General features: G+C 44.1%; 1 protein-coding gene across 1 annotated transcript; it reads left to right on the top strand.

Moving 5' to 3' along the window:
- Positions 1-48,125: 48,125 nt before the first annotated feature.
- Positions 48,126-127,089, top strand: LOC309559838 (uncharacterized protein; the record flags this gene model as incomplete). Its single annotated transcript, XM_082263271.1, has 6 exons — positions 48,126-49,172; positions 64,028-64,190; positions 116,431-117,503; positions 117,857-118,032; positions 125,762-125,852; positions 126,012-127,089. The coding sequence occupies exons 1-6, from the start codon at positions 48,139-48,141 to the stop codon at positions 127,087-127,089; spliced, it is 3,615 nt and encodes a 1,204-aa protein (XP_082119397.1). The 5' UTR covers positions 48,126-48,138.
- Positions 127,090-144,179: the final 17,090 nt, after the last annotated feature.

Raw genomic sequence — 144,179 nt, 5'->3', positions numbered from 1 at the left:
CATACAAAACAGGAAATAAAGTTACCGAACACGGATTTTAAACCCGAACATATAGTAAAGTTTTCGGGTCCGTGTCTGGGTAGCAAAAATCCAATTATCCGGTACGAACCCGAATAATACAGTCCATGTTTGCTCAACACTACTTAGGAAGAAAAATAAGCAAGAACTATCAGTGTCATAAAGATATTTATATGTGAGTTTTCTACCAAAAAGATTCAAGTCTTTGATAAACTCAAAGTGATCGAGTTCTTGGGTGGGACAGAAAGACAGCCCTAAAGAGAGAACTTCTCTTTCTGTTGAAGTGAGATTGTGTGATGATAGATTATTCAATTTAGTGGTTGTGTGTTCATCTTGATGTCATCAAAAAAAATGGGGATTTAGTCCCACCATATGGCCATATCGTGCTCAAGCCCACCACTACGTCAAAGTACCCCATTATCAGTGGGTCCTACACTATCCATAAAAAAGGGGTGAAAAATCTTACTCTAGAGCAAAGAAAAGCACTTACAGATTTAAGTAACAACACAAATATAATAGTAAAACCATCAGATAAGGGAGGTAATGTTGCTATCATGAACACTGAATATTATAAAGCTATGTGTTTAACCATCCTGAACAATCAGGATTGGTATAAATTGATTTCGAAAGATGAGTCAATAAAACTCCAAAATAATTTTGCACATCTACTACTGGATGCATATCAAAAAGGAATAATTGATAAAACATTATAAGAGATATTCCTAGTCAAAAATCCACGTACACCTATTTTCTACGCCCTGCCAAAAACACATAAAAATCTTGAAAATCCTCCTGGTAGGCCTATAATCTCTGGCGTTGGCTCATATACAGAGCCAACTAGCCAATTTGTTGACCTATATCTTAGGCCCCACGTTACAACATTGCCCTCCTATGTACAAGACACACCCCACCTACTTAGACACCTGGAGGACCTGCAGGTCCCTCCTGGTACAATTCTGGTTTCCATTGACATAGAAGCCCTGTATAGCAGTATCCCTCACAAAAAGGGACTTGAGATCATCAAGGAGTTCTTACAGGAACGACCCTTGGAGTCCTGTAAACAGAACAGATTTGTATTGGATGCACTACTAATGTATTTTGACTGGTAACTTTTTTATTTTTGACGAGTCCCACTACCTCCAGGTACAGGGAGTAGCAATGGGGACGTCATGTGCCCCATCCTACGCCAACCTGTACCTGGGGGGGTAGGAACGTACTATTTTTTCTGATGCTGTTCTGATGATCTTTTGTCATCCTACTTTTCCTCAGTCCTCCTGATGTATTCATGCTGTGGTCGGGGCCAGAGGAGGAACTTATCCAATTTTTGGATTCACTGAATGTCAATCAATTTAATTTAAAATTCACTCATTATGATGATCCAAAAACCATACCTTTTTTGGACATTCAGATATATATTGATGCAGGAGGAAGGATAGGCACAACTCTATACCGCAAGCCCACAGCGCGCAACACGGTTTTGCATGCTTCAAGCTCTCATCCTAAGTCATTAATTCGAAGCATACCACACTCCCAGTTTTTGGGTCCAAGGCGAATCTGTTCAAATGAACAACACTTTCAACAAGAGGCAAATGCTTTATGAGATAGGCTACTACTACGTGGCTATACTAAGGCCTCCTTAAAAACAAGAGAAGATCTGATGTATAAACATCAAACTAACGACAATCCAGATGTGGTCCGTCTGATCACTCCTTTTAATCGGCAACATGGCGTTGTCAGGCAAATATTACAAACAAATTGGCACCTCCTGACTAACGACCCTATCTTAAACAAATACATTAAAGACCGTCCTGAAATTACATTTAGGAGAGCAAAATCAATAAATGAAAGATTAACCAAAAGCCACTTTTGTGATTGCAGGGGAGCAATTTCGGATGAAATTAGGGGTACGTGGAAATGTGGCAAATGCAAATACTGCGATTGGATCTATGAAAACCAATCCATGTAATTGCTGGATGGTCGCCTGCACTCCATTTTACATCACATAGACTGCCAAACTATAGGCATAGTCTACATCATGTATTGCAACTGCGGAGCCTATTATATAGGCAAGACAAAACGCCAATTTTGGAGAAGAATAAAAGATCATATTGGCTATGAAAAGAATAACTTCTTACTGACCCCGATAGGCAGACATCTATGCCTTTACCATTAAAACGACACATCAGTCATAAAATTCGCAGCTCTAGAAAGGATTCTGGAAAACCCCAGAGGGGGGAGTTCGATAAGATCATTCTACAAAGAGAGAGTAGGTGGATTTTTAGCCTACAAGCTACAAAATACCCCGGTCTAAATGACGCTCTGAGTGTAAGATTCTGGTACCTTTTTATATTGCGTCCCACCTTTTTAGTTAGGTGGAACGCATATACCTTTAAGCCGGATGACATCGCTGAGCGCCGCTCTGAGCGGCTATTTCAATCGCCGGCTTTCTCTCTCACATTGTTCGTTCAAACCGCATGCTTACAAGCCTTGTCTTATGCTGCCGGAGCCTCCAGCTATTCTCTTCTACCTGGAACAGACCGGAACCTCGCTACTGATCCCGTATCTCGCTACCGGATCACTTCCTTACTACTGGACCCCTTTACTTACTAACCTTACTAGTGATAAGTACCCCACAGGGGATTCCTCCATAACTAACTTACACTATCTACTTCTGCACATTAAGGACTGTTACTATCTATGCAATACTAATTCTATCATCTGCACTGTTACATAGATTGCTAGCTATTGAGTCTACTACCATCTATCCTTGCACTGGGTTAGTCTCTCCTGTATGTCATCTGCTGTCCTTACCACCTATTACCATACATGATTACTAACCTATCTGCATACTACCTATTACCATCTACTACTCTCCTGAACATTACTATCAAGTGCTTATCATTGCTGTCACTGCTCACACCTGTCCCTTCAGCACATCACCTCCATACTATCATATACATCCTATCACTCCAGGAACATCTTATTGAGTGTGTGTATATCTGTATGCTGAAGCAGACAGGTCCACAGTGATGAGTCTGGAGAGTTGGATCTGGTATTCCAACACATCTCTACATGACTACTGAGTGGAGATTCTGCAGCTGCAAATCCAGCTTACTATAAAAACGCAGGAGCGTTACAGATTGAACGAACCTAAAAAATGGATTCAGTAGAATTACCCACTCAAGTGACACAATTAACACAACAAGTAAATGCATTAATACTTGCTCTTACTGAAGTAAAAGAAGAAAATCAGACTCTGAGACAGCAGGTAACCCGTCTTTCACAGCTTACTGCTGCTCAGCCCCCTGAACCTAAAATAAACCCTCCTCTAGTGTTTACAGGTGATCGAAAAAAATTTAGTGAATTCAAAAACACATGTCAAATGCTTTTTTGCTAAAACCTCGTACTTACCCTACTGATCAAATTAAAGTCTGTACTATTATTTCATACTTAACGGGTGATCCACGGGCCTGGGCAGACTCTCTCTTTGAGAAAGATGATCATCTTCTCACCTCCTATCCTTTATTCCTAGCGGAACTCGCTAGCTTATATGAAGACCCCAATAGGCAGAGTACTGCTGATATCCAATTGAGGGCTTTAAAACAAGGAAGGAGACCTGTTGAAGACTTTGTAGCAGAGTTCAGAAGATGGACCCTTGATTCAGGGTGGAATGATACATCTCTGCGAACTCAGTTCAGACTCGGGTTGTCAGAAGCCGTTAAAGACGAGCTCGCCCGAGCGGATTTACCTGGCACTTTGGATGCCTTAATACAACTCAGTATCAACATTGACAGGCGACTGCGAGAAAGAAAGGCTGAGAAAATGGGAATGCCATTGTCTAGTCCTTCTCGGATTTCGGCCGTTGACCCTACTCCTATGGAGGTAGGAACCATACGCCCACCTTTATCGACTACTGAACGAGCCAGGAGAAGATCCAGAAATCTCTGCATGTATTGCGCATCCCCAGATCATTTGATAAGCGTCTGTCCCCTTGTCCGCAAATAAGAGGGTGAGTGTTCACATGTCTTGCTAGGGGGATTAACGACTTCCTTTTCTAATCCCTACCTTTTTGTTCATTTAACATTGCAGTGGGACCAGACTAGGATTACCACCAAGGCTATGATCGACACAGGATCTTGTGGGAACTATATCGATACACGTTTTGTTACTTTAAATAAAATACCTATTATTTCAAAACCTAAACCTGTTTCTGTTAGTTTCATTAATGGTATTCCGTTATCTTCTGGTCCAATCACCAATCAGACACAAGCACTCCTTGTCACTGCTAACGAGTCTCATATGGAGTCCACCACTTTTGATGTACTATCTTCACCCCATTTTCCCATTATTTTGGGACTTCCCTGGTTACACACACATCAACCAACCATAGATTGGAAAACACGGACTCTAATTTTCCCTTCTCATTATTGCGAGATTACGTGTAACCTCCCATCTTATGGAAAGATCCTGTCTGTGGTGTCAGATGAGATTGCACCACTATGCTATCAGGATCTGTCCGAAGTCTTCCTTGAGAAAAATGCTCAAGTGTTGCCTCCCCATATCGATCTACTCCCTAACAGCAAATTGCCTTTCGGTCATGTTTATCCTCTTTCACAGGATGAACTCTCTCATCTCAAGGAATACTTGGATGAGAATTTGACAAAAGGGTTCATCAGACCCTCTACTTCTTCCACAGCTGCAGGACTTTTCTTTGTCCGCAATAAGGATTCAAGTCTTAGGCCTATTATCGACTATAGGCAATTAAATACCATTACGATAAAGGACCGCTATCCTTTACCGCTCATCCCTGAACTTATTGAACAAGTGCGTGGGGCTACCTACTTCTCTAAATTGGACCTAAAAGGGGCATACAACTTAATCCGAATCCGTGACGGAGATGAGTGGAAAACAGCATTCAGAACCAGATACGGATTATTCGAATATCTTGTGATGCCATTCGGGTTGTGTAATGCTCCCGCAGCTTTTCAACGGTTCATAAACTACATCTTTAGAGACTTACTTGATGTCTGTGTTGTGGTATATCTGGACGATATACTTATCTATTCTCGATCTTTGTCTGAACATATAAAACATGTAAGACTTGTGTTATCCAGACTACTCGCACACAATCTATACGTGAAATTAAAAAAATGCCTATTTCATAAAGAAGAAATATTATTCCTAGGATATATCATATCCAAAACCGGAATCAAGATGGATATGAGCAAGATATCCTGTATTCTGGATTGGCCTATATCAACAACTCGTAAGGCATTACAGCGATTCCTTGGACTTTCAAACTTCTATAGGAAGTTCATCAAGAACTTCTCTGCTATTGTGAGACCTCTCACACAACTTACAAGTATAAAGAAACCATTCAAATGGTCAGAAGAAGCAAATGGAGCTTTCCGCTTGTTAAAATCAAGCTTTACTTCTGCTCCCATACTACGCCATCCAGACCCATCCCTCCAATATATTTTGGAGGTAGATGCGTCAAACATGGCAGTAGGAGCAGTTCTTTCCCAACGACCAACAAATACTTCACCACTCCACCCAGTTGCTTTCTTCTCTAAATCACTAAGCAGCCCAGAGGTGAATTACCCAGTGGGTGAAAAGGAGTTGCTTGCCATAAAACTGGCACTGGAGAATTGGCGACACCTACTTGAAGGTACCCGATTACCAATACTCATATATACAGATCATAAAAATCTTCAATACCTCCAGACTAACAAAACTCTTTCCCACCGGCAGGTACGATGGTCATTATTCTTCCTAAGATTCAACTTCCTAGTGACCTACACGCCTGCAGACAAAAATAAAAAGGCGGATGCGCTATCACGATTAACCGAAGATAACTCCGCCGAAATCCCTTCTATTCCTATAATACCCTATGAACGTATTATTGGTGTTGTTCGTTCCCTGAAGGAAGAGATTTTGCACAGTATAGGATTGGATTCACCTCCACCACAACTAAGTACTGATGCAGAAGGCTTCCTCTATTACAACGACAAACTCTACATACCCCCTACTATGCGCACCAAGATCTTGGAATTATCACATGATGTGCCTATGGCAGGACATATGGGTATGACGAAAACCCTTAATTTGCTTACCAGGCAGTTTTGGTGGCCTGATATGAAGACGACTGTACAAAAATTTGTTTCTTCATGCGACATTTGTGCAAGGTCCAAAATTGACACTACAAAACCATCTGGTCTACTCTGCAGTCTACCAATACCCCAGGTTCCATGGGAAGTTGTGTCCTTAGACTTTATAGTAGAACTACCACCTTCCAAAGGATTTAATACCATTCTAGTGTCAGTGGACCATCTGACAAAGATGGCACATTTCATTGCTATTCGCAAACTACCTTCATCTAAACAAACAGCGGAACTACTAATGAAACATGTGTTCAAATTACATGGAATTCCAAAGACTCTTTTATCCGACCGTGGTTCACAGTTCATTTCCAAGTTTTGGCAAGCTCTATGTCAAATACTACGGATTGAGCGAAAGCTCACTTCTCCTTACCACCCTCAGACCAACGGACAGACTGAAAGAGTCAACCAGTGTATAGAACAATATCTACGTTGCTACACATCATACCTACAGGATGATTGGGTGGACCTCCTCCCTCTGGCGGAATTTGCTTATAACAACGCAACCCACAGTACTACTAAGCAAAGTCCGTTCTACTTGAACTATGGGTTTCATCCCACACTTCTTCCACCACGCATCCTACCATCAAGTAACCCAGTAGCCTCGGATTATCTTACCCAAATAAAAGACTCTCTGGGTTTACTTAATACCACCATCTCACACGCCCATAGTCAACAAAAAAGGTACAACGACCTTCGTAGAAGACCTTCCCCGCAATATGCTATTGGGGACCTCGTTTGGCTATCGACAAAAAATTTAAGGTTAAAGATCCCTAGCAAAAAGCTTGGACCTTTATTTCTGGGACCCTTACCAATTAAGAAACTCATCGGAAAAGCTGCAGTGCAACTCACCTTACCGGCAGATCTCAGAATACATCCCATCTTTCATGTGTCGCTACTGAAACCACATGTTCCTAACCAAGGAATAAGGCCTACCATCTTGCCTCCACCTCCAGTACAAGTTGAAGGCGGAGAAGAATATTAAGATTAAGGAGATTTTGGATTCTCGTATCCACAGAGGAAGACTCCAATATCTCATAAGATGGAAGAACTATGGACCCCAAGACGACACCTGGTTGGATACTTCTGATGTTCACGCACCTAGGCTTATACGGAGGTTTCACTATAAATACCCGGAGAAACCAGTGCTATAGGCCTTCGGAGCCGGCCTTAAGGGGGGGGTACTGAAAGATTCTGGTACCTTTGGTACCCTTATTGCCCATTTTCCTTTTTATATTGCGTCCCACCTTTTTAGTTAGGTGGAACGCATATACCTTTAAGCCGGATGACATCATCGCTGAGCGCCGCTCTGAGCGGCTATTTCAATCGCCGGCATTCTCTCTCACATTGTTCGTTCAAACCGCATGCTTACAAGCCTTGTCTTATGCTGCCGGAGCCTCCAGCTATTCTCTTCTACCTTCAACACATCTCTACATGACTACTGAGTGGAGATTCTGCAGCTGCAAATCCAGCTTACTATAAAAACGCAGGAGCGTTACACTGAGTTATAAACCATTCTTGTGATTGAATTCCCAATCAACGGTTCTTTGCCCCTGCCAAAGAAAATCATACAGGGATATTTTTTGTATCCCTGTTTATCTGCCATGAATCAACTTGGTTGAGGTGATTTTCATCCCTCATATAACCATACAACCCGTCCCATATAACCTTCTGCTCAACAATACACAGAATACCTATCTGTTGTAGTTCGTAAAGAATACCCACCTATTTACTAAGATGGTGGGTTTATTTATAATTACATACTTTCTGTACTATACTCATATGGATGTAACTGCTATATGAAGCTTAACATACACTGTAAATTGTTTTTTTTGCAACTGTGGTCTTCTCTAAAAACAGTAATGATTTATTGACTGTGTCTGTGTCTTGCAGGATAACCCCACTGGGTGGCGCTTCTTCCTCCATGGGCAGGCATATAAGCTTCACGGGAGGGATACTACCTTGGTGTCCTTCCTGTTTAGGGAGGGATCGACAATCAACCGGCACATCTTTGATTGGCCGGCTGCTGGTCACCTCCCTGGGCTTGTCACTTCCGGTTTCGGAGGACGAGCTCTTGGAGCGCATGCACCGCCGTCACTGGGCGGGAGCGGGATGACGCTTCCCTTGACGCCGACTTGGGGCGGTCCGCCCCTCGGCATCTCGCTTGTGATTGGCGGTATGGAGGAGGGCACGCTATTTAAGGGTCAGACCCGCCGCTATCCAACATGGCGGCGGGACTCTCGGGGGCATTTCTACGTAAGGTAAAGTTTAGTGCTTTGTAAACCTCTCTCTCTATAGCAAACAACTTCCTGCAACTTGCTGTAATGCCTAATACCTACTTATAATAACTCTAGGAAGCATGATCAAGCCCTACAATCGGGCCTGAAGGGAGAAATTTATCGATCTTCCTTACACACCTGCTAGATCAGGTGCACCTTATTACTTAGAGGTATTGCTTCAACTTATATATCTTATTTATTAGATGTTGTCCAGTACATAGAAAGGGATACTCACTAATAAACATGCCATATCTTTTAAGGCTTAAGGTCCTACCGGACAAAATTATAAGGATAAATTCTCTTCTAATACAGGAATGGGTTAAAGGCTACAACATACCCTTTCTCTCCTTTCATGCCCTTGCTATATGAGAGCTAAAATTCAAGGTAATAACTACCCCTTATTTCTGACTATATCTCTATGATACTTACCTGTGCAATTTATAAGAGATATATATGCTCCTATTTTTATAGAGTTGCAAGTAACCCTATTTCCGGGAAAAGTTTCCATCTATTTCCCCTTCTTATCATATAACAATATGGAATTCACTCTATGACCACACATTTTCAGGTAATTAGCAAAATTTCCAATCTTTTAATTTTAATGCTAATTATTCCCCTTTGGGCTATACCCATTTAAATATCTATCTCTCAATTTTCTGACAGAGACATCTTTTGTATGGAGAGGCATGGGACCTCTCTATATTCCTGTCTAACTATTGATTCAACATCATAAAGAATAGTTAATTTTGCTGGTTGTCATCTTTGATAAGAAGGTAATTTAATCCTTACTTGCATGAATGCAAAAATATCATATTACATGCACAGAATGAATACTGAAGAATATCCTGTTTTCAGATATTTCAGGCTCAATTTACTGGTTTACCCACCAACTCTTCCCCCAACACATTTTTCTCTTGTTTCCGCGCCCTCTATGTCCGCCCAGGAGGCATCGGCTACACCCTAACAGGTGTGTTGGTTCTGCTTGACACAGAGACAGCTATATAATAATGTTAATATGGTTCTTTTTATGTTACTAATCCATATTCTGCTTATGTTTAAGAACTCTCTGATAATAATTTGGACCTGAAGAAGTACGCTGCGAAACGCGTAGACCTACAGATCAGATAGGATTCTGCAATAAGATAATAATCATATGATATTGTGACTTTGTTGGCAATAACCTACACATTTCTCCCACTGATCCTTTGCAATTATTTGGGTTAGAAATAGTCCTAGGTTATTTATTTTAATAATGTCTCACTGTTTTGTTTTTGAGCTATGTACGCTATAAATGAGGATTGTCTGTTTGGTCCTCATTTTTTAATGGTTTTGAATAAATATTATATATTTTACTATTCATGAGTCGCAATGATTCATTTCATGGTGTGCTTTAGAAAATCCAGTTTTCCTTTTTTGTGCAGAGTTAGCTGGTAAATGTTTCTCCAGCCTTAGCTCCTCACAACTTTTTTTCTTTTATAAACTCTGTTTGCATCATCACTTGCCTGCTGCCTGGGCATCGCTCAGTGATGATGTTGCACACCTGAGTACATATATCCTGGGGGCATATTCGCAAGTCCAGTTCTCCAGCGGGTGCCGTTTTTTTCTTTGTAAAGAAGGGGGGTGAGTTGAGACCTTGATTATAGGGGCCTCAGTCGCATCACGGTCAATAATGCATACCCGATACCGTTGATTACTGAATTGCTCGACCGCCTTAAGGGAGCAACGGTCTTTACCAAGCTTGACCTAAGGGCCACGTATACCTTTGTAAGGATCAAGGACGACGATGAGTGGAAGACCAGAATCGGTCATTATGAATATCTAGTGATGCCCTTTGGGTTTTGCAATGCGCCCGCTGTCTTTCAGGAGCTCATCAATGATGTTTTTCATGATATATTGCAGCATTGCGTGGTAGTCTATTTGGACAACATCTTGATTTACTCGGACTCCATTGAATCACATTACCTGGATGTCAGACGGGTGCTGCAATGGTTAAGTGAGAATAAGCTTTTCTGTAAGCTTGAGAAATGTGAATTCCACCTGTTTCAGGTTGCCTTCTTGGGCTACATCATTTCTGCTGAAGGGTTCTCCATGGACCCTCAGAAGGTTTCAGCTGTTCTACAATGACCTCGCCCTAGTGATCTCTGTTCCATTCAGCATTTCCTTGGGTTTGCCAACTACTATCGGAAATTTATTAGGAACTTTTCCTCTTTGGCCAAACCTATCTCAGATCTGACTAAGAAGGGCAGCAATCCTTACAATTGGACGCCTGCTGCCATCCAAGCTTTCGAGGCCCTCAAGTCTGCTTTCGCTTCCGCTCCCATTCTGTCTCATCTCAATCCTGGTTTGCACTTTGTCCTAGATGTGGATGCGCCTGAGACGGGAGTGGGCTTCCTCCTGTCTCAGCATCGGATACTTGATGGACCCTTACTTCCTTGTGGGTTCTACTCCAAGAAGCTGTCTCCAGCTGAATGCAATTATGAGATTGGAGACAGAGAGCTCTTGGCCATTACCCTGGCTCTCAAGTAGTGGAGACACTTGCCTGAAGGTTCTGTGGTTCCAGTTCTCATTCTCACCGATCAAAAGAATCCGACGTATCTCTCGGAGGCCAAGAGGCTCATACCCCCTCAGGCCAGATGGGCCGCCTTCTTGTCTCGTTTCAACTATGTGGTCTAATATTTGCCTGGCTCCAAGAATGTTAAAGCTGATGCCTTGTCTGAGTTGTTACATTGTCTCTGTGCCGACATGTAACGCTCTGGCGTTTGTTTAGTGAACTGGATTTGCAGCTGCAGAATTTCCACTCAGTAGTCCTGTAGAGATGTGTTGAATCTCCAGACTCATCATTGTGGCCCAGCCTGCTTCAGCATGCACATATACAGACACTCAGATAAGATGTTCCTGGAGTGATAGTTTGTATGAGATAGTATAGAGGTGATGTGCTGAAAGGACAGGCGTGAGTAGTGATAGCAATGATAGGCACTCAAGTAGTAATGTTCAGGAGTGTTAGCAGATGGTGATAGATAGTATGCAGATAGGTTAGCAATCATGCACAAGTAACAGGTGGTAGGGGACAGCAGATGAAGTGTACAGGAGATGCTAACCTAGTGCAAGGATATAGATGGTAGTAGACTCAAGAGCTAGCAATCTATGTAACAGTGCAGATGATAGAAATAGTAATGCATAGGTAGCAACAGTCTTTAGTATGCAAAAGTAGATAGTGTAAGTTGATAGGAATGAATCCCATGTGGGGTACTGATCACTAGTTGGTTTAGAGAGGTGAGGAGTCCGGTAATGAGATAAGGATCAGGTAGCGTGATACAGGATCAGTAGCGAGATACAGGATCAAGTAGCGAGATACAGGATCAAGTAGCGAGATACAGGATCAAGTAGCAAGACTAGTAGACTCAAGAGCTAGCAATCTATGTAACAGTGCAGATGATAGAAATAGTAATGCATAGGTAGCAACAGTCTTTAGTATGCAAAAGTAGATAGTGTAAGTTGATAGGAATGAATCCCATGTGGGGTACTTATCACTAGTTGGTTTAGAGAGGTGAGGAGTCCGGTAATGAGATAAGGATCAGGTAGCGTGATACAGGATCAGTAGCGAGATACAGGATCAAGTAGCGAGATACAGGATCAAGTAGCAAGACTAGTAGACTCAAGAGCTAGCAATCTATGTAACAGTGCAGATGATAGAAATAGTAATGCATAGGTAGCAACAGTCTTTAGTATGCAAAAGTAGATAGTGTAAGTTGATAGGAATGAATCCCATGTGGGGTACTTATCACTAGTTGGTTTAGAGAGGTGAGGAGTCCGGTAATGAGATAAGGATCAGGTAGCGAGATACAGGATCAGTAGTGAGATACAGGATCAAGTAGCGAGATACAGGATCAAGTAGCGAGACTAGTAGACTCAAGAGATAGCAATCTATGTAACAGTGCAGATGATAGAAATAGTAATGCATAGATAGTAACAGTCTTTAGTATTCAAGAGTAGATAGTGTAAGTTGATAGGAAGGAATCCCCTGTGGGGTACTTATCACTAGTTGGTTTAGAGAGGTGAGGGGTCCGGTAGTGAGCGAAGGATCAGGTAGCGAGATACAGGATCAGTAGCGAGATACAGGATCAATAGCGAGATACAGGATCAAGTAGCGAGACTCCGGTCTATCCAGATATTGGGGAAATAGCTGGAGGCTTCGGCAGCGTTAGACAAGGCTGTATATCAGGCGGTAGGATCAGGTAGCGAGATACAGGATCAGGTAGCGAGATACAGGATCAGGTAGCGAGATACAAGATCAAGTAGCGTCAGGTATTGCTGCATTACAGGTGGCTTGTACGAACGCCTTGTGAGTGGAAGCCGGCGATTGAAATAGCCACTCAGAGCGGCGCCTAGTGATGACGTCATGCGAGTTAAAGGGACAGGCAGGTATATGCGTTCCACCTAGCTGAAAAGGTGGGACGCAATGCAGAAGAAATGGGCTGGAAGGGTACCGAAGGTACCAGAATCTTACACGACACCGGTTATACCTTCGGATCATATCCTGGCTGCCATACGCACCAACTTAACCTCTCCTCTTGGGGAACAGATCTTGGCTGCCCAACCTAATGCTCCCACAGAGAGACCTGCTGGCAAAAGTTTTGTACCTGAGGGGTTGCTCATCAGACTGTTGCACACGTACCACAATTCCAAGACTGCCGGTCATCCTGGTAAGAACCAGATGTCCTGAGCCATTTCCTGTCAGTTCTGGTGGCCATCTCTCTGTACTGATGTTGCTGCATATGTGGCTGCTTGTTCAGTCTGTGCCCAGAACAAATCTCCGTGGCACCTTACCCTGGGCTACTGCATCCCATTCCCAATGGGGAGCGTCCCTGGTCTCACCTGGCCAAGGATTTTATTGTGGAACTTCCCGCTTCTCGAGGTTACACGGTTATACTCGTTAATGGTTGTTGTCGACCGGTTCTCCAAAATGTGCCACTGTGTTCTGTTTAAGCGGCTGCCTACCATTTAGGAGCTTGCCTCTGTGTTTGCCAGGGAGGTTTTCTTGCATACACGGGTTGCCTAAGGAGATTGTCTCGGACCGTGGGAGCCAGTTTGTCTCTAGGATCTGGCACGCCTATTGCTCCCAGTTGGCTATTCAACTCTCCTCCTCGACCAACCATCCGCAGTCCAATAGTGCCGCTAAGCTTTCCATCCAAGCTCCGCTGCTATATCTCTGACCATCAGGACAATTGGGTTGATCTGCTAACCTGGGCAGAGTTTGCCAGGAACTCTGCCATCAACTCGTATTCCGGAATGTCTCCAACAATGGCCAATTATGGGTTTCAACCCCTTGTGTTGCCTGAGTCATTCTCAGCACTGGACATTCCGGCTGTGGAGGACATCTTCATGTTCTCCGTTCCCCTTCGATGCAGATTCAAGAGTCTTTACGGGTCTCTGCACAGCTCCAGAAGCTCCAGGCAGACCGGAGGCGTATATCTGCTCCTTTGTACCAGGTCGGGGAGTGAGTGTGGTTGTCAACCCTTAATCCCAACCTCAGGAAACCCACTCCTAAACTGGCACCCTGTTTTGTTGGGCCTTTTTGCATCCTCCGGAAGGGGAACCCGGTGGCCTATGCCCTTGATCTTCCTCCTGGTATGCGTATCTCCAATGTCTTTCGTGTGTCAGTTTTTAAGCCATTGGTTTGCAATCCCTATAATTCTTCTCTTCCTTGCCCTCGGCCCATTCCTGTGTTCAATCATGAGGAGTATGAGGTTAGCAGCATCTTGGATTCTTGTCTGTTCAAAAGGTCAGGTTCAATACCTGGTGCACTGGAAGGGTTATGGTCCTGAGGAGCATTCCTGGGTCCCCTCCACTGATGTTCATGCTCCCACCCTTCTCCACACTTTCCATGCTCGCTTTCCTCAGAAACTGTTTTTTGCTCCCGGGAGGAGGGGCCATTGAGGGGAGGGTACTATCAAGGTCTTACCTTGCCTTCCTGTTGTCAGCCATCTTGGACATGTGAGAGACTGCTGTATTTTATAAACTCTGTTTGCATCATCACTTGCCTGCTGCCTGCCTGCTGCCTGAGCATCACTCAGTGATGATGTTGCACACCTGACTATATATATATATATATATATATATATATATATATATATATATATATATATATATATATATATATATATATATTTGGCTTGCTGTCCTTTGCCTTGGTGTTTGTGCTCCAAGGTGTATCACTGCTAGCAGTCTTCTGTTCTCTGTGTTCCTCCGTGCATGACCTGGCTTGGCTGACGACTTTCCTGGCTATCAATTCTGCATCGGCAGATGACCCGGCATCGGCAGACTACGCACCTCTGGACTCGACCCCGGCATGGATGACTACCCTCTTCTAGACTCGATCTCGGCTTGGATGACTATCTGCTCTGGACTTGACCCTGGTTGTTCCTGATTTCGCTCCCAATTCTTGCTGTGCATTTATTGTTGTTGCTCTAATAAACTGCTTTATTTTACTTGCATCTTCGTGTGGTCTGGTTTGCTGGCACCCTGACACAACTTAGCTCACTCTGTGCTGCTCGGTCCACTTGCACACACTCCGGCATTAGGTTCCCAGCCTCCCAACAGGTCTCACGAGCCGGGTTAAAGGAGTTGTAAAACCAGAAGTTTTTTTTTATTTTAATGCATTCTAATGCATTAAGATAAAAAACCTTCTGTGTTCAGCAGCTCCCATCAGCCTCCCTAACACTTAGCTGAGGTCCCTCTCTGTCCAGCGATGTCCACGAGTTTCTCAGCCGTCCCAGATTCTCCCTCTTGATTGGCTGAGACACAGCAGTGGCGCCATTTGCTGCCGCTGCTGTCAATCAAAGTCAGCTAGCCAATCAGAAGAGAGGGGGCGGGGCAGGGTTGGGGCTCCGTGTCTGAATGGACACAGGGAGCTGTGACTCGGCTTGGGTGCCCCCATAGCAAGCTGCTTGCTGCAGGGGCACTGAACAGGAGGGAGGGGCCAGGAGAACAGAAGAGGGACCCGAGAAGAGGGGGATCCAGGCTGCTCTGTGCAAATCCACTGCAACAGAGCAGGTATGTATAACATGTTTGTTATTTTTATAGGAAAAAAAAACAAGACTTTACAATCACTTTAACTCTCCCACTGCTACTCCAGTATTAACAGTTTCTGCTGAGCTACTCGCTCCACCATTATCGGGTTCTGCTGTAATGGAGAAGGTAACTTCAATACCCGCGGTGAACACACACAGTCCCGAATTAAATCCTTTACCCTTACCACTTGAAAATGTTCTGTGACTGGCCGTTATGCAATGAACATTTATCTCTAAGATGCAAACACTGGTGATGTCCCTGGCGCTTCGCTTCCCTTGCCCTGAGTTAACTCTCTCCCTGCCATCAGTTACTTCAGTATTAGTAAGCCATGCTATAATACCTTTTCTGCCATTTGCAAGCCGTGCTGAAATGCAAATAGAAACATGCTTTCTGGTGGCACCGCTGCCTCTTCCCAGGCAGCCTTCAACTCTCTTCATGCCATCACTTGAAAATGTCCTAGCATTGGCAACTGTAGAGCAGACATTCCCCTCCATGGCATAGCACTGTTTCCCACTGATTGCGGTCCCGCAATCCTTACAGCAACACAAAACGATTACTCCAACACTCTCTCTGGTTGTTGCCACTAGCAACCTCTGCAAGAGGTCTAGTTTCAAATCCTAGACGTAGCCCATACATATAGCGCTACTCCCATAGGAGCTGCTTGAGTATTACACAAACAGTCCTTCCTTCTTCACTGGCTGCCAGGTGCAAGGTATTTTCTGCAGCCAGGCACACACACACTTAGGCTTAATGTAGTCAAAGATCAGTCTAGGGGTGTTGTTTTTGTAGTTTTATTTTGGAGGAACTTGGATAGGGTAGGGGATTTGTAGTAGGATACTCCAGAACAAAAACTATGCACAGATTGACTCTAGCTGATCTAGAATTGATCAGTAGGTGACTTGCTGGAAGCAGAAGGCAGACTTCTCCTGTGTAGCAGTGCAGAAATAAAGAGCATGAGCAAAGTCTCTTGTAGTAAAGGACAAAGCTCTTTGGATCACTAGTCAGCGATCCCTTTAGTTGAACCCTTAGCTGACTATACTAGCACAAGGGGGTAGCCAAATAGAACAGGCCCCAGATCTTTGGTGTGTACTCACTGGAGTCGCAAACAGATCCTCTCAGGCACTGCTCCCCCTTCAGTCAGCTCTTCAGAAAAACCAGGGTCACTCATCTACTTTAGCTTCAGGCCCTTAGGTCGCCCACCTGAGGCTGCATGGCAGCAAGTGCCAGGGTCAGCAAGCCTGCCCCACCTCTGGCTGGTGCACTCCACCATCCCCAGCTCACATGTTCCCCAAATAGATAGGCCAGTCACAGCATGCTTAGGGGCACCTCCCCTGTAATTGGCTAAGACTGCTACATACTCTTGCTGCCCATTTGCCAAACTCCCACTTATACTCCAGAAAGCTCTACTAGTTTCTAGAAGGCAGGAGGAGTCCAAGCAAACTCAACAGCACCAGACCACATGAGCAGCCCTAACTAATAAATTGCAGCATTCTGTTAAGCAGACCTGCTGAAGATAGGCTTGCCTCTAGCATCACCATTAGGCGGAAGAGCAAATTACACTAACCCAGGGCTGGAGTCCTGCGGGAACGCATGGGAACGGCGTTCCTGTACTTATTCTACAACAGGAACGCCGTTCCCGTTCCCCCCGAGCCCCAACACGATCCCAGCAACATCTCCTGCTCTGGGATGGCGGGTCGGTAAGCCCAGATTGCGGGTTCCAGACCCGCCATCCCCAAGCACAGAGTGAGGAAAGGAGCCACACTACAGGAAGCAGAGCCGGTGCTTCCTGTATAGCGCTGGCTCCTGTCACACCTCCACCTGTGACAAGACACAGGCGCCATACAGGAAACATTGGCTCTGCAGATGAGAGAGAGGTGAGAGAGAGACTGAGAGGGACATGAAAAACTGAGGACTTAAAAATCCTTTACATGGACCCACTCCCCATTCCCCTTTATATTACCCATTACCCCCCCCCCCCCAAAAAAAAAACTCAACTGCTTTGGCAATGCTAAAAACGGATTTTTGTAAGATCTTACCGTAAAATCCTTTTCTCTTAGCTCATTGACAGACGTAGTCCTCGGTGATTCAGCACGTTCGGGTTATGCTGCCTCCACAGGAGTAGGACTAGACAGGAAATAAAAAATGCTCTGGCCACACCCTAGGGGCAGTCCCCAAGGGTATATCCTCTCTCTCCCTGCTACAGCACATCAGTTATGTCACAAAGCAGTGTTTAGAGAATTTAACCCAACCCAACTCCAAAACAGAGGGGCGGGTACTACGTCTGTCAATGAGCTAAGAGAAAAGGATTTTACGGTAAGATCTTACAAAAATCCGTTTTTCTCTATCGCTCATTGACAGACGTAGTCCTCGGTGATTCAGCACCTTCGGGACGTCCCAAAGCAGTACCACAAATGAGGGGTGGGAAAATGGAAAATTAAATCCAAATCTAGAAGGCCCAACCGGTGCCAACTAGAAGTTTACAATGCTCATCCTCAATGATGAGACTCAACAGAAAAAAAATTTTCAACAGAAAAAACCCTCGAGGTAGACCGCCGGTCTCCTCAAATTGCGGCCTGCAAAACTTTGCGGCCAAATGAGGCATCCGCCGATGCCATCACATCAATCTTATAAAATTTTATAAAGGTATGTACCGACGACCAGGTGGCCGCCTTACATACCTGGACCACTGACGCCTGATGGCGGAAGGCCCAAGAAGTACTGAGCGCTCTAGTGGAGTGCGCCCTAACAGGGAACGGAGGACTCCGACCCTTAATAGAATAAGCCTGTACCACCGTCTGTCTGATCCATTTGGCGATAGTCACGGCAGCTGCAGGCAACCCCTTTCTGGGGCCATCCGGGATCACAAAAAGTGAATCCGTCTTACGGAACGATTCCGTCGCCTTCAGGTATACCCTGATTGCCCGAACCACATCTAAGGAATGCAACGCATGTTCCCGATGATGATTGGGCTGAGGACACAAGGAAGGTAGTACAATATCTTCATTCAGATGAAAATCTGAAACCACCTTAGGAAGAAAGGATGGCTTAGGATGAAGCACTACCTTATCACTATGAATCACTAAGTCTGGGGACTGGCATGATAATGCAGCCAGTTCTGACACCCTGCGTGCAGAAGTGATAGCCACCAAGAAGGCCACCTTCTGGGATAAAGTAAGCAAGGGAATCTCCCTGATGTTTTCAAAGGGCGGTTTCTGTAGAACCGTCAAAACCAAATTAAGATCCCAGGGCGGTAAGGGCGCGCGGACTGGTGGAGCCAGGTGCCGCACCCCCTGGATGAAATTTCGCACCAAGGACTTGGTAGCTAAAGGTTTCTGAAAGAAGATTGCTAATGCTGAAACTTGACCTTTGATGGTACTCAAGGATAGTTTCTGCTCAACCCCTTTCTGCAGAAAGGCCAGTATTCGGGTCACCGAATAGGTACGTGGAGGAATCCCTAAAGATTCGCACCACGCGATATAAGTCTTCCATGTGCGATAATAAACCTTGCTGGAAGTCGCTTTCCTTGCTTTATTAAGGGTAGGAATAACTGAAGCTGACAACCCTCTGTCCTTCAGTACCTGGGTCTCAATGGCCAGGCCATTAAAACCTGCGACTGTAAAGCATGATGGAAGATTGGTCCTTGAGACCGCAGACACTCCCTGAGACGAAGTTCCCAAGGAACGTCCGCGACCAGTCTGTTCAAGTCGGCCAGACCGGCTAGACGAGGCCAGCCTAGAATTTCTAGGACCACTGGCGTTGACTGGATCTGACCCAGACGGCCCTAGAGCTATCTGGTCCCGATCATCAGTCTGCTCCTTCTCTGTTCCCACACATTTATCAGACACCTGATTCCTATCCGGAACGGTGATTTCTTCTGGTTGAACCTCCGGGACCGAAGTCACCTGGCTAGAGGCTTCTCGGGCTGTCTGTTCGACCGGGGAACTGAGACTAATCTTTGGAAAAGGTAAAGAAAAAGATCTGTTCAGGGAACGGTAACTGCCACTCCCTGTAGTACTTAAATGTTGGAAGGGAAGAATCGCACCGGTAACAGTGATCGATGCTCGATCTAATGCCCTGAATACCGGTGAAGACGTCCCCCCACCCTCATACCGGGTGGGGGCGCACCTTCAGGCTGTGTAATTCTTTGCTTCCGGTTTGGCTGAGTCGGTCTTTTGTTTGTCCGACCAGCCCCTTTTGAACCCGCCTGGAGGAGCCTTGCCTTTCCCGCTTGTTCCAGCCGGGCGTGCGAACCCTTTATGGGCGGTAAAGAAAGGTCCTCGCTTGTTACGAGGTCCTTTAGCTCTTGCCGTTTGTGGCAAGAAAGTGCTCTTGCCCTCAGTGGCATTCTTGATGATCTCATCTAGAGTGGCACCAAATAGGCGATTCCCCTGAAAGTAGAGATTCGTCAAGGTCTTTTTGGAACCTAGGTCTGCTGACCAGCATTTTAACCACAGCACACGTCTGAGGATTACCGCTGACATAGATGCTTGCCCTAATAGGGGAGTAGTATCCAAGGCTGCGTCACAGACGAACTGTAGTCCTTGTATAATCTGTTCCATTAATTCAGATGTTCCCTGGGGGATATCTTTCCCCCTCAGGTCTTGGCGTACCAGTCTCGCCCATTCCGTTAGTGTCTGGGAAACTAGACCAATAACAATTACTGGTCTAAATGCTGACCCTATCAGGGAGAAGATAGTGCGGGACTCCGCTTCCACCTTTCGATCCACCGGATCCTTAAAGGACGAAGTGTCCTCCACTGGGATAACCGTGGCTTTATTCAGCCTGGAAATAGGTGGGTCCACCACCGGTGGTACCGTCCATTTCTTAATGAAGGATTCCTCAAACGGATAACGTCTATCAATACGCTTGGAAATAGTAGAGGTACGCTTAGAATGTTCCCATTCTACCTTAATCTTATTATCAAAACACTTGGGTACAGGAAAAACCTTCACCGTTTTGATGGGCTTGTTAGTACCAAAGGGAATCTCTGTTTCAGTTGCCTCTGCCGGTAAAACCTCAAGTCTTAAGGTTTCCCGCACCGCCACAACTAGTGCGTCCACCAATGCTTTTTCCCGAATTATGGCGGAAGAATGAACGTCCTCCTTACTGTCTGAGGGAACTTTACCTGAGATAACAGCCCTTGCAGAGGGACCTGCAGCTGCAGTGACCATCTCTGATTCTGAGTCAGAGGTGTCAGATGATATAGGGGTAGGCGGGGGTCGCTTTCTTGACCCACGTCCCTGGCAGGCCGTCTCCACCCGAGCCACCAAAGACTCCAAAACTGATGTAAATGCGTCTATACTCTGTGCACCGGCGGGTCCCGTGGTCCCCTCGAGGGAAACAGGTGGGGGTGCTTGTGTGGCAGGGTCCATGATAATTCCAGTTACTATCCGGAAATTTCAATCCAAAAATAAAACTTTTTTTTTTTTTTTTTTTAGACCCCCAGCGCCACAAAGCCCCTCAGTGTTAGCTGCTTAGGGACCCCTATCGAGCGAGAGAGAGAGAGAGATCGACCCCCAGGCTCACCACTTGATGCTCAGAGTTTTCCACTGCACTTGTCTCAGCCCTGTCTGAAACCGACAGGAAGTCTCTTGGCTGGCTCCCCGGGAAGAAAGGAGGCGGCTCCGCCCCTCTGCATGCCTTCCGGCGCCTCGCCAAGCTCCACGAGGTGTTTGGGACACATCAAACATGGCCGCCCCCATGCTGGAGACACGAGGCTACGCCAAAATGGCGGCCTCGTGCGATCTAGCAAAACAATGGCGGCGGCTGCACGCAATAGCGGCGTGATCACAACACCTTCTCTACATGGGGATTTAGCCTGGTCGGCGGTACCGAACCCTGGCGGACCGTAGGGCCATCGGAAGGCCTGCTATTGCTGGAGACCTGATTAGGGAGACAGTCTACATATCCCTGGCTTCTGACTGGTAGGATACTTATTATTTCATAGCAAGATTCCAGTACTGCCGCTGATTACAATCTTTTAAACATTTTTACAATTAGATTGTCAGCTCCCAAACCAAGCCTCCTGGCTTTTTGCACGCAAAAATCACACTCAAAATAGGGGGATCTGTGCCATGTTTATAGGATAGAGGGAAAAACTCATCCTTACCATACAGCGAGGGCCCGCGTTCACCACAAGACCCGTCAGAGGGAAAGGGGGAACATACTACTCACCATACCGGAACCAGGCGGGCGCCAACTCCTGACAGTACCCCTCTCCACCGGGGTGGGAGGGCTGTCGACCAATCCGGACGCCGTGACTCATGGTCCTTGGCGTTTCAGCGAGACGTTTAACTCGCAGGGTCAGTCCCCGTCCAGTGGGACTATGTCGCGGCCGACCCAGCGCGGAGCTATGGCCTGCACGCGCTCGTAGGCTGAACTGGGGTGACCACTGGATCTCAACACCCAGCCCGTCGCCCAGTTCAGCTTTCTTGCTTGAAGATCTCACAGGAACACTGGAGAAAAAAAGCTATCTAAAAATCTTTTTAAGCAAAAAAATCCTGCCAGGACCGAAGATCCCAACAAGGTATTTAGGTCCTTACTCCTAACTAGACAGAAAAAAACTGATGTGCTGTAGCAGGGAGAGAGAGGATATACCCTCGGGGACTGCCCCTAGGGTGTGGCCAGAGCATTTTTTATTTCCTGTCTAGTCCTACTCCTGTGGAGGCAGCATAACCCGAAGGTGCTGAATCACCGAGGACTACGTCTGTCAATGAGCGATAGAGAAAATGTATTTGGTCCTGCCAATAAAGCTTATTTGAATTTAATTGAACTGAGAGAGAGAGGAGGGAAGGTGAGACATGAGAGAGAGAGAGAGAGAGGAGGGAAGGCGAGACACGAGAGAGAGAGGAGGGAAGGAGAGACACGAGAGAGAGAGGAGGGAAGGAGAGACACGAGAGAGAGAGAGAAAGGAAGGAGAGACACGAGAGAGAGAGAGAGACACGAGAGAGAGAGAGAAAGGAAGAAGAGACGAGAGAGAGAGTGGAGGGAAGGAGACAGCGTGTCACAGACTGAGAGGGACATGAAAAACTGAGGACTTAAAAATCCTTTACATGGACCCACTCCCCATTATATTACCCATTACCCCCCCCCCCCCCAAACTCAACTGCTTTGGCAATGCTAAAATTTATTTGGTCCTGCCAATAAAGCTTATTTGAATTTGAGAGAGGAGGGAAGGAGAGGCATGAGAGAGAGGAGGGAAGGAGAGGCATGAGAGAGAGAGAGAGAGAGAGGAGGGTAGGAGAGGCATGCGAGAGAGAGAGAGAGAGGAGGGAAGGAGAGGCATGAGAGAGAGAGAGAGAGAGAGAGAGAGGAGGGAAGGAGAGGCATGAGAGAGAGAGGAGGGAAGGAGAGGTATGAGAGAGAGAGAGGAGGGAAGGAGAGGCATGAGAGAGCGAGAGGAGGGAAGGAGAGACATGAGAGAGAGGAGGGAAGGAGAAGCATGAGAGAGAGAGGAGGGAAGGAGAGACATGAGAGAGAGGAGGGAAGGAGAAGCATGAGAGAGAGAGAGAGAGAGAGAGGGAAGGAGAGACATGAGAGAGAGAGAGAGAGAGAGAGAGAGAGAGAGGAGGGAAGGAGAGACATGAGAGAGAGAGACAAGGGAAGGTGAGACATGAGAGAGAGGAGGGAAGGTGAGACAGGAGAGAGAGAAGGGAAGGTGAGACAGGAGAGAGAGAGAGGAGGGAAGGAGAGACTTGAGAGAGAGAGAGAGAGTTAAGTCCACTTTTCACCCCGGACTTCAATTCTATAGAAAAGAAGAGGAAACTCCAAATCCTACTGGGAGAAGAGGAGCCAATGGTGAGAATAGCTGCACAATATGTGACAGCGTGTCACAGACTGAGAGGGACATGAAAAACTGAGGACTTAAAAATCCTTTACATGGACCCACTCCCCATTCCCCTTTATATTACCCATTACCCCCCCCCCACCCCCCCAATCACAAACTCCACCGCTTTGGCAATCCTAAAATGTATTTGGTCCTGCCAATAAAGCTTATTTGAATTAAATTTAATTGAGAGAGAGAGGAGGGAAGGAGAGACATGAGAGAGAGAGAGAGGAGGGAAGGAAAGACATGAGAGAGAGAGAGGAGGGAAGGAGAGACATGAGAGAGAGAGAGAGGAGGGAAGGAGAGACATGAGAGAGAGGAGGGAAGGAGGAGAGATATTAGAAAGAGGGAGAGGAAGGAAAGAGTGGTGGGAAGAGAGAAAGAGATGAGAGAGAAACAGAGAGATAGAGTGATATAAAGAGACAGATGGAAAGACAGAGAGGGATGTGGGAGAAAAAAAAGAACAAGTGAAAGAGAGAAGAAAGAATGGAAGAAAGAAAGAATAGAGAGGGGGAGAGATAAAGAGAGGAGAAATAGAGAGGGAGAAAGAGAGACGAAAAAAAAAAGAGACCGAGTAGAAAGAGAGAAAGAAACAGGGAGACCTAAAGAGATACAGTAGGCCTTTGGTCCCTTTCACACGGGCTTTCCGATCCGGTCCACCTGTCAGTTTTTCAGGCGGATCGGATCGGATGCTCCATGCAGCCCTATGGAGCAGCAGATGTCAGTGGAGACATCCCTGCTGACACCCACTGCTATCCGATCTGATTCTGTCCATGAAATCTGGACGGATGGAAACCCTATTTTCCATCTGTCTGAAGTCCCTATAGAGGAGAGCAGGGCTCTGACAGCTCCGTCTCTGCACACAGAGCGGAGACGGAGCTGTCATCTGCCTGCTCAGCGTGGATCGGCGGATCGATCCCCACTGAGCAAAACTGACTCTGTCGGGCGCATCGCCCGTGTAAAAGACCCTTAGTGCTACTGAGCAAAATCCATATAAATATAAACCAAGTCTATTTTGCAAAGAAATATGTGACAGATCAAGGGTTTTAATGATGTTGTATCCAACGGATATAAATCATGCCCGTACTACAAATTTGCAACTCAATGTATACGTAACCCACCAGCAGTACCTGCCAGCAGTACCCACCAGCAGTACTCGCCAGCAGTACCCACCAAATTTACCCACCAGCAGTACAAGGCAGCAGAACCCACCACCCACCAGCAGTGAGAGCCAGCAGTACCCGCCAGCATTACCCACCAGCAGTACCCGCTAGTAGTACCAGCTCTGGAGGACAGCCAGTTAGCAGCCACCAGCCATACCCACCTGGTGGACAGCAGCAGCTAGCGATACCTGCAGGAACCCAATTTGATCCACTTAAAAAAAACAGAAGGAGATACGTCCCCTTCTGTCGGGGCAGATCAGATTGGAGGGCCATAGAGTACAGCGTGCTGTGTCCGTGTCTGCTCTGCATATGCTGACACGGACCTGTCATTGATCTGCCAGCTCCGCTCATTGAGGCCCGCGACCGGTTACCAAGTCGCTAAAGTGGCCCTCGCTGCTCAAGAGGTGTATATATATATATATATATATATATATATATATATATATATATATATATATGTATACACACATACAGGAACACACTTTTTTATTTTTGAGGTTGGGGGGTGGTAATCTTGGGTGAGTTCACACACTTTTCCCAGGACTTGACCCCTGCACTAACCTAACTATTTACATTCTAGCACTCATACTAGGAGGGTGCTACACCAAGATGAAAACTAGAGTCATTAAATGGCTAGGTTGATTTCCCTGTTTAAAGAGAATGTAAATTGTTTTGTAGCTATTTTCCTTTTTCAGTTAATTTGCAGTGGAATTAATCATTGTTTAGGTTCATAGTTGTAAGGAGTGCACTGGATTCTATGACTTTTATACCAGGCAAAGGTACAAATAAACTGCAAATAAACTGCACAAATTGCACTATTTCCTAAAATGTTACATTTTCACATTTCTCACTTCCTCCTAAAAGTGATGTTGAAATTCTCCATTTTATCAACTTGTTTGCAGCATGCTATTACCATACAGGGTAAAACCCAGAGGATGCACCATAGTTACCGGAAAACTACTGATGCCACTTTCTAGGCAAAGTTGCTTTGTGACACTTTTCAGAATCGCATGTCTGCTGAGAGAACAGGTAAGGGAGTCACATTGTGATTTTTACGTTTTTATTTACTGTTTTTCCAAACCTTTCCTCTTTCTTTAATTTCACTAAACACAAAGATGTGGTAGATTTTAATTTAAAAAAAAATCAGACTTATTTTCATTTAACCACTTTAGGACCGGAGGATTTTCCTGCTCTACGTCCAGACCACTTTTTGCAACTCGGCACTGCGCGACTTTAACTGACAATTGTGCAGTCATGCAATGTGGTACCCAAACAAAATTTACGTCTTTTTTTTTTCCACAAACAGAGCTTTCATTTGGTGGTATTTGATCACCTCTGCGCTTTTTATTTTTTGCGATATTACTAAAAAAATAGCGAAAATTGAGAAAAAATGACATTTTCAACTTTGTCTTTTCAAAAATATCCAATATACTCATTTTATGTCATATATTTAGGCCAAAATGTATTTAGCTACATGTCTTTGACAAAAAAAAATCTCAATGAGCGTATTTTGTGCAAAAGTTATAGCGTCTACAAACTATGGTGTAAATACTGAAATCTACGCAGCTTTAATTTCTGACTGCCTATCTCATTTCATGAAGTGCTAAAATGGCAGGGCAGTACAAAACCCCCCCAAACTACCACTTTTTGGAAAGTAGACATCCTAAGGAATGTCCTGAGAGGCATGTTGAGCTCATTGAATATTTCATTTTTTTGTCACAGGTGTTTGAAAAATGACTAAAAAAATTTTTTTGTCATTGTCATTGAAATGATATATTGCTCATACATACCATGGGTATATGTGTAATTACAACCCAAAATATATTCTGCTCCTTTTACTGAGTACAGGGATACCACATATGTGAGACTTTTTGGGAGCCTAGCTGTGTATGGGACCTCGAAAACCAATCCCCACCATCGGAATTTCAAAGGGCGTGCATTTTTCATTGCATTATCTCACTACCTATAACGGTTTAGGAGGCCCTGAAATGTCAAAATACCACAAAACCCCCCAAATGACCTCATTTTGGAAAGTAGACACCCCAAGCTGTTTGCTGAGAGACATGGTGAGTCCATGGAATATTTTATATTTTGCTACAAGTTTTGGGAAAATTAAAATTTTTTATTTTATTTTTTTTTTAAACACAAAGTTGTCACTAAAAGATAAATTTCTCACACATGACATGGGTATATGTGGAATGACACCCCGAAATGCATTCTTCTCCTGAGTATGGGAATACCCCATGTGTGAGACTTTTTGGGAGCCTAGCTGTGTACGGGACCCCGAAATTCAATCACCATCTTCAGGTTTTATAATAGCATAAGAGGAGAGGAGGGAAGGAGAGACATGAGAGAGAGGAGGGAAGGAGGAGAGATATTAGAAAGAGGGAGAGGAAGGAAAGAGTGGTGGGAAGAGAGAAAGATGAGAGAGAAACAGAGAGATAGAGTGATATAAAGAGACAGATGGAAAGACAGAGAGGGATGTGGGAGAAAAAAAAGAACAAGAACAAAGAACAAAAATTAGAGCTGCAAAATACTCACCATGCCTCTCAGCTAATAGCTTGGAGTGTGTACTTTGCTAAATGGGGTCATTTGGGGGGGTTTGTGCTATCTTGAAATCTCAGGGCCTCTGAAACTGTGACAGGTAGTGCAGAGGTAAAATACACAATTTACGCCATTAGAAAACCTGAAGATGGGGATTGGTTTTCGGGGTCCCGTACACAGCTAGGCTCCCCAAAAGTCTCACACATGTGGTATCACTGTACTCAGGAGAAGCAGCAGAATGTATTTTGGGGTGTCATTTCACATATACCCATGGCATGCGTGAGCAATATAACATTTAGTGACAACTTTGTGTAAAAAAAAAAAAACAAAAAAAAAACAAAAAACAAATTGTCATTTTCCTGAACTTAGGGCAAAATGTAAAATACTCCATGGACTCAATATGCCTCTCAGCATCAGCTTTGGGTGCATTTTATGCTCAATCTTAACAACACCTCACCCACTCTTCTAACCACTTGAAAACCAAGCCTTTTCTGTGACTTTTTGTTTACATGAAATTTTTTTTTTTCTTTTTTTTTACAAGAAAATTACTTTGAACCCCCAAACATATATTTTTTTAAAGCAGAGGCCCTACAAAACAAAATGGTGGATGTTGCAATTTATTTTTGTCACACGGTATTTGCGCACACATTTTCCAAACGCAATTTTTGCGTAAAAAAAACACTTTTTTTATATTTAATGCAGAAATACACTATATAATTCCTAATTGTTTGGTAAAATTTAAAATATGATCTTATGCTGAGTACATGGACACCAAACATAACATGCTTTAAAAATTGCGCGCGCCCGTGCAGCGGCAACAAACTACGTACGGTTTTAAAAGCTTTTAAAAGTCTTTACAGGTTACCACTTTGGACTTACAGAGGAGGTCTACTACAATAATTACTGCCCTCGACCTGGCGTTCGCAGCGATGCCTCACATGCATGGTGCAATTGCGGTTTACATAGGACACTAGACCAATGCTTGTGTGCGCATTTGCGCGCAAGCACGGGGGGACAGGGGGGCTTTTTTTTTTTTTTTGCTTTTTTATGTTATTTTGGCACCCTTTCTTTCATTTTTTTTTTTTAATCATTTTTATTGTTATCACAGTGAATTTAAATTTCCCCTAGGATAGCAATCTGTAGTGACAGGTACTCTTTTTTAAAAGAATTGGGGTCTTTTAGACTCTAGATCTCTCCTCTGACCTTAACACATCTGACCACACCAAAATTGGTGTGATAAAATGCTTTCCCAATTTCCCAATGGCGCTGTTTATTTCTGGCGAAACAGAAGTCATGAATTGCTTGTAGCTTCCGATATCTTAGGCCATAGAGAGGATTGGAGCCATTCTCATCTCCAATCAGCTCTATGGTTAGATAACTGAACCACCGACTGCACTCTCGGGTTAACCGGTGGGACAGGAGAGCCCAAGAAAAACCGTGGAAGGCGGCGGAAGGCGGCAGGAGGGGGGGGGATGTCCCCTCCCACTGCATGTAAAAGCAGTCTAGCGGCCAATTATCTGCTAGGGTTGCTTTTACATGTAAGCCGACCGCTGGCTGTAAAAAACGATACCAAGATCATGCCTAAATCTGCAGGCATCATCCTGGTATAACCACTCAAAATCCAGCAACGTACCAGTACATTGCTGGTCCTTGTTTGGCATATAGTGTAGGTTTTTTTTTTTTCATGCAGCCTGTGGGCTGAACAAAAAAAAAAGAGAACCTAACCTAATTCAGCACAGGAATATTGTGTAGTATTACACACCATTAACCGCCCAAACAACCACCCACTGAATTTAATGGTGGGTAGACATGACAATATTCCACGTGTACCTAAAGGTATTTTAACTGCAGTGCTGAAATCAGAAAATCACCACAGCTGCTGCCAGCAAAGGTATCCATATATGGTGAGCGCAAACGCTGTTTGTGTCAGAATATATAAAATCAATGTGGCAGCCGACGAGTACCTGCAAGAGAAACAGGTTAACAAAAGAATGAGAAACAAACAATGTACAGTAAAAGTACAGTAGGAAGTGTAAAAGAACATAAAAAATGACTGACACGACAACTGTTTTTGGCTTTTTTATGTTTTTATGTATTTTTTTTTTTTTCTTCAAACATCGAGTTCCAGGTTCGGGTCTCTCAAAATGACGATAGCCATCTTTTGAGACCCTGTGCAAATGTGCCCTAAACTGTGCCGTGCTGTACCCTATGCTAATAAACCACTAGTGTGTGGCAGCGACGGAAACAGTCACCGTGGCAAAGACCAGGTCGGTCAGGACAGTCCGGACAATAATTTCGGGTGTCACGCCTAAATCCGCGCTTGCTGCAGACATGGCATCTTTTTTGGGGGTATCTTTGGGTAGGGGTACTCAGGAGGTATTCCGGAAAATGCCTCTCAAGCAGTTGGCTCACTGCATCTGGTTGGGGAATTGGGGCAGGAGCACCAGCTGGATACAGAAGGGCTCTGATTATCTCTTCTTGGAATTGAAAGAAGGATAATGTTCCGGCAGACGCTTTGTATAAGACAAAAGCGTTGTAAATAGCCAATTGAAATAGGTATACAGACACTTTTTTGTACCAGCGTCTGGCCTTACGGGCAATTAAGTACGGTCCCATCATCTGGTCATTGAAGACCACCCCTCCCATTTTACGGTTATAGTCGTGGACACAGAGGGGCCTCTCAACAACACCGGTGACCGTAGTAATTTGGACTGCCATGTCTGGGTGAATGGAGGACAGAACTAAAATGTTCCGTTTGTCCCTCCACTTCACTGCAAGCAATTCATCGCACCTCAAGCAGGCTCTCTCCCCCGAGCTCAGTGGGGCATTTACTAGCCGTTGGGGGAAGCCCCGGCGATTAGATCGCACGGTGCCACAAGCGCCAATTTGTAATTGAAAGAGGTGTTTAAAAAGTGGCACGCTTGAATAAAAATTGTCCACGTACAAGTGGTACCCCTTTCCGAATAAGGGGGACACCAAGTCCCAAACTATCTTGCCGCTGCTCCCTATGTAGTTTGGGCAGTCGGGGGGCTCCACAGAGCTATCTTTTCCCTCATAGACACGGAAATTAACTGTATAGCCTGTGGCCCTGTCACACAGTTTATACAACTTGACCCTGTATCTGGCACGCTTGCTGGGGAGATACTGTTTGATAGCAAGGCGGCCAGTAAAATTAATCAGGGACTCGTCAATGTAGACATCTTGTTGGGGGGTAAACAAGGCTGTGAACCGCTGATAGAAGTGGTCTACGAGGGGCCGAATTTTGTGGAGCCGATCATATTCAGGGTCTCCCCAAGGACGACAGAGTTCATTGTTGCTGAAATGCATGAACCAAAATATTTGTTCGTATCGACCCCTGGACATAGCAGCAGAGAACACGTGTATTTGATGAATTGGGTCAGTGGACCAATATAACCGCAATTCATTCTTTTTTGTAATGCCCGTGTTGAAGGAAAGGCCCAGAAAGAGTTTAAAATTGGGAATCGTAATAGGATTCCAGGTGAATGGTCTGGCAAGGGGTGAATTTGGGTTGGCGGCGTTGAATTGTTGTGCATATAAATTTGATTGGTCCACAATAGATCTGAAAAGATCTTCAGTGAAAAACAGCTCAAAAAAGTTAATTGGATTAAAACCAGCTGTTTCCACTTGGATTCCGGGTTGGGCAGTGAATGGGGGAAGTACTGGCGCTTTGGAATCTGTGGGCTGCCAATTAGGAAATGCCAGCGCTTCAGGAAGGGCACTATGGGCTCTACGGGCCTGTCTTCGAATACGCGGTGGCAGCGGGCCACTACTAGTGGCCCGCAGCCACCGCGTGGCTTCCATTTCTTGCATCTCAGCAACTCCAGAATGGGGTCGGGTACGCCTTAGCAGGGACCTCTCTTTCGTCTGAGCTATCTGTCAGGGAGCCGCTGCTGTCATCAGGTTCGTATACTGACCCTGATTCTGCCAGTGAGGCTTCCCCATCGCTCTCGTCTGACATGGTCAGTATACTGTAAACCTCTGCACTACTGTACCAAGGTTTGGTCATTTTAGTAACTAAATTTACGGGTACAGTAGTGTGACTACTAGGTAATAAAAGTACCTGGTTGTCGAGGACTATTTGGTCGCTACAAAAACAAAAAACTGCTAGTGCTAGCAGAGATCAGGCCTGACTCTGCTAACGCAGTGGTTTTGTGTGATTTGTGTTTTTTGGAAGTGACAGTAATCGATTGATTACTACACTTGCCTGGGTAGGGTGGGCTGGGCAGGGGGGCTTAACGCAGGTGCTAGCAGGAATCAGTGCTGATTGTGCAAACACTGCGTTTTGAGAACACTAAACTATGGGGACGCTAGTATAGTTCTTATCAGATCAGATATTGATCTGTTCAAACACTATACTAGTAATGGAGGTGTGTGTGTGTATGTGTGTTAGTGTACTTGACTCTAACTGACGCTTAAATAACGGTGGTGTAGTGGGACCCTGACGCTAACTAGCCTAAGTTGTGTCACCCGTGACACTAATACAGTGATCGGTAATCACTGTATATAGTGAAAACTGTGACAGGGCAGTGAAGGGGTTAACTGGGGGAGATCAAGGGGTTAAACCTTTATAGGGGATAGATGGCGGGTGGCCTAAACCTATTTGGGCTTAGCGCAAATTAGGGTCACAAGTGACACTAAATACAGTGATCAGTACTTATCTGATATACTGTATATATTAGTGCACTGTGATAGGGAGTGAAGGGGTTAACTGGGGGAGATCAAGGGTTTAAAGTTTATTAGGGGATAGATGGCAGGTGCCCTAACGCTATCTGGGCTTAGCGCAAGCGCAAATTAGGGTCACGAGTGACACTAAATACAGTGATCAGTATTTACCTACAGTGGGTACGGAAAGTATTCAGACCCCCTTAAATTTTTCACTCTTTGTTATATTGCAGCCATTTGCTAAAATCATTTAAGTTCATTCTTCTTCCTCATGAATGTACACATAGCACCACGTACTGACAGGAAAACCAAGAATTGTTGACATTGTTGCAGATTTATTAAAAAAGAAAAACTGAAATATCACATGGTCCTAAGTATTCAGACCCTTTGCTGTGACACTCATATATTTAACTCAGGTGCTTTCCATTTCTTCTGATCATCATTGAGATGGTTCTACGCCTTCATTTGAGTCCAGCTGTGTTTGATTATACTGATTGGACTTGATTAGGAAAGCCACACACCTGTCTATATAAGACCTTCCAGATCACAATGCATGTCAGAGCAAATGAGAATCATGAGGTCAAACTCAGGAACTGCCTGAAGAGCTCAGAGACAGAATTGTGGCAAGGCACAGATCTGGCCAAGGTTACAAAAAGATTTCTGCTGCACTTAAGGTTCCTAAGAGCACAGTGGCCTCCATAATCCTCAAATGGAAGACGTTTGGGACGACCAGAACCCTTCCTAGAGCTGGCCGTCCGGCCAAACTGAGCTATCGGGGGAGAAGAGCCTTGGTGAGAGAGGTAAAGAAGAACCCAAAGATCACTGTGGCTGAGCTCCAGAGATGCAGTCAGGAGATGGGAGAAAGTTGTTGAAAGTCAACCATCACTGCAGCCCTCCACCAGTCGGGGCTTTATGGCAGAGAGGCCCGACGGAAGCCTCTCCTCAGTGTAAGACACATGAAAGACCGCATGGAGTTTGCTAAAAAACACCTGAAGGACTCCAAGATGGTGAGAAATAAGATTCTCTGGTCTGATGAGACCAAAATAGAACTTTTTGGCCTTAATTCTAAGCGTTATGTGTGGAGAAAACCAGGCACTGCTCATCATCTGTCCAATACAGTCCCAACAGTGAAGCATGGTGGTGGCAGCATCATGCTGTGGGGGTGTTTTTCAGCTGCAGGGACAGGACGACTGGTTGCAATCGAGGGAAAGATGAATGCGGCCAAGTACAGGGATATCCTGGACAAAAACCTTCTCCAGAGTGCTCTGGACCTCAGACTGGGCCGAAGGTTTACCTTCCAACAAGACAATGACCCTAAGCACACAGCTAAATAACGAAGGAGTGGCTTCACAACAACTCCGTGACTGTTCTTGAATGGCCCAGCCAGAGCACTGACTTAAACTCAATTGAGCATCTCTGGAGAGACCTAAAAATGGCTGTCCACCAACGTTTACCATCCAACCTGACAGAACTGGAGAGGATCTGCAAGGAGGAATGGCAGAGGATCCCCAAATCCAGGTGTGAAAGACTTGTTGCATCTTTCCCAAAAAGACTCCTGGCTGTATTAGATCAAAAGGGGGCTTCTACTAAATACTGAGCAAAGGGTCTGAATACTTAGGACCATGTGATATTTCAGTTTTTCTTTTTAATAAATCTGCAACAATGTCAACAATTCTGTGTTTTTCTGTCAGTATGGGGTGCTATGTGTACATTCATGAGGAAGAAGAATGAACTTAAATGATTTTAGCAAATGGCTGCAATATAACAAAGAGTGAAAAATTTAAGGGGGTCTGAATACTTTTCGTACCCACTGTATATACTGTATTTAGTGCACAGAGTGATAGGGAGTGAAGGGGTTAACTGGGGGTGATCAAGGGGTTAAAACTTTATTAGGGGATAGATGGCGGGTGCCCTAACCCTATTTGGGCCTAACGCAAGCGCAAATTAGGCTCACAAGTGACACTTATACAGTGATCAGTAAAAGATCTGTATACCACTGTATAAAGTGTTCACTGTGAGGGGTTTGGGGGGGTTATCAAGGGGTTAAATGTGCCTATGTGAAGTGTGTCAGTGTGCTGCTTGGTGGAAACTCACGTTTTTGATGTGTCTCTGTCTTCTCCTGGAACCGAAAGGGCTCCAGGAGGGACAGTACCATCACTTCCCCTGCCAATGTTTACATTACACAGGCAGGGGAGAGGTTACCATTGGCTGGAACCGATTACCAGATCCAGACCAAAAATCATTGGTCTGTATCTGGTGACTGATCGGTTCCCTGCCGAATCAGACTAGAATCGGCTCCCGTGGTGCGCGGGAGCGCGCTCTGGGAGCCGTGATCGCGCCCGACGTAGGTCTACGTAGTGCCACTTTGCCGCAGTAGTATCCATGTGAGCGGTCGGCAAGTGGTTAAATAAACTTAAAACAAGTAATTCATGTCATCATGATTCTAGAAGTTGTAAAATGGAGTACACAAAAGGAAAATAATATCCTAGTAGGGATGAAGTTCAGGTTTGTCGCCACCATGAGTTTAAGGTACAATTCTGCAGATTTCATACTTCCAGTCCCTGAAAATTTAATTGCTGACAATTTCATGTTTCAATATCTCTTTTATTGTAATTTTCCACATAACAAAATAACATACAAACAAGAAAAAAAACACAAACCAGTAACAAAATCAGAAGCGACATTATTACAATAAATTTGTCAATTATAACATTATACTAAATAAAAAAAGGAAGAAAAAGGAAAAGAAACAGACAGAAAGGGGATAAGGACCTTCTTTCCAGTATGGTTTTGATCCCCACTCAAGAGATTGCCATATTTAGAATACCCTTTATGTCAAATCTCTCTTCACTTAGCCTCAATTTTGTGGAGAGAAGTAAAACAAGTTTCATAGTACTTAGCAATGCTTATGTTGACCCAAATACAATATCTCTACTCCAATGTTACTGTACATCTCACATTATTTAGCCATGGTTTCCATCCAACTTCAAATATTTTCTTTGTTGAACTTATGGTGGCCATAATTTTTTCCATCTGACATTGTTGATTTAATAATTCAACCGCATCAGATGGAGTTGGTACTTCCTGGGAGTTCCATCTTCTAGTAATTAAAAGTTTTGCCGCTAATAGGAGATGTATAATTACTACTCTGAACTTTGGGGGATCGCATACATATTTACCAATTAAGCCCCGGAGGATTTGGCTGCTAAAGGACCAGGGGTTTTTTTGCGATTTTTTACTGCGTGACTTTAACGGACAATTGCGCGGACGTGCGACGCTGTACCTAAACGAATTTGACGTCCTTTTTTTCCCACAAACAGAGCTTTCTTTTGGTGGTATTTGATCACCTGTGCGATTTTTTGATCACGCGCTATAAACAAAAAAAGAGCGTCAATTTTGCAAAAATAACAATATTTTTCACATTTTTTTATATGAAATTCCCCCAAAAAAAAAGTAAAAATCAAAATTTTTTAACATTTTTCGGCCAATTTGTTTTATGCTACCTATGTTTGGTAAAAAAAATCACAAAAAGCGTATTTTGATTGGTTTGCGCAAAAGTTATCGCGTTTACTAACAAAGGGAAAGATTTTTGTCATTTTTGGTGTTTTTTTTTTTAACGCGTAATGGCGGCGATCTGCGATTTTTTTTTCGGTACTGCGACATTGCGGCGGACAGATCGGACCCTTGACTGACATTTTTGACACTTTTGGGGGTACCAGTGACATTACTGCAGTAATCAGTGCTATACATATGCACTGTTACTGCAAAAATGACACTGGCAGGGAAGGGGTTAACTTTATTGGACAGGGAGGGGTTAAGTGTGTCCTAGGGGCGTGATTCTAACTGTGTAGGGACATTCCTATTGGTGTAAAAGCAAAGATCAACCGTTCTACATAGTAGAACGGACAGATCTTCACTTTTACACAGGGAGAACTGACAGGCAGCTTGTTTACACAAGCTGCTCTGTCTTTCTCCCTTCACAGGAGCGATCGCAGTGTGACTGGCGGACATAGAGTCCGCCGGTCACACACACTGACTTGTCTGTGAACGAGCCGCGGCGGGCGCGCGCCTCGGCGGGCGCGCGCCCGCCCGCGATAGGCTCGCAAGTCAGTGACAGGCGAGTGACGTACCGATACGTCACTCTGCCTGGCCGGGGCTGACCGCCGCAGTATATAGTCGTGCGGCGGTCGGCAACCGGTTAAGTGAAGGATCGCCATTTCAGGGCTTGAGGTTATATTTTTTCCCACAAGTTCTGACGCCAGGGAGAATATTCTGTTCCAGAATGCTCTAATCGATTTACAGTCCCAAGTTATATGAAATAACGATCCTTGCTCACCACATTCTCTCCAACATAATGCTGACGTTGAGGAATAAAATTTGGACAGCTTAGTGGGAGTCCGATACTAAAAATTCAACATTTTCTGGTATAGTTCCCAATGGTTGATACATTTTGATGAGATGTATGTAACATCAAAGGCTTTCAACCAGCTAATTTTGGAGAAGGCTTTCCCTAGTACTCTCTCCCATTTCAAGACGGTAGTGGATTTAGAATAGATATTATGTTTATTCAATATATCATAAATAATTGAAATACCGTTAGTGGTAGTCATCGGTTCTTGATACAACTTATATATAGAAGTTGGTAGTTTGAGATATAAGGTAAGATTTTTCTTCTGTAAAAACAAACATATTTTATAGTAACTCATTAATGCTGATGATGGTATTTTATACCGGTGTGCCAAGTACTCAAATGAATAAATACCTGTGTCGTTATCAGTGTTAATTTTGGCAGCAAATTTCAATTTAGTTTTAGTCTTAGTCTTAGGACTAAAATGGCATTTTAGTTTTAGTCCCATTTTAGTCTTCTGCAAGTGTTTTAGTTTTAGTCGTATTTAGTCGACTACAACTCCAGTACATTTTAGTCGACTAAAACATCTTACATTTTAGTCGACTAAAACTCATTTTAGTCATCTATAATCCAATGGGTGTAGTTCAATTGTAATTTGTAATGCATTATTTAAGCATTTCTCTACAATTTTCAAACTCATTATATACTACTGCTGGTCCTGGAGTGAAAAATCGAATATGTTATTATTTATGGTATTAAGCTTTGAGCATGCACTAGCACAGCACTACACCAGTGTTAATTTTGGCAGCAAATTTCAATTTAGTTTTAGTTATAGTCTTATGACTAAAATGCCATTTTAGTTTTAGTCGTATTTTAGTCATCTGAATTGTTTTAGTTTTAGTCGTATTTTAATCGACTAAAATTGTGTTCATTTAGTCGACGAAAACGTTTTAGTCGGTTTTAGTCGACGAAATGAACACTGGTCGTTATACAAATCTTTCAAACTGTCAACACCACTTCTTAGCCACAGATTTATATCAAGGTTAGGGATGAAACACGAAAGAACTGCAAATGGAGTGGGGAATTCAGACATCATCCCATATTCTAATGGTTTTCGAAAAATTTCTGCCCATATTGTTAGGGCTGTTTGAGCCGTTATAGATTGTGTACTAGGCACATCGGCTCCCATCATTACAGCCAACATTACAGTTCTAAGATTCTCCTGTTTACAATCATTCATCTCTAATCTCACCCATCTTTTATGCTGCTCAGGAGACCACCAATACTTCAGTTGATCAAGTACAGATGCTTTATAATATGCGAGAACCGAGGGGACTCCCATCCCTCCGTGCTTCCTATGTCTCCTCATAATAAGGGATGAACATCGGGGTGGTTTCCCTTGCCATATAATTTGATTGAAATGCTTTTGAACCGAGGTGCAATATTGAGGAGGAAGGGTGATTGATAATGTACGGAACAGGTAAATTAGTTTAGGTAAAATAATCATTTTTAACGTGGCTACTCTTCCTGCTATAGTCAAATCCTGAATTTTTAAATCCCTAACTTGTAGTAATAGGTTATCCAAAAACGGTCTATAATTATGATCGTAAAGTTGGGAAGTATGTGGGGTTAAAATAATCCCCAAAAATTGTATACATGGAGACCATGCAAATGAAAATTTCGCAGTTATCCGTTTCTGTATGAAAGTGGTAATATTAATACCCATGATTTGTGATTTTGTAATATTTAATTTATAAAATGACACTGCGCTAAATTCATTTATCATTTTCTCAACCTCTATCAAAGAAGAGAGTGGGTTTGTGATGATTAACATAACATCATCAGCGAACAAGCTGATCTTGTGTTCTGCTTCAGCGACCTTCCACCCAGTTATCCCCGCGTTGTCCCTGATGCTCTGAGTGAAAGGTTCCATAAGCAACGCGAAGACAACTGGTGAAAGGGGACATCCCTGCCTCATCCCATTGGTTATCCCAATGGGTTTAGATAACATTCCAGATAAAGATACATTCGCTGTTGGCGCAGAATAAAGAGCCATTATATTTTTTTTGCAACCATCCCTCTATCCCAAACTTACCCAAAACTGCTTGCTGACAATTTCCAAAGCGCTTAGAAACTGTGCATTCACATCAGCCCCTGTCTTGAAGGAGCTTACCAACAAATAAATAAAAATCCATTTATATTATTTAACTGATTCCTGCATTTTTTATTATATTTTTTTACCTGTCCCCCTTGGCAGTGCCTTTTTTTGACAGTAGCTTGCCTATTAAGCCTAAAAATGGCCGGAGCCCACTAATAAGATTCGCCTCCTAAAAACTGCAATGGGATTGGCATCTACATTTGGGTCTGTCAAATTTCAAACTAGGTTCATAGAACCCTCCAGTGAGCTAAACTTGGGTAGATTCACTCATCCCTAGGCACCAACAGTCTGACTTAACCCTGACAGAGGTTCTAATACTATGAGACCACGGTCAATCCAATTATCCAATCATGAACAGATAAAATAGGTAAACAGGGGTCATCTTCTCACATGATTGGATAATTAAAGTTAATCTCCACACACTTTATTGTGTTAACATTCTCAAATACTTTGGAAATCAGTCTCAATTTCTCTGTCGAAAGTAAAAAAAAGACGACAACAAAAATTTAGAGGTCATTAAGACATAGGTGACAGTGTTGCCAACCCCCCGGAGTGAAATTTACAGGCAGAAAGAACGCCAAAATTTACGGACGGCACCAATTTTTTACTGGCACTGCAAAAATGTACATAAAATAGCCATTTTCAGTGCTAAACCGTGCAAATATGAATAATTAAAATATAAACATGTAGATAGTGCTATTAGCAATGTGTTTAAGTAAAACAAAATTCATAAACCATATTTCTCCATTTACATGAAGGTCAGAATAATATAACCCAGCCAGCACAGAGTTCCCCCATATATGAGAGTGTGCAGGATTCCCCCTTACAGTAGTAAGAGGGGATGTTACTGGGGCTCCCCACTGACAACCAGTGTAAGAGGGTATGTTACTGGTGCTCCCCCATTAACAACCAGTGTAAGAGTAGATGTTACTGGGAGCCCCTATAACATCCCTTCTTACACTGGTTGTCAATAGGGAGCCCCAGTAACATCCCCTCTTGGCCCCTACCCCACAGAGAGATCAGTAGAGAGGCCTACAGTAATAACTCAAAACATATGCTTGCTGAAATTACTTTCCTTTAAGCATATTAATAATTTTTTTCTCTCTTAGTATTCTAAATTGATGGTAGGTAGGTACTGTTGCTGGGAAATGTAAGTGCTGCCTGCCAACCAAGTTGCCGTTGCCAATAAAACCTATCTCTTCTATTGCTGACTAAACCAAGACAACTAGATTTTTAGGACCAAAAAAGCACATACGAGTTTTTTTCACGGTGCACAAATGCAAAGTGAGTGACTCAGTCTATATAACATGCCAAACTGTTATCCTAAAGTAAGTATTATTTAAATGTAGGTAATACTACTAGTAGCAGAGACAGAGTAGTAGTAATTACATTTAAATAATACTTACTTTAGGATTTAAGTTTTGCCTCCCTGTTATATATTACTGAGTGAGTCTGACTTTGCATTTTTGTCTGTGGCTGCTGTGCACTATGAAAAAAACTTGTATGTGCTTTTGTTGGTCCTAAAAATGGACTCTCCAGGACTGGCGACTGGTGGTGAGGAACTGGAAGGTAGCTGTTAAAGTAACTCTGTGCTGGCCAGGGTTAAAAAAAAAGTGACTGTTCACCACGGGCCCTCTCTGGCTAAGTCTCCAGTCCTCTCCTCTGTCCTAGTGTCTCCTCTCTCCTCAACTCTGCAGTCACAGTCCACTCCACAGCCACACCACACACCTGATGACATGACAGTCTCTCTCTCCTGTCTCCTCCAGTCTCCTCCCTCTCCGGCTCCCCCAGTCTACTGTCCTCCTCCTGCACTAACACTAGTCCACCCACGACGTCTGACTCTGCCTGACCTCCACCACCATGAGTCTCTAGAGTCCAGTCAGTCAGTGACAGTCTCTCTCTGTCACTCGGACTCACTCCGTCCAGCCACAGCCACCGACTGACCTGGTGATGATGATGTTGGTGATGGACCTGGCCCCCTGAGCCCCCTCCTGCCGTTCAGTCATCTTGTGCCAGCCGAGCTGACTCCTCCATGCAGCCAGCGTCTCCTATTCTCGCAGTCTGCCCTGTCCAGCATCCATCCAGGCATCCACCCACTCGGCTCCTGGGCTATTTATATGCTGGGGCCGGGGGGCAGTGTGCGGCGGCACTGGCGGGAAAATTCAAGGCAGGCGCAAGTGTTTATCTGAGACTGTCCGACAGACTCCAAGGCTCGCCGCGCTTGCTCAGTTCTGATCATGTCGCCGCAGCCATTGTTTTTACTGGCACTTTTCTCCTGCTACGGGCATTTACGGGCAGGAGAAAAGTGCCCTGTTTTTACTGGCTGTCCGTAAATCTACGGACGGTTGGCAACACTGGTTGGGCAGCATGGGCAATACACAGAATTTCACATGCATTATTCTGACCTTCATCACCAAAGCAGCAATGTTCACTTTGCAGCCCTGCTCAGAGCCACACAGACGTTTTGCACACATTCATTCCTATGGGAAAGCTACACTATATTGCCAAAATTATTGGGACACACACATGAACTTTAATGGCATCCCAGTCTTAGTCCGTAGGGATCAATATTGAGTTGGCCCACCCTTTGCAGCTAGAACAGTTTCAACTCTTCTGGGAAGGCTGGCTATAAGTTTGAGGAGTGTGTCTATGGGAATGTTTGACTATTCTTCCAGAAGCGCATTTATGAGGTCAGGCACTAATGTTGGACGAGAAGGCCTGGCTTGCAATCTCTGCTCTAATTCATCCCAAAGCTGTTCTATTGGCTTGAGGTCAGGACTCTGTGCAGGCCAGTCTAGTTCCTCCACCCCAAACTCACTCATCCATGTCTTTATGGACCTTGCTTTGTGCACTGGTGCACAGTCATGTTGGAACAGGAGGGGGCCATCCCCAAACTGTTCCCACAAAGTTGGGAGCATGAAATTGTCAAAAATGTCTTGGTATGCTGACCTTTTAGGAGTTTCTTTCCCTGGAACTAAGGGGCAAAGCCCAACCCCTGAAATACAACCCCACGCCATAATCCTCCATCCACCAAAGGATTTGGAGGGGTAGCCCAATACTTTTGGCAATATAGTGTGGATGAGTGAGCTGCACAGTGTCTTGACCTCAACCCAATAGAACACCTTTGGGATGAATTAAAGTCGAGTCTGCGAGCCAAGTCTTCTTGTCCAACATCAGTGCCTGACCTCACAAATGTGCTTCTGGAAGAATGGTCAAACATTCCCATAGACACACTCCTAAACCCTGTGGACAGCCTTCCCAGAAGAGCTGAAGCTGTTATAGCTGCAAAGGGTGGGCCAACTCAATATTGACCCTACGGACTAAGACTGGGATGCCGTTAAATTTCCTGTGCATGTTAAGGAAGGCGTACCAATACTTTTGACAATATAGTGTATATTCATGGCAGCCTCAAGCAGTCGCTGATAGTTTGCCTTACCCATAGGCATGTGACTACAGTGTCCCTGCACAGTACAAACTGGCCATTTTGTAAGAAAAGACTGTACAGTTCCGAGCTACACAGTGTGGATCCCTGGATTTTGGTCGAGAGGAAGTACTTTAACCAATGGGCAGAGTTCAAGTGGGTGGAGGGAATTTATTATAGGACAACTGTACGAACGTGTAGTTGAATTTTAAACAGAGAACCTCTATTTAGTTTTCTAATTATTTAAAAACTAAATATAAATATATACACACACACACACACAGGCCCGTCGCGTCAAGGCAGGCAAAACAAGCAATTTCTTGGGGCCCCGAGCTGGACACAGACTGACATTATCCCAAAAACCCAAAACACAAACGCCGCGGCCACGCGCCGCGCCTCACACACACAGGCCAGCCTCACAACACACAGGCGGCCTGTGACAGAAGAGGAGCGGCATGATGTCACGCGGCGCCGGCTCGCTAGGGGGAGAGTGCGCGGCGGCGCGCATCTGCGCAGTGCGCACCAGCCCCACCCCAGCCTAGGCGGCCTAAAGCGCGCGTGGGACGCCACCCCACCAGGCCCGCGAATTTCGCCAGAGAGAGACACACCACGAGTCATCACAACCTCCTCACCCATGTGGACCGGACCAGGCAAGCAACAGGTATGATCACACTGACAGTCTGTCACTCCATTTTTTCGTGCAAAAATTGGACCAATTGTCCAATTGGGAACAATACCTACCTGTTAACAGACAGCTGGATAGTCCAATAGCATAAGAAAAAAGTCCCCCTGGTATCATCTAGGGCACATGGTGGGGGAACGGGAGGGGTGATAATATCTGGCAACTTTGCGTGTGTGCGGGGGGGGCCTCCATGTCCATTTTGCTTGGGGCCCCCAAATTCCTTCAAACGGCCCTGCACACACACACATATATATATTTATTTATTACTGTGCAAAACAATTGTCCATATCAATGGGAAGGTTTATCAGAGGTATTCTGTCCTCCAACTAGCTATGCTTGACGAAATAATGCTTTTTTTTTTCCCCTCCTAATTTTGAGGAGCGACCATCTGACAGCTGGACAAGTTGCAGGAACTTATCAAATCCCCAAAAGAAATTGACAATTCAGAATTTTCACTTCGGAGCATCATTTTAAACCCTCTATTATTAAAATGACATTGACATATTTAGACGAAGATCTTATTTTCAGTGGCCTAACTATAGTCTTACAGTGCACATGGCTGCTATGGGATCTGGGGGTGGATGGAGTACCATTTAGGGAGGCTGTTAAGGTCAGTTTTGCAGTCTAGGATCCTCAATAGTCATTGATTGGTCTTCTAGGTGGAGCACTAAGCCTCCCTTTGGTCAGACAGGCGATACTTGCTCTGCCTGTCCAGTGAGATTGGCCAGCTCCACTAACCCAGTAAGACCCAACAGTAAATAAGTGCCCACCCTGCAAAGCTCTGGTCATGCAGCCGCCCAGCTCTACTAGCCACAGCCTCTCAATGGCGATCTCGATCATGACATAGAAGCCCAGGAATATTGCACAAACCTGGGGAGGGATGAGTACCAGCACCTACTCTGACAAAAAAAAACCCTGTATAGACATCTATATAAAAAAAAAAAAAAAAAAAAAGTACTATATAACTACCAAAAGTGTTATACTTCACTAAACCTTTTTTTATTATTGAATTTGTTAATTTGAAAACCCAATATAAAATTAAAAGTAGTGAAAAACTTTAACCAAGCTTTTTTTTAAAGCAAAATATATCTGTGCTTGGTTGGAGAATAGTAGAGTTGCCAGCCAGCACCAACAGGCTTGATCGCACACCCACAATACAAATATAAAACAAAGCGTGCAGCGCCAATAAATAAGCAAAGTCCTGACAAGGAACTTTACATAAAGTCCACACACTGAAGATGGCAAAGATGTTAGAAGAGATTCCCGCACCAACTGTTGTGAACACGTCAACACTGTGGAAAGAGGGGCAATCTTGCTTACCAAATGTTGTTGACCCTCAAATTATAGAGGTCAATAACCGCATATATAAAGCCAGAACTCGATGGATGAGCAGCTGAGCCAGTTATACACTACTTCCTCCACTGTAGTTCCTAGGGCCAGGTGCGCTCCGTTCATACCAATAAAAGCTTCCACCCTAGAAGCGACGTATGGGACCATAAGGCTTTTACCTCTGTACCATGTTGCTTGTTTTTCTGCAGATCCCCTGATATTCTGGGTTTAGTTCAGTTTGTGTATTAAAGTGGTTGTAAAGTCAGAAGGTTTTTTTATCTTAATGCATTCAGATAAAAAGCCTTCTGCGTGTAGCAGCCCCCCTAATATTTACTTGAGCCCCATCTCTATCCAGCGATGTCCACGATTTCCCTGGCTGTCCGGGACTCTCTTTCCTGATCGGCTGAGACACAGCAGCGGTGCCACTGGTTCTCACTGCTGTCAATCGAAGTCAGTTAGCCAATCAGGAGAGAGAGAGGTGGGGTCGAACTGCAGCTCGGTGTCTGAATGGACACACAGAGCTGCAGCCCGGCTCGGTGCCCCCATAGCAAGCTGCTTGCTGTGGGGGCACTCGACTGGAGGGAGGGGTCAGGGGTAACAAAGAGGGACCCAAGAAGAGGAGGATCTGGGCCGCCCTGTGCAAAACCAACTGCAGAGAGGAGGTAAGTATAACATGTTTGTTATTTTGAAGAAAAAAAAAAAAGACTTTACAATCACTTTAATTACACATTTTGTGCTAAAAGGTGTCCCTTATTCCCTTCCCAGAAAATAGGGAGGTATGCCTAAAACTTTACTCTGAACCCAATTCTAAAGAAAGTATAGCATATACTTTATTTTCAGTTGGCACATATTTTTTTTTTATTATTGTAGTGTTTACACTAAAGTATTTTGTATGTGACTTTCCAAATATTACATGCTTGCTCTTCCATATTGTGCAATTTTAATAAAAATATTGATTTGAAGATTAGTCCCTGGAAAAATCAAATAGCATTATTGCATTGACTTGATCTCCCAGCTTAACATACTGGCCAAACAGGTAGTAGGCAGTGCATTGCTTGATTAGGCTGATCTCTTTTACATGTATATCTAAAATATCACTGAAAATACTTATTTCCTTAAAACCTATCTAAACCCAAAAACAAAAATGTAAAATATTGCAACTAACCAGTAGATGTGCTGTCTGCATTAGTTTTAGGGATTAGGAGTAAATTGAGAAAGAGCCACCCAATCAGCAGCTCTGCTTGAAGTGATCCTCCCTTTCAATAGCCCATGATCAATGCCTAGGTTCTGGAGGACACCACAACCAGATGAGCAGATTAATGTTGCTTCAAGAGGATTCAAATAGGGAAATCTCTTTAGCTATAGGCCCGCTTTAATATTCTTTTCCAAAAGTAGGATAAGATATCAAAAATAAATATTTTAAAGGTGATATGAAACTTATGGCTGCATTTAAAGTGGAGCATTCTCTGCATTAAAAGAGAAGTTTCGGGCTTATAAAAAAAAATAAACACATACTCACCTAGGTGAATGCTGCATCTGGCCCTCGCCAGCTCTGCACTGAGAACAGAGCGATCAAATACCGCTGATCACTCAGTTCTCCCTTGCATTCTGAGCAGAGAGCCAGTGACTGTCAGTTACCAGCTCTCTGCTCTGCCTCTCCAGCGCTTACTGGAGTGCTGGCCTGTAAAGGGGGCAGGAATGGCTGGCTTAGTCTCCCAGCTGCTCGCTGAGAGGCTGAGCCAGCTGCCAGTCCATGCATGTGGGTGGATCCCAGCTATAAATTTAGGATTGATCTAGAGACTGGATCAGCTGTTTGACGACCGCTGATGGTGGGATTTAGCTCACCGTCAGCTGAAAATGGGCACAGGAGTGCAGAAAAAACATTTTCTTTTTTTTTTTGCGGGACTGTGACATTGCGGCGGACAGATCTGACCCCTAACTGACATTTTTGACACTTTTGGGGGGACCAGTGCTAAAATAATGCACTGTTACTGTAATAATGACACTGGCAGGGAAGGGGTTAACACTGTTGGTGATCAAGGGGTTAAATGTGTGCCTCATGCTTACTGACGTGTGTGGGGGGAGGGGGTTGTGTGACACAGATCGCAGGTTCAGCTATGCTGAATCCTGTGATCTGTCCCTGCCTGTCACAGAGAAGATCCGCCCGCTTTGTTTACACAAGCGGGTGGATTTTCCCACTCTTTAACCGACAATCGTGGAAGAGAGGTGGTGATCTCCGCACGCACCGCCGAGACAGCAGGGAATCCAGCGACGTAGATCTACGTCGCTAGACCCAGGGCTGCCACCTTGCTGCAGTAGCAGCAACGTGAGCAGTCTTAAAGTGGTTAAGGTAAAACGTTTTTTACAATTTATTCCTACCCTCCCTCCTCCCTAAACACTTACCTGACTTGACAGCTGGCGCTGTACCCGGCTGCAGTTACCAGTTATCTATCCTCTCTCCCTGCATTCGCAGGCACAGATGCAGCAGCAGGAGCCACTGTCTTCTGCTGCAGTCAATCAAATCCTGTGAGAAGGCAGCAGGGGGTGGGGCTGAGATGCACTGTGTGTGTCTATGGATGCACATAGCCCAGCTATGTCTCTCTCTGTGTGCCTGTTTGCTGAGTGGGCATTTAGAGAAGAGGAGAGCACTGGCGGAAGAACCAAAAAAAAAAAAAGGAGGTTCAGGCTGCTCTGAGCAATACCATTGTACAGAGCAGGTAAGGATAACATGTTTATTTTATTTTTAAAAAGTCTTTACAACTACTTTAAAGCATAACTCCACTTTTGTTGAAAAAAAAAAGAACATTCCCTTCTGGGTAATCTATGTACATTACAGGGATTTTAAGAAACTTTGTTGCAGATCCTTACCTTTTGGTATTCTGAAGAAATCCCTTTGTGTTTGTCTGTATCCATGCGAGAAAGGGAGTCTAATGGGAGTGGTTTCATAATTATCAATCAACTGTGCACCTGCGGGGCTCTAATGAGGAAAGCGGTTAGGCCTGCATCTCTTTAGGTGGGATTTCCTATTGGAAGTAGCTCACCAAAATAGCATTTTTGTTGCAAGGGATGCCTAAAATCTGACTTGTATCTTAGGGCAGACTTCAGGAAAATCAGTGAGCCAATTACACAAGCAGGAAGTGATGTTTTCGGAGGGCGTTCTGTACACATTCTGTGTACAGAACACCTCCAGGTAAACATATTGCATTAAATTGTGAAAAAATTACAGCGGCTGCACATTGAAAAGGAAAGGTCATTTTTAAATAACATTCAAATACAATATGACTTGTGTCACAATTGTATGCGCTGTATTTTTTTTTCTTTATTTGCTATTTTTTCCCCCCATGAAAGTGGCGTTATCCTATAACCGCTTGCCGACTGCTCACAGTATATTTACTGCGGCAGTCGGCCCCTCACAGGCAGAGTGACGTAGGTCTACGTCGCTCGCCTGTGAGGCTCTGGGGAGCGAGCGCGCGCCCGCGGAGGCGCGCTCCCGCTCCCGCGCGGTCACGGACCCCCCCGCGCGTGTGACCAGCGGACCCGATGTCCGCCGGTCACTCGGCGATCGGCGGGGGAGAAGGAGAATGTCAGGCAGCTTGTGTAAACAAGCCACCTGTCATTCTCCTCGCTGTAAAAACACTGATCACTCGGATCTAGTATGTAGATCCGTTGATCAGTGTCCTTACAGCTAGAGCCACAGCCAATCACAGTAAGAATCACGCCCCTAGGGACACACACAGCCCCTCCCTCCCAAATAAAGTTAACCCCTTCACTACCAGTGCATTTTTACAGTAACAGTGCATATATATAGCACTGATTACTGTAGAAATGTCACTGGTAACCCCAAAAGTGTCAAAAATGTCAGTCAAGGGTCCGATCTGTCCGCCCCAATGTCGCAGTACCGCAAAAAAAATCGCAGATCGCCGCCATTACACGTTAAAAAAAAAAACACCAAAAATGACAGAAATCTTTCCCTTTGTTAGTAAACGCGATAACTTTTGCGCAAACCAATCAAAATACGCTTTTTGCGATTTTTTTTACCAATCATAGGTAGCATAAAACAAATTGGCCGAAAATTTAAAAAAATTTTGGTTTTTACATTTTTTTTTGGGGGAATTTCATATAAAAAAATGTGAAAAATATTGTTATTTTTGCAAAATGTACGCTCTTTTTTTGTTTATAGCGCAAAAAGTAAAAATCGCACGGGTGATCAAATACCACCAAAAGAAAGCTCTGTTTGTGGGAAAAAAAGGACGCCAAATTTGTTTAGATACAGCGTCGCATGACCGCGCAATTGTCTGTTAAATTCACGCAGTGCCGAATCGCAAAATACCCTCTGGTCGTTTAGCAGGAAAATCCTCTGGGGCTTAAGTGGTTAAAGCAAATGTACCTGTTCAGGCATGCAAAAATTATTTCTGTACATGTAAAATTCTAATTGGTTTTCAGTTTACAGATTTTTGCGATGTTGAACTCTTCTGGGAATTTCACTGGCTGTCAGCCACAGACCATTAACGCCTTCATACCCATCTTCTTGAGCTTCATCTTCTTCATTGGCTTTGTGATGAACTGCATCAGTTTATGGATATTTTGGTTCAAGGTAAAGCAATGGAACTCAACAGTGATTCTGCAGTTCAATCTGGCCGTCTCTGATGCCATCATCACCCCAGCAGCTCCTCTAATCATTATCTACTCCCTCACTGACCACTGGACCTTTGGATTGTTCCTCTGCCAGTTTAAGGTCTTCTTGCTCAGCACACACATGTATGGAAGCATCTACTTCCTCACCATAATCAGTATCCACCGATATTTCTCTGTTGCTTACACCGTTAAAAGATCAGCCCTGACCAGAAAACCATTTATTAAAAAACTTTGTCTCTTCATTTGGGGTTGTCTACTATGCCAAGGTATTCCATTTTTCTTTGTCCTTAAAACTTCTGAAGTCCATGGGGTTACAAAATGTCTCAGTATTCATCAAACCGAACAAGCAATTTTATTTTTCGTCTGGAACTGGACCATCCTCCTCACTGGTCTCCTCATTCCTTTTTCCATAACATTGGTGTGCTACACCCTACTGAGTCGATACATCCTCAAAGTCGACCCAATGAACACACACAGCAAAGTTATGGTGTTTAAGTCAGTGCAGACGATCTTTGTCTCCCTAATAATATTCATTATCTGCTATATTCCTGTCCACATTACCAGGACCATGGGTGTCACCGTCACATTGTTTTTTTCAGATTTGTGTTCTTTGTTGGAAAATGTTGAAGTTGCCTACTATATCACTTGGATGATGTCAGGAACAAATTGTTGTCTGGATCCCATATTATACTGTTATGCTTCAGACAGATTTAAAAGCACATTCACAAGCTGGTGTACTTTTCTACAAAAACGTGAGGAGGACATCACAGACTATGCTCATGGTAAACCAGTTGAGGCTCCATCAGATAGTAACCATCCTCTTCCTCTTCCAACTATGAGCACCACTGAGACAGGATTGTAAGGGTCAGTTGAATGGGAAAAATGAGCACTGGTTTGAAGATCAAGTCCAGTCAAAACTAATAACTCTGTAGACTAAATCAACTACGGTCCTCAATCATTCAAGGAGCAAATTGCGCTTTTCCACTGCATGGAACCGAGCGGTTCGGCTCGCTTTTGTGCTTTTCCACTGCTGGTACCGCATGGTACGGTGTAGGAACGGTTCGGTACGGTATGGCGGCGCTTTTCCACTGCATGGAACCGAACGGTACAGCTCTCTAAAACAGTACCACCTTGATTGTGGTTCCAAGAGGTACAATACCGGTACCATATCCCACAATCCTTTGCATGCAGTCACTACTAGCCACTGATTGGTCAGAGAATCGTTGTTATCCCACCCACTTAACTTTAGTACTACTTTAGTGGAAAAGCAAACCATACCAAACCGCACCGAACCGTTCCAATACCGTACCATGCGGTACCAGCAGTCAGTGGCGTAGTGTTGGTTGTCAGCACCCGGGGCAAGGCAAGTAATTTGCGCCCCCTAACCCGCGGGATTTTAGCACTCGAGTCTCTTCCACTAGATTAGTTAAAGAAACCCTTACCCCCTAAGCACATGTATTATTGTTATGAAAATACTGATGTAATTAAAGTAAAATGCATCTAAATACAAGTTTGAATGACCAGCGTGCTCCCTTTCAATGCAGAATGACCAGCGTGCCCCCTTTCAATGCAGAATGACCAGCGTGCCCCCTTTCAATGCAGACAGACCAGCGTGTCCCCTTTCAATGCAGACAGACCAGCGTGCCCCCCTTCAATTCAGAGAGACTTACCTGCAGCAGCGGCTTCTCCTCAGTTCCCCGCATCTCCTCGAGTCCTCCCTCCTCCTCCTCGGCCAATGGAATGCGTTTGCCTTTCGGCCAATCAGGAAGTGGGTCTCGGACCCTCTTCCTGATTGGCCAGGAGGAGGATCCGTGTGACAATAGCGAATTTCCATTCGCTAATGTCACACAAATGGGTGGGCTAGGGTGCACTGCTCTGCTTTTGAAGCCTATTAGAGCCTCTGGCTCTAATCAGGTGATTAAAAAAAAAACCCACTCTGTGACAGCGCCAGGCTGCTGACTCACTCGCTGCTAAACTGACTGAGCAGTGAGGAGAGGCGGCATAGGCGGTGCTTGGCTTGCAACGCCACCCACCCTACACCAATGGACAGGTGAGGCAAAGTCCAGCCCCGCCCGACCTTTTTCAGCCATAGGGCGCCCGCGCTGGACATCTCCCTGCCTAAAGATGGAGGCAGCCGAAGAGAGTGTGTGAACTGTGTATGTCAGAGTTAGACAGAGTAACACTGTGGATGCGCCCCCCCCAGATGTTGCGCCCGGTGCGGCCGGCCCCCCCTGCACCCCCCACGCTACCTCACTGCCAGCAGTGGAAAAGCAAGCAGGGCCGAGTAGAGCGGAGCCGGTACTTGCAGTGGAAAAGTGACAAGCCTTATTTTGAACCAGAAAATCTTGGTATCTCCATCTGCATATGGATTTTGGGGCAGTGCCTTTATTGAGCTTTACTGACCATAAATCAGTGTCTGGCTATAGAAAAATGGCTATAAAAAAATGCAACTGCCATCCGAGGCCATTTTTTTTAAAATATTTGAAATCAAAACTTAGTTTCTAATTTTGGATAAGGTATGGCTAGAACCTCTGTCAGTGATAAGCAATCCAAAATGTTATAGTTGTCACTGAAACAGGGGAAGAATATATATCCTCTTAAGTGGACACCTATTTTAGAGACAACTATCCCTTACTTTAAAAAGTACTCTTCTTACTGCCAGTTTTGACTATGGAAGTGGAAGTGGAGGAAAATCTCTCCAATGGCACACAGGTGGCATGAAAAAAAGCCTTACAGGAGTTTTAAGCCTCCTCTAAAAGTTTTGGATTTAGATACACTTTACCTCTGCTGTCAACTTGCATGATATAGAAAGGAGATAGGACCCAGCACATGTTTTAAGGAAAAACAGATTTTCCTATTACAAGGAAAAGAGATAACAGATACCCTCATTGCCGCGGCGCCCTGAGCGGAAGTTCTCCTCTCCCCCTCCCTCCCTGCAATCTTCTTCTGACACGTCCCAGAAGATTGCCAGCCAATCAAGACGCGCAGCGCGACTCGCGCATGCGCAGTGGTTACCCGGCTGTGAAGCCGCAAACTGTCACAGCCGGGTGCCCACAGCAGTGATGCCGGCGCCGAGGGAGAGGATCGAGGCTTTGGGCGGCCGCATCGCTGGACCGTTGGACAGGTGAGTGAAATGGCTGGAACTCCGCTTAACAAGATGGTCTAAGTTACCCTGATAAATGCATCATTTGTACAGAATGCAACAGGAAGAAGTGGAATATGCAGTTGAAAAATTACACTTAGTTCAACTGACTCGTAACATGGATCTGAACTCAAAAAGTAAAGTTTTGCTATGTTATAGGGAACATCTAATAGGGTTAACTGTGTCTACGCAGTATTGTGAAAATGTGCATTTTATTTTATTGTATTGTGGGAAATAACATATAATTTCTTATTTCTAAGAGTGCCTCCTGTGTCTACCAGTCTCGTGGCTTTGTGAAATAAGGCATTCCTGCCTCTGACTGCTAGTCCCAGGAAATTTTCTTAATAATATTTGGTGCTCACTGTTCTCCATGTTGGAGGCTCTACCAAGAGGAAGCAAAGTCCTCCTTCTACCATTATGGCTGCCAACATGCAGTGAAACAGTGAAGAACAAAGCAATCTTTGTGATGTAGGAGCTCTGAACCTTAAGCCCATGTATTTCAATGGAAGAAGTGGTTTGTGGTTCTAGGGGCTGCTCACCAGCAATTGTGGGGTCTTGCTAGACCCCAAGAGGGGTTCGTCAAAGTTTTGAAAGGATAGGAGTGTCACACCAGCACGTACAAACTTTTAAAAGATTTTTATTTTGGAACAATTTTGTGGGCTCAGCCCTCCCCCTTCAGGCACTTGGATTGGAAAGGCTCACATCTCACAGATATATCCGTTCCAATCGAAGTGCCTGCATCATCCTGTTTTTAGCCCTGATGAAGGGGGAGTGCTGAGCCCCAGAAACGCGTTGACTTTCCCAAAATGATATTTTAAAAGTTTGTACACCTTTTCAAAACTTCAACAATGAAGAACAAGGCATTGTAAGTCGGTACTGGGGAAAGATCACCTGCAGAGACCGCAGGCAATACTGGGGAACAACAATAAAAAGAAAGGGCGCACCGACCTAGTGCATTACCACTAAAAACATTTATTAAAATATTAAAAAGTATATTTTATACTCACAAAACAGGTGTGTATGTACACACATCAACTTGATATACATATGATCTCCAAGGTAGCCAAGGCACTGCGCGATGCTGGATGGCATGCAGTGTACCCCATGAAACTGTTGTGGCTAAGCAGACGCGTTTCGGGGGCAAACCCCCTTCCTTAGAGCCAAGAATTGCTGACTGGGGACCAGTCCTTTTCCCACTGCCTGTCTTTTTCAGGGACACAGCTTTCAGAGTTAATTCATTTTTTAAATGTGTAAATAGTAAGCATGTATGTAAGTATTGTATATGTATGTACAGTATATAAGCAACAAGAACATAAGAATGTACTGGTAAGATGGCTGAAAATGAAATGTGATCATCGGCCACAGGAATTAGTACAAGACTCAACAAGAAACTTTATGGAAAGGAGCACTAGACAGAAAAAGAGTCAAGACACAACAATTACCTTACTGTAAAAAGCAAAAGGCTGGAATCCTTTTCATAGACAGCTTGGATTTTACAATCTGACAAGAACATACCTGATTAATACTGCTGGAAAGTGTGCCTCTGTATCATAATATAAGTGTATATCAGACTTTGAAGAGATTGTGAAATAATGTGCATTATATTAATAATATGTATGATAAATAAATAGACATCCAGTGTTTTGCATTCATGTTTATGCAGTGCTTACTCCCGTAGGAGCCGCTGGAAATCTGCCCAGGTTCTTTCCCAGTAGATTGCCCTGCACCCAGGCACACATTCACAGTCACTCTTTGGCTCACTAACAAAGTCTTTTGTTGTTTTTTTAAATTATTTTTGGAGTAACTGAGATAGGGTTAAGGGAGCTAAGTGGGATACTCCAAAAGTGGAGTAAAATGATGGCTACAGCACAGTGATAATCAGGGGGCACTGATCATCAGTGTCCAAATTATCAGTGCAGCCCCAACAGTGCCCATCAGTGCTGCCTGACCTTCTAGGCTGCATGCTCCGATAAGGGTCTGGTATTAATTTTAGGGGTTCCACTTAAAATTTATACCAGACCCAAGGGTAGTACCCGGACCTCCATACCCTTTTTATGGCCTATAACTTACATATAGGTCTTTAAAATCGGGACTTTTGATTTTTCAAATTCGGGTCCCATAGAATATAAAGGGGTTCACTGTTTGGGTCAGAACTTTTTCTCTGTTTGGAAGTTCTGGTGCGAACTGAACAGGGGGGTGTTCGGCCCATCTCTATTCTCAAGCTTGGACTTAATTACCACATGCATTTATTTATTTATTTCCCTTTGTGAATTGATTTTAATGCCTTTTTATGCGGTATTTAACAAGCATTTTTTAACAAGTGTTTGCGCTAAGTACCGAATACGAGCAATATGTAAATTAATTGTACATGCAAATTAATTTACATTTTCATTATCGCATGCGTTAGGGGCTTATGTGACTGTCATAGCTTAACTTGCTATAAGCAAGCATTTTACTGAATGAAACTGATTCAGTTTGCTTTGTTGTGATTAGCTGTGATTGGTCAAAGCTAATCATATGGTACAGATGAGCTGTGATTGGCCCTGTATGTACCATGTGATCGCATGGACCAATCACAGCTGGTACACAATTGTACACAATGGATGACATAAAGGAAGCCATCTTTTGTGTACAACTGTCATGTCACCTGCAGTGATTGTCACGGAGGTCACATGGTACTGGCAGTGAGCCGGTGTACTGCTGATTGTTTCAACTTCCCGAAAGTTTCAACCATCACGTCACTTCCGCCGCGAGTACGAGACTGCCAATAAGACTTCCAATGCAATGCCCTCGCCGCGCCATGCACAGTGGAGAACACTGTGCACGAGAGTTGGATTTGTCTGTTGCGCCCGCCATTTGGAGCTTATTTATATATATATATATATATATATATATATATATATATATATATATATATATATATGTATATATATATATATATATATAAAAAAAGGAGCTTATATATATTTATATATATTGTGGGAGATTAGCTCGGTGGTAGGCGTGGATGACCCCTTGGGGGCGTTCGTTACACAGGGAGATAGCCGAGAAGTGGTTGATAACAACAGTGTAATGTTTTATTCTTGCAAGATCTCTTCACAAAAGTGCAAGCTCCAAAAACAGCATAATTCAAAATAAACATAAATAAAATAAATCCTTTACACTGTGGGCGGCTACCTTCTCACATACCGGAACCTATCTATGGAGTCTGTCTCCAACCTACTGTTGGAGCAAACTTTGCAGATCCTACAGCAGACACTCAATAGTCCATTTATTTTCTTCCACATAGAAATAGTTCAAGACCTCACCTTGAGTAGTCTTCAGTCTTAATAAATTTCCCCTTCACACAGGAAATGTCCATTGGTTTCTTTTCACCTAGAAACGATCCAAGACCTCACTTCGAGTAGTCTTCATTCTTGTTACCCTCCTCAGCCACATCGCTTCAGGAGGTCTTCCCCATGCTCACACAGCTTTCAGGGGGCACACATCTGACTGTCCTCCTCTCCCCATGCCCACACAGCGGCAGGAGGCAGCAATCCTTAGACTTCCTCTGGACAAATTATAGAGGCCTTCATTTCCTCATTATGAACAGATGAAGTCTGTTCAACGTCCTCCTGGCTAGCTCTGCAGCCGACACCCTATAGTAATTGGTGAATTTTCTAAACCAGGTGGAAATGTATCTCCTGTCTGTGACTACATCCACAGATTTACCCGACTTCCTGTCACATACCCCCCCCCCTCTTGTTTCAACCCTAGGGTTGGGACACAGATTTCCAGACACGCATGTGTCAGGCACTTCTTTTGACTCCCACTGATAAGCCTCCTAGTATCTTCAAGCTTCAAGATGAAACTGTTTCTGTCATCTTCATTGACAGATTTCTCATAAATGTCAGACAACTTGTCCCTCATCTCATATACACATTCTTCAACTGCATTTTTGGCATCATTTTGCTCTTTCTCAGGTTTGTCCTGCATAACCGTCTGTCCTATCCACCATGGAGGACCGTGATCCATAGGCAACTCAATTGTGCTAGTCTTAATGTCTTCAACATTCTTAAGACGCCTCTCTCTGCAATCAACAAATGATTTCCACAACACTTTGAGAACCTCTGCTTCACTAGGCTTTGATCCAAGTAGGGACTCTTGACGTCCCTCTGTGACTTGAGTTGCCTCTCCATACAGCTGTACACAATCATTGACTCTTTGTTTCTTGAGCTTAGCTTGCTCTAAGATGCTGTGCAGAGGGCCTTCCATTTGCGACAACAGGCAGTCACACATTTCTTTAAAGTGACCCCTGTTCCTTTTTCCAGAGACATCATCAACTTTCCTTCCACCAACACATGGGTCAAAGGCAACAACACAGTCTATTACAGGTTTCTTCAATGCACTTTCTGCTGAACTATTTGACTGCTCAAGGTCACCTGGTTCCTTTTCTTTATCTGAACTCCACATGGAATGTATCTCAAGATCACGATCAAACTTCTGCCACCTGTCTTTCACCAGTTCCATTTTGGAAATATTCCCTGAAAGGCACTTATTCATTTGCTTCACGTTTTCACCAACAGCCTTAGTGTTCTCCACTAGGTGGTGTTTGCTTTTTTCTCCCAGCTTTATATCCCTTGCTTTAGTTTTCTCCGCTTTAGTTTTCTCCACTCGGTTTTCAGCCTGAACTGAGAAATCATCACATTTCTTACACAGCTCCTTTGTTTGCTGAAGCTCTAATGATACATTTTCCAATGCTTGAAGTTTTTGAAGGAACTGTTTATTCCAGAGGGGGTGATTCAAGCAACATGTCATCAAATTTCTGATGCTCACTCAGGACAGACCCCAAAACACTGATCCTTTTATAAACTGCATCAGGCACACTATCCCCTCTTTGGGACAGATCCTCTGTTGCCTGTAATTCCTCTTCAAGTTCCTGCAACGGAATCTTCATCTCTTCTACTTGCTGTTCTAAGGCTCGCTTAGACTTTTCTAGCTCCTGAACGCTTTTCCCAACATCATCCTTGGAGCTGACCAAATCTTCCATTTCTTTACACAGCTGCTTGTTAACTCTTTCTAGTTCAACCTTACACTCTAGAGCTTCCTCCAAAGAGCGAGCCAAGAACAGGGTTTTGCTCTCTTTATCACGCGCCTCCGCTTCTGCACGGTCGCGTTCTTCTGCATATTTTGCAGACACAGTCTTCTCCTCACCAAGCATCTGATCCAACTTCTTTTTCACATTTTCAACATTTTCTAATGCACCAACGCTTTCTTCCATTCGTTTTTTCACATCCGCTATCTGAGCTTGCAATGTTGCGACTTGCTCTGATAGGTTTTTCTTTGCTTCCTCCTCCTCTTTTAATGGTTCCAGGAAGCCATTTTTCTCATCTTCCATTTGTTTGAGCTTTGTGCTAAAACTCAGGCTTTGACACCTCTCTTCCTGTAAGAGTTCCTGCGTGTCTTGCAGCTGCAATTCCAAGATAGAAAAATCTTTGGCAATTTCTCTAGATTTGCTGTCTGCTTGAGAAAGCTGATTTGTGACATTGTCCAACTCAACCTGCAGTTGGTTTGCCTTCTCTGACAGCTTAGCACACAATCGGTTACCTTCTGACACCTTGACTTGCGATTCCTGCAGCTGTGCCTCTACTTTTTTTCTCTTGTTTTCAGAATCTCCTTTTCCCTGCATAAGAGCTTTCACCTCATTGGCTAGCTTCTGGGAATGAGACTGTAATTCTGCCACACAGGCTTCTTTCTCCTTTAGCTGCTGCTGGAAACGTTGGGCTTCATCTTTCCAACTTTCACAGTCTGCACGTAATTCATCTACCACATTGCTCAAAGTGGTGAGCTCATACACAGTACTCAGTAATTTAGCCTCTCTCTCACTTTTCTCCTTGTCACTGAGAGACAATGTCGTTTTCAGAGAGACATTCTGTTCCTGCACCCCCTGCAGGTCTATTTTGGTAGCTTCCAAAGACTGAAGACTTTTTTCCAGCTGATTACGCAACTCCAACATTTCACACATACTTTGCTTCTGCAAAGTCTGAATTTCAATTTCCTTTTCCATGAGGATGGTATCTTTCTCCATTATAGTCTCTCTGCGTTTTTGCAACTCGGAAAAAAGAAGAGCAGTGGATTCTTCCCACTGTAACACCTGAGCCTGCAAGTTTCTATGCTCCAACCTAAGCAACTCCAGGGTGTGTTCCTTTTCTTCCATTTTCCGTTGCAAGGCATCCCGCTCAGCCCTGCACACATACTCGGTTTCCTCCAAACCGATGACCTCCATTGGCTGCTGGCGTCTGTTTCCAGCCTGCCATGCTCTCTAGGTGAGCCTTTTGTTGAGCTGCAAAGCTCCGCTGAAAATCCGCATTTGCCTCAGTGTTGCTAGGGACAACAACCTTTCTCTTTAGCAGATTCTGTTCAGGCATGGATGGGGCTCGTTCAGACAGTAGCATCCCCTCCATCCATAGAATCCAGTCTCTCATTTCAGCTATCTTTGCATCTTTCAGGCGTTTTGATCGCCCCATCTTCAATAACTCCACAATAAATTTTCACAGTCCAGCAAAAAATTTTGAGACCACTGTCTCTTTAAAACTTAGTAGTTTTTCTCTCTCTTGCAGGATCTCCTTTCCTGCAGACACAGTTTGTGCAGTCTCATGCACCAGACACAACAAAGTCCATCAAAAATTTTGAGACCACTGTTTTTAAAACACGTTTTTTTCTCTTTCAGGATCTTCTCTCCTGCACACATAGATTGTACAATCTCATGCACCAGACAAAGTTCACAGGACAGATGAACTTCTTTGCAGGGATCTCTGCTTCTGCCCAATGCATACCTCCACCATATGTGGGAGATTAGCTCGGTGGTAGGCGTGGATGACCCCTTGGGCGGGTTCGTTACACAGGGAGATAGCCGAGAAGTGGTTGAAAACAAACAGTGTAAGGTTTTATTCTTGCAAGATCTCTTCACACAAGTGCAAGCTCCAAAAACAGCATAATTCAAAATAAACATAAATAAAATAAATCCTTGCTACTGTGGGCGGCTACCTTCTCACATACCGGAACCTATCTACCTATCACTCAATAGTCCATTTATTTTCTTCCACATAGAAATAGTTCAAGACCTCACCTTGAGTAGTCTTCAGTCTTAATTAATTTCCCCTTCACACAGGAAATGTCCATTGGTTTCTTTTCACCTAGAAACGATCCAAGATCTCACTTCGAGTAGTCTTTACACTTGTTACCCTCCTCAGCCACATCGCTTCAGTAGGTCTTCCCCATGCTCACACAGCTTTCAGGGGGCACACCTCTGACTGTCCTCCTCTCCCCATGCCCACACAGCGGCAGGAGGCAGCAATCCTTAGACTTCCTCTGGACAAATTATAGAGGCCTTCATTTCCTCATTCTGAACAGCTGAAGTCTGTTCAACGTCCTCCTGGCTAGCTCTGCAGCCGACACCCTATAGTAATTGGTGAATTTTCTAAACCAGGTGGAAATGTATCTCCTGTCTATGACTACATCCACAGATTTACCTGACTTCCTGTCACAATATATATATATATATATATATATATATATATATATATATAAAGGATTTACAAAAATAAACACTACTATGTATATATATTGTAAGAATATTTAATAATAATATCTCGCGCTTGTACTTCATTATGTCAGAATATTTATACTGCCCTGAATATAGCAGTGTATTTATTTATGGTTAATAAGCAAAGATCTGTGTGGAAGGAGAATCTCCACTTATGCCATAAATCAATTTGTCGTGAATTCTTTTTAATTGAATAATTTCTTTTTAAAAGCATATACCAATCTTAGTGAGTACAGTCTACAGCATGGAATATATATAAAAATATTTATTCACCAGACATGTAATCACGATATATGATCAAACAAGAAATGACACAAAAAGATAACTCTGCATTGATTGTTTGAAGTTAGTATTTTTTCTGTAATGTGATGTTTAGCTCAATAATGAAAGTGAAACTGAAACAAAGTGAAAGTAAAACAAAAGCAAGATTACCATTTCTCCAGGTAAAGCACAAACCATAGGTGTTCTATATAAACAGACCATAATTGTCTGCGAATCACACGGCCAAAAGTCATTCCACTGCAGATGGAGTGAGAATAAGCCATGTAAAACGGAAGACTTAAAATTGCAAATAATGCACTAAATCTGATATTAATAAAAATGTATAAAAACAAAAATCAGCTTTTTAGAGAAAAATCTACTATGGTTCATACGGCTGGGATTGTAATATTATTACACTATAAATATGCAATATAAAACACATAAGGAAGGAAATAAACAATTGTGAATAAAATCAAATAATATAGCAAGGCATATTTACCACACTTAAGATGGCCGCTAGCTTCAAATGGTCGTTACCAAAGTCTTAAGATGGATGCCAGTGAGAGAGGAGTTTCGTTTGGCGTCCCTCAAAGTTTCAGATGAATGATGTGGATCAAGATGGAGTATGTCTGGATGAGTAGATCGAGGAATGTAGTAGTGTGTGTGTGATGTAAGTGTAAGGTGTGTTGTCCGTAGTTTAATGTAATGTCTCTCTCATCTGGGTTGGTCTTTTATATGGTATGAACAAAGAGCTATAAAAATTACCATAAGTAAAACCCAGAGGGATGAAACATTATCCCCATTGGCCGGGCTATTCTATACCTAAACTGGTGAGGTCAGAGACACACTTCTTTTGATAATTAACCCAATACTTGGTATAATAAAATTAAAGGATGATTTCTCTATATGTAAGAGTAATCACAAAACACAACATAAAAAACTTTGTCCAGACTCCCAGTACATACATAAAATGTCCATCTGTATCTCCATCATTCTCTGGCAATTATTGGATCTGGTAAACCATTTCAATAATAATTATTTTTAATACAATATAATATTTTTATATGGGAATATCTCAACTATCCCAAAACTGCATTTGGTATTTCGTCTATAGAGGGCAGTATCGTACCGTTCATTAAATTCAGTGTATTTAGACTCATTATAAGATATTCTTATCTGATGATCTTTGACCTCTGGCTAGTGAAAGTCCATTACTTATTTGACCATGCCAAAGGCTGTCAGACATCTAGTCTAGGTTTGGAAGAATTTATGATACCTCTGAACACTTAGCCTAGTTTAAAGCAATTCTTATATAAACACTCCTACCGCATACCTTAAAATGAAGTAATTAGTATTCACTCTAGTCTTAAGTCTAAGTAAGATTACTACTGTAAGAATATAAACCCAAAATGTGATATAAAATTCCTAAATATATATGTATATGCCTTACATAATATAATGACATAATTATGGCTAATATCTTCTCACACATAATGATGTACCTTTAAAAACGTATATATTTCATCTTTAAATGTCGAGTATACTGGGGTATTGTCCATTGTTAAATACTTATAGTGAGACTGGCACTACCATCCCCTTAACATCTGGTATAGCGTTAGGCTAACTGAGTCTTATCTGATAGAGATGTCAATGTATCACCTTATTTATGATTTTAAAAGAAATACAAAGATCTCTGTTGAAACCATACACCCTTTGTAAACTTGTAAGAGACATTTTGTCTAACAAGTACATATATGAACCTTCTTTGACCTTAAAAACAAGATGGAAGCCATGCTGTACTTTTCAGCATCATAAGATATGAATATACATGGCTTTTAACCCTCCTCTTATGTTAGAATTCCGTTACTATCCATGATGTTAGGGTCAGTTTTGACCCGTGTTTTAAATCAGCCATAAAATACCCTCTGAATAATTATTTATCATCAAATTTGTTTCTTACCTCTTGGTTACCTTGTTAGGCTTCTTTATCCTTGAAAAGATTGGTTTTAATATTTTTGGTGTGACCCCTAGACCTTTCTTTTGATAGCATACCTCTCATTGTCAAATTTAAAAAATGGTAAAATAAAGTCAGCAACTCTGAAATGAATTTGTCCTATGTTTCTTCACTTTATTTAGAGAAGCAGACAAGCAGGAAAAGAGATAGGCCCCTCCCTAACTACAGCTCACAGGGTTGAGAGGGGATTGGCTGTCACTGTTACTAAGCAGAGAGAGTGTTTATGATTTCAGTTTTGGAACTTATTAGTGTCCTAAAATCCTATATTATAACTGGGTCAGAATTGACCCTAACATCATGAACGTCTTAATTTTCACCACAGTATTTTATAATTTAGTGAAAAGGATTATTTTTCTATTACAATGTTTAAATAGAGGTTCCTGACAAAGTAAAAAAATCTTGATGCAATAAACAAATTTATGTGATACTTATAGACATTCAAAACCTGAAAACTGGTCAGTTTTGACCCTAACACAAGAGGAGGGTTAAAATCATTTTTCTTTTTACCTATTATTATTTTAATCAACCCCCAATAATCCCGACAATATATATATATATATATATATATATATTGTAAGGGATTAGCTCGGTGGCGGGTGTGGATGACCCCTTTGGGGGTGCGTTTTCACAGAGAGATAGCCGAGCAGAGGTTGAAAACAAGACTGATTTATTCATGCAATTTACTTCACACAATTGCAAGCGTCAAAACAGCCAAAATAAAATAAAAGACAAAATAAATCCTTGCCTCTGTGGGCGGCTACCTTCTCACGCTGGAACCTACCTAAGAAGTCTTTCCAACCTACTGTTGGGCCGACACTGCTGATCCTACAGCAGACACTCAAATGTCCATTTGTTTGCTTTTCACACAGCACAAACATTGTCCATTGAACATGTCCCTTTGTTTTCTTTCACACAGCACATGTTCATTTATAACAGGATCCTTTACTCTTCAGATTCTTCATATTGAACACAGTTCATTTAACAGGTCCCTTTACTCTTCACACTCTTCACATGGAACACTTTGTCTTCTCACCTTTGAGACGTCTTCACTCGTGGTTACCCTCCTTAGCTTCACATCGCTGTAGGGGGTCTTCTCCCATGCTCACCAGCTTGTCGGGAGGCACACATCCGACTGTCCCCCTCTCCCAGCCCACACGGCGACAGGCGGCAGCAGTCCTTCTCCCATGCCCACACGGCGTCGGGAGGTACACGTATGTCTGTCCTCCTCTCCCAGCCTACACGGCGACAGGAGGCAGCACTCAATAGATTTTCTCTGGACAAATTATAGAGGCCTTGATCTCCTCATTCTGAACAGCTGAATGGTTTTCAACTTCCTGCTGGCTCTTTTTGCAGCCAACACCCTATAGTATCAGTGAACTTTTCAAAGCAGGTGGGAATGTGTCTCCTCTCAGTGACTACATTCCCAGATTTACCTGACTTCCTGTCACAATATATATATATATATATATATATATATATATATATATATATATATAGCTTTTTTGCGGAAGTGACGTAATGGTTGAAACTTTCGTCAAGTTGAAACAATCGGCAGTACACCGGTACACTGATCAGTCATCGGCTGTGTCCAGTCATATGACGTCCAATCAGGATGGGAAAGCCACCACCTGGCCGTCATTCTGCTATAGGCTGGACAGGAAGGTGGTAAATGCAGCCATTTTGCTTCAAAGGTTTTTTTAAAACTGTAAGCTTATATTGCACCTATTAAACTCATAACTTTGTGCCACAAAGCAATACAGAAAAACTCAATAGCCTCATTAAAACAAGTGTAGCACTGCCCCCCAGGGAGTTGCTGAGAATTGCACTTTCTGGATTCCCCTGGGTTACCCGTAGCAACAGTCTATGGAACTTATCACTTTAAATCCTTGGCTCAGACAATGAACAGTCCAGGGGATTTGTTTTTTTTGTGTTTTATTTTAGAACTGGGATGGGAGAAGGGATGAGTGGGATACTCCAACTATGAACTATGCACAACTTGAGGACAACTAGCTGTAGTGTGTGCGGCTAGGCCGCTGCTTCACCTTGCCACTGAAGTGAAGATAAGAATATGATCCTGTGATAACTTTTCTTCATGGTCCTAGCTTGGCACCCCCTTTATCACTTGCTGTGTGTGCTAGCTCCTGTCCACTGACCCTCTTTGGAGCGGTCCCCTTCCTGGGCAGACCCCTGGGGAGCTTCCCGGTACTCACAGACAATGTTTTTCCCAAGGTTGCTCTGCCTTCAGCATCCACTGGACCTCCTGGCTCAGCACCACACTTCTGGTCCACTAGGCAGACCGCCTGTGACCACCTTCCATACAAACAGCAGGAGAGACAACCATCACCCTCCTCCTGGGACCTGACTTCCTGCCCAAAGACACCCTGTCACATGTGCCAGTGGCTTTTATAACATATCCCAGGATGCACCGCTGTTGTGCCAACCCACTGGGATAGTCATAAAAGCATGTGTGTTACTGGCTGGGTTTCCTCCACTGTCCAACAGGTTCCCCTATTGGATACAGTGGGGACACTCCCTCAGACCAGATAAATCACACATGGACACATACAACAGGCAAAATTAACAACCAGGCTCCCCTGATAAGCAGATGGAGCTGCTAAGCTTTTATCCACCTAGCACCTACCTAGGCGGGTGCTACACAAGTATTACAGTAAAATAAAAAATTATAATGTACTTTAAATTTTTATTCTTAGAATAGACTTCAGAGGGGTGGTATATCTGACTGGAAGAAACTGGCATAAAGTTGTTTCCTGTTATTCCACCATAGCTTTTATAAGCTTCTGCAAAACTATAGCTATTTCTGTTATTGAGGCATCCAGTCTTGGCACCATGCCTGTTGCTAACATAAAGCTCATTGTAAATAGGATAAAGTGTTGACCACAGCTTTAGAAATACCTTTTTCATTAGAATCAGTTGTGCAAACTTACCTGCACAACAGGGTTGCTAACCCACCATGATTTTTCTTTTACTGACAAAACATGGGAAATTTACTGACAGCCTGAAAAATGACAAACTCCCATTAGAAAGAGAGATAATTGATATTTAAAGGATATAAATAATATGTAAACATTAGCAACGCCCATAACAGGTAACCTGCCAGGCTTTAACTAAAAAAGTCACCAACAGAATGACAAATATGAGCAGGAATAGGATTGTGAAAGGTGGATTGGCCTGCGTAGGGCCGTCAAATGGTAGTCATGTTAACGTTGCTCCTAACAGTGGGAGGGGCTTAAAGAGAGCTGATTAAACAGAACCTGCGGCTAGTCACTGTAAACACTACACACCTATGAAACTGTCTTTGTACCCACCAAATACTCCTAATTACTGTGCCACAAGTGAAATTCTCACAGACACACATAAACACCAGGACAATGGGTCATTTTTTTAAAAAATTTAAATTTTTAAATACATTTGCTTTTCTATACACAAAAGATATTACTTTGCTTGACTGAGTCTCCCTTAAATGCTTGTCGACTAGCTAGTAGTAAATTTACTGCTGGCTGGCGGCTCCCCTGGGCACCGTGATGTACCCGTACATCGCGAAAAACTTCCTGGTTTACAGGCACACGCATGCCCCCTGTGTCTCGTGCAGTGGTGGGACATAGCACATAGCAATTCATCAGCAGGCTCACAGCCGTTTTTTTTGGCTGTGAACCTGCTGATTGCTGTGGCCTATCACAGCATAGATCTGTGTGTTAGTAAACACAACCAAGATCTGGCTGTTTTTTGATATTCCTCCCTGATTTCACTTACCGTTCAAAACTGAAATCAGGAAAAAAAGCCAGCCAGTCGGTCTGTGAGTAAAATCAGCACACATTCACTTGTTAGGCATATAGTTAACTGTTTGATTGCCCGATCACCCCGTCATTGCCATTATTACAGTTACAGTGTACATTGGGGTTGTCAATTCCATTGCGGGCTGCATCAGCATTATGGTTGCCCTCAAAGGGCCGCTTGTATCTGTAAAACCAGATGTCCACAGCACCCAACTCCCCCTTACATTAGATGTCAAGAGACCCCCCCACCATCAGAAGTCACGAGTCCCCCACCCTCCCTTACATCACAGTTCACCCCCCTTACCTTGTGCTGCTGCCGGGAAGAACCATGAGGCAGAGCTAGGAAGCAGAAAGTGCAGTGTCTGGAGGAAGACCAGAGGAGAGCTGGAGTCAGCTGCCAGATTTTGTTGAATGCAGACAGCAGGTGATTCGGAGATGAGGCTGCGCGGAGAAGCGCAGGATCTGGTGGAGGAGTTCTGTCCCCCTCTCTGCTGCCAACTGCTGAGACAAGGTTGGGGCATAGACAAGGCAAGTGCCACAGCTGCAGAAGAGGTGCGAGGGACACATAAAATGGCCTGGCGGGCCGAAATCGGCCCGCAGGCCTTGTGTTCATAAAGTATTATCACTGATCATTGTATTAGTGTCACTAGTAACGTCCGATAGGGGCAGTTAAAGTCAGTTAGCGCCCCTCCCAGCCAATGTTAGTTAGCGGCAGTCCCTGATTGCCCTCCGCACTATGGCAGTCATACTGTAAGTCGCTGTTCATCACCATAACTAGTATAATGCCTGTCCATGTCTGTATCCTGGTTACTAGTTAGAACTAATAATATACTAACGGATTTTAAAAAAAATGGTCTGGTAATGAAGGGGTAAAACCTTCTGGAGGTCAAGAGGTTTAGGAAGAACTTCATTAAAACCAGCAAATGTTGGGACAATAAACACTTTGGCCAAGTGAATGTAACGTATAACAGAGTGTATAGAGTGCAGGGGTCAGGAGCAAGTACAACATAGCATGAAGGTTGCAACCTTTGGGGGTGGGGGGCTAGGTAGGGAGAGATAGAGAGGGAAAGAGGGGGGACAAAGAGAAAGGGGGGGGTCGGAGAGAGGGGGGAGGGAGAGCATAGGAGGAGAGGAAGAGGAGGAGGGTGGGAGAGAAGTGGAAGAAGGAGGGAAGGGGGTAGGAGGTGACTGGGAATAAAGAGGAGGTGATGAGAAAGAGAGGGAGGCAAAGGGAGAGGAGGTTGAAGGGGGAAAGTGGGCAGAGATAAATGAGGGGGCAGAGACTAAAAGGAGAGAAGGCTGAGGAGGGAAAGATAGAGAAAGGGATAAAGGGACAGGGTTTGATGGGAGAGAAAAGTGAAGAAAGGGAGCAGGGGGATAAAGGGAAAAGATGGGGGCGGTGGTACGGAGAGAGGAAGGGGAAACAGAGGGAGGGAGAAAGAGCGGGGAGGAAAAGAGCAGGAGGACGATAGGAAGAAGAGGGAGGCAAGGGAATAGAAAGGGGGGTATAGAGAGGGGTTGTTCAGTGCACAGAATGCCCACTCACCAATTATGCCCCCCCCCCCCCCCCAGGGCCCAGGTTGGCCTCTATGAGGCTTAAGCTGGATACACACTATCCAACTTTTGTGGTTAGATTTTCTTCAGATTTACCTTTTCTATGTAGTGCAAGGGCCTGCCAGATTGCATACAAATTGAAAGTGTTTAGGTTTGACCTCATATTATATGGTTTTGGTAAGTCTAAAGGAAAAAGTCTTCAGAAAATATTATAGTGTGTATGGCCCTTTAGGCAGCAGCAGAAAGCAGTCAGGTTCTAGAGTTGGTGCTGTATTTCAGATCTTCTGCCCACACATCCCCTTTCACAGTCACAGCACCGCATGCCAAAATCAGGAGTATGTGCACACACAAGGGATAGGGGTGGCAGGCAGAGCAGATCAAGCCTCTGTCCTCTTCATGCAAGGGTGAACAGTGATCAGCAGAAAGGATCTGATGGTAGCAGGTAGCCAGCCACCGTATTTACACAGACAATTTCTACATGGGTTCCTAAGCCTGGTACACACATTCAAAAAATGAAGCAATCTCTCCCACTGTGTCTTTGGGACTCCCCCCACCCCCCCCCCCCCCCCCGCCAGAACACACTAATCAGTGCTCACAGCCATTGGCTGGGCTGTGAGTGCTGATTGTATGCTGTATGCTGATTTTTCAACAAAAACCTGTCCTCAGACCGGCTTCTGTCAGAAGGACAGCAGGTACACATAGTCCGAATATTGGCTGGTTCCTGCTGAACCGGCCGATATTTGGACCGCTTGTACCCGGCTTTATGGACAGGAGAAATAGGTGTTGCTTTACAAGCTATCCGTGAAAATACAGACAGTTAGCAACCCTGCTGCGTGAACTGATTGTGTTACCCTAATACCAACTATTCATAAATTCTATCACACATGACACATATATATACATTACACATTATACAAGGATCTCCAAAGATCAGCCAACGAGTTGTGTATCAGACATTAAAGCCTCGTACACACGCAACGAATTTCCTCCGACCGGTCGTCCGTCTTTTGTCCAGAGTGGTGTTTTGTTGGTTGGAATGTGCTCTAGACTGCATACGAATTTTCCCGCACGACAGAATTCTACTTCAGAAGTGATGTCATGTGTTGGTTTGCTTTCTTTGTGTTCTTTCTTCTCTGAGCAAGCCCAGTCTTGCTCATAAGATTTTTCCCTGTCGAAATCTGTACTGACTGCACGAAAATCGGACGTGTTTTGACGTAGGACAAAAATTTTATAGCCTGCACACCAGAATTTTTTTTCGGCCGAAAAGTCGGAGTCGGTTGTTGGAAGCATCATACTAACAAGCCGAAAATCGGCAGATCGGTCGTCGGACGAAAATTCCCGGCCGAATTTCGACTTGTGTGTACGGGACATTACAACTAATGTATATGTACAGTCATATGAAAACGTAGCTACATGCAATGGAAATTGTTGACTTCAACATATCCAAGCAGACAAACATGATTTTTTTATTTAAGCAGTGCCTATAAATTAGGGATTTTTTGTGAGGAGAGAAATGTAACAGTTTTTGGAAAGGAATTTGTCATACGTAGGGAGGAAGTGTAGTAAACACTCTAAAATAAATGTTTTTCTTGCAGTTTTTTCCTCCTATAGGAGGTCTATAAGAATATCCACAAAAAAAAAATACAAGTCAGCATTACATACGGGTATATTTCAGTTTTAAAAAGGGGGGTTATATACCAGCGCTATGGAGTTTCAGTACAAAATCAATTTTTGTGGTGTAAGCTGCCTCCAACCTACCTCTGAGGTAGTAGAGTTAGAAAAATGCAAGAAATGTTGGACCCGGCGCTACCACTTTAAATAGTATTGTGCAAATATGTGCTGTAAAAGTGCATGTGTTGCGATCAACAAAGTGAAAAATGCTACGTGCCGTTTAAAACCAACAATAGGTATTAACCTGGGCTGTGCTCATTGTGCCATATTTAAAATGTCATATACCATACATTTATACAAAGTGCCAAGTGCTGATAAAACCAAGTGCCACGTGTTGTGATCCGTGCTAAAACAATATAACAATATATGGCGCCGGCGGATGTTCCACCAAGAAAAGCACCGCTGCTTACCGCACTCTTAAGCCTTTGACTCGACACTTCTTGGTCACTACAACAAAGAATAAACCTCCATTGCGTAGCATTTGTTGTATAAAGCGAAAATATTTAGCATCCACTCACAGTTTGGGGAGTTCACGATCAGCTTGAATGGTGTTCGCCGGGTCGCTTCCGCGTTCCACTGGCTCAAACCACCAAAACCGGAAGTGACGTATTGACGTACACAAACCACGCCCTACGCATTTCGTCATACGTCATCTGGAGCGTCCAGATGACGTCGTATGACGAAACGCGTAGGGCGTGGTTTGTGTACGTCAATACGTCACTTCCGGTTTTGGTGGTTTGAGCCAGTGGAACGCGGAAGCGACCCGGCGAACACCATTCAAGCTGATCGTGAACTCCCCAAACTGTGAGTGGATGCTAAATATTTTCGCTTTATACAACAAATTCTACGCAATGGAGGTTTATTCTTTGTTGTAGTGACCAAGAAGTGTCGAGTCAAAGGCTTAAGAGTGCGGTAAGCAGCGGTGCTTTTCTTGGTGGAACATCCGCCGGCGCCATATATTGTTATATTGTTTTAGCACGGATCACAACACGTGGCACTTGGTTTTATCAGCACTTGGCACTTTGTATAAATGTATGGTATATGACATTTTAAATATGGCACAATGAGCACAGCCCAGGTTAATACCTATTGTTGGTTTTAAACGGCACGTAGCATTTTTCACTTTGTTGATCGCAACACATGCACTTTTACAGCACATATTTGCACAATACTATTTAAAGTGGTAGCGCCGGGTCCAACATTTCTTGCATATTTCAGTTTACTAATCATTAAATTTGATTGGTGTGGTGGCTGTTAGTTTTATTTTTTATTTTTTTTTTAGGCTTTTTTTTTTTACTTAGTGATCTGGCCAGTAACAGCCTTCCTGGGATTCCCTTCCAAAGTGCAGAGAAAAAAGTTTAAAATGCATGAGCAGGATTAGATAGACTTGAACTACGAAAAACACTTTCAGCATTTACAGCAACATTTTTTTTTCCTTTTGGAATTGTAGCCCTATTCTTTTTACTCTCTGACAGCTACTGGGATATGATGGCGCCAACTGTATAGTATTTAGGAGCAGAGTCTTTATAATCTGTGTGATCGGGACAGGATCTCTAACAAGCACTAGTGCCTCCACTCAATTGGGGCTTGTGAATAGCAAGTGAAATCCCAATTGAGAAATGTATCATCCACATAGACAGTAATCCACACAGCATTGTATTTAAAAGTCCATGTATTGAAGAAATAACATTCAGTGAACCATCCAACATTAGGTATTTTCCAAACAGGAAAATAAAATCATTGCCATTCAGTGAATCATCCAACATTAGGTATTTTCCAAACAGGAACATGAAATCATTGCCAGTCTCTATGTCTCAGTGAGGGGAGGCTGCAGCAACTTAGACTACGTTCACATGTGGGCGTAGCAGATCACGGACAGAATCACCGCGATTCTGCCCACGATCCGGAATCATTGCAAATCGCGGGACGCCTGTGTGATGCCTGTGATTTGCAATGGCACCCCAAACGCTGTGCGATGTTGCCATGATTTCCGCCTGCCGAATCGCGGTTACACCGCATGACGCACAAAAGAAGCTCCTGTACCTTTTTGGGCGTCATGCATCTCGCGGTTCTGTTTGCGCGATGTTTTTTTTTTTTATTGTGCAGCGGGGCCACACTGCTGCAGTATATATGGGGCAGGTGGTCCAGAAGTGGTTAAAAGAAGTTGAAAAAAAACTTACTGGCCACATCAATAGGTGGACATGGGCTGCACGACCCCCGGTTCAGTTTTGCGGCAGAACTTTCTAACATCGCAAACATTCGGAACCAAAATACGAACCCCACTGAAGTCTATAGGACCCAAACTGGAAAAATCAAAAGTGCCCATTTTGAAGGCTTATATGCAAGTAATTGAGCATACAAAGGGTATGGGGGTCCAGGTATTGCCTGTGGGACATGTTCAATGAACATAAAGTTTGTAAAAACATAATTTTTAAATGAGCAGTGATTTACTGATGCTTAAAGTTAAATAATAAAAATGAAAAATTCCTTTAAATATAGTGTCTGGGGGTCCCTCTTAGTCTGCCTGTAAAGTTGCACATCTGTGGCATAAAGTGACACATCCATGCATAGAACCTGCTGCAGCAAAAATGACATTCAAAAAGCCAATATAAATGACATTTTCCCTGCAAGCTTTCTTTATTTTGTAAACAACGGTTTGGGAAGCCAGTCTGTATGATGAGGCCACTGTTAAGTGCACTCGGAACAGGATTAGAGATTTTTTGGATAAATTCTGGGGTCTCTATCGCAGATATTGAATAGAAGTAACAGGTGCGGAAAAATTGGGCTTTGGGTGTTGGTGGTGCCTTCACACCCTAACACTATAGAGGTACTCTTAATGAAAGCAAAAATTGGCCTTGCTGTCAAAAATGTAAATTATATGCACCTGTCTAACGGTGGTGGAAAAATTAGGGTATTGGTGGTGGACAGGGAGGCAGAATAAGCCACTCTGGCAGCTGCGGTGGTCTGTCCAATAGTCTCTACTTGGGTGATGGGGGAGGATGAGGATGGTTTAGTAAGCCAGTCCACCACCTCCTCTGCAACATCACAGAGGAAATAATGCCCTGCCTGAGGACGGACCACGTTAACCTTTGCCTGTGGACACAGACGCTGCTGGCTCCCTCACAGTGCCATTGGAACATCTGCCTCTCCTTGTTGGCTTTCCAGACATGATGGGAGAGGGGCTTATTAACATGGGGAAATGTGTATGTGGATGCACTTAAATCAATGGAAAGTGGTGTTTGGTGCACTTTAACTTAAGTACTCACTACACAGACACACTACAATATACTGCAGTAAAACTGCACTGACACACTGCAATATACTGTGGTAAACGTGCACTAATGCGCTGAAATATACTACGTTAAACGTGCACTAACGCACTGTAATTTACTGCAGTAAACCTGAAATAACCCACTGAAATATATTGCATTAAATGTCCAGTAACACACTGCAATATACTGTGTTAATTTTGCACTAACGCACTGCAATATACTGTGGTAAACCTTTAACAACGCACTGAAATATACTATGTTAAACGTGCACTAACGCACTGCAATATGCTGCGGTAAACCAGCAATAACTCACTGAAATATACAGCGTTTATCGTGCAATAACGCACTAAAGTATACTGCGGTAAACCTGCAATAACGCATTGCAATATACTGCGATAAACGTGCAATAAGGCACTGAAATATACTGCAGGAAACCTGCCCTGACAAAATAAAATGACATTAAAGTAAAAATGAACGGTTGCACACTGTACTATCACTAGATTCACACTAATTTGACACTAAAGTAAAAATGACTGGTCCTACTACACTCACAATGCACTATCACTAGATTCACACTAGATTCATTGATGAGCACTGATAGGCAGCACTGATGGGCATCGATGAGCACTGATAGACAGCACTGATGGGCACTGATAGGCAGCACTGATGGGCACTAACAAGTGGCACAGGTAGGTGGTGTTGATAAGCACTGATAGGCAGCACTGATGAGCAGTGATAGGGGGCACTGATGAGCACTGATAGGTAGCACTGATAGGCGGCATTGATGAGCACTGATAGGTGGCATTGATGAGCAGCACTGATAGGCAGCACTGATGGGCATTGATGAGCACTGATAGGCAGCATTGATGGGCACTGATAGGCGTTATTCTTGAGCATTGATTGGTGGCACTGATGGGCGACACTGATGAGCACTGATAGGCGGCATTCATGAGCACTGATAGGTGGCACTGATAGTCAGCACTGATGGGCACTGATAGGCGGCATTGATGAGCACTGATAGGCAGCACTGATGGGGCTGCACTGATAATCAGGACAATAATGATCAGAGCCCTGATTATCAGTGTAAACAGTGTACTGACAGTCTTGCTGGTTAACGGCTCTCCTTTCCTCTAGTGATGGGCTTTATGTTCGAGTCGAACGTACGTTCCACTCGAACATCGGGTGTTCATGTGTGAACACACAAACACAAGGGGGGCTCAGCGGGAAGTTCAATCGCCGATGAGCACCCTATAATGCACTGCGCGATTGCAGTGCATTAAGTGCTTGTGATTGGCCAAAGCATGCACCTGACCTGTATACTTTGGCCAATCACAGCACAATATCAGAGCCATGATTGGCCAAAGGCAGGGTGCCTTTAGCCAATCATGGCTCAGGGGCTAAGTCCACGCCCCACACTATATAAGGCTGCTTACACGGCAGCCCTGTGTAGTGTATTAGGAGTGGAGATTAGGCAGGTAGTCAGTAGATTGTGCTTTCAGTCAGTTTAATGCAGTCAGTGCAGTGTAGTGTAGGGCTGATTCTTGTGCAACACAGTTTAGTGGTGCCACTGAAGTGTTGTTGTATACAACACGTCTGTGTCACCCCACTGATCCCATTTTTTTTTTTGCAGCATCAGGTTCTGTTGCTGCAATATTAGTACTCCCCCTTCTGTGTCACAGGTGCTATTCCTTCTGCGTCAGCACTGATTTTTTTTTTTTGTGGCACAGCAGCACTAATAATATTTAGAACATAATTTCTGTCCCCCTTCTGCATTGCAGGTGCTATTCTTTCTGCATCAGCAGTGCTTTTTCTTTTTTTTTTTTTGTGGCACAGCAGCACTTATAATATTTAGGGCATAATTGCTGTCTCCCCCTTCTGCGTCATAGGTGCTATTCCTTCTGCGTAAGCAGTGTGTGTGTTTTTTTATTTTCGTGGCACAACAGCACTAATCATTTTTAGGGCATAATTGCTACCCCCCCCCCCCGCCCCCTTCTGCGTCGCATGTGCCATTCCTTCTGCGTCAGCAGGGGTTTTCTTTTTTTTATGGCACAGCAGCATTAATATTATTTAGGGCATAATTGCTGTCCCCCCTTCTGCGTCATGGTGCTATTACTTTTGCATCATCAGGGGTTTTCTTTTTTTTTGGCTTTATTAGGTTTTCTTTATTTAAAAAAAAGCTATAATAAAATGGTTTATAGTGCACCAAGCACAAAATTATTGCACCCAAGCACCATATTTCCATCCCACATTCTATAATAAAAAGTTATAAAATCCCCCCCAAAAAATCCCCATCATGTCTGAAAGGCCAACAAGGAGAGGCAGACGCTCACAGGCTAGGGTGAGAAAGGACAAGCAGCCTCTGTGTCCACAGAGAAAAGTGGTGGTCATGGACATGGTGCATCCTCTGCAAGCGGGGCACACTTGTCCTTTTGTCCGGTGCTGGCCGTGTTATTGAGCCATAACATGCAGAAGAGTTGGTGGAGTGAAACCTCCTCATCCTCACCTAGGCTCATACTAGTTTGTCTTCCACTGCAGCTGCCAAAGCGGCCTATTCCACAGGCTCCTTGTCCAAAGCTACTCCTTCCGTTGCCCCACCATTATGCACGGAATAGTCACCTAAATTATTTGATCATAGTGTCACATGATGCTGGAGGATGTGCAGCAATTTGAATGCTCCGATGTTGGTTCCCAGGGTGAGGAAGGGAATAACATGAGCCTAGAGAGGGGGGGGGGGGTGACAATGAGAGACAAGAAACCAGCAGTCATTTTCCCCCAGCTGCAGCATACTGCCAAGTTTGCTCCAGTGATGAGGAGGGAGGGGATGATGAGGTCACTGACTGTACTTGGGTGCCTGAGAGAATAGAGGAGGAAAGGGAGGAGGAGAAGGAACAACCCCAAAGTGGCAGGATGTCCTCCAGGGGCCAGGTTAAGGGCAGCCACCCTATTGCATCACACCACAGAGATCCACAGGTGCAGGGCACTGCTAAGTCCCTGCTGACTTCCAAAGGTTCATTGGTGTGGGCTTTTTTAACACATGCGCAGCAGACCACAGCGTTGCTGTTTGCAACTCTGTCTGAAGTGGATCAAGCGTGCCAGAACATCAGCCGCATGGCCACAACATGCGTGACAAGACATATGACTACCTGCCATGCAGTCCATTAGCAACAGCACCTGATAGAACCCACATCTTAAAAAAAAAAAAACAACGCAGACTTCTCCTTGCTCCTCATCTGGGATCTCTACCCCTACCATATCTCAAGTCTTCTTAAAAACCTGCACTGAGAGGAATGATGGTATAGCAATGGGTACCACAGGTACTTGCACCAAACTGCTAGCAGTACACCACTGTTGATTTCACCACCAGGCAAATTTCGCCACCCCAGTTGCTGAGCCATCCACTTGCTCAGTGTCTAAATGCTAGCTTGGCCAAATTGCTAGTACTACAACTGCTGCCTTTTCATCTGGTAGACGCTGCACTCTTTCATGAATTTGCGGAATGTGCTGTACCACAGTTGCAGGTTCCAAAAAGAAATGTATTTTCACGTAAAGCCATTCAAGCTCTGTACCATCATGGGGAAAGCAATGTTTTGGCTTCGTTGGACAGAGCGGTCAGCAGGAAGGTTCACATTACTGCTGACTCATGGTCCAGCAGGCATGGTCAGGGATGTTACATTTCCTTCACAGCGCACTGGGTAACTCTGCTGGCAGCTGGGAAGAATGCAGGACAGGGTTCAGTCCTGGAGCTTGTTCCGCCACTATGCCTTCAAAAAGCGGTTGATGATTCTGCCACATCTGTCTGCTTCACCCCCTCCTTTTCTTCTTCCTCTATGGCCTCTCCTGCTGAATTGTCTTCTGAACCAGCAGTGCTCCCTAAACGTTCAAGGGGCTACACAAGTGTAGCACCCTCCTAGATAGGTGCTAGTTTAAAAGCATTGTTATGCTCCATCTGCTTATCAGGGGAGCTCGAGCTGTTATGCCTGTTACATGTGTCCAGGTGTGAGTCGCTTGGTCTGAGGGAGTGTCCCCACTGTATCCAATAGGGGAGCATGTTGGACAGTGGAGGAAACCTGGCCAGTGGCAAATGGGCTTTTGTGGCAGTCCCGGGAAGCAGAGTCTCAGGGGGAGGGTGATGGCTGTCTCTCCTCCTGCTGTCTGAGGAAGGTGGTCACTGGCAGTCGGCCTAGTGAGCCAGGTGTGGAGCTGAGCCTAAAGGGTCCTGGAAAGCTGGAGCTGCAGGCAGAGTCATCTGGGAATAACAGTGTCCGTGAGTACTAGGGGACTTGCCAAGGGATCTGTCCAGGAAGGGGGACCACTCCAGTGAGGTCAGAGGACAGAAGGTCAGCTCACACAGTTAGCAAGAGTAAACGGGGTGCCAAGCATAACCCTGAAGAGTAAGGGTAAAGGGGGTGCCAAGCGGGGACCCTGAACAATAATTCACTACATAGTTCGCCTATCAAATACTTCACTTCAGTGGCAAGGTGAAGCAACAGCCTTGCCACACTGAACATAGCTAGAAGTCCTCAAGTTGTGTATAGTTCATTCAGTTGGAGTATCCCACTCATCCCTTCTCCCATCCCAAGTTCTAAAATAAAACAAAAACCCAATCCCCTGGACTGTTTCCTGACTGAGTCAAACACTTAAAGCACTAATAATCGATAAGTTGTAGCTAAGGCTAACCCAGGGGAATCACTTCAAGCAGCTCCCAAGGGAGTAGTGCTACACAAGCATTCAGGCTAAAAGATGGCATGCAGTTCTTCAGTTGGTCTGTCTAGGGGACAGGAACCCCCCCGGGGCAGAGATTCTGTCAGCTGTGCAGGGGCAGGCTCAGAGGTGGTTGACGCCACAGGAGCATGATATGTTGGGTATCTATTTACTTGGCGTAACATCATCTATCACATTATAGAAAATAATTGGGCTAACTTTACTGTTTTCTTATGAATTTTTTTTCCAAAAAAAATTATATATATATATATATATATATATATATATATATATATATTGTGACAGGAAGTCAGGTAAATCTGTGAGTGTTGTCACAGATCGGAGATACAATTCACCAATTACTATAGGGTGTTGGCTGCAGAAGCCAGCAGAAAGGTCTAAAGACGCTGAACAGACTTCAGCTGTTCAGAATGAGGGAGTTAAGGCTTCTATAATTTGTCCAAAGGAAGTCTGAGGATTGCTGCCTCCGGAAGCTGTCTCCTGAAGCCGTGTGGGCTGGGAGAAGGAGGACAGTCAGATATGTGCCTCCCGACAAGCTGGTGAGCATGGGAGAAGACCCCCTGAAGTGACATGCGCTAAGGAGGGTAACCAGTTGTGAAGCCTTCTCAAGGTAAATAAAAGAACTATTTCTATGTGGAAGAAATAAAGGAATGTTTGCCATGTGAAGAGAAAAACAAAGGGACGGCTTAAATGAACATGTGCTGTGGTGGAGAGATAAAACATGGACTATTGAGAGTCTGCTGTATGACCAGCCAAGTCTGCCCAACAGTAGGTTGGGGACAGACTTCATTAGATAGGTTCCAGTGTGTGAGAAGGTAGCCGCCCACAGTGGCAAGGATTTATTTTGTTTTATTTTATTTTGGCTGTTTTGAGGCTTGCAATTGTGTGAATTAAATTGCATGAATAAATCAGTGTTGTTTGCAACCACTGCTCGGCTATCTCTCTGTGAAAACGCACCCCCAAAGGGGTCATCCACGCCTACCCCCGAGCTAATCCCTTACATATGGTGGAGGTATGCAGTGGACAGAAGCAGAGATCCCTGCAAAGAAGTGCATATGTTTGATGCACGAGATTGCACAATCTATGTGTGCAGGAGAGAAGATCCTGAAAGAGAAAAAAGTGTTTTAAAGAGACAGCGGTCTCAAAATTTTTGATGAACTGTGTCTGGTGCAAGGGACTGCACAAACTGTGTGTACAGGAAAGGAAATCCTGCAAGAGAGAGAAAAAACTACTAAGTTTTAAAGAGACAGTGGTCTTAAAAGTTTTGCTGGACTTTGAAACAATTTTTTGTGGAGTGACTAAAGATGGGGCGATCAAAACGCCTGAAAGATGCAAGGATCGCTGAAATGAGAGACCGGATTCTATGGATGGAGGGGATGCTACCGTTTGGAACAGCCCCATCCATGCCTGAACGGAAACGGCTAAAGAGAAAAGTTGTTGTCCCTAGCAACGCTGGTGTAAATGACACGGCTATGGAGACACAGTGTTCTCAGATGGAAAGTAAGCCCAAAATGGAGGAGATGTTGACACAACTGATTATATCAAATGCAGCTCAACAGCAGGCAAATGCAGCTCAACAGCAGGCAAATGCGGATTTTCAGCGGAGCTTTGCAGCTCAACAAAAAGCTCATGAAGAGAGCATGGCAGGCTGGAAACAGACGCCAGCAGCAAATGGAGGCCATCGGTATGGAGGAAACCGAGCATGTGTGCAGGGCTGAGCTGGCTGCCGTACAACGGAAAATGGAAGAAAAGGAACAACCCCTGGGGGTACAGTTACAGTGGGAAGAAACCACTGCTCTTTTTTCCGAGTTGAAAAACCCTAGAAAGCCTATAATGGAGAAAGATACCATCCTCATGGAAAAGGAAATTGAAATTCAGACTTTGCAGAAGCAAAGTATGTGTGAAAGTTTGGAGTTGCGTAATCAGCTGGAAAAAAAGTCTTCAGTGTTTGGAAGCTACAAAAATAGACCTGCAGGGGGCGCAGGAACAGAATGTCGCTCTGAAAACGACATTGTCTCTCAGCGACAACGAGAAAAGTGAAAGAGAGGCTAAATTATTAAGTACTGTGTATGAGCTCACCACTTTGAGCAATGTGGTAGATGAATTACGTGCAGACTGTGAAAGTTGGAAAGATGAAGCCCAACGTTTCCAGCAGCAGCTAAAGGAGAAAGAAGCCTGTGTGGCAGAATTACAGTCTCATTCCCAGAAACTAGCCAATGAGGTGAAGGCTCTTATGCAGGGAAAAGGAGATTCTGAACACAAGAGAAAAAAAGTAGAGGCACAGCTGCAGGAATCACAAGTCAAGGTGGCAGAAGGTGACCGAGTGTGTGCTAAGCTGTCAGAGAAGGCAAACCGACTGCAGGATGAGCTGGACAATGTTACAAATCAGCTTTCTCAAGCAGACAGCAAATCTAGAAAAATTGCCAAGGATTTCTCTATCTTGGAATCGCAGCTGCAAGACACGCAGGAACTCTTACAAGAAGAGAGGTGTCAAAGGCTAAGTTTTAGCACAAAGCTCAAACAAATGGAAGATGAGAAAAATGGCTTCCTGGAACAATTAAAAGAGGAGGAGGAAGCAAAGAAAAACCTATCAGAGCAAGTCGCAACATTGCAAGCTCAGATAGGAGATATGGAAAAACGCATGGAAGAAAGCGTTGCTTCATTAGAAAATGTTGAAAATGTGAAAAAGAAGTTTGATCAGATGCTTGGTGAGGAGAAGACTGCGTCTGCAAAATATGCAGAAGAACGCGACCGTGCAGAAGCGGAGGCGCGTGATAACGAGAGCAAAGCCCTGTTCTTGGCTCGCTTCTTGGAGGAAGCTCTAGAGTCTAAGGCTGAACTAGAAAGAGTTAAAAAGCAGCTATGTACAGAGATGGAAGATGTGGTCAGCTCCAAGGATGATGTTGAGAAAAGCGTTCAGGAGCTAGAAAAGTATAAGCGAGCCTTAGAACAGCAAGTAGAAGAGATGAAGACTCAGTTGGAAGAACTTGAAGAGGAATTACAGGCGACAAAGGATCTTTCCCAAAGATGGGATAGTGTGCCTGATGCAAGTTTTAAAAGGATCAGTGTTTTGGGGTCTGTCCTGAGTGAGCATCAGAAATGTGATGACATGTTGTTTGAATCACCCCTCTGGAATAAACAGTTCCTTCAAAAACGTCAAGCATTGGAAAATGTATCATTAGAGCTTCAGCAAACAAAGGAGCTGGGTAAGAAATGTGATGATTTCTCAGTTCAAGCTGAAAACCTAGTGGAGAAAACTAAAGCGGAGAAAACTAAAGCAAGTGATATAAAGCTGGGAGAAAAAAGCAAACACCACCTAGTGGAGAAAACTAAGGCTGTTGGTGAAAACGTGAAGCAAATGAATAAGTGCCTTTCAGGGAATATTTCCAAAATGGAACTGGTGAAAGATAAGTGGCAGAAGTTTGATCGTGCTCTTGAGATACATTCCATGTGGAGTTCAGATAAAGAAAAGGAACCAGGTGACCTTGAGTGGTCAAATAGTTCAGCAGAAAGTGCATTGAAGAAACCTGTAATAGACTGTGTTGTTGCCTTTGACCCCTATGTTGGTGGAAGGAAAGTTGATGATGTTCTGGTTGGCTACTTCTGTGAAGAGTTTGGCAAGAAATATAAACTGGATATCAAATCAAATAGTAGGCCTTTACTGCGACTCGCTCAGGAGGGCGAAACGTTTAAGAAGTGGATGAGTGCAAATGCTTCAGATCTGCCTCTGAATATGAAATGTTTGGTGAATGATATTGATGTCTCTGGAAAAAGGAACAGGGGTCACTTTGAAGAAAGGTGTGACAGCCTGTTGTCGCAAATGGAAAATCCTCTGCACAGCATCTTAGAGCAAGCTAAGCTCAAGACACAAAGAGTCAATGATTGTGTACAGCTGTATGGAGAGGCAACTCCAGTCACAGAGGGACGTCAAGAGTCCCTACTTGGAACAAAGCTTAGTGAAGCAGAGGTTCTCAAAGTTTTGTGGAAAACCTTTATGGATTGCAGAGAGAGACGGCTCAAGAATGTTGAAGACACCAAGACTAGCACAATTGAGTTGCCTATGGATCACGGTCCCCCATGGCGGATAGGACAAACTTGTATGCAGGACAAACTTGAGAAGGAGCTAAATGATGCCAAAAATGCAGTTGAGGAATATGTATAAGAGAAATCTGTCAATGAAGATGACAGAAACAGTTTCATCCTGAAGCTTGAAAATACAGAGAATTGGCTATATGAAGATGGAGAGGATCAGCCAAAACAAGTGTATGTGGACAAGCTGACGGACTTGGAGAGAGAGCCACCCCTGCAACAGAGGTTGGCAGTTGTAAATTCATGTTGGCATGGAGGACAATGGCTGATGGAGAGAGCCGAGCGGATTGCTCAGAAGGATGTATCTCTGGCAGCTGAAGCAGACAAAGAATTGAATGGACTGAACATTACTTGGGAAGATACTGAGAGGCTTATCAGTGAGAGTCAAGAGCAATGCCAGACACATGCCTGTCTGGAAAACTGTGTCCCAACCCCAGGCTTGAGACAAGGGGGGGGGGGGATATATGACAGGAAGTCAGGTAAATCTGTGAGTGTTGTCACATATCGGAGATACAATTCACCAATTACTATAGGGTGTCGGCTGCAGAAGCCAGCAGAAAGGTCTTAAGACGCTGAACAGACTTCAGCTGTTCAGAATGAGGGAGTTAAGGCTTCTATAATTTGTCCAAAGGAAGTCTGAGGATTGCTGCCTCCGGAAGCTGTCTCCTGAAGCCGTGTGGGCTGGTAGAAGGAGGACAGTCAGATATGTGCCTCCCGACAAGCTGGTGAGCATGGGAGAAGACCCCCTGAAGTGACATGCGCTAAGGAGGGTAACCAGTTGTGAAGACTTCTCAAGGTAAATAAAAGAACTATTTCTATGTGGAAGAAATAAAGGAATGTTTGCCATGTGAAGAGAAAAACAAAGGGACAGTTTAAATGAACATGTGCTGTGGTGGAGAGATAAAACATGGACTATTGAGAGTCTGCTGTATGACCAGCCAAGTCTGCCCAACAGTAGGTTGGGGACAGACTTCATTAGATAGGTTCCAGTGTGTGAGAAGGTAGCCGCCCACAGTGGCAAGGATTTATTTTGTTTTATTTTATTTTGGCTGTTTTGAGGCTTGCAATTGTGTGAAGTAAATTGCATGAATAAATCAGTGTTGTTTGCAACCACTGCTCGGCTATCTCTCTGTGAAAACGCACCCCCAAAGGGGTCATCCACGCCTACCACCGAGCTAATCCCTTACAATATACATATATACATATATATATATATATAAAATGCTTGGGGGTTCCAAGTAATTTTATAGCAAAAAAAAAAAAAACTGATTAAACAAGTGTCAGAAAAAGGCCCGGTCCAGAAGTGGTTAATTTGCAAATGTTATTAATATAATTATTATTATCATCATTAATTAGGATATTTATATTATTATTATAATAGTAGTGGTATTATCATCAATATTATTAATTCAATATTAACCACTTCTGGACCGGAAGATTTTCCTGCTTAATGACCAGGCCCTATTTTGCGATTTGGCACTGCGTGACTTTAATGGACAATTTCGCGGTCGTGTGATGCTGTACCCAAATAAAATTGACGTCTTTTTTCCCACAAATAAAGCTTTCTTTTGGTGGTATTTGATCACCTGTGCGATTTAAATTTTTTGCGCTATAAACAAAAAAAGAGCGACAATTTTGAAAAAAAAAAATTATTTTTCACATTCTGCTATATGACATTCCCCAAAAAAAAAAAATTAACATTTTAGGCCAATTTGTTTTCTGCTACATATTTTTGGTAAAAAAAAAAAAAAAAAATCGCAATAAGCGTATTCTGTTTGGTTTGTGCAAAAGTTATTGCGTCTACTAACTACGGGAAAGATTTAGGTCATTTTTATTGTTTTTTTTTTTTTTTTTACTAGTAATGGCTAGGATCCGCGATTTTTTGTGGGACTGCGACATTGTGGTGGACAGATCGGATCCCTGACATTTTTGACACTTTTGAAGGTACCAGTGACTTTACTACAGTAATCAGTGCTAAAAATATGCAAGTTTACTGTAAGAATGACATTGGCAGGGAAGGGGTTAATACTATTGATGATTAAGGGGTTAAATGTAAGCCTAGGGGAGTGATTCTAACTGTGGGGGGGTTGGGCTTTTGAAATGATCACAGAGACATGTGATCCTATATAGCAGGATCACATGGTCTCTGTGATCATTGCAGGGAAAAGAACGGACGGCTGTGTTTACATCAGCCGTCCGTCCTCTGTCAGCGGGGAGAGTTCGCCTGTGTCAGGCGGCAATCGGAGCAACCTGGCACCCGCATTGGCTTCCCCGCTGACGATCGGGGGCGAGAGCGCGCCGCCGGCGGCGCGTGCTCGCCACCTAGCTCCTTCCAGGCAGATGACGCCTATTAACGTGATTTTGCCTGGGAGAGCCACTTTGCTGACGTAAATATACAGTAAGCCGACGGAAAGTAGTTAAAGCAATAGTTATTAGGTCTTTAGTAATGTACACTATATTATTTCATAATATAGAAAATCTTCGTTTCTAAACGTTGAGCTCTAGATGACCTCTCTGCTTCATACTTGTATTTTTTCACAAAAAGTTTACTAGAATAAAGTTCAGACAGTTCCAGACAATTTCAGACATCCGTGTCTGAACTGCAGAGGTCCATTATTTTTTTATTTATGTAATTACATTGACGTATGTTTTGACAACCAATCATATTGTAGCACACGTAATTCTATGGTCAAAAGTTGTTATAAGAAGGCTTGCATGCCTTTCTTTGAAAAAATAATGAATTTGTTCCCAGCTGTTAATAAAACCTCCTGTTTTTTTTTTGGAAATGTATTGCCTGGTTGTTTGTTACTTTTCCACATAATTTTGGAGGCCCCAGCGAGATCAACATACCCTAGCCATCTAATTGCTGTTGAGGCAATGGATTCAACACTTTTTATTGCAAGTTCTGCCTCATATTGTCCATGTCTTCTCCGCAGCAGTGGGAGAGAATGATTGTTGCTGGGTATTGCTGTACCAGGCAGATTTCCATTAAGGCAGGTTAGGTCTTTTGAACTGTCAATGCATTAGATGCATTAAGGATGAGATACCCTGGGTGCGAGGTTTTTAAAATATTAAAGAGTAACCCTGTGGAGATTTAGCTACCCTCTGTGTAACCTGAGTTGTACATGCATGTTGGGAACCTAGAGTGTTTCTGTACTGTGCTCCACTACTGTCCCAGACCCCTTAAATAGTTATACAAAAGGAGACCTTTATGAGAGTCGAAATTTACACATAGATAAGCTTTCCCCTGTCCAACCCTAAAATGAGAGTGTTTGGTTGGGCCTGTCAATTACTCTATCGTACAATGAGGGCTGAATTGTGAGGGGCAGAAGAGAGCTTTACTTGTGTCCCACACCAGGTTTTATTTTTTTTTTGCGGGCTTCGGCTATAGATGGGGGAAAGCAGTAAAGGTAAAAGAGCAAAAAAGAGTGCTTTCTACAAGGCTGGAGGTTGGTAAAAGTGGTTGTAAACCTCAGACACGGAATATGAACAAAGTATACATACAGTGGGTACGGAAAGTATTCAGACCCCCTTAAATTTTTCACTCTTTGTTATTTTGCAGCCATTTGCTAAAATCATTTAGGTTCATTCTTCTTCCTCATGAATGTACACATAGCACCCCATACTGACAGAAAAACACAGAATTGTTGACATTGTTGCAGATTTATTAAAAAAGAAAAACTGAAATATCACATGGTCCTAAGTATTCAGACCCTTTGCTCAGTATTTAGTAGAAGCCCCCTTTTGATCTAATACAGCCAGGAGTCTTTTTGGGAAAGATGCAACAAGTCTTTCACACCTGGATTTGGGGATCCTCTGCCATTCCTCCTTGCAGATCCTCTCCAGTTCTGTCAGGTTGGATGGTAAACGTTGGTGGACAGCCATTTTTAGGTCTCTCCAGAGATGCTCAATTGGGTTTAAGTCAGGGCTCTGGCTGGGCCATTCAAGAACAATCACGGAGTTGTTGTGAAGCCACTCCTTCGTTATTTTAGCTGTGTGCTTAGGGTCATTGTCTTGTTGGACGGTAAACCTTTGGCCCAGTCTGAGGTCCAGAGCACTCTGGAGAAGGTTTTTGTCCAGGATATCCCTGTACTTGGCCGCATTCATTTTTCCCTCGATTGCAACCAGTCGTCCTGTCCCTGCAGCTGAAAAACACCCCCACAGCATGATGCTGCCGCCACCATGCTTCACTGTTGGGACTGTATTGGACAGGTGATGAGCAGTGCCTGGTTTTCTCCACACATACCGCTTAGATATAAGGCCAAAAAGTTCTATTTTGGTCTCATCAGACCAGAGAATCTTATTTCTCACCATCTTGGAGTCCTTCAGGTGTTTTTTAGCAAACTCCATGCGGGCTTTCATGTGTCTTACACTGAGGAGAGGCTTCCGTCTGGCCACTCTGCCATAAAGCCCCGACTGGTGGAGGGCTGCAGTGATGGTTGACTTTCTACAACTTTCTCCCATCTCCTGACTGCATCTCTGGAGCTCAGCCACAGTGATCTTTGGGTTCTTCTTTACCTCTCTCACCAAGGCTCTTCTCCCCCGATAGCTCAGTTTGGCCGGACGGCCAGCTCTAGGAAGGGTTCTGGTCGTCCCAAACGTCTGCCATTTGAGGATTATGGAGGCCACTGTGCTCTTAGGAACCTTAAGTGCAGCAGAAATCTTTTTGTAACCTTGGCCAGATCTGTGCCTTGCCACAATTCTGTCTCTGAGCTCTTCAGGCAGTTCCTTTGACCTCATGATTCTCATTTACTCTGACATGCATTTTGATCTGGAAGGTCTTATATAGACAGGTGTGTGGCTTTCCTAATCAAGTCCAATCAGTATAATCAAACACAGCTGGACTCAAATGAAGGTGTAGAACCATCTCAAGGATGATCAGAAGAAATGGAAAGCACCTGAGTTAAATATATGAGTGTCACAGCAAAGGGTCTGAATACTTAGGACCATGTGATATTTCAGTTTTTCTTTTTTAATAAATCTGCAACAATGTCAACAATTCTGTGTTTTTCTGTCAGTATGGGGTGCTATGTGTACATTCATGAGGAAGAAGAATTAACTTAAATGATTTTAGCAAATGGCTGCAATATAACAAAGAGTGAAAAATTTAAGGGGGTCTGAATACTTTCCGTACTCACTGTACCTCTATAGTGTGTACGTGTCTCAATCCAGAACACTAAGTGTCATTTTTGTCTGCTTCCTCCTTCCTCTGCTGTAAGTATGAGTCACTTCTGATAATTTTTCTGACACCATGAGATAAATGGTGACACGGGAGGAACCTCTAGCTGATTGGAAGCCTCGACTCTGTTCCTGTGTGCTGTGTGAAGGGGGTGTATCACGGGCTCGATCAGCCTCAAATCGGACTCCTGACATTCAGATTCCACCCCTACCGATTAAGTCAATGCTAGATGCTTTGATGTAATGCGTATAGGGGCGGAGCCTGTCTGTTACACGTCACATCCTCTCCTGTGTATACACGGAACTGCGAGACAGCTTGCACTGCTGAAGTGCCGTGTTTGCCTGGGGTTCATCACAAGTAAATTAGAGCGTGGCCCTGGAAATGCCTGTCGTTCTCCAAGTAGAGATCCATCCATCTGTTAACCCTTAAATGGTATTGCTGTATCTGACCCATTGGTGACTCTTGGGTCAGATAGGAAGGTCAGAGGCCTTCATACTCGGTGGTGGATTTAGGAGCATGCTCACTTGTGTATTTTCATGGAGGTGTAGAAAACCTGGTATACTTTTGGATCCCATTTATTGGACATTGGGTCTCTATTTCTCACTAGATTGATTTATATTTTGTATATCACTTCATTTATCACAGGGACCTATGTGGATTGTTTTTACATCACTTTGAAGGTTCTTTGAGGTGTCCTATATTTTACTTATATTTCACTCTGGATTATTTGATTTTTACTAATTGATATTTATCTGGTGCAGCACATTGTTTGTTTTGTCTATTGTGAAATGAAAACGCAGTTGGTGTTAGCAGCCGGATATTATCACTCATTTTTGCACTTCTCTTTGCACAGTTAAATGCACTGATAGTTTTTACATACATATAAGGAATATAATACATTTTTGTTCTTGGGTTTTGATTTTTTGGCAAATAAAGAAAAATTAATACAGCATATACAATTGCGACACAAATCATATTGTAATTGAATGTTATTAAAAATGGCCTTTCCTTTTCAATCTGCAGCCGCTGTAATTTTCTGAAAATGCAATGCAATATGGCTACCTGGAGCTGTCCTGTATACAGAATGTGTACTGTCCACACCCCAGAAACATAATTTCCTGCTTGTGTAATTGGCTCACCGATTTTACCAGAAGTCTGCCTAAGATACAAGTCAGATTTCTGGCATCCCCTGCAACAAAAATGTCATTTTTGGTGAGATACTCCCAATAGGATCACGTCTAAAGGGATGCAGGCCCAGCAGATTTCCTCATTAGAGCCCTGCATTGCCACAGCTGCTTGATAATTATGAAACCACTCCCATTAGATCCACTCAGCACAGAGGAACAAACATGGATTTCTTCAGAATAACAAAAAGTAGGAATCTGTAACAAAGTTTGTTAAAATCCTTGTAATGTACATAGATCAAAGATCACCCAGAGGGAAAAGTTTTTGTCTCAACAAAAGTGGAGTTATGCTTTAAGGGTGTGATAAAGCTGTGGAATGCTTCTTCTGACCACTAGAGGGAGCCAGGGTTGAACTGGAGGAGCCTGTTTGGTGTAACGCATTGCACACTGGGGTTGGGATTCAAAAAGCTTTATTACCATTTTCTGAGTCAACTGGAAAAACCGATCAATGCCTTTTTTCTTTCCAGATTCTTGAGGAACCACCGGAAGAAGTCATTCAAGTGGATGGATTTCGGTCCAAAGACTGGGTGATGCCAATTGACTCAGCAGATCAGTTGTTTTTCGTTCGCCATATATACATGAGTGCAGGGCCGGCCCTACAATGGGTCCCAGTGGGTCCATTGGACCCAGGCGGCAGATGAGCAGGGGCGGCCGCATCGCGCCTGCCACGTCACATGACCATATCCACTCTATGACAGTCAGACAGTGTAGTAGAAGAAAAAAAAATTCATTGCCACACCATTAAAGTAAATGTTGCGGCGGCCGCGACTCGTCTCGGCGTATTCAAATTACACTGGCCGCCGTCTCTGTCTCGGCTCCTGTCACGGTCACTCACCTCCCCAGTGCTGCTGACTGGCCGAGGCGAGCGGGGCGAGCCGCGAACGGCAATGCGGCTGCCAGTTGGTTTGGAGCAGTGTGGGTGGGCGGGCTTGTGGGGCGGAGCCAGCACAAGAGAGCGGCCGAGCAGCTTTCCAGGCACCAGGCAGCAGCACAGCAGCACAAGAACCCGCTTACCAGAAGGCAAGACTTTGCTGCTGGTGAGTGTAAAAGATAAATTAAATGAAAAAAAAAACACTGACGCCAGTGCCACTAATTAATAATAACTTTAAGGCATTGAAAACGGGTGTGTAAATAAAACTAAAAGGCCACATGTACACACTAGCAGCGCTTCAGTGAATATCTTCTAAATATTTCTCCTAGACATCATTCAACATGCAGCTGTTGACGTCACCGGTGAGTGCACTCTGAAGGGACGGCATATTGTGCCAGATATGTTCCTTTCTATTGAAACAATTCAGTTTAATCTCTTTTGCGTGACATGTTGTCTTAAAGTTTAAGAAGGAAGACGCCCGCCCATCCATTTTATTTTTCGGGGCAATGAGAGTCCATGCAGACACTTGATTAAGACTGTGAGAAGTGAGTGAGACGCAGAGCCCCACAGCTCCATTGTGTTTTCAGCACTCCAAGAGACACCAGCTATCAGCTGTTCGATAGTTCTACAGCTCATCTAAAGCTCATCTGCTTCCCTGACACTCCGATTGTGATCTCTCTACCAAATGAAGAATGCAGTATCAGTACACCAAGAGGTAAAGAATTCCCGCTGGACTCTTCAGAAAGGTGTTTTACTAGTCGCATGACTCTGCAAAGATGGGGATTTTCTCTACTAACACTGATAAATTATGAGGTGGTGGTGATTAGGTCGGCATGTTCAAGAACTCAAAATAGATAGATAGATAGATAGATAGATAGATAGATAGATAGATAGATAGATAGATAGATAGATAGATAGATAGATAGATAGATAGATACTGGCCAGAGAGGGATTACTTTGATGCAGTTGGCCAGCTTTATTTAAAGCGGAGTTCCGGCCACCAAAAAAAATTTCAAAGAAAACCCCCTGGGACAGTCAGGGCTAGTACATTCCACAATGGATAGCCTCTGATCTGTCCCAGTTCGCACTTACCTTTTAGAAGAAATACTTGCCTTGAAAATTTCTTCTCCAGCGCTGCCATCTCAGGTGTGGGCAGCTGAAGCCAACACGATCCTCTTCTGCATCCTCTTCGGTCCCACAATGCACTGCACCGGCCCCGCCTTCACTTCCAGGGCTGCAGCGTCATCCTTGCACAGCTTCTGGGCATGCCCAGAAGCTGTTTAGCAAGGTATGATGCGCCTGCACCGGAACTGACGTCGGGGCCGGAGCAGGCGCATTGATTCCTGGGAGCGATGACATTCAGCTCCCAGGAATCATTGCAAAGCGGAAGTGACGGCCCGCCGAGGGAGGAAGTGGAAGAAAGGTGAGTATATTTTTTCTGCAATTACAAGGTAAGTAAAAAAAAAAAAATCATAATTATCCATTTCCTTTTCAGGTGACCTAGAAGCAATCGGATGGCCCAAAATCAACTATGTCGATTTTGGGGCCGGAACTCCGCTTTAAACATGCATTGCAATGTATTTTAACTAAAAATCCCTGCATTGTGTATAGGAGTGTGCAGAGGGTTCATCCAGAATTGTGACAATCACAGGAAATTCCCATGGTTCTATTCTCCGAAATAAAATAAATCCTCTGTGATGGGGAATGCAGTCTATGCAATTCTCTTTGCTTCCACATGCCTACAAGTACATGCAAAACACACAGCAAGAAAATAAATAAAAGTTTTACAAAAAAAGGAAAGAACCGGCGTGCACACATTGAAAAACCTGACATTGTTAGTTTGTCTGCTGATAGCATATTAAAACAAAAAAAGTTTCTCCTTATATAAGCTGTCCATATTAGAGTCCCCCCTTACATCAAATGTCCCCATAAGAGTCCTCCCTTACATCAGGTTCCCCCCTCATATCAAATGTCCCCATCAGAGTCTCCCCATACATCAAATGTCCCCATCAGAGTCCCCCCTTACATCATGTCCCCACCAGATTTTCTCCTTATATAAACTGTCCACATCAGAGTCCCCCCTTGTAATTGAACCATGACCCACACTGTTTGTGGGCTTCCTCCAGTCTTGAACATAGGTATTGGATATTCTAGCCGTCCCCCATACAAAGCTAGCCAACAACTTAGCTTGTACAAGTTCTGGAAACCTTCTCCTTTATTGAACAGTCCCACACAGAATACAGAGAAGAGAGAAGAACATAGGTACTGTCACGGTTCTCGCCATGGCTTACAGACAGCCAGGTGTGGTCACCGTTAAGTACCTGACATGGGATTTGAACCTGTGTACTTTGACATTCTGTCCTGTTATCCTGCCTCTGAGCCACACTTTGCTCATATGGATCAAGTCTTGTTAATCTGGTATTGCCTGCAGCACTAGGGGGCTGGATTTCACCTGAGAGTGCTCTTGTCTCTCATTGTCCACCTGAAGCTAATTGCTCAATTAAGCAAGCTATATAACACTGCCTCTCGCTTAGAGCAGTGTCCGTTCATTGCTGATCTTTGTTCCTGATCATTGTTCCTTTTTGACAGACTTTGTTCCTGTATTCATGTTTCCTAAGCGTGTGTTCCAGACTGACCCCGGCTTCCATCCTTACCTTTGCTCCTTGTTGTTCCTGCGATCCTTATCCGGACCCGTGTCATCCAGTGACTACAGTTATTCCTGGACTTCCCTTCCCATTGTATTCCTGCCGGTCCTGCTTATTGGAGCACCTTCCCCGCCAAGCCCCCGTGCACAAATTCACAGCCCAGGTGGCTTTCTTACCTGGTCACCTTGGACTGTGGATATCTGCAAGGGTGAGCGTACATCTCTGCGTTACAGACTCCAACAAAGGTAAGCCCCGTGACAGGAACAGAGGCCAATATGATTAGAGCTTTCAATGAACATGTTCAGAATCAAATAGGCCAGGAATAGTCTTCATATATTTCTTGAGATATATGGTTGATAAATATTACTGTCCCATTTAAAATAATCCAAACCATATTCTTAGTGTTCATTAAATACCTGTCTTTCATTCCCAGTGACGGGGAGTACCGTCACATATCCCACCCACCCCCCCCCCCCCCCAAGGGTAGACTAACCAGGTACCAGACCTCCAATCGGTCTTTGCCTGAGTTAGTTGGTTAACAAGTCCCAAAGGTCAATCCATCATGGCAGCCTCCTTGACAAAATTCCATATAGTTTGTAAGTTTGTACCGGCAGGGCGCATGGAGCTCTCATAGCCGACCAGTCTATCTGTGGAAGTCTGGTTAGGGCAAGTCAGACTGGGCTTCTTGGTCACCCTGTGTCCCTAATACACACAGGGTGACTTACACATAAAAAGGGGCCTAGGGGGCTGAGAGAGGAAATTCACAACCTCTCTAAGGTAAGCTGTGTTCCACGGGCCCCCCAACCAAAGTGACTCCCGTCACATCTCTCCCCTTTCGGAAGGAGACTAACACAGTAAGGGACCCCAAACGGGTTGACCTCGAAGTTAGTTTGTACTAGTTCCAGTCCCCCAATGTCTGTACCCACACAGCACCCCAAACAAATTGTCCCGAGACGAGCATAACTCACCCAGCCAACCTCTGCCTCTCTCGTAGAACATACCCACTGTGGGGGAGAAGCGTGGACTGGCCATCTCCCTGGAGTCCTTTCAGCCACTGGAGAGAAGACAGGGTGGCTGGGCTCACTCCCTCATGCTGTTGGGGACCTGGGCTGACTGCCCAGTATCTCTGGGATATAGAAGTGAAGACTGCAGTCCCATCCACTACCACAGAAACTCCATCTTTTGTTAGTTGAGGGAAGAGGCCAGCCGCACTCTGCTATCTGTTACCAGCTCTTCTGCTAATTTGGTGTCATCATTCTGGGGTGTTGTCTGCTGCTGGGAAGGGGAGTCACCTGCTCCATCTTCCTTACCCTCATCTGGCTGTTGGGACAACCTTTCTCTGGTACCGTCTCCCAGGTGCACAGATCCTGGCTGGGGAGGGAAGACAGTTTCCTCCGCTCTGACTGACTGTTGGGGAGGGAGGACAACAACCTCCTCTCCCTTCCCACTCTGGGCCTCCGGGAACTGCCGCAGGTGTGGGGAAGAGATCTTGGACCCTCTGTTCAGTTGTCAGCGCTTCAGCTGGAGAAGTTTCTTGTACCTCCACAGATGTTTCTGGCAGAAAATCCCATGTCCCTGTCAGTGGTGTAGCAGAAAGGTCAGCTGCCTCTTCTCTCAGAGAGGCTGAAGCTACTGTTGGTGTTGGGCAGAGCTTAGTGATATTAGGCCCTGATGCCAGCTATTCCGCAGGGAAGTAAACTGAAAATTCGGTGGCCTAGCACACATCTTCCTGGGTCACCAATTGTTGCAGGCAGAGGTCAGCAGCGCTATGCCTGCTCTTCTGCTGTAGGCTCACTGGGATGTTCCTCCTCAGCAGAAAAGTCTATTAAGTCCCCTGTCTCTGGAATTGCTGAAAGTCCAGGGCATGGATTGGTGGCACTTGGGCCCACTGCTAATACTTTGGTGGGTGATTTATTATCCATAACATAATCCGATGGAAAGTCAATTAAATCTGTGATCCGTGGTTGGGGAATGAAGATGGCTTCCTCTTCTCCCATACCTTTATCCAGCGGCTGGACAGACACATTCCTCCATCCAAACTCATCCTGTGCAGAAACAGGTTCGTAAAGGTGAGTCAGCAATGCTGCATCCGTTATAAGACCTCTGCATCCAAAGCTGTGGGCGCAGGTTAGCAAAAATAAATACAAACAGCAGAAGTGCCACTGGTATGGTATGGGCGTGATGTCAGCATCAGGGGCAGGGGCATGGACTGGGTGCGGCTAACGTGTTTCAGAGCCACCCATGGCTCCTTCCTCAAAGTTGATAGGTGAATAGGCTCACCCTGAATTTATACACAGAGAGGAGAAGTAAATGAGTAACACACTGGCCCTCATACAATGCAATATACACAGCTAAATACATCCTATATATAAGATCATTTAAAACCAATAATGAAAAATCTTAATATAGCAATAATCATGCCAAAGACAAAGGGGAACAATATTAAAAAAAAAAAAAAAGACTTTTTTTTTAAAAAAAAATCTAAATAATGGAACTGATCTCAATCTCCTCATTCAACCCATGCGGAGTGAGGGAATTGAGGGTATAAATCCAAAAAGTCTCCCTTTCGCACAAATGATTGAAACATTTAGCATGGGGGAAACTCCCTGGTATGGATTCAAACATTAAGGCCAGCTGTTCGTCCACTGTGCGTTACCGCAAAATGCCTGGCGACACTATGTTTCATAGCTTCTTTGGTCATGCCTTTTTCTACAAGCCGCCTGTGCTCACCAAACCGAGCACGCAATGTTCAGATTGTGCGGCCAACATACACGAGCCTGTAAGGGCAAGTGAGGCCATAGACCACACATTGGGAGGAACAATTTTCAAAGGTGTGAATATGGTATGTCTTCCTATTGGCAGTGAACATGTTCTATCCATGAGTGACAAATTGGCATGTCAGGTAAGCTTTTTTTTGGTACATGCCGGTATGCTGACAGAACATGCTCAGGTTACCAACTGTGGGTGCACGAGGGGGGCAGACCTTGCTAGGCACAATTTTGTTCTTTATATTAGTGGATTTCCTATATGAGAATTTTGGGTGTTCTTCAATTGAATCTTTTAAATATGGGTCTTGTTAAAGTATGGTCTAATGTTTGGAGAACACTTTCCATTTTCTGGAACGGACTATGAAATTGCGTAACAAATCTACACATAGATGGCATCTTATGAGACCTATCTCTATCTTTACGCAGTACTGGATAGAGGTACAGAGAAGGTGCCTGCCCCACTAGCTCTACTGGGTACCCCTTATCAGCAAAATTCTGTTTGAGCACCGTGCTTTGTTCGACATAATTCTCAGTCCTGGTACAGTTATGCTTCAATCTGCAAAATTGGCATTTGGGAATGTTGCGTACCCATTGAGGGTGGTGGCAGCTCAAAAAGTGCAAATAAAGTTGCCGGCCGTGGGTTTAAAATGATATTTGGCGATGATGGTGTTATCACAATAACCAAGTTCCAAATCCAAAACCGCAAGGGTATTGAGATCACACACATAAGTGAAGGACAAACCTAATGAGTTATTGTTGCAATGAGCAACAAATTCCTCCACTAGTGTGATGGACCTATCCCAGATGATAATAATATCTATATACCTGCCATAACAGATGAGATGGGGAGAAAGGGGTTGTCCCGCCCATTGTGTGCATCTTCCCAGAAGCCCATGGTTAAATTGGCACAACTAGGAGCAAAATGGGCACCCATAGCTGTACCCTTATGTTGTAAAAAAAATTGTCCATCTAATAGAAAATAATTATGTTGAAGAGAGAAGCACGTGGCTTCCAGAATGAACCCAGCTTGTCTATCATTAAGGTGTGATTGAGTAACTAGAAAGTGATTGAAAGCACATTTACCTACATCATGGGGAATTGACTTATACAGTGAATTGACTTCCAAGGAAAGCCATTTATAAGTGGACTCCCAAGTATAAGGGCGAAGTTGATCTAAAAGATCCATACTGTCACAGATATACAAAGGGAGTGATGTAACTATGGGTTGTAAAAACAAGTCAAAATACAAAGACAAGCCATTAGTAACACTCTCCATTGAAGCTATTATGGGTCTGCCCAGGGGATTATTGAGATCCTTATGTATTTTTGGTAGATGGAAAAAGTAGAAAACATTATCGAAAGGTTTGTCAAGAAGAGAAGCTTCTAATTTGGTGAGAATGCCTTCAGATCTGGCCTGACTAACCAGATTTTTTTTAAGTCAAGGGAGAAGACAAGTAAAGGATCATATAGTAATTTGTGATATGTGGTGGAATCAGACAAAAGTCTGTGAGCCTCAGCCATATAGTCCAATCTATTTTGTATCGCAATGCCTCCCCCCTTGTCAGCTGACCTAATAATAATATTTTTGTTATTCACAAAAGAATTAAGGGCATCTTTTTTACCCAAACTAAGGTTTGAATGTATTCTACTGGATTGTTGTTTGTACATAGTGAGTAATTTACTATATACTACCTGATAAAAGCTCTCTAGATAAGGCCCCTTGGCACGAGTGGGATAAAAGACTGATTTAGGCCTGAAATTGGTATATTGTATGGGTAAAGGTAACTGAGTACAAAAATCTGTTCCTACAGTATCAGGCCCAGTGTATAAATCTTCAAGTATATGGAGGATCTTATTATCTAGAACATTAGTGTCCTGATCCTCAAAGGATTCTAGCGGCAAGGAGTTACAAAAGTGGTTGGATTCATTTTGAGTTTTCTTATTATAATAACGTTGTACAGTAAGATTTCTTAGTGTCGGTTCACACTACCGTGGCACGACTTCGGGGGCAACCTGTGAAGTCACGGGCACCGCGATTTCGGCGCAAATTGCACGGACTTCATATAATGAATGTCAATGCAAGTCGCTCTGATGTCGCCCCGAAGTACAGGAACTATTTTCTAAGTCGGATCGACTTGAGTCGCTCCTATTAGAGCGGTTCCTGTAGCACTGCATGGACCGCGACTTGTCAAGCTGACCAGTCGCCTGACAAATTGCGGTAGTGTGAATGGGCACTAATAAACCTATTTAGATCTTTAAAGATGACAAAGGGATTGGGCTGTGTAGTAGGGGCAAAACTCAAACTTCTACTAAGTAAAGAGGTATCATGAGGAGTAAGGCTATAATTGGAAAGATTAAAAATCTTCACAGTATTATTTTCTCTTTTTTGAGAGTTCCTCTGTTTTCAACCCCTTCTTCCTCTTCAACGTATTTTATTTTAAGGGAAGAGAGGGTGGTTACTAAAAAAGGGGAATTAATTGCCAGTTAGCACTTGGGAAGGCAAAGACCCATTCATTTCTATATGATGTGGGGAGTCTATTGCATTATACTGAGAGATTGAATCCATGTGAGATAAAGAAGTGAGGTTCAAGTCGACATCTGCTTCATTTGAGTCTGTCCTGCAGCCTCCTTTGATTCCTGGAGGGCCTGATGTACACCGTTTCTTCATCTAATCTGTAAGTTATTGATTGTCACCATTAAAGCTACTGTTTACACTGCACTCAGAGCGGCGCTTCTGCCGTTTGTATTTATGTTATCCAGAGACTCCATCTCTCGGAAGCTGCCTTCGATCCATGCTGGATTGTGCTGCTGCTATTGTTTCATTGCAATCTCTGCCAGACGTGCAGGTTCAGGCTGTTACTTTGAAGATCACGTCTTGTTCACCTATGTGCCATCGCCCTGCTTAACTCTTTAATTCACAGGTGAGCAAAGCACACTATTACTGTGCCACATTGCCGACTCTTCAGCCAGGATTTCTGGACAGTCAGCTGGTACTTCTGGATATTTCCAGGCAAGGGGGGCCCAGGCCTGGCGCTAAGCAGAGTCTAGCAGCCGTCAGCAGGCTCCCATTTCTGAGCGGCCAGAAACTCCATATCTTCCAGTACCCAGAACAGTGGCATAGCGTGGGGGGAGCAGGGGGGGCCGGCCACACCGGGCGCAACATCTGGGGGGGTGCATCCGCAGTGTCACTCTGTCTGTCTGACTCTGACATACACAGTTCACACACTGTCTGCGGCTGCCTCCATCTTTAGGTTGGGAGATGTCCAGCGCGGCCGCCCTATGGCTGAAAATGGCAGGTCGGGGCAGGGCTGGACTGTGCCTCACCTGTCCATTGGTGTAGGGTGGAGTGGCGTTGCAAGCCAAGCCGCCTCTCCTCACTGCTCAGTCAGCTTATCAGCGAGTGAGTCAGCAGCCTGGCGCTGTCACAGAGTGGGGTTTTTTTTTAATCACCTGATTAGAGCCAGAGGCTCTAATAGGCTTCAAAAAAAGGGTGGACCTGGGGCGCACTGCTCTGCGCCCCGAGCCCACCCACTGTGTGACAATAGCGAATGAAAATTTGCTATTGTCACACGGATTCTCCTCCTGGCCACTCAGGAAGCGGGTCCGAGACCCGTTTCCTGATTGGTCAAAAGGCGAACGCATGCCATTGGCCAAGGGGGAGGCGGGAGGACTCGAGGAGACGCGGGGAACTGAGGAGAAGCCGCCGCTGCCGGTAAGTCTCTCTGCATTGAAGCGGGCACGCTGGTCTGTCTGCATTGAAGGGGACACGCTGGTCTGTCTGCATTGAAAGGGGGCGCGATGATCTCTCTGCATTGAAGGGGGGCACGCTGGTCATTCTGCATTAAAAGGGGGCACGCTGGTCATTCTGCATTAAAAAGGGGCACGCTGGTCATTCTGCATTGAAAGGGGGCACGCTGGTCATTCTGCATTGAAAGGGGGCACGCTGGTCATTCTGCATTGAAGGGGGCACGCTGGTCTCTCTGCATTGAAAGGGGGCACGCTGGTCATTCTGCATTGAAAGGGGGCACGCTGGTCTCTCTGCATTGAAAGGGGGCACGCTGGTCACTCTGCATTGAAAGGGGGCACGCTGGTCACTCTGCATTGAAAGGGGGCACACTGGTCTCTCTGCATTGAAAGTGGGCACGCTGGTCTCTCTGCATTGAAAGGGGGCACGCTGGTCTCTCTGCATTGAATGGGGGCACGCTGGTCTCTCTGCATTGAATGGGGGCACGCTGGTCATTCTGCATTGAAAGGGGGCACGCTGGTCTCTCTGCATTGAAAGGGGGCAGGCTGGTCTCTCTGCATTGAAAGGGGGCACGCTGGTCTCTCTGCATTGAAAGAGGGCACGCTGGTCATTCTAACTTGTATTTTGATGCATTTTACTTTAATTACATCAGTATTTTCATAATAAACAATGCATGTGCTTAGGGGGTAAGGGTTTCTTTAACTAATCTAATGGAAGAAACTCGAGTGCTAAAATCCAACGGGTTAGGGGGCGCAAGTTACTTGCCTTGCCCCGGGTGCTGACAACCCACTCTACGCCACTGGCCCAGAACACTTCCGAGATGTTCAGAATCTCTTCTCTGTAATCCATAATTTCCTCTAACCGCCACTCCAAATCACTCCCAAAGTCGGGGTCCTTGGACAGCCTCTCTAATAAAAGCCCAAGGCGGCAAAAGCCTTCCGTTGGACTGTCGTCCACTGTCCATGGCCATACTTCGGTTACATACCAGCGGAGGGCTCTGTAGCTCTTATCCAACCGCATCTCCACCTGGACCAGCCTGCTTAACTCAGCTTTCCATTCCTTGTGCGGGTTGTGTCCCCAGAAATACCATTTGAACTTCGTACTGTGACCAGTACCTTTCCTGGAAGGAGGGGAGGATTTTTCCCTGGTGTCGCTGCTTACGGGCTAGCGCTTCCACCCAGAGCTCCCAGCGGATTGAATCATGCCATCCTAGCAGGACCTGCTCTGATACTGGTCCTCTGTGCTGTATCCTCATCTCTCGCAACCTCCTTTCCGTATTCCTCTTCCATGGTGGCTGATATCTGTAACTTTCCTCTCGTACTATTGGGACCTTGAATTCCGGTGGAGGTTTGGATGTCCCAGACTGCAGGAAGCATCCCACCTCTTGCCACCAATGTAACATAACTGCAACCCACACTGTGTTTGTGGGCTTCCGTCAGTATATGGCTTCCTCCAGTCTTGAACATAGATATCAGATATTCTAGCTGCCCTCCCCCCATAAAAAACTAGCCAACAACTTAGCTTGTACAAGTTCCGGAACCTTCTCCTTTATTGAACAGTCTCACACAATTTATATACACATGAGGACATCCCCCTCCTGATCAAATTACCCCACCAGGTCACGTGCCTGATTACATTATCCTATGCAGATGAAATTGTATACAGAAATATAATTAACATATCTAAGGAACAACTAACATAAACAGTATACTATTTCCACCCAGCAACTAACAGATGACAGTGATTCAATCAACCTGAGCCAATTAACTAGCAGACAGCCGTCATCGAGCTCATGAAATACAATGCACATTATCGTAAGTGTAAACACATAACCCATTGCATATAACGGGTGAGTAAATTAGCATATTCAACAATGTGTAGAAGACAGGTGGTTGAGCTGATATTAGCATCTGCTATGAGTCTGACTGAAGCAGTCTTCATATGTTTCTTGAGCTATATGGTTGATAAATATTACTGTCCCATTTGAAGTAATCCAAACCATATTCTCAGTGTCCATTAACTACCTGTCTTTCACTCCCAGTGACGGAGAGTACCATCACACCCCTTCTATCAAATGTCCCCATCAGAGTCCCGCATTACATCAAATGTCCCCGTCAGAGTCCTCCCTTACATCTAATGTCCCCACCAGATTTTCTCCTTATATAAACTGTCCAGATCAGAGTCCCCCCTTACACCAAACTTCCCCATCAGAGTCCCCGCTTACATCAAATGTCCCCACCACAGTCTCCCCCTTACATCAAATGTCATCAGAGTCCCTCCTTACATCAAATATCCCTTTAGAGTCCCCTCTTACATCAAATGTCCCCATCAGAGTCCCTCCTTACATAAAATGTCCCCATCAGAGTCCTGACGTAGATCACATGTCCCTGTCAGAGTCACCTCTTACACCAAATGTCTCCATCAGAGTCCCTCCTTACATCATATGTTCCCATCAGAGTCCGTCCTTACATCAAATGTGTTTATGAAAGTCAATTATTTCTAAAAATGCGGCGCTAAAAATAAAATATCAGTGAATGCATATGAAGTGTGATGGTGAACATGAATATAAACAGCTTCTAAAAATGTAAGATTAATGGTGGAAAGTGTGGAATTAAATTATATTAAAAATGGGTGAAATTAAAAAAAACATAATAAAATTATCTGTGAATATATATGAAATGTGATGACATTAAGACAATTGATTAATTGTATAAACAAATAAGTGTTGAAAAATGTATAATATCTGTGAATAAAATCCATAGAATAAATGACAAGTGATAAAAATGAAAACACAAATGTATTCCGTGAATGATTGATGAAAAATGTCCCCAATCACCAGTGCAAAAAGTAAAATGACAATCCGTGGGTATTTGTTCAAAAAACGGCTTGTCCGATGTTATCACCTTCACTGGTGTAACCCCCCCCCCCCCCCACAAGGTAGGTTTTCACCTCATAAAGTGTGACCTCGCTGCTAAGCTTGGACAATGACAGCATGAAATATTCGCAGCAGGGAAAGGGTGTGCGAACTCCTCAGTTGCTCTGGCTCCCAATCTGGCTTTAATGAGTTCACATTTGCCAGGTGCTAAAGTGCACCAGACTATCCAAGCCAGAATAAAGCGGGTACACAGGTAATCACACAGATAATCTCAGTTGGATGATCGCTGTTCAGCTCAAAGAACAGCGTTCCCCCTCAATGCCACACAATCTGCTCACCGACACAGCCTTGGCCCCTCCCCTCTGCTTATGAGAGTTCCTCCTTACATCAAATGTCCCCATCAGAGTCCGTCCTTACATCAAATGTCTTCATCAGAGTCCGTCCTTACATCAAATGTCTTCATCAGAGTCCGTCCTTACATCAAATGTCCCCATCAGAGTCCGTACTTACATCAAATGTCCCCATCAGAGTCCGTACTTGCATCAAATGTCCCCATCAGAGTCCGTACTTGCATCAAAATGTTCCCATCAGAATCCCGCCTTAGATCACATTTCCCTATCAGAGACCACTCTTACAAATGTATGCATCAGAGTCCCTCCTTACATCATATGTTACAATCAGAGTCCCTCCTTACATCATATGTTCCAATCAGAGTCCCTCCTTACATCAAATGTCCCCATCAGAATCCCGCCTTAGATCACATGTCCTTATCAGAGTCCCTTCTTACATACAATGTCTCCAGCAGAGTACCCCTTATATGAAATATCCCCATCAGAGTACCCCCTTATATGAAATGTCCTCATCAGAGTACCCCCTTATATGAAATGTCTCCATCAGAGTCCCTTCTTAACCGCTTCCATACAGAGCAGTTAGACCCCCTTCCTGCCCAGACCAATTTTCAGCTTTCAGCACTCTCACACTTTGAATGACAATTGCTCAGTCATGCTACACTGTAACCAAACAAAATTTTTATCATTTTTTTCACACAAATAGAGCTTTCTTTTGGTGGTATTTGATCACAACTGGGGTTTTTTTTTTCGTGATAAGCAAAAAAAGAGCAAAAATTTTGCAAAAAAAAAACTTTTTTTTAGTTTCTATTATAAAATTTTGCAAAAAATTAATTTTTCTTCATACATTTGGGCCACAATTTATACTGCTACATATCTCTGGTAAAATTAACCCAAATTAGTGTATATTATTTAGTCTGTGTGAAAGTTATTGAGTCTAGAAGCTATGGTACCAATTACTGAAAATTGATCACACCAGATGTACTGATGGCCTATCTCCTTTCTTGAGGCCCTGAAATGTCAGGACAGTACAAATACCCCCCAAATGACCCATTTTTGTAAAGTAGACAGTCCAAGGTATTTAGTAAGAGGCATGGTGAGTTTTTTGAAGTTATAATTTTTTCCCACAATTCTTGGGAAAATGAAGAAAACATTTTTTTTTCTTTTTTTTTTTCCCAAAACGTTGTCAATTTATAAGCTATTTCTAACACATAGAATGTACACAGCAAAAATGACACCCCAAAATTCATTCTGCTACTCCTTCTGAGTATGGTGATACCACATGTGTGAGACTTTTACACAGCCTGGCCACAAAAAGAGACTCCACGTCCAAGTAGCACCATAAGGCGTTTTAGGAGCATAAATACACATAAAACTTTCTTACTACCTATCACACTTTTCAAGGCCCTAGAGCACCAATACAATGGAAAAGTCCACAAAATGACCCCATTTTGGAAAGCAAACACTCCAACGTATATTCTATGAGGCATTATGGGTCCTTTGAACATGTCATTTTTTTCCAGAAGTTTTTGGAAAATGTGGGAAAAAAATAAAAACTTTTTTTTTTTTTACACAAAGTTGTCAATTTATAGGATATTCCTAACATATAGCATGTACATAGCAAAAATGACACCCCAAAATACATTCTGCCACTCCTCCTGAGTATGGCAATACCACATGTGTGAGACTTTTTCACAGCCTAGCCCAGGGGTGGCGAACAAGTTCGACAAAAGGAGCCAAAATTTTAAACTGTGAGAGTCAGAGAGCCACACCACGCAGTGACCTGCCAAAACAGACAAACAGACAGATGCAGCTGAGGCGGGAGGGAGACACACGGGTCCCCACGCTCTCTGGCCCGTGCAGTGTTGGGATGGGAGACGTGATGACGCAGCCTGGGGCACAGATGGTACAGGCATAGCACAGATGGTACAGGCATAGCACAGATGGTATGGCATGGCACAGATGGTATGGCATGGCACAGATGGTACAGGCATAGCACAGATGGTATGGCATGGCACAGATGGTATGGCATGGCACAGATGGTATGGCATGGCACAGATGGTACAGGCATAGCACAGATGGTATGGCATGGCACAGATGGTATGGCATGGCACAGATGGTACAGGCATAGCACAGATGGTATGGCATGGCACAGATGGTACAGGCATAGCACAGATGGTACAGGCATGGCACAGATGGTATGGCATGGCACAGATGGTATGGCATAGCACAGATGGTATGGCATGGCACAGATGGTATGGCATGGCACAGATGGTACAGGCATAGCACAGATGGTACAGGCATAGCACAGATGGTATGGCATGGCACAGATGGTACAGGCATGGCACAGATGGTATGGTATGGCACAGATGGTACAGGCATGGCACAGATGGTATGGCTTGGCACAGATGGTATGACACAGATGGTATGGCATGGCACAGATGGTATAATAATGGCACAGGTGATGGAATAGGCATGAGGAGGAGGAGGACTCACTTACCGGGCTGCTGACTGGTTCCAGATGACCTCCTCACGCTGCGCCTGCGGCCTGGTCTGGATCCGGTCTCTCTGAAGTGCCGACTCCCACCGAGTCCTGGTCTCCGTCCGCTCCGGTCCTCCTGGTCGACTCGCAACGTCTTCTTCTCTCCGCTGTTGCGCACACTGTGCTCGGGCGGGAAGGAAGGCGGAAGATGATGTCCTACTGTGATTGGTCCAGGCTGGAGTCTGGACCAATCACAGCCCGGACATCATAAAAGTGGGAGTGTCCCGCTGAAGAGCGCCAATCGGCGCCCCTGCTGGTTTTTGACTCCACCCCCCCATACCCAGGACACAGTACGGCGCCCTCCAATGGGCGAAAATTTTACATTTTTTTTTTTTAAATCTCATCTATTCTTCACGAGCCACAGTATACCATAAGTGGCAAAGAGCTAAAGAGCCGCAATCAGTTCGGCCGGGAGCCGCATGCGGCTCGAGAGCCGCGTGTTCGCCACCCCTGGCCTAGCCATATAGAGGGGCCCAACATCCAATGAGCATCATCATGCATCCTAGCCACTTGCCTAGGCCTATTTTTGACATTTGGTGTTTACAAGCTAAAATCAGTTGTTTTTGCTAGAAAACTACTTAGAACCCCAAAACATTATATATTTTTTTAGCAGAGACCCTAGAGAATAAAATGGAGATTATTGCAATATTTTTTATCACACCGTATTTGCGCAGCGGTCTTCCAAACGCAATTTTTTGGGAAAAAAATCACCTTTTTTAATTAAAAAATAAGAAACCAGTAAAGTTAGCCCAATTGTTTTCCATAATGTGAAAGATAATGTTACGCCGAGTAAATAGATACCCAACATGTCATGCTTCAAAATTGCGCACGCTCACAGAATGGTGACAAACTTTGGTACTTAAAAATCCCCATAGGCGACATTTTAAAAATTTCTACAGGTTGCTATCTTAGAGTTACAGAGGAGGTCTAGGGCTCAAATTATTGCTCTTGCTCTAACGATCGCGACGATACCTCACATGTGTAGTTTGAACACTGTTTACATATGTGGGCGGGGTTTCCGTATGCGTTCGCTTCTGCGCGCAAGCTCGCGGGGACAGGGCGCTTTAATTTTTTTTTTTTTTTTTTTTACTATTTATTTTATTTATTATTTTTTATTTTTACACTGTTTTTTTTTTTAAAAAAAAAATTGATCATTTTTATTTCTATTACAAGAAATGTAAACATTACTTGTAATAGAAAAAGGCACGACAGGACCTCTTTTTTGTGAGATCTGGGGTCAAAAAGTCCTCAGATCTCACAAGTACACTAAAAGATAGAAAAAATAAAAAAAAAAAAATTAAAAAAAATTAAATAAAATGAAAAAACAAAAGGGACCTTTAAACTGGTTGCTAGGCAACGACGTTTGCCGTAGCTCCGGTCCTCCAAGACCATAGAGTCGAGTGAGGGCAAGCTTGCCCTCTCTCGACATCCTGTCTGTGAGGATCTGGGAGCGGATCGTTTTCCCCGCTGCCGGCGGGTCCGGTAACCGGGGAAAAGGACCAGAATGCGGCGGGAGGGGGGGGGGCACCTCTTCCGCCACCCCGGAAGGGTGATCCCGCGGCGAATATGCCGCTGGGACCACCCTTATCAGAAAGCCAACCATCCACCGTTTAAAAAAATACCAGGGTTATGGCAGCTATCTGCTGCCATAACACCAGTATTTAGGTTTAAACGGAGGACGTATATAAACCTTTTTGGACTTAGACATGGTGGCTGTATGAAGGGTGACAGGTACTCGGGTACTTTGCTGGGCAGGTGACAGGTACTCTGGTACTGATGAGCAAGTGGCAGGTACTCGAGTACTCCGATAGGCAGGTGACAGGTACTCGGGTACTCTTATGGGCAGGTGACAGGCAGGTGATAGGTACTGATGAGTAGTACTGATACTGATAGGTGATACTGATACTGTACTGATGGGTACGGATGATCAGTACTGATACTAATAGGTGATAGGTACTGATGGGTACTGATGAGTACTGATGAGTAGTGATGGGTAATGATGAGCAGGTGGCAAGTACTCGGGTACTTCAGGTGTCAGGTACTCTGATGAGCAGGTGGAAGGTACTCGGGTACTCTGTTGGGTAGGTGACAGGTACTTGGGTACTCTGATGGGTAGGTGACAGGTACTCGGGTACTCCGATGACGGGTACTCGGGTACTCCGGTGGCGGGTACTCAAAGTACCAGAGTACCTGTCATAAGAGTACCCGAGTACCTGTCATCAGAGTACCCGAGTACCTGTCATCAGAGTACCCAAGTACCTGTCATCAGAGTACCCGAGTACCCGTCATCAGAGTACCCGAGTACCCGTCATCAGAGTACCCGAGTACCCGTCATCAGAGTACCCGAGTACCTGTCATCAGAGTACCCGAGTACCCGAGTACCCGTCATCAGCGTACCCGAGTACCCGTCATCAGAGTACCCGAGTACCTGTCATCAGAGTACCCGAATACCTGTCATCAGAGTACCCGAGTACCCATCATCAGAGTACCCGAGTACCTGTCACCAGCCCATCAGAGTACCTGTCACCAGCCCATCAGAGTACCCGAGTACCTGTCATCAGAGTACCTGATGGGCTGGTGACAGGTACTCGGGTACTTTGATGGGCTAGTGACAGGTGCTCTTTATTGGGGGGGGGGGCAATCAGTGTGGTTGAGGTGCACTGTACTTGGTAACTAGCTGTTACCACACTCTCTTCCTCACACAGGATCAGTGTGTGAGGAGGAGAACACGGTGACAGCTAGTTACCGTGTTCTCTGATGACATTTGTGACCGGCTGTGATTGGACACAGCCGGTCACGTGGTAAAGAGCCAATTTCATTGGCTCTTTACCTAGATCGGGGATGGGCTCTGTCCGAGGTACGAGCCTCGTCCCCGATCGCCGCACTGGGGCGCGCATTAAGGAAGGAACGAGCGGCTTGCGCTGGAGCCGCTCATGTGATCGGCTGTGATTGACACAGCCGATCACTTGGTAAACAGACAATTTCATTGGCTGTTTACCTTGATCGGGGTTGGGCTCAGTCCGAGGGACGAGCCTCACCCCCGATCGCCGCGCTGCGCGCCCCTGGGGGCACGCAGTAGCGGGGAGATCCGGGCGCTGTCATATGACGTCCGCCCGGATCGAGAAAGGATTTGTGCCGACGTCTTTTTACATGACGCGGTACGGAAGGGGTTAAATCATATCTTCCCATCAGAGTCTGTCTTTACATCAAATGTGCTTATTCGAGTCCCCCTTACATCAAATATCCCCATCACACTCCCTCCTTACATCAAATGTCCCCATCAGAGTCTGTCCTTACATAAAATGTCCCTATCAGAGTCTTCCCTTTTATCAAATGTCCCCATCAGAGTCCCCCCTTACATCAAATGTCCCCATCAGAGTCCCCCCTTATATGAAATGTCACTATTAGAGTCTCCCCTTACATCAAAAGTCTCCCATCAGAGTCTCCCCTTACATCAAATGTCACCACCAGAGTTCCTCCAGCACTTCCAACAACACAATCCAGTCTCCAAACCTGCAGTGAAAGGAAGTTCAGGTCCAACACAAAAAGGTTCCCTTCACAGGGGTGCTCAGCTTTCTTCTTTCAGTGATACACAACAACACAAGTAAAATGAAGAGGAAGGGAAAGCACCATCTAAGTGTAGTATAAAAGTATTCCATTTATTAGGCGCACAATTGGCAACTCACATGTTAAAAACTACAATTCGCTCGTTAACATAATCGCACTCAGTTAACCCCATCCTGCGGCATCCACAGGGCTAGAGATACTGCAAGGAATCCCAGAACCTCTGTGGCCAGCTTGGAGCGCACAGCATGTAAGCAGAAGTGACGTCATCTCAGGGCAATGACGCAGTGTAGGCAGAGCTACGTATTACCTCCTCGGCCCATATTGGAGTCAATGTGGAAGTGGTATTAAAAAGGTTACTTCACCTTTACAAAAAAACTGCTTGCTATAGGTGTAGGCCATTTACATACCTCATGAGTCATGAGGCCTGATAAGGTCTCACTTAGCAATGTCTTGGAAGTTTTTTTAGTCTAAGGTGACCAGATTTTTAAAATTAAATCCGGGGACATTTTTTTTTTTTTTTATTGGTAAATGGTAAACTATTTTTTTAATATGTGTTTATGGAATGATTGTATGATATACAGTATCTCACAAAAGTGAGTACACCCCTCACATATATCTTCATGTGACAACACTGAAGAAATGAAACTTTGCTACAATGTAAAGTAGTGAGTGTACAGCTTGCATAACAGTGTACATTTGCTGTCCCCTCAAAATAACTCAACACACAGCCATTAATGTCTAAACCGCTGGAAACAAAAGTGATTACACCCCTAAATGGAAATGTCCAAACTGGGCCCAATCAGCCATTTGTGGCCAAGTGTCATTATTTTGTGGGGTCACTATTACTTTGCAGCACTGCCTTAACCCTCTTGGGCATGGAGTTCACCAGAGCTTCACAGGTTGTCACTGGAGACCTCTTCCACTCCTCCATGAGGACATCACGGAGCTGGTGGATGTTAGAGACCTTGCGCTCCTCCACCTTCTGTTTGAGGATGCCCCACAGATGCTCAATAGGGTTTAGGTCTGGAGACATGCTTAGTCAGTCCATCACCTTTACCCTCAATGTCTTTAACAAGGCAGTGGTCGTCTTGGAGGTGTGTTTGGGGTCATTATGTTGGAATACTGCCCTGCGGCACAATCTCCCAAAGAGAGGGGATCATGCTCTGCTGCAGTATGTCACAGTATATGTTGGCATTCATTGTCCCTCAAGGAACTGTAGCTACCCAATTCTGGCAGCACTCATGCAGCCCCAGACCATGACATTCCCACCACCATGCTTGACTGTAGGTAAGACAAACTTGTCTGTGTACTCCTTACCTGGTTGCTGCCAGGGCCGGCCCTACCATGGGTCCCGTGGGACCATGGGACCCAGGCGGCACTTAGAGAGGGGCGGCCCCCGGCCGTCTCTTCTCTTCTTCGGCTATTGTAAAAAAAAAAAAAGGCCCGCAGCCGGCCTGACATGCACACTGCGCATGCGCCGCTGCTCGGGAAAGCCCGCAAACGTTCGGCTATTTCCGGGAATATGATACAGGAGATGGTCAGAGGCTGTGCGGAAATGATACAGGAGATGGTCAGATACTGTGCGGACATGATACAGGAGATGGTCAGATACTGTGCGGACATGATACAGGAGATGGTCAGAGAGTGTGAGGATATAATATGGGAGATCGTCAGAGAGTGTATGGACATGATACAGGAGATGGTCAGAAAGTGTGCAGACATGATACAGGAGATGGTCAGAGAGTGTGTGGACATGATACAGGAGGTATTCAAGGAAAAAGTTTGACCGCACTCAAAAGTAGATAAACTTGAAGTGTTTATTCCCATAAATTGGAAGAAACAGTGCATCACACAGACATGGACATGGTTGACGCGTTTCACGACTCTATGGGTCGCTTACTCATAACCAATAATTTGAGATTAGCGAGGAGATCATATAGATGGGCTGGCAAGAAAATCAGCTAAAAAACAAATTCAGGGAAGTGCACTCACACACACCCAGAACTTGACGTAAAACGCCTTGCACCTGTAAATCGCTCGCCTCAAACCAATAAAAAAGACAAAATTAAACACCACACGAAGACACACTCTATATCCATACCAGAAAAACATTCTTGATAAAATCACGAAAAATGTAAAAAACCACAAAAATATATATATCCGACAGCAACATCCCCCATAGAGCACATAGATGTGAACACTCAGATAAAAATGTATGTGAATAAATGAATATATAAAGTGCTGAGGGAACTGTGAAATGGTTGTGAAAACAACCTGTTATCAATGTGTATAAAATACCGAAGTGTATATAGTTATCCATAAACTGTCAAAGCATTAATATAAAAATATTGAAAGTGATAAGAAAAAAACGTGTACGGATATATTTGTACTTGCAAGACGTGTATGTGTATAAATACTTAAAAATAAAGGGTACAAAGAGTGTGTGAAAGTGTGGTTCGAAACCCAAGAAAAATATAAAAATATAAAAAAAAAAAGGAATAAAGAATGTGTATAGTGAAAAATATAAAATTATAAGGTTAGTATAAGTTTTTATGTCAGATAGCGATTTCCCCCATGGTTTACATCTATCAATATATATTTACAAGGATTCCTCTGATTTTTTAGTTATTTATCTGATGTAGCCCACATATTAATTTATAATCATTCGAGTTTTTGTACATATCCTATTTTTTCTTATAAGTAGTAACATCCTTGTCCCTTTCTTCATTTTATAGACAATTTAGATGGAACCTACCTCTTGTCATGTCCTCCACGCTTATATGATCTTTTTCATTTGTATATTTTACCATATGTTTATGAGCGTGTTAACCATGACTTTCCATTCATCAATTTTTTATATCTTGGTAGAATGTTCCTGTTTGAAACCCTTTTTCCCTTTTTCTCTTAAAAAATTTAAGACTTTTAAAAAATTTAAAAACTTTTCAAAAAAAATATGAATAAAAAATGTGTATAGTGAAAAATATAAAATGATAAAGGTTAGTATAAAATTAACATTGAGTGTACAGTCATAAATAAGGATTTAAAGAATAAACGAGTTTTCAAAAAATTAGAAAAAAATTTAATTTTTTCCTCCAGCTCCTCCTCCTCCTCATCCTCCTCATCCTCCAGAACTGTGCCCCTGCTGGACAATTGTGTCCCTGGCGTTTGTGTGTGCAGGAACCCACCCTCGGAGCCCCTTGCGAATGACTGCCCTGAAAGCCTTTGAAATGTTACCTCTTCATCCTCCTCCTCCTCCTCCTCATCCTGTGCCACATCCTCTTCCATCATCGCCCGAATTGTTTTTTCAAGGAGGCATAGAAGTGGGATAGTTAAGCTGAGAACGGCGTCATTGCCACTGGCCATGTTGGTGGAGTACTCAAAACAGCGCAACAAGGCACAATATATGCAAATGTCAAATATGCAAACTATGCCGCAATTTAATGTTTTTTACACCAAAAGGGTGTGTATTGAATAGCGGAATAGGATAAAAAACTGTGTATCTCACACGTACAAACACAGACTAGGCCCGATTCATTTTTTTCCTACCCTAAAGGGAGGATGAGGAAGAGGAGTATGGAACAGGCAGCACCCTCAAATCTTCAGAAGTATGAGATGAACCCCAAAAACTTGGAAAGGTGGATCTCACACGTACCAACACAGACTATTCCGCAATTTAATTGAGCCCCAAAGGTTTTTATTGAATAGCGGAATAGGAAATATGATCAAAAAAAAGTGTATGTTTTTCACACGTACAGAAGCACACTAGGCCCCAATTACTATTGTTTGTACACCTAAAAGGATGGATGAGGAGGAGGAGGAGGAGGAGTATAGAACAGGCAGCACCCTCAAAGCTTCAGAAGTATGAGATGAACCCCAAAAACTTGGAAAGGTGGATCTCACACGTACCGACACAGACTATTCCGCAATTTAATTGAGCCCCAAAGGTTTTTATTGAATAGCGGAATAGGAAATATGATCAAAAAAAAGTGTATGTTTTTCACACGTACAGAAGCACACTAGGCCCCAATTACTATTGTTTGTACACCTAAAAGGATGGATGAGGAAGAGGAGGAGGAGGAGTATAAAACAGGCAGCACCCTCAAAGCTTCAGAAGTATGAGATGAACCCCAAAAACTTGGAAAGGTGGATTTCACACGTACCGACACAGACTATTCCGCAATTTAATTGAGCCCCAAAGGTTTTTATTGAATAGCGGAATAGGAAATATGATCAAAAAAAAGTGTATGTTTTTCACACGTACAGAAGCACACTAGGCCCCAATTACTATTGTTTGTACACCTAAAAGGATGGATGAGGAGGAGGAGGAGGAGGAGTATAGAACAGGCAGCACCCTCAAAGCTTCAGAAGTATGAGATGAACCCCAAAAACTTGGAAAGGTGGATCTCACACGTACCGACACAGACTATTCCGCAATTTAATTGAGCCCCAAAGGTTTTTATTGAATAGCGGAATAGGAAATATGATTAAAAAAAAGTGTATGTTTTTCACACGTACAGAAGCACACTAGGCCCCAATTACTATTGTTTGTACACCTAAAAGGATGGATGAGGAAGAGGAGGAGGAGGAGTATAGAACAGGCAGCACCCTCAAAGCTTCAGAAGTATGAGATGAACCCCAAAAACTTGGAAAGGTGGATCTCATACGTACCGACACAGACTATTCCGCAATTTAATTGAGCCCCAAAGGTTTTTATTGAATAGCGGAATAGGAAATATGATCAAAAAAAAGTGTATGTTTTTCACACGTACAGAAGCACACTAGGCCCCAATTACTATTGTTTGTACACCTAAAAGGATGGATGAGGAGGAGGAGGAGGAGGAGTATAGAACAGGCAGCACCCTCAAAGCTTCAGAAGTATGAGATTGTATTCACTGTACCCCACAAAGATTGTGTTCACTGTACCCCACAAAGATTGTGTTCACTGTACCCCACAAAGGTTTTGTTCACTGCACCCCACAAAGATTGTGTTCACTGCACTCCAAAAGGATTGTCTTCACTGCACCCCACAAAGATTGTGTTCACTGTACCCCACAAAGGTTTTGTTCACTGCACCCCACAAAGATTGTGTTCACTGTACCCCACAAAGGTTTTGTTCACTGCACCCCACAAGGATTGTCTTCACTGCACCCCACAAGGATTGTCTTCACTGCACCCCACAAGGATTGTCTTCACTGCACCCCACAAAGATTGTGTTCACTGTACCCCACAAAGATTTTGTTCACTGCACTCCAAAAGGATTGTCTTCACTGCACCCCACAAAGATTGTGTTCACTGTACCCCACAAAGGTTTTGTTCACTGCACCCCACAAAGATTTTGTTCACTGTACCCCACAAAGATTTTGTTCACTGCACCCCACAAGGATTGTCTTCACTGCACCCCACAAGGATTGTCTTCACTGCACCTCACAAAGATTGTGTTCACTGTACCCCACAAAGGTTGTGTTCACTGCACCCCACAAAGGTTTTGTTCACTGCACCCCACAAAGATTGTGTTCACTGCACCCCACAAAGGTTTTGTTCACTGCACCCCACAAAGATTGTGTTCACTGTACCCCACAAAGATTGTGTTCACTGCACCCCACAAAGATTGTGTTCACTGTACCCCACAAAGGTTGTGTTCACTGCACCCCACAAAGGTTTTGTTCACTGCACCCCACAAAGATTGTGTTCACTGCACCCCACAAAGATTGTGTTCACTGTACCCCACAAAGGTTTTGTTCACTGCACCCCACAAAGATTGTGTTCACTGTACCCCACAAAGATTGTCTTCACTGCACCCCACAAGGATTGTCTTCACTGCACCCCACAAGGATTGTGTTCACTGTACCCCACAAAGATTTTGTTCACTGCACCCCACAAAGATTGTGTTCACTGTACCCCACAAAGATTTTGTTCACTGCACTCCAAAATGATTGTCTTCACTGCACCCCACAAAGATTGTGTTCACTGTACCCCACAAAGGTTTTGTTCACTGCACCCCACAAAGATTGTGTTCACTGTACCCCACAAAGGTTTTGTTCACTGCACCCCACAAGGATTGTCTTCACTGCACCCCACAAGGATTGTCTTCACTGTACCCCACAAAGATTTTGTTCACTGCACCCCACAAAGATTGTGTTCACTGTACCCCACAAAGATTTTGTTCACTGCACTCCAAAAGGATTGTCTTCACTGCACCCCACAAAGATTGTGTTCACTGTACCCCACAAAGGTTTTGTTCACTGCACCCCACAAAGATTGTGTTCACTGTACCCCACAAAGGTTTTGTTCACTGCACCCCACAAAGATTGTGTTCACTGTACCCCACAAAGATTGTGTTCACTGTACCCCACAAAGGTTTAGTTCACTGCACCCCACAAAGATTGTGTTCACTGTACCCCACAAAGGTTGTGTTCACTGCACCCCACAAAGGTTTTGTTCACTGCACCCCACAAAGATTGTGTTCACTGCACCCCACAAAGATTGTGTTCACTGTACCCCACAAAGGTTTTGTTCACTGCACCCCACAAAGATTGTGTTCACTGTACCCCACAAAGATTGTGTTCACTGTACCCCACAAAGGTTTTGTTCACTGCACCCCACAAAGATTGTGTTCACTGTACCCCACAAAGGTTGTGTTCACTGCACCCCACAAAGGTTTTGTTCACTGCACCCCACAAAGATTGTGTTCACTGCACCCCACAAAGATTGTGTTCACTGTACCCCACAAAGGTTTTGTTCACTGCACCCCACAAAGATTGTGTTCACTGTACCCCACAAAGATTGTGTTCACTGCACTCCAAAAGGATTGTCTTCACTGCACCCCACAAAGATTTTGTTCACTGCACCCCACAAGGATTGTCTTCACTGCACCCCACAAGGATTGTCTTCACTGCACCCCACAAAGATTGTGTTCACTGCACCCCACAAAGGTTTTGTTCACTGCACCCCACAAAGATTGTGTTCACTGTACCCCCCCAAAGATTTTGTTCACTGCACCCCACAAGGATTGTCTTCTCTGCACCCCACAAAGATTGTGTTCACTGTACCCCCCAAAGATTTTGTTCACTGCACCCCACAAGGATTGTCTTCACTGCACCCCACAAGGATTGTCTTCACTGCACCCCACAAAGATTGTGTTCACTGTACCCCCACAAAGGTTTTGTTCACTGCACCCCACAAAGATTTTGTTCACTGCACTCCAAAAGGATTGTGTTCACTGCACCCCAAAAAGATTGTGTTCACTGCAGCCCACACACAGAAAAATGGATGTGGATCACTGACACCTGCCTATCTCCTATCCCACACCACACAGCAATATCGATTGTAGTTTGTAGAACACAGTTTCCCTAAAATTCAGCAGACTCTGTCCCTAACAGGATTGAGAAGAGATCGTAGATCAGGAGAACTAAGTGCAGACCCCACCCCACACAGCAATATCGATTGTAGTTTGTAGAACACTCTGACCCTAAAATTCAGCAGCAGCCTCTCCCTAACAGGATTGAGAAGAGATCGTAGATCAGGATTGAGTGCAGACCCCACCCCCCACACAGCAATATCGATTGTAGTTTGCAGAAGACACTGACCCTATAATTCAGCAGACTCTATCCCTAAAATGCCTACAACTCGCCCTGCCTAAACACTCCGACCTGTCCCTCAATTCTATCCGGACACAAATGGTTTTTTCCTGCCTATCTTTCCCTAATCAGCAGCCAGCACGTTGATGTGTGCTCTGTCCCTGATCTAAGCAGCATAATGACGCCGCTGCGGCTGCCTCGAACTTATAAAGACTTGGTCACATGCTTCAGACGGCCAATCACAGCTACTGAGACATTTGCAGGCATGGCTGGGATGGCTTAAGGCACACCAGTTAAACGATTGTTGATTGGCTGTTGAAAGACCGCCATGAAAAGAGCGCCAAAGCATGCAAAACCCGGAAATAAAACGAATATACAGTAAAGTGTCCGTGTTCGTGTTCGGGTAACAAAAATCCAATTATTCGGTACGAACACGAATAATACAGTCCGTGTTCGCTCAACACTAGTTATGAGTAAGCGACCCATAGAGTCGTGAAACGCGTCAACCATGTCCATGTCTGTGTGATGCACTGTTGCTTCCAATTTATGGGAATAAACACTTCAAGTTTATCTACTTTTGAGTGCGGTCAAACTTTTTCCTTGAATATCTGACTACTGGAAGGCGGATCCGACCGGCACCTGGGTGTTTTGCCTCACCTGAGCGGCTTTTTCTGTGTTGTTTGAGACATGATACAGGAGATGGTCAGAGAGTGTGCGGACATGATACAGAAGATGGTCAGAGAGTGTGTGGACATGATACAGGAGATGGTCAGAGAGTGTGCGGACGTGATACAGGAGATGGTCAGAGAGTGTGCGGACGTGATACAGGAGATGGTCAGAGAGTGTAGGGACATGATACAGGAGATGGTCAGAAAGTGTGTGGACATGATACAGGAGATGGTCAGAGTGTGCGGACATAAAACAGGTGAAGGTCAAAGAGTGCGCGGACGTGATACAGGAGAAGGTCAAAGAGTGTGCGGACATGATACAGGAGATGGTCAGAGAGTGTGCGGACATGATACAGAAGATGGTCAGAGAGTGTGTGGACATGATACAGGAGATGGTCAGTGAGTGTGCGGACGTGATACAGGAGATGGTCAGAGAGTGTGCGGACGTTATACAGGAGATGGTCAGAGAGTGTAGGGACATGATACAGGAGATGGTCAGAAAGTGTGTGGACATGATACAGGAGATGGTCAGAGTGTGCGGACATAAAACAGGTGAAGGTCAAAGAGTGCGCGGACGTGATACAGGAGAAGGTCAAAGAGTGTGCGGACATGATACAGGAGATGGTCAGAGAGTGTGCGGACATGATACAGAAGATGGTCAGAGAGTGTGTGGACATGATACAGGAGATGGTCAGTGAGTGTGCGGACGTGATACAGGAGATGGTCAGAGAGTGTGCGGACGTGATACAGGAGATGGTCAGAGAGTGTAGGGACATGATACAGGAGATGGTCAGAAAGTGTGTGGACATGATACAGGAGATGGTCAGAGTGTGCGGACATAAAACAGGTGAAGGTCAAAGAGTGCGCGGACGTGATACAGGAGAAGGTCAAAGAGTGTGCGGACATAATACAGGAGAAGGTTAAAGAGTGTGCGGACATGCTACAGGAGACTACAAATCTACTACAAGATATGGGGTCAGAGAATGTGGACTTGATAGAGGTGGTCAGAGACTAAGGACACTTGGTTTGGTTTGGGGTTCAGGCTCGGGCATGTTGGGGCTACAGGCGGGGTGGGGGGTTAGGGACTTTTTGTTCTCTTGTTTTTGTTTGGGACTGGTTTCTACCCTTCACAGGTACCTCCTATGCTCTTCATCTCCTGTATACGGATGCTTCCTACGGTGGTTGACGCACTGCCCCCTGTTGACTGGTCTCTGGGGTAACTCACCGGACTGGGACTGCCCTTTTCTCGCTTACCATGGCTATGGACAATTTGACTGTCCTCTCCTGGACGTCAGGGGGCTTAACGATAAAGTGAAAAGGGCCCTGGTTTTTAATTATCTGCAGAAATATACTCCTCAGGTCATATTTTTATAAGAAACGCATTTGACCGGGTCTAGGGTTTTGGCCCTTAAGTGGGCGTTTGTGGCGCATGGCTTCCACTCCATGTTCTCCACTCACGCCAGGGGGCTATCTATCCTAGTGTCTCGTTCACTTTAATGCTCGGTGAAACAGGTGGTCACTGATATCTACGGGCGCTATGTTATCGTCTAATTGCAACTTGAGAATGTGGTGTATACTTTCTTATCTGTCTATATTCCACCCCCGTTCAGTCTAGCCTTCTGGGACAAGGTAATGGCCCAATTGCTACAGGTGGCTGAAGGGCCTTTATTGATTGCGGGAGATTTTAATGCGGTGATGTCACCTGCAGTGGATAGGTATCCGGGTGAGATATCGGCTTCTTCCTCTCTTGCGGCTTCGGTCGACAAATACCAGTTGGTGGACTGCTGGAGGTGGAGGAACCCGACTAGTAGAGAATATTCGTGTTACTCGGCCTCCTATAAGACTCTCTCCCGGTTGGACCTTTGTTTGGTCTCCCCGGACTTGCTTCCGAGATTAATATCCGTCTCCTACTTGCCCAGGGCCATTTCGGACCACTCTCCTATGCTGATTAAAATTGGCCTCTCCTCCTCACTTGGTTACAAACTGTGGCGGTTGAGCCCCCAGTGGCTCAATGAAGAAATTTTTTTTCAATATCACTGCAAAGGAGATGGCTCATTTCTGGCTGGTAAATCAGGAGACGGCTTCTGGTGCTATGGTCTGGGATGCCTTCAAGGCTACCATGGGGGGCTCGGTGGCCGGTGTCATTAAACAACTCAGGGAAGATAGAGCCTGGCGGGTGGAATCTCTCCAATCAGAGGCGACTAAGGCTGAATTGGAATACGTTAAAAACCCCTCAGAGAATTACTCCATATGGCGGGACAGTGCTAGACAGTTGGATCTTGTTTTAATTGAAAAGACTCAGAAAAAATTACTCTATCAAAAGCAGCGAGTGTTTGAATATGGTGATAAAAATAGTAAGATTCTGGCGTATCTCTCTCGCTCTGAGCACCTGGTCACGGCTATTGCTGGTGTCTATGATGCTCAGCATCGGATGTGCACAGAGGGCACGGAGATAGCGGGAGCCTTTCTAGATTTTTTTAGGTCCTTATACTCCTCCAGGGCCACCTACTCCCAAGCTGCTCTAGACTCTTACTTACGGAATATCTCGATGGAGACACTCGAGGTGGAAGATAGTATGTCGCTTGAGGACCCTATTACAACTGAGGAGATCGCAGCTGCGATTTCCTCTTTTGCGGCTAACAAGACACCAGGGATGGACGGTTTTCCGATTGAGTGGTACAGAGCTTACTCGGAGACCCTAGTCCCCCGACTGTCCAAGGTTTATGCTGAAGCTTTTGAGACTGGGACGCTCCCACCCTCCCTTCGGGAGGCTTTGATAGTATTGATACCAAAGCCCAACAAGGACCCGATGTACTGCGAATCTTATAGGTCAATTTCCCTGATTAATGCGGATGTCAAAATTCTGGCAAAGGTTTTGTCCCGTAGGGTGAATAACGTTGTTTCTAAGATTGTTCACTCTGACCAAACTGGATTCATTCCAGGACGCTCTACGGCGATAAACCTGCGTAGTCTATTTGTCAACCTGCAGGCTCCCCCCTCTGGAGTGGACACCAGACTGATATTATCCTTAGATGCTCATAAAGCATTTGATTCGGTGGAGTGGCCCTATTTATTCGCAGTGCTGGGCCGAATGGGATTTGGTCCGAAATTTATCAGGTGGGTGCAATTACTCTATGATTCGCCAGTGGCGCGTCTGCAAGTCAATAACAGGGTTACCGAACAGTTTTCAGTGTGCTGGGGTACTAGGCAGGGGTGCCCTTTTCCCCCCCTGCTGTTTGCCCTGGCTCTGGAACCATTGGCTAACTTACTTAGACATGATGTGAGGATTCGCAGCTGCAGGGTGGGGGAGTTGGAAGAAAAAACGTCTTTATATGCAGACGATATGCTTCTTTATTTGGATGACTCCCAGGAATCCTTGGATGCTGCCCTGGAGGGGATAGAATCCTTCGGGCAGTTCTCGGGATTAAGGTTAACTGGGATAAGTCAGTGTCGTTTCCCCTTGACCCTAGCCGGGCTACTGCCCTGGTGCTTCCACGCAACCTTCAGGTGGTGACTAAATTTCGATACCTGGGTGTGGTTGTCCAGCAACCGGTGGACATGTACGTTGACAACAATATTGCTCCGATGATACAGCGCTTGAAACAGACGCTGGTTACTTGGAGCAAATTGCCACTCAACTTGATGGGTAGAATCAATATATTTAAGATGATCTATCTGCCCCGCTTCCTATATCTATTTTGGCAAGCGCCAGTGTATCTTCCCAAGCGGCTGTTTGCAAGCATCGAATCCATACTGATTTCTTATATTTGGGGTATGAAGCCGGCGCGGATCTCTTTTAGCACGCTAAAACTCCCTGCTCATGCTGGGGGTCTCGCGGCTCCAGATCTGCAGGCTTATTACTTGGCTGCTCAATTGACGCATGTCCATTATTGGTTTTTCCCAGACCTGCCGAGCGCGGCAGTTACCGCATCGGCAGCAGTGATGGGCTCCTTAACTCATTGTATAGGAAAGGTCCTTATCCGGTGGAGGGCGCGGATATCATTAAATTATCCTGCAAAATTGTTCATATCTGTAATGCTAGACTGGGGGGTTCTTCCTTCAATAGGTCCCCTAATGCTCCTTTATGGTTTAATCCGGGACTGCAAGATTTGTATAGGATGGATTCCTCTAGGAGGTGGGCGGGATTTGACTTAAAATATGCTCATCAATTGTTTGTGAACCATGCCTTTAAGTCCTTTGCTGAGTTGAGGGCGGAGCTGGGGATTCCCTTGACGTGCTGGTTTCTGTACCAGCAACTTCGGCACACGGTGGCGGCCCAATTTGGACTTCGGGGGTTCACCTGGCTCCGACTCGGTTAGAGAAGGAATTGATGAATACCGATCACACTAAACACATTTCTCGATTCTATGGGTTGGCCCTTGGCCAGGGTGAGGGGAGGATGGTGTCCCTACGGGCGAAATGGCAGGCAGATATACCTCACCTGGAGCTGGCGGACTGGGATGATTTGCTCAGTGCCCAGTTCCATGGATTGATAGCTGCGGGGGATAGGGTTGTTCAGCTTAATTACTTGCATAGGATTTACTACACTCCCTGTCGTCTCTTTGCGATGGGGAGGCGTGCCTCCCCATTATGTTTCCGTTGCCAGGAAACTTCTTCCACATGGTCTGGTTGTGTCCGCTGATCCAGTCCTTTTGGAAGGGGGTATGTACCTTTATCGCGGATAAATTGGCACTGCCGAATATCTGTGCACCGGACAGATGCCTACTTGGCAATCTAGAGGAGGAGGGTATTCGGCAGTCACAAAGGACTCTGCTGTGTATACTTTTCTTCTACACCAAAAAACTGATTGCCCTGCGATGGAAGCAAGATGCTCCACCCACGGTAGCAGCCTGGGTGGAACTGGTTAACAATGCTCTTCCCATGTATAAACTTACCTATCTGGCTAGAGGCTCCACGAAAAAATTTGCTAAGGTATGGTCCTCATGGCTGGACTCGGTCCTAGGGTCCAGAGAGGTCTAGGCTCCTGAGATGACACGACAGTGTGTGTTTGTTTTGCCAAATTTATCGCTTCTCTTCATTGACGTTCTTGCCTCTGCTACTTTTGTGGGTGCCAGGGGCTGGGTGGGGGGTGGTGCTTCTTCCCTGCGGTGGGTTGCATACTTATTTACGGATGTGTTGGGAACGCAATCTGTGAAGGGTTTTGTAAAGTTTTTAATTTCTCCTCATGATATTTGGAAGGTTTATATGTTCTAAGTTGTTGGGGGGAAGGGGGGGTGGAAGGGGGGAAAATATTAAAAAAAAAAAAAAAAATGAATTACAAAGTTTCTGGTTGGATGGGGAGAGGTGGGGTTGAGGCAGCCATCTAAGGCCGCTGTGTTTGTGATACTGTGGTTGATGTTATTCTGCTCCTTTGCCCTGCACTAAGGTCTGTATAATTCTAGGATATGCATTGTTTCCTCCTTGATTGTACTCCTTGATTTGTATTGGACTGTTGGTTGTGTTTTGTGTTCTATTAACCACTTGCCGACCGCCGCACGATTATCTACGTCGGCGGTCAGTCCCTCACAGGCAAAGTGACGTAGGGCTACGTCGCTTGCTTGTGAGGGTCTAAGGAGCGAGCACGCGCCCCCAGAGGCGCGCTCCCGCGTGGTCACGGACCCCCCCGTGCGTGTGACCGGCGGACCCGATGTCCGCCGGCCACTCTGCGATCGGCGGGGGAGAGGGAGAAAGTCAGGCGGCTTGTGTAAACAAGCCACCTGTCATTCTCCTCGGTGTAAAAACACTGATCACACGGATCTACTATGTAGATCCGTTGATCAGTGTCCTTACAGCTCCAGCCACAGCCAATCACAGTAGAAAGCATGCCCCTAGGGACACACACAGCCCCTCCCTCTCAAATAAAGTTAACCCCTTCACTACCAGTGTATTTTTACAGTAACAGTGCATATGTTTAGCACTGATTACTGTAGAAATGTCACTGGTAACCCCAAAAGTGTCAAAAATGTCAGTCAAGGGTCCGATCTGTCCGCCGCAATGTCGCAGTACCGCAAAAAAAATCGCAGATCGCCGCCATTACGCGTTAAAAAAAAAACAACAAAAATGACAAAAATCTTTCCCTTTGTTAGTAAATGCGATAACTTTTGCGCAAACCAATCAAAATACGCTTTTTGCGATTTTTTTTACCAAACATAGGTAGCATAAAACAAATTGGCCGAAAATGTTAAAAAATTTTGATTTTTAAATTTTTTTGGGGGGAATTTCATATAAAAAAATGTGAAAAATATTGCTATTTTTGCAAAATTTACGCTCTTTTTTTGTTTATAGTGCGTGATCAAAAAATCGCACAGGTGATCAAATACCACCAAAAGAAAGCTCTGTTTGTGGGAAAAAAAGGACACCAAATTCGTTTAGGTACAGCGTCGCACGACCGCGCAATTGTCCGTTAAAGTCACGCAGTGCCGAATCGCAAAATACCCCCTGGTCAGGAAGGGGGTAAAATATTCCGGGGCTTAAGTGGTTAATAAAAATACCTTTAAAAAAAAAAAAAGAGACTAAGGACACAGCCGACAGCACAGAAAGATGAGGAGGACTTGTTTACAGAGAAGATGGGGTGATAATCACCTTGTCGTGTCCCAGCCGGTCACTGGACTCATCCACAGCCTGGGCATGTAGAAACATGGCCGCGGGCTGACTTTCAAACTGCACATGTGCTGCTCGGACTCAGGCAAGCTTGGCCTAGCTCGGCCAATCGGGCTCAGGCAAGCTCAGCCTAGCTCGGCTGTTTGGGCCCGGGCAAGCTCGGCCTAGCAATGACATCATGCCCTCGGGAGACACCAGTGAGTGGAGTGGCCGGGCTGTGAGTCTGCGGCCGTCCTGGCACAAATTTTTTGTGATTCTTCCTGGGACACAGTCAGACCAGGAAAATCAGGACTGTTGGCAACTTTGCAGTACCACTATATTGTTCTGCTCAATCCAATTAAAATCAGGGGTAATCCTACCTCCAAAATCGAATCTTTCTAGCTAGAACATGTATGCAATAAATATATAAAACGGTCCATCTCTAATTCTTTGAATATATTGATTCAATCACAAAAAAAATAGTTGTATAAATCATTTTGCATAGATATTAGAGGTGGAGGGGACATCTAGTGGCCAAAAACAGATATGACACCCATGAAGAACCATGTGATGGCTATGCAACATAAAATAAAATATATAAAAATTAAATGTTGTGACCTCCTTTGAGGACAGAAGTCAATTATTTCTGGTGAGTGCAGTGTGCTTCTGTTTGGGGAAAAGGAAGAGCACTATTTTCCTTTGGTGTCACCTTTTATCACCTTTGGATTTATTTAATTTTCACTGGGCACCACATTTAGACTTTTTATTATGGACTTTAAGTTTTGTTGCACATTTGCCTATTCTATATTGTTTATTTCATTGGATGACACATTGTTTGATCATATGTACTACATTTTAAGAGTGTGGTCTTGTCCTTAGTTCTTTGTTAGGACTTTCAATAAAATGAAAAAAGCGAGTGTTCGAAGACATCTGGGGGATCTCTTCCAAAAGATTAGTAAACAGTAGGGATGGGCTTTATGTTCGAGTCAAACTTAAGTTCGACTCAAACATCAGCTGTTCATGTGTTTGCTGAACACACCCACAAATGGGGTGCTCAGTGGGAGGTTCGCCCACAGATGAGCACCCCATAATGCACTGCGCTGTTAAAGTGCATTAATTGCTAATGATTAGTCAAAGCATGTACCTGACCTGTGTGCTTTGGCCAATCACAGCACAATGTCCTGTCAGAGCCATAATCGGCCAAAGGCAGGGTGTCTTTGCACAATCATGGCTCAGGGGCTAAGTCCACGCCTCACACTATATAAAGCTGCTGCTTATACGGCAGCCATGTATAGTGTGTGATAATAGAGGTTAGGCAGGTAGTTAGTGGATAGTGTGTTGAGTTTGTTTAGCACAGTCAGTAGTGTACAGGCTTACCCCACTTTTAAAATGTATGGGTATGTTGTAGTCCTCTGTCCCTTCTTGGTGCTCCCCAAGTTTTGGGTCGCTGTCACTTATAGTTCATGAGCAGTGCCATGCCAAGCTGACCAAGATTTCCCATAAACGCCCATTGTTAAAGACAGGGAGCAATGCCATGTCAAGCTGCCCAATATTTCCAATAGACACCAATGTTAAAGACAGAGAGCAGAGCCATGCCAAGCTGACCAATATTTCCCATAGACGCCAATGTTAAAGACAGGGAGCATTGTCATGCCAAGCCATCGCGTGACGTCAGACGGGGCGGTAGCCCCGCAACTTGCCTACAAAAGAGCTGTCAAAGATGGAAAAAGGCATGCGGTGGGACGCCTCAGAAGAGGCAAAGCATTTTTTTATTTTTTTTTTCTATTTTTTGGGTCAGCGGGTGTCATGATTGACAATTGATTTACATCAAGGGACACTATTTTTTTTTTCTTTTTAATAAAGGACTTGTCAAAAACTGTGTTCTGCGTTTTTTTTTTATTTTTTACATGTAGCCCTGCCCTCTTGGGGGTGGCTTGTTGCATGAGTGTCCTCTTCACTTCTTACGCCCTGAGCCTGCTCCAACCCGTCTGACACTATTAGTTCGGTCATTGTGAATAACTGAGACCACAGGTGTTGCAGTGAATAAACAATTTACTGCTTTTGACTTTTAGATGTAAAACAGGAATATGCAAACATAATCAGAAATAACAGATGTTGCTAGAGGGATAGATCCTGAATTCCCAACCAAGGATTTAGGCCTTTTAGTTTAGCACTCGGGATCCAGAACACAGGCCACACATACATATGCACAAACAAATGTGTACGTATGCTAGAGGATTGCGCTCAGCAACGATAAACAATACTTAAAATAAGCTGAAGTAATTAGAGAGTGACCACAGATAAGAATGACTACACTTGGTAACTGGAATGCAAGGTAAGCAATGTATCAATATTGGAATAACTATCATAGTGCACTCTGTGTACTAACGGGGGCCCCCTTTATGATGAACTGCAATAGCCTCCTGAAAAGTGAGGCTTCACTTGTCTTCACAGGCAAGGAATTCCCAACAATCTGAGGAAAGTATTTGTAATCCAAAAGGGGTAGAGAGGATGAACTGTATTCCCCAAAGCAATCAATAGTTATAATCCACAGAGAAGCAAACGTAACAATTCCTTATGCGTCACAACAGGTTGACAGCCTAGGACTGGATTTAGGCCTAAGGCCAAGTTCACCCACCTCGCACTATATTTGTATCTGCAGTGTCCAGTGGTTCAACTAAATGTTGATATGGCCTTTATAAAGTACACAGTCTATTTGCCCTTCACTGGAATCAGTCTAGGTCTGTATTTAATAGAGATGCAAATACTGGATGTCTCTCACCCAAACCGGTAGATCCGCTTCCCTCTGCGACCAGGCTCCACTCTGCTCAGCGTCAGCCACCTTCCGCTCGGTCACGCCACCGAGACTCCTCCGCATGCTCACACAGCCGGGTTCACTCCGGTGTCCGCCACTAGGCCTCGGCCTAAGTTCCTGCGATCCGCAGCAGCTCTTCCCCTTCTGTCCAGTGCGCTGTCCTCGAGGCAAGAGAGCGAAGCAAAGTCCTGCATCCCTTTATATAACCACTCCCAGCAAGCTCCTCGCGTCCTGTTGCTCCCTTGAAGAAAGGTCTTTCTGTCTCAGCAGTCTATGATCCTGGCTCCTCCCGGACTACATCTCCCATAATGCCTAAGTCACTATCTTGCAGAACTTTATTAACAATACCAGCCGTGCGACCTGGCTACATAAACTTTTTTGGTGAATGGGTAGGGGTACGATGTACCTGATACCCATTCATATAGAGGGGGCTGGGATCTGGGATCCCAGATTCTCATAAGCTCCCCACCCGCAGACCCCCACAGCAACAGCCCAGGGTTGTCGGGAAGAGGCCCTTATCCCCATCAACATGGAGACAAGGTACTTTGGGGAGCACCCCAAAGCACCCTCCCCATGTTGAGGGCAAGTGGTATGGTCCAAGAGGGGGGGGCGCTCACTTGTTCCCCCCCCCCCCCCACTCCATCCTGGCTTGCCAGGCTGCATGCTGCATGCTCTTACAAGGGTCTGGTATGCCGTTTTTTTTTTTTAATTTTGGCGTGGGGTTCCCCTTAAAGTTAATACTAGATCTGAAGGGCCTGGTATGGAATGGGGGGGGGGGGGCTATGCCTTTCTTTCATTTTTTTTATATCTGTATTGCCGGAACCTGACAAAACATTAGAGCCGCAAGCAAGTTTAAGTTACATTTTTCCTTAAGAAATGTCAATATTGCTGCAGCAGGCTACATACATTGTACAAATGCGTTACTTTACAGGCACATTAAGGGGACCCCCCAGGCACAATATTTAAATGAATTTTTATGGTTTTCACTTTAAGCATTCTTAAAATCACTGCTCCTGTAAAATCGATTGTTTTAAAAAAAAAATATTTGCATTGATACATGTCCCCCAGGGCAGTACCCAGGTCCCCATACACTTTTTATGGCAATAACTTTCATATAAGCCTTTAAAATGAGGACTTGATTTTTCATGTTCGTGTCCCATTGACTTTAATAGAGTTTGCTAGAACTTTTTCCCTGTTTGAGATGTTCTGCTGCGAACCAAACTGGGGGGTGTTCGGCCCATCACTAATAAACAGCGTCACCATGGCATTTCTGGGAATTTTAACTCGGGTTACCAAGTAAAGAAGGTTTAATATACTGATCCAAAATCTCTGAACCTTCAGGAAGTAGGTATATATTACAAGTAAAATAAATCAATTATCTTCAGTCTCTCAGATAATGTCTTTTGTAGAGAAAGAACTATAAAAAGACAATATTTGGATCAGAGCTGGCTTCTGGTTGTGTTATCAGTCAGAAAACCACTGCAGCTTTCACGCTTACTTTTTCTGGGAATCAGAGCCAGGTCTCCCCTCTGGCGTGTGGCCGCCAGGACTTCCAGGTTTCACCCAAAGTACGTGCATGGTGACATCAGGAGCAGGCAATATTAAGTCTTTCTTCAACTTTGGGCTCTCAAAGCACTGTACAAATAAAAAGAAGTGCAATATCATATACACAGGTTTTGGGCCTCCTGGATAAAACACAGAAGAGTGCCAGTGTTGCCTACACAATCCAGTCAGATTCCAGAAAGTTTGTAATATGGCTAATAATTCAACTGGAAGCTGGTTGTTGGTTACTGTGCGAATATCAACCCTAATGGTGTCTCATGTTAAAACCCCATTTAGTTTCTAAATCTATATACAGCACATGCTTCTGAGGATGTAATTTCCTTGTTTTGTAATTTCAGGTTTTGTAAATTCATTTTTGCAGAAATATGTCACATGAAGTGTTACTTTGCACAATAATGAGTCCTTATCTTTGCTAAAGGAAATTTTGTGCAGAAGTTCTATCCGGCTCACAGAGGATGCTTGTTCCAGTCTGTGCCCGAAAGCCAACCCATTTCTCCTAATTCTAGTCGGTCAGTTCTCCTCTTTTGCTCTGTAGCATATTTATAGGTATGAAAAATAGAGAAGTATTTTAAGATGTTTGAGGGTAATGGCAACATCTAAAAATAAAAATGAATATATTTTTATGTATATTTATCTAGTAAATGAGTAAAATTCTCATTTATGTTTAGTTTACAGGCTTTAAAGATGATGAACTCTTCTGGAAATTTCACTGGCTGCCAGCCACAACCTGTTCCTGCCTTCATCCCCATCTTCTTGGGCTTCTTCTTTTTCATTGGCTTTGCCTTGAACTGCATCAGTTTGTGGATATTCTGGTTCAAAGTTAAACCATGGACCTCAATGGTGATTCTCCAGTTCAACTTGGCCATCTCTGATGTCATCATCACCCCAGCCGCTCCTCTGCTTGTTATCTACTACATTACTGACCACTGGACCTTCGGGTTGTTCTTCTGCCAGTTCAAAGTCTTCTTGCTCAGCACTCACACATATGGAAGCATATACTTTCTTGCCCTAATCAGCATGCACCGTTATTTCACTGTTGTCCCTCACCCCAAAAGTCAGGCCTTTAATGGGAAGCCATTCATTACTAAGCTTTGCCTCTTTGTCTGGGGTTGTCTACTTTGTCAAGGTATTCCATTTTTTTTTGCCCTCAAAATTTCTGAGGTCCACGGAGTTATGAAATGTCTCAGCATCCATCAAACAGATCAAACCGTTTTATTTTTTGCCTGGAACTGGGTCATCCTATTTACTGGTCTCCTTATTCCTTTTTCCATAACGTTGGTCTGCTATGCTCTACTGATTCAATATATTCTCAAGGTCAACCCAATGAACTCTCTCAGCAAAGTCATGGTGTCCAAGTCAGTGCAGACTATCCTTGTCTCCCTGATAATTTTCATAATTTGCTACATTCCCTGTCATATCACCAGGTCCATTGCTGTAACAATTACATTGTTCTTCCCAACTTTCTGCTCTTTACTGGAAAATGTTGAAGTTGCGTTTTACATCACTTGGATAATGTCTGGAACAAATTGTTATATGGACCCTATACTGTACTGTTTTACTTCTGAAAGATTTAACAGCATATTCACAAGCTGGTTCCCTTGTCGGCAAAGACGACATAAAAACATCACAGACTTTTCCCACGGTAACCCAGATGAGACTCCTATAGGCACTCAGTGCCCTCTCCCATCTAACAGCGTTACAAACACGGGTCTGTCAGGATCAGTTGAAGGGCAAAGTGAGATGTGAATTTAAACTAAATCCAGGAACAAAAATGTGATAGATTTCGGCTTACCAATCCTTAGATCTGGGGGCTGTATTTGCTTTATTTTATTTTTTCCAGGCCTTTTCCTTTATTTTCTCCAGGTGAGCCTGCCAATAACAAAGCATCTTATTTTAGGACTGCCACACTGTACTACACCAATGGAAGAGCAGCATTGTCACTCTGCAAAAAGACTAAAAGACACCACCACCTCTATTCTTTTCCATACCAGAGGGGAGTAGTTCTCTACAATTCACAGAGAGAGATAATTCTTCTAGATTATCAAGTCATTCATTTTTTGCACCATTAGTGTGCCAGCTGTGACACACAATTTTCCTGCCACAATCAAAGTGCCTGAGCCAACATGTTCGATTTTTTGGGGGAAAAAATACACACATGATGGCACAATTGTATGCGCCATTTTATAATCGTTGGAACATTCAGTTTTCGACTCATCTATGGCAGGAGCAACACTGATAAGAGCGCAGCATAGGCAGAGAGCATAGGAAGTCTTCAGCTCACAAGATTTCTAGCAGAATTAGCAGGTATTGTTTTGTGCTTGAAAAACCAAATACAGAGGCACCTCTAAATGCAGACTGTAAACTTATTTAATGTTGAGTTACAAGCTGATTAAAAACTCACATATCCCATGCGTGTATAGAGCCTTGAAATGGGGGTGAATAGTCCCTCTGTGGGGTCCTGGACAGTGGGACTTGAGTGCCTCCAGCAGATCTTGCAAGCCATTTTCCCTCTATCTCCTCTGTAGGTGTCCTGCCAGCATCTGAGCAGAAAAGATGGAGAATGAGAGAAGTGAGGGCTGGAACGCACCGTGGACCGCAAATCCTGCGTCAGTGAAGTCATCAACTCGTGAAGCGATTCGGAGCATGCGGCATGACGCCAATAGCCTAACAGCGCGCTCCTTTGTCAAGCTGGGATGGGACAGAACCAGGGGCCATATATATATATATATATATATATATATATATATATATATATGGCCTCCAGTTCCGGCAGGACACCTACAGAGGAGATAGAGGGAAAACAGCTTGCAAGATCTGCTGGAGGCACTTAAGTCCCACTGTCCAGGATGCCACAGAGGGACTATTCACCCCCATTACAAGGCTCTATACACACATGGGATATGTGAGTTGTTACTCAACATTAAATAAGTTTACAGTCTGCATTTAGAGGCGCCTCTGTATTTGTCTTTCTTTCATGTTTGCGAAAATTGCTTCTGTCATTTCCCCCCTTGCTGATGGCTGCCTAAATACTTGTGGACCTATTCTTTCATGGTGGCCCAAAAATTCTGGACACTAAGTTTACCAAGGACTTTTTAAACTTTTTATTGCCTATGACAGTGATGGCAAACCTTGGCACCCCAGATGTTTTGGAACTTCATGTCCCATGATGCTCATGCACTCTGCAGTGTAGTTAAGCATCATAGGAAATGTAGTTCCAAAACATCTGGGGTGCCAAGGTTCACCATCACTGGCCTATGAACTAGCGCTGATCTGTCCATATGTGTTACCTTGTTTTGTGCTTATTGAACATTAAAACACATTTTTTGTGGCTTTGTGATGGCCACTTTCACTGGGTTGAGAGATGAGCAAAATTTAATCTTTGTTGACTGTATTTTCTTTCTGGAGTCCTAAAGAGATTTAAAGAGGAACTGTAACTTTTTTAAACATTTTACGTTTATTTTTAGTTTTGGATAGAGTAGGGAATGATTAGAACCTCTGTCAGGACTTTTATTATATCCGTGGTCCAGTTTGGATGATTTTCCCCACTTCCTATTCTCATGACAATTCATAATAATTCACACTTGCATCTATGGCTGACCCCTTCCAGTTGGCACAATGGCAATGGGTTGAGTTTATTCCTGAGTTGTCTGAGGAGGGATGGGAGGAAGCCTTGGAAGTCTGTTTTCAAGATCTTATTAGTTCTAATAATGATTTTATACAATTTAAGTTTATTCACCACCTGCATTATACCCCCAAGAAGATGGGTCGCATGGGCATTGACCCTGTGGCCACTTGCCCCCACTGTGGCAGCTTGGGAGCGGACCTTTTACATATGTTCTGGACCTGTCCTCAAACAACGGAGTACTGGACGGATATCTTTGCTTTTTTTAACACACTTCATCTGCCTGTGCCTCATACCCCGGAAGTTGGACTGTTGGGTATCCTCAATGACTTTGTTCATCAGACACCTGTTAGAACTTTAATCCGTGTGTTATTATTCTATGCTAGGAAATTGATTCTGTTGAGATGGAAAAATGCTGAGCCACCTAGGGTACAACATTTTTACAGTATGGTGAACAGAGATATACTGCTCTATAAGTTGATATATAAGGGTAGGGCTTGCCCTAATAAGTTCTCTAAAATCTGTCAGTCCTGGTTGGATATTGCAAATTCCTTCTGAAAAGATACTCCATTATCTCAATGCACATAGGAAATGGGATATGGTTGAGACACATGTCCTCTTGGTAATACCATCTGAAAGGTATCTTTTCGTAGCCCCCCGGTGTGGATTTAGGGAGGGTGGAGGGTGGTGTGTATGTTAGTGTTGTATGTATGTGGGATAGATTGGATGATTGTCTTGTTGTCCGGTTACACTTAAGGACTAGTTATGGCCCTACCAATAATGTGCATTATAGCCCCCCTAAAGCTGGATACACACTATACAACTTTTGTTGTCAGATTTCCTTTAGATTTACCTTTTCTATGTAGTGCAGGGGCCTGCCTGATTGCATACAAATTGAAAGGGTTTAGGTTTGACCTCATAGTATATGGTTTTGGTAAGTCTGAAGGAAAAAAATCTAAAGAAAATTGTATAGTGTGTATGGCCCATAAGGGGATGCAATCCTCTCATTTCAACCTGTTGGTTACTTATTGGCCTTGTACCGCTCCTTGAATTAGTTGTACTTATATGCTTCTGCCTCTGTATACTGAATAGCATTTCTGTTGGATTGTTATATTGAAAATAAACACTTTTTAAAAAAAGAATTCACACTTGCATCATATATTTTACTTAAATGCTAAAAAAAAATAATTAGGATATATATAAACAAACTTCATGCTTCCCAGATCATGCCTTCACACGCATTTTAGAGAATGTAATTAATGAATGCACCTAAATGCAGGTAAACACACAGGGGTGGATTTATCAAAGGCAAATAGACTGTGCACTTTGCAGGTGCAGTTGCACTCTGCAAAGAAAATTGCTACAGAGCTTAGTAAATGAGGAGAAGCTCTGCTGACTTCTATCCCAATCACCAATCACCAATTAATCACCAATCACCTTAATAACCAATTAAGTGAGTTGCCTTTAGTAAATTCACCTCAAAGTGAAAATTATTCCATTTAAAAACCATTACATGCAATTATATGCTTTTAGAAATGTGCTAAAAAGGCATATACTGTAAATGCATGTGTGCCATTGACAGACCAAATGGGACCTAAGAGGGACACAATGGCAATAAAAACTGGTTCACACAAAATATGGTGCAGCTCTGCATAGTAACCAATCAGCTTCTAGGTTTTAGTGGCAAAGGGTAATTGAACAAGCTTAAATTAGAAGCTGATTGGTTACTATGCACAGCTGCACCATATTCTGTGTGCACCAATTTTAGTAAATCTCTTCCATTTTGTATTAATAGGCTTATGAGACATCTACACCCCTTATTAGCTTTAATTGATGTATCCCAATTACAGATATACCCTGCCTACCTTGACTTCCTCTTTCAGTGACAACACTAGGAAGCGATGGAAAATCTCCCCAATGCAACACAAAAAAAAAAAAAAAAAACAGGTTCAAAAAGTTAAAGGCTAAGTTCATCTTTTGTAAAAAAAAAAAAAAAAATAATAAATAATAAATGTACATGATTGTACAGGCAGACAGTTACTGGAGAGTAATGAACTATGAGAGCACTCATGCCCAAGTTGTCTGCTGCAGTTGAAGATGGGACTTGTAGTTCATTTGTTCACAAATTTGTGTGAATGAATGATGCAACTGTGTGGACTGAGCCCTGCACAGCCACACTGTTTTTAAATTGCGACAACGAGTGCAGACAAAGATTCTCCCCATGTCCCATCTCCCCTTGCTGTCATCAGGCAGGGAATCGGGGGAGTGTGGGGGACTGCTCCAAAGTAACGCAATGTTCTCTGATCTGCATGCTCAATGTTGCTGATTAACATTGTTTGCTTTTGCTTCCAATATTTTTGTCATTGCATACATACATGTAGCACCCTCTAGTGTGTGCTACAAGTATTTAGAGTAGGTAAAAGCATATCTGGCCCGGGGATAAACCTGAGTCACTAAATCTGGGTCAGGGTTATTAGAGGCCAGGGTTTGATAACTCATCCTGGCAGCTCTCTGGTGCCTCCCCCTGTTTTTAGAATGATGAAGAATGTTCTGGAACTAGTGGGCGAAAGTAGGGAGGAGCTGCTTTGAATATTTAGGGGCCCTTAGCCAATCCCCAGTTTGGGGGCCTGGCAGGGAGCTAAAGAAGCCCTTAAATAGACATGAGCCATGCCAGCAGGGGAGTCAGGAGGAAGAATGATAAGCAGTGCTGAGCAGAGGCTGCTAGTGGCCCTTGGGGGACCCATTCCAGGGAGGTATTTTGCCTTGGTCTGGAGCTCGGGAGGCTGGCCTAGAAGGATTACACCACAGGAGGTAGCTGGAGGGATTCATGCCAGAGAGGCAGCAGAAGAGGAGAGACAGTGAGTAGATCAGCATGGTGCAGGGACAGACAAGGGGAGAGACAGCCAGCTGTGGCAGGGCTCTCTTGAAGACCGCTGTGTGCCAAGTCTTTATCTAACCTTGCCCTGGGAAATCTTCATGTGTGTGTCAGTTGGGAAGACTGGGGAAAGCATGCAGTGAGGTGGGCTGGTGGCAGTCAGGCAGGCTAGCATTTTCTGCAGTGGTAGAACTGGGCTCAGTGTCTACAGGGAAGCAGAAGGAGATGCTGTTCCCTCTACATGTGCTACTTTATCCAAAAAGGGACAGAAAGTTCCTAGTCTGTAATGGGCTATTTTTGGCTTACCCTCATTCAGATTTTCTGCTGAGATAAGATTTTAGCCACATAGTGAGTGCATTGTTTGTAATGATTCAGACAACTCATAGGGGTTGATGGCAAATAGACTGTGCACTTTGCAAATGTAGTTTTTCCAGAGCTTCCCTATACAAAGTATACTTAATTACATGCAAAAAAAAAAAAAAAATATATATATATATATATATATATATATATATATATATGCTTTTTTTGCTTGCGTGTGATTGGATGATGGAAATCAGCAGAGCTTCACTGCATTTGCTAAGCTCTGGAGCAACTGTACTTGCAAAGTGTACAGTCTATTTGTAGTAAAATCAACCCCATAGACTTGCATCTTGGGAAGAAGCAATAATGCACAATTGTCGTGTAGCAATGAAAAGCTGGAAATAGAGCCTGACTATGTAAAGTTTGAATATGGATGCCCCCATATACAAATGTATATACAAATCATATACAGTAACAAGATACATGAATAGGATTATCTACTTCACACTGACTTTTATTACATATATATTTATAGTAGTAGTAAAGGAAACTTTTTTTATCTTAATAAAACATATACAGTAATTGTGCAGCACTCCTTTTTCAATTCCAATCATTTTTACTGGTAAATTTTAGGTAAATCATATCAAAGACAAATGTTTAATAGAGAGAATGATTATCGGTCAAGATCAACCAGTGGCAGCGCCCCCCATTCTAAAAGATAATATTCCAAACTGGTTAAAAAAAAAAAAAATACAATGTAAAGATGAAAAATAACTTGTTTAAAAAAAAAACTATTTAAGAACCAGCGATCAAAGCTTATTTTAAAAATGATATACCCAATATCGCCTATAAGGTGTACAGTAATCCCCCGCTCCATCGCGGTTCAGTTTTTGCGGTCCCGGTAATTCACGTTTTTTTTTGTAATGTTATTTTACTATATAAATCATTAAAAATGAAATATTTTTGTGTTTTCCATAGCTCTTGCTATGTCTCTTAGTATCTTTTATGTGTTTAAATGAGTTTCTATTGTTTTAAAAGTGTGTTTAAAGACCTTAAAATGCTTATACACATACAGTGACAGTAAAATAAACATGCCTACAATGCATTTTAATAGGGTTTTTCTATTTCGCGGAATGGAGGGGGGTTTACTGTAGTTAGCATAGCCTAGCAAACATACAGCAAAAAAGTATTACCGGTATAGAGACAGGGAGGAAAGAGGCTATTCTGGTGACAAAGAGGCAATTGGGATACAAAATAAAATATTATGTTACTTTATTTATCAATAAAATGTTTCTACGGTTAGGCTAGGTTTCCACTAGTGCGGCTACGAAGTCGTGCTACTTCTAGCACGACTTCGTAGCAAAAGTAAACCGCGGCTTCAGTTAGACTTGTCCCTCATATATAGAGGGAAGTCACGCTCAAAAGTAGTACACGATTTACTTTTGAGGTCGCGGCAACTGAAGCCGCGGCAGTGGAAACGGGCCCCATTGAAAACAATGGGTTTTGACTTGCTGTGCGACTTGACATGTGTCAAGTCGCACCGCAAGTCGCACTAGTGGAAACCGAGCCTTAGGGAGATACCAGAACCACATCCACTGTGCATGTTAGACATGCTGACATAAAGAAATAGTTACATAGTTAGTCAGGTTGAAAAAAGTCCATCTGGCTCAACCAATAAAAAAAAATTTAAAAAAAAACTGTAAAGAAAACTCAACCATACAATCCCATATACACAATCCAATACCTGCAGTTGATCCAGAGGAAGGTGAAAAAAACCCAGCAAAGCATGATCCAATTTGCTACAGCAGGGGAAAAAAATTCTTTCCTGATCCTCAGAGAGGCAATCGGATATTCCATGGATCAACTTTACCTATAAAGATTAGTACCCATTTATATTATTAACACCCGGGAAAGAATCCAGGCCTTTTTTAAAGCAATCTAGTGAGCTAGCCAGAACCTCCACTGGAGGGAGTCTATTCCACATTTTCACAGCTCTTGCGGTGAAGAAACCTTTCCGTATTTGGAGACAAAATCAGTTTTCCTCTAGACGTAAAGAGTGCCCCCTCATCCTCTGTGTTGACCTCAAAGTGAACAACTCAACACCAAGTTCACTATATGGTCCCCTTATTTATTTATACATGTTGATCCTATCCCCCTTAATCTCCTCTTCTCAAGAGAGAATAAATTCAGTTCCTCTAATCTTTCCTCATAGCGGAGCTCCTCCATGCCTCTTATCAGTTTGGTTGCCCTTCTCTGCACTTTCTCCAATTCCCCAAAATCCTTTTTAAGAACTGGTGCCCAAAACTGAACTGCATATTCCAGATGAGGAGGAAAAAAACACAACACAATACAATATAGATAAAAAGAACCGTCCGGACACTTGGTGATCCTGACACACAGGAAATGACCATGGCAAGTCGCCGTATCCAAATTACCAAAAATGTATGTATAAAGTAATATTCCTGCGTGTGAGCCCCTGGGAGCTCGAACTAAGGGATAGGACAGAGAAGTCTATAGGAGTACTATCGAACCAGAAGGGGCTGTTGACTATTAGTGAAGGTGTAATAACCCTATGGTGACTGCAAAGTCCAATGGATAAGCCTATGTCTATACAATAAAGTAACATAGGTGTATTGGGGAAGTCCCTAGATGCTATATAATCCAATTACTATGTGGATCTGTAGTCCATAAATTCGGGTATCATAGTGAACAAACCCTCTGAAAATAAGGACACAAAAGAGAAAGGTTCGTCTGCTCCTATAAACCGCAATGGAATTATGACAGATGAACATCAATGTGGATCTCTGCTGGTGGATATTAGATTAATATAGCCCCATACTGTGGGGAGGTAATGGATTCTCTCAGGTGCTGCTGATTTCCAAAGATGTTATGTGAAGCTGCCTATTCCCTAGTGCTGTTGAAAGCAGTTCTTAACCACTTCTGGACTGGAAGGTTTTACCCCCTTAAAGCGGAGTTCTGGGCACAAAATCGATTAGGTCCGCTGGATCTTCCTCACCTGAAAAGGAATTGGATAGTTAGGTATATTTTTTTTTTTTTTACTCACCTTGTAATTGTAGATAGAAAATACTCACCTATTCTCTACTTCCTCCCTCTGTGCCGCGGCTCCGCCGTCACTTCCTGTCTTGCGATGATTCCTGGGAGCTGAATGTCATCGCTCCCAGGAATCAATGCGACGGCACCGGCCCCGCTCGTCACTTCCGGGGCGACGCCGCATTCCCTGCTAAACAGCTTCTGGGCATGCCCAGAAGCTGTGGAGGAATGCGGCGCTGCACCGGAAGTGACGAGAGGGGCCGGTGAAGGCGCATTCTGGGAGAAGAAGACACGGAAGAGGATGCAGAAGAGGATCGCGCCGGCTTCAGCTGCCCACAACAGAGATGGCAACGCTGGAGAAGAAATTTTATAAGTGAGTATTTCTTCTTGCAGGTAAGTGCGAACCGGGACAGATCAGAGGCTAGCCATTGTGGAATGTACTAGCCCTGACTGTCCCGGGGGTATGTTTATTGAAAAAACGTTTTCGTGCCCGGAACTCCGCTTTAATGACCAGGCTATTTTTTGTGATACGGAACTGTGTTACTTTAACTGACAATTGCGTGCTCGTGCGACGCTGTACCCAAATAAAATTGATGTCCTTTTTTACCCATAAATAGAGTTTTCTTTTGGTGGTATTTGATCACCTCTGCGATTTTTATTTTTTGCCCTATAAACAAAATTCTGCAAAAATAAAAAACAATATTTTTTACTTTCTGCTATAAAACATTCCCAATAAAAAAAATAAAATAAAAAAATAAAATTTTCAGTATTTTAGGCCAATATGTATTCTGCTACATATGTTTGGTAAAGTCCCAATAAGTGTATATTAATTGGTTGGCTCAAGTTATCACATCTACAAGCTAGGGGAAAGATTTATGTCATTTTTATTTTTTTACTAGTAATGGCGGCGATCTGTGTTTTTTAGCAGGACTGCGACAATGCAGCGGACAGATCGGACACATAAATGACATTTTTCACACTTTTTGGGGGGGGGGGGGACCAGTTACATTACTACAGTAATCAGTGCTAAAAATATGCACTGTTACTGTACTAATGGCACTGGCAGGGAAGGGGTTAATACCAAGGGCGATCAAAGGGTTAAATGTGTCCCCAGGGGGTGCTTTCTAACTGTGTGGGGGATGGGCTTGCTGAATAAGAAATGAGAATGAGAAATAAGAGGAACACAGGATCCCTATGTTCATTACTGACAGAACAGCGGTCACGGGTGCACGGCAGACAATGCAGCCAACGGACCAGCTGATTGGCTCTCCCTGTAGCGAAACAGCGCATGCACGGGCCCCCCACTAGCGGTCCCGCAAGCGATAAAAACAGGTGCGTCGTTTCGTGGAACAGAGACGTCCTTCCGCAGTATAAGTACAGCAATTGGTCGGCAAGTGGTTAAGGGAATGGTGCCGCTGTTGTACAGGGTCTTGAGTGTACCTGGGATTTAGGGTATACCTGGTGTTAGTTCGGCATATGTTCAAATCCTGTATGGCTTAGGGGTGACACACATTGTAGTCAAGGCTGTATTAGCGTGGTACTTTATCCCCCTTATGGAGCCGACAAACCACCAATCACGATCCCTACCGTGGTAATTTAGATGATACAAGTTCAGACTCCTGCTTTTGTATTCCTTGTTATTACTACAGGATAACCCTGTAGGCACATCAGCTGTTTCTCCTGGGCGATCCGTGTCCGGTCACCAGCTTATCCATCTCTCTGTGTAGCTCGCCACCTTGCTAGAGATACCATGAGTGGCATCCCGGGCGTTGATGACGTCAACGCATTTCCCAATGCTATTGCGTAGGTTTGTCTGGACATCTGGTGGTTATCCAAGGGTTAAGCAGGTCTCCGCATCGGATAGAGCCACCCTATACCAAGGCCGGACTGGGAATAAAAACCAGCCCTGGAAAATATTTCATTCCAGCACCTTAGCATTATTTTACCAGCCCAACAGCATAACGTCATTATATTCTTATTCATAAAAGGGAAACCATGCATTTTAAAGCACATTTGAAGAGTGTTTTATATATATATATATATATATATATATATATATATATATATATATATATATATATATAGAGAGAGAGAGAGAGAGAGAGAGAGAGAGAGAGAGAGAGAGAGAGAGAGATAAGACCAATATGAAAGCACATAGGGCTTAATATATAAAAGAGCAAATTCTGGTTAAAAGTGGTAAAAGTGCAGGCATGGTGCAGGAGGTGGTCAGAGGCTGTGTGGACATGGTACAGGAGGTGGACATGGTACAGGAGGTGGTCATAGGCTATGCGGACATGGTACAGGAGGTGGTCAGAGGCTGTGTGGACATGATATAGGAGGTGGTCATAGGAGGTGCCGGCATGGTACAGGAGATGGTTGGAGGGTGTGTGGACATGGTACAGGAGATGGTCAGAGGCTGTGCGGATATGTACAGGAGATGGTCAGAGGCTGTGCGGACAGGGTACAGGAGATGTCTGAGGCTATGCAGACATGGTACAAGAGATGTCAGAGGCTGTGCGGACATGGTACAGGAGATGTCAGGGGCTGTGCGGACATGGTACAGGAGATGTCAGAGGGCGTGCGGACATGGTACAGGAGATGTCAGAGGCTGTGCGGACATGGTACAGGAGATGTCAGAGGCTGTGTGGACATGGTACAGGAGGTGGTCATAGGTACATACATATTATGTACTGTATATGCCAATATGCATTTATTTTAATATTTCAAGTGGCTAAGCATTGAAAGTCCATGAAGGTATAGCTTCTTTAGTTATTCTCCCTAGGGTAGGTAAGGACATCTAGTAGCATTCTAGGAGATGTTGGGGGCTTTTTGTTTCTTTAATTCTCATGGAAGAAAATGTCTGTTTACTGATTTTAAACACCCAATTCGAGTTTGAATTCCATGCTCCTTTGAAGTTCCCAGAAGGGGGGCCGTGGTTACTACTTAGGATGATGGCTGCATAAACCGAGTGCTCCGCATACCTCACGGGAATTGAGCCTTTAACCAGAGTCACCCACACTCCTGCACCGCATCCCGCAAGCACTTCAAGCCTCTGAAGATCCTCGCCATGCCGCGCTGCCTCTGCTGCAGAGAGTTTCTTCCCTACAGTGAGCCGGCGGCTACAACAAAATGGCAGCGACACCCAAACACTGCAGGGCGCTGTTAGACCTCTAGAGGCAGATCACCATTGTTTTCCAAAATAGTGTATATAGTTTTTGGTTTCTCTGCTTAACAGGAAGACAGCCAGGCAAATTTATATGCTGTCTGCTTAACAGAGAGCTGCGATTGTTTAGTGAGGTCTGCTCAGTGTGCTCTGGTGCTGCTCATGCTGTCTTGAGGTTTCACACTAATCCAGTAGCAATGAAGTACACTGGATAGTGGGCGTTACCCTGGCAGATGGGAGCATGGATGTCTATACAGCCCTGGCCAATTAGAAGGGGATGAGCCTCAAGGCAAGCAGGGTAACTGTATTTATATACTGTATGAAGAGCACATGGGCTTTGAGCCAGTCTTCCTTTACAGGGAGAGGTCCAGGTGGGGAGGGGCCCGCTGACTCTCCCCAGCATAAGCTGTCATGCAGCCTCAGGTGGGCAACCTGAGAGCCTGAAACACTGAAACTAAAACCCATGGTTCTCTTGCAAGCTGACTGAGGGAGGATGTCCACGGATCTTGTCTGGTATCACATAGGAAGGTGTGAGTACAGACCCCCTAAAAGGATCCTAGAGACTGTTGTTGCTAAAATCTCCCTGTTTGTGCTAGAAGTCAGCATACTGGGTGTAAACTAAAGGGGACACTGGCTAGTGTCTTGAAGAAGCAAGGTCACCTAGATTCTTTTTACTAATGAAGAAGCAAGGTCATCTAGATTCTTTTTACTAAAAAGGGACTTGCTTAATTCTGTACAGCCTGCTGCATAGTTCTACTGAAAGTCTGCTTCACAGTTCTTTTGAAGAAATTGTGCCTGCTTATGAATAGTTAATTTTGGAGTATCCTACTAAATCCCTTCTCCTATCCAAGTTCTCCAAATACAATACAAAGAAACATATCCCCTTGGAGACAACGAGCGGAATAGTGTGCACCTGGCTGTGTGAGGAAATACCCTGTAACTAGGTGTGGATTAATCAGTGGGAGACCCAGGCACAATTATTCAAGTGGCTCCTGCGGGGGTAGCACTACATATACACAAATATGGAAGTTAGACACATTTTTGAAGACTGTATCAGTCATAATCAGATTAATCTGTTCTCTTTTTTTGTTTTTGTTTGTGTCTATGGTTAGTTTTCATTGTTATTTTTTGCTGCTCAGTTCGAACCATCCTTGTGAAAGTGAAAGATTAAATCTGTTCTCAATGCTGAGGCAAGATGAGAAAATTCACAAAAAAAAAAGTGTTGAAACATGGAGTCCTTTTTTATTTTCTGTATTACAGTATTATTGTACATCCGTTTTTGTTTTAAAGCAGTGTGTTTAAAGTGAAAAGATTTCCTGCTTTGCTTTACATGATTCAGAATTTGCCACAGTGTACTGCCACCTGACTAATCCCATCCCTCCACCACTGCCACTGATGTCATCTACCCCTCAGCATTGCCACTGATCACCCCCTTTCCCCAGCAATGTCATTGATCCAAGGAGTCCTAGTATCCCTAGGAGTTTTCTATCTATTGATGGGTCCCCTCACATCCCCCGTCCATGGTATGCACCAAGAAACCAATCAGTGGGCAGTAATGATGTGCACTAACCTCTTGCAACCAATTATTGATCGGTAAGGATGTGCAGTAACCTCTAGCAACCAATCAGTGAGCAGTAATAGTATGCAGTAACCTCTAGTAACCAATTAGTGAGTGATAAGGATGTTCAGTAACCTCTAGCAACCAGTGAGCAGTGTTATTGTACAGTAATCTCTAGAAACCAAACAACAAGCAGTAGTTATGTGCTGTAACCTCGAGCAAATAAACAGTGAGCCATAGTGTGTGCTGTAACCTCTAGCAGTCAGTCAGTGAGCAGTAATGATACACTGTAACCTCTGGCAACCAATTGCAATTGCTGCCTGATCTGATTAAGTAAACTGATTTTGAGTCTAGTGTAATGCTCCTGCGTTTTTATATGGTGTGGATTTTCAGCTGCAGAAATAGTTCCACGTCAGTAGTCATGTAAGAGATATGCTGAGATACCATTCCCAACCTCAATGACTCATCATGTGTGGAAGGTCTTATTTCAGCCAGTAAATACACACAATTAGCAAGCTGGTTCCTAGAGTGACTTTATGTATGTGGAAACACAATGATGAAGGTTGAGGGATAGGTTGAGTGGAGGTGGTAGGTGATAGACACTTGAAGGTGAGACAGTAGCAGATGGATGCAGGAAGGTTTAGCAATGTTGTATGATAGCAGATGATAGAATAGCAGGTGGACATACAAAAGAGATCAACCCAGTGCAGAAAGTAGCAGTAGTCTCAAGAGCTAGCAATCTAGTTATGCAGTTGTGATAAACAGTCTTTACTATGCAGAGCTAGATAGTGTAAGCTTAGTATAAGTTTATAGAGAATTCCCCTGCGGGGTACTTAGCACTATTAGCGATACAGCCGAAGGGTGGTTCAGGAGAGGCGGATGATCCAGTAGCGGGATACAGGGATCAGCGCAGCGAGGTTCCGTCAGCGAAGTAAGCTTGCAAGCATGGAAGCTTCAAGCAAGGTTAGCATCCAGGTAAGGGTGTTTGAACGAACACATGTGAGTGAGAACCGGCGCTTTAAATAGCCATCTAGTCCGGCGCTGGGTGATGACAGCTCCAGTCTTAAAGGTGTATGCGCACCTTTCCAAAAGTAAATGGTGGGGCGCATACACTTGTGGAAAGTGTAATTTAGGGTACCAAAGGTACCGGAACATTACAATACCCCCCCCCTTAAGGCCTGCTCCTGAAGGCCTCTGGAGCTGGTTTGTCTGGGTATCTCGCATGAAAATTGCGGATTAATCTAGGGGCATGTATGTCAGAGGTGTTTAGCCAGGTGTCGTCTTGGGGCCCATAGTTCTTCCATCTAACCAAGTACTGAAGTCTTCTTCTGTAGATACGAGAATCCAGAATCTCTTTTATCTCGTATTCTTCTCCACCTTCAACTTGTACAGGAGGGGGAGGTGGAATATTAGGCCTTATTCCTTGGTCCGGAACATGGGGTTTTAGTAGCGACACATGGAAAATGGGATGGATTTTTAGGTCCATTGGCAATGTAAGCTGCACTGCAGCTTTTCCAATAAGTTTCTTGATTGGGAAAGGTCCCAAGAACAGAGGTCCAAGCTTTTTGCTAGGGATCTTCAGTCTCAAGTTTTTTGTTGAGAGCCAAACGAGGTCCCCGATAGTATACTGTGGAGAAGGTCTTCTACGAAGATCATAGTACTTCTTTTGTTGACTGTGAGCGTGTGCAATGGTAGTATTTAGTAAACCCAGAGAATCCTTTATTTGGGTAAGATAGTCTGAGGCTACTGGGTTATTTGAAGGAAGGATGCGTGGAGGGAGAATAGAGGGATGGAACCCATAGTTCAAGTAGAACGGACTCTGCTTGGTTGTACTGTGAGTTGCGTTGTTGTAGGCAAATTCTGCCAGGGGGAGAAGATCCAACCAGTCATCCTGTTGGTAAGAAGTGTAACAACGTAAATACTGCTCGATGCATTGGTTGACTCTTTCAGTCTGTCCGTTGGTCTGCGGATGGTAAGGAGAAGTGAGCTTCCGCTCAATCCGTAGTATGTGACATAGTTCTTGCCAGAATTTAGAAATAAATTGGGATCCACGGTCAGACAGAAGAGTTTTTGGGATACCATGTAATCTGAAGACATGTTTCATCAGGAGTTCTGCCGTTTGTTTGGACGAAGGTAGTCTGCGAATAGCAATGAAATGTGCCATCTTTGTCAGATGGTCCACTGACACCAAGATGGTATTAAATCCTTTGGAAGGAGGCAATTCTACGATGAAGTCCAATGACAAAACCTCCCATGGAGTTTGGGGTATTGGTAGACTGCATAGTAGACCGGATGGTCTCGTAGTGTCAATTTTGGACCTGGCACAGACATTGCATGAAGAGACGAATTTTTGTATAGATGTTTTCATGTCAGGCCACCAAAATTGTCGAGAAATCAAATTGAAAGTCTTTGTCATACCCATATGTCCTGCCATAGGCACATCATGCAATAATTCCAAGATCTTGGTGCGTAGGGTAGGTGGTATGTAAAGTTTGTCGTTGTAGTAGAGGAAGCCTTCTGCATCAGTATTTAGTTGTGGTGGGGGTGAATCCAAACTTATACCATGCAGAACCTCTTCCTTTAAGGAACGGACAACTCCAATAATGCGTTTGTGAGGTATTATAGGAACGGAAGGGATTTCAAAGTAGTTTTCTTCAGTTAGTCGTGATAGTGCATCCGCCTTTTTGTTCTTATCTGCAGGTGTGTAGGTCACTAGGAAGTTAAACCTTAGAAAGAATAGTGACCATCGTACCTGTCGATGCGAGAGAGTTTTGCTAGTCTGAAGATATTGGAGGTTTTTATGGTCCGTGTATATAATTATTGGTAGTTGGGTGCCTTCGAGTAAATGTCGCCAATTCTCCAGAGCCAATTTTATAGCAAGCAGTTCCTTTTCACCCACGGGGTAATTTATCTCTGGACTGCTTAGGGATTTAGAAAAAAAGGCGACTGGATGAAGTGGTGAAGTGGGGGTAGGTCGTTGGGAGAGTATTGCTCCTACTGCCAGGTTTGACGCATCTACCTCCAGAATGTATTGGAGGGATGGGTCTGGATGGCGTAATATGGGAGCGGAAGTAAACCTTGTCTTTAACAAGTGGAAAGCCTTATTTGCTTCTTCTGACCATTTAAATGGTATTTTTATGCTAGTGAGCTGTGTGAGGGGTCTCACAATAGCAGAAAAGTTTTTTATGAACTTCCTGTAGAAATTCGAAAATCCCAGGAATCGCTGTAGCGCCTTGCGTGTAGTTGGTGTAGGCCAATCCTGAATGCAGGATATTTTACTCATGTCCATCTCGATTCCTGTTTTGGATATGATGTAGCCTAGAAAGAGTACCTCATCTTTATGGAACAAGCATTTCTTCAGCTTCACATAAAGATTATGTGCAAGCAATCTCGATAATACAAGTCTTACATGTCTTATGTGTTCAGACAGGGTCCGTGAATATATAAGTATATCGTCCAGATATACCACAACACAGACATCTAGTAAGTCTTTAAAAATATCGTTTATAAAACGTTGGAAAACTGCAGGGGCAATGCATAGGCCGTATGGCATCACAAGATATTCGAACAATCCGTATCTAGTTCTGAATGCAGTCTTCCACTCGTGTCCATCACGGATTCGAATGAGATTGTATGCTCCTTTCAGGTCTAATTTTGAAAAATAGGTAGCTCCACGCACCTGCTCAATGAGCTCAGGGATAAGCGGTAGAGGATAGCGATCTTTTATTGTGATAGCATTCAATTTCCTGTAGTCGATGATAGGTCTGAGACTTGAATCTTTATTGCGAACAAAAAAGAGTCCTGCTGCTGTGGAAGAAGTGGAAGGTCTAATAAAACCTTTTTCCAAGTTCTCATCCAAATAGGTTTTGAGATGGGCAAGTTCATCCTGTGAAAGAGGATAAACATGACCGAACGGCAATTTGCTATTTGGGAGTAGATCAATGCTACAATCATAGTCTCGATGAGGAGGTAATGCTTGAGCATTTTTCTCAAGAAAAACCTCAGAAAGATCCTGATAACATAGTGGTGCAATCTCATCTGTCACCACAGACAGAATCTTCCCGGAAAACGGGAGGTTACACGTTTCCTCGCAATAACAAGAAGGGAAGGTCAAGGACCGTTTCTTCCAATCTATGGTTGGTTGGTGTGTGTGCAACCAGGGAAGTCCCAACACAATGGGAAAGTGGGGTGATGGTATTAAATCGAAGGTAGAAGTCTCCCTATGAGACTCGTTAATAGTGACTAGAAGTGCTTGTGTCTGATC

This window comes from Pelophylax lessonae, assembly GCF_965119305.1.
Source record: "Pelophylax lessonae genome assembly, chromosome: 7".
NCBI classification, from domain to species: Eukaryota; Metazoa; Chordata; class Amphibia; order Anura; family Ranidae; genus Pelophylax; species Pelophylax lessonae.
Note: the sequence above shows the minus strand (reverse complement) of the source record. Positions and strands in the feature narration are given on the sequence as shown.